General features: G+C 40.2%; 2 protein-coding genes across 2 annotated transcripts; both read left to right on the top strand.

The window, feature by feature from the left end:
* Window positions 1–51898: 51898 nt before the first annotated feature.
* Window positions 51899–65324, top strand: LOC120540805 (mucin-2-like; the record flags this gene model as incomplete). The annotated part of the gene is made up of 4 exons (XM_039771910.1): window positions 51899–55557; window positions 56709–57740; window positions 58788–61496; window positions 63860–65324. Coding segments are annotated over exons 1-4 (8865 nt in total), but the record flags the coding sequence as incomplete, so codon positions are not given.
* A 1-nt stretch (window position 65325) lies between these two features.
* LOC120540732 (mucin-2-like) lies at window positions 65326–98970 on the top strand (the record flags this gene model as incomplete). Its single annotated transcript, XM_039771796.1, is given in 4 exon segments — window positions 65326–68484; window positions 68487–72468; window positions 89096–89181; window positions 97837–98970. Coding segments are annotated over 4 exon segments (7296 nt in total), but the record flags the coding sequence as incomplete, so codon positions are not given.
* Window positions 98971–144179: the final 45209 nt, after the last annotated feature.

Here is a 144179-nt window from a genome sequence, read left to right as displayed (position 1 = left end):
GTGAAAAGTAATCTTGTTTCAAATCTCACAGCTTGGATTGCTGCTGTCATAATCGGTTTGAGTTTCATGGTTTGTTTCAATTACGACAGTATTTGCAGGACTTGTGTTGAAGTGACATTCGGCATCTGTCAAATGTTGTAAGCATACAACCTGCTTCATCGATAAAATCACATCCAGCTTTTGAGAGTTTAAACATTCATAAACATCAAAGTGTCCACTACTGAAATCGTCACCTGTGAATCTAAGATGTTTAAGAGGCATTGGCGGTTGTCGACAGATGTAAAATATTTGGCCATTTCGGTACACTTGAAAGCGAAAACCGAACAATTCAACGGCAGCCATCAACTCACATGCAGATGCATAGGTGAAGGGCTTAAGCATTTCACTTTTCTAGTGCCCCTGTGTAGTATAATTATCTCCTGTACCGTCATCAGTCCACACCTTGAACCTGTCCCTGTCATTCAATACATAAGACACAATGTTCTTCCGGATATCAAGAGTGAGCCTGATATGGCCGTGCAATATGTAACAAACAGAATGGAAAAGGTAGGTGCCATCTCCGGGCATGGTAACCACTCGGTAAGTGACAGTTCTTTGATCGACGGTGATCACCTCGATAGACATGTTAATGGGGGTATGGCTGGAATGATAAAGGAAATGGGTACCTGAGCAATGTAAAGTAAGTCTAAAATACCTATACAATAACTATAATCGTAATAAACGAACAATAAAACAGCAGACAAGCCGTGGATTAAATAAAAAGGCTGTAGTTATCAGCAGGGAGACGTGAATCCTGTGGCGAAGCAAGGAAGGGAATGTAGAGACCGGAGCGATGGACGGCCTTATATAGGCAGGCAGCCAAGAACATGGGAGGCGTTGGGATGGGGGACCCAATGCCGCCTCACACGGTGACCGAGCTGCAGGCTATGGACGTATATATGTACTGTGATAAAGGCACTATATAGCGCCCGACCCGGCACAGACTACACAGAGGCACGTGTTCACACTCAAGACTTTTATTTTTTTCTCTTCAGCCGTGGGCGCACGTCTTCCCTGTGTCCCACCGGCCCAACACAGTCCCAAGCACAAAATCCACGGCAAACAAACACTTTCATGCTCCACCACTCCTCCCAGGCAACCTCGTCCTCTTCCTCCCGATTCTGGCCTCGATTGCTGGGAGGCAGGCCCTTTTATACCCCACCCGGAAGTGATCCAGGTGCCTGACCAGCTGGTCTTAATTGCACCTCCGGGTGGGGCTGATAAATCATCCAGTGTGGTGGCTGGTTCTCTGCAGCACCCCCTAGCGGCCACCCCATCTCCCAACCGGGCTGCTGTGGTGGACTCCATGTCCCATGGAGCCACGGGGGAGATTGAGGAGGGATCCACGGCCAGGGCGACTGCCCCCAAGCACCCCGGGGAAGGTACTGCAATGTCCATGATGGCTCCCCTGGGACGTATGCAGCAGAGGTGTCCCGGCCGGGCATGGCATCCGGCTGTCCGTCACATGGCCCCTCCCTCAGATGAGGCTTGTGGGGCTCATCGGCCTGCCCCGCGAGGGCCGGTCTTCTCCAGGACGGGGAGTCAGCATTCCTGGTCCCGCGGCTGCGCCCTGTAAAAACAGAATAAACAGGTCTGGAGGTGTTGCCCCGACATCCCTCGGGACAACACTGCCAGACATAGCAACCGTGGCCACAGTTATAACGCAGCTGACCCCCTCCAGTATGGCCCGGTACGTGCGGAAGCAGGCAGGGAACGCCTGCCCCTTCGCCCCCTCCGGGGAGGGCTTGTGACGGTTTCGCTCCTCTGCAGTGCAGCCCTCCTTCGGTTCCATACACTGCGCTATGTACGGGGTTTCCGGTTTCCTCTTCCGGTTCCCCCTTTTCCTTTGGGACGCACTGGCGGTCTGAGTCCCCCTATGAGAAAAGGAGGGACCCCGCACCGCCTGCGTCCCTTTGGACTGCCGCAAGACCGGTGCTGGCGGTCGGGCGGGTTGTTTGGCAGCCGGTTTCCACCTGCTGCCTCCCCGCACGCTCGTCAGTCATCACAGCAGCCTCTCGTGTGGTGGGTGGGTCCGCCTGACAGGCAGTACTGAGCAACACCGCTGCCGTTGCATCCCGCCCCCTTTTCTCTGCGGTGCCGGCTTCACTTACCTGCACCGCTTTGTCCTCCCGGTGGGAGGCTGGCCACCCGCCGTCACAAAGCCATTCACTCAGGGCTCCGCACGGGATACCGAGGTTCTTCTCCAGCCCCTCCTTCGCTTCCCGCAGGACCTGGAAAACTTGCAAAAGGGACTGTAGGTCGAGGACAACAGATTTCACCTCCCCTACAGCCCAGGAAATATTAATAGTGGCGGCCGGCGGTGGATTTGGGCTCTTCGTGTCGCCCTCCGCCGACCGCGTGCCAACAAGACCCTGTGGATCCCCCACGGGCCCCTTCGGGTAGTCTGGAGGAGAGGGAAGAGCGTCCGTCATCCCCGCCTGCCGATCCTCCTCGGTGGGTGATTGACACACCCCCCTCCCCCGTTTACCTGTCTCTGGAAGCTGCTCCGGCTCTCCTTGCCGGGACACCACGCTGGGAAGCTTGTCCGGGCTCTCCTCTCCCAGCCGCTGGATCAGGCTGAAAAGGAGACACTGCTCTGCCTCGCTCTCTCCCGAGCTGGTAGCTCCAGCACACCAAGGACACACGTCCCCCTGCCCGCATCGGGTGCTTCGCCACTTGGCGTCCGGAAGGTAGGATGGCCCACATGTGGAATAATACACCCGCGGTCCTTTACCTACCTCCGGCTGCGACCCGTGCGGCAGACTAGCGTGGTGGCAACCGCCACTTGGCCTCTGTGTCTGCCTGGCTTTCTTCTTCCCCATTGCTGCGGTGCCTGCAGCAGCTCTTTGGCGGCCTCAGTTGGTGTGCGTGGTTCGGTGCGATGTGCTGAGCTGTCTGTGCTATGCTCGCCCACGGCTGCGTCGAGAGCGCGCTCTCTGCCGCTGCTGAGCCGAACATGTGCCCCGCGCTGTTGCGCTTCGCTATGCCGGGTCTTGCAACAATATTTAAAGCAGGTTCCGACCCAAATGGACGGGCCGGGATCCTGCCGACTACACCAATGTGATAAAGGCGCTATATAGCGCCCGACCCGGCACAGACTACACAGAGGCACATGTTCACACTCAAGACTTTTATTTTTTGCTCTTCAGCCGTGGGCACACGTCTTCCCCATGTCCCACCGGCCCAACACAGTCCCAAGCACAAAACCCATGCCAAACCAACACTTTCCTGCTCCACCACTCCTCCCAGGCAACCTCGTCCTCTTCCTCCCGATTCTGGCCCTGATTGCTGGGAGGCAGGCACTTTTATACCCCACCTGGAAGTGTTCCAGGTGCCTGACCAGCTGGTCTTAATTGCACCTTCGGGTGGGGCTGATAAACCATCCAGTGTGGTGGCTGGTTCTCTGCAGCACCCCTTAGCGGGCACCCCATCTCCCAACCGGGCTGCTGTGGTAGACTCCATGTCCCATGGAGCCACGGGGGAGATTGAGGAGGGATCCACGGATAGGAAGACTGCCCCCAAGCACCCCGGGGAAGGTACTGCAATGTCCATGATGGCTCCCCCGGGACGTATGCAGCAGAGGCGTCCCGGCCAGGCATGGCACCCGGCTGTCCGTCACAGTACGTAGGATTCAGTTAGCGTTGGGAACTATAAGTAACAAAGACCATTGAAAAGTGCAATATGGCAGCCGACAGTGGCATCATACCACTGAAATAAGTACATACATTGGTTTCGGTTAATGCAGCGAAGCCGCCTACCAAATTTTGTGAAGATGGGGCCATAAATAAGAAAGTTCAACATGGCGGACGTTGTTGACTGTTATGACCATTATGCGTAGAATTTAAAATGAAACCTGCTTAACTTTTGTAAGTAAGCTGTAAGGAATGAGCCTGCCAAATTTCAGCCTTCTACCTACACGGGAAGTTGGAGAATTAGTGACGTTGGAAAGTTCAATATGGCGGCCGACAGTGGCGTCATGCCACCGAAATAAGTATGTACATCGGTTTCGGTTAGCTCAGGGAAGCCGCCTACCAAATTTCGTGAAGATGGGGCCATAAATAAGAAAGTTCAACATGGCGGACGTTGTCGACCGTTATCGACCGTTATGACCGTTACGTGTAGAATTTCGAAATGAAACCTGCTTAACTTTTGTAAGTAAGCTGTAAGGAATAAGCCTGCCAAATTTCAGCCTTCTACCTACACGGGAAGTTGGAGAATTAGTGATGAGTGAGTGAGTCAGCGTCGGAATATACAAAGTCAGCGCTGGAATATCCATCCATTTCCCAACATGTTGAATCCGACCACAGGGGCACGGGGGTCTGCTGGAGCCAATCCCAGCCAACACTGGGCGCAAGGCAGGAACCAATCCTGGGCAGGGCACATGCATCATTTTCAAAACATTAACCGAACAGTGTTTTTTTAATTTATTTTTCTGAATACGTTTTTAACTTAGTTCAGTTCAGAGTCGTTTCAATCAATAGATTTTGACTTTCACTTTATGTATTCAGGAGTGAGTTTATATACTCCGATGTTGACTTTATATAATCAGGAATGACTTTATAAATTCCAGCGATGACTTTATATATTCAGAAAAAAGTTTAGATATAGAAAAGATATAGATATATATATAGATATATACTGTAGATATGACAACAACACTCATATCAAAGACAAAACAATTACATTAACAATCATCTTACGTTATTTTTAAAATTTTTTCTTTTCTTTTTCATAACTTCTTTAACACACTACTTCTCCGCTGCGAAGCGCGGGTATTCTGCTAGTTTTTAATATGCTTGGCCTTTTATAATGTTTAAGACCTCCAAACTTTGCAATAAAGAAAACAGGTCAATCAATCCATCAATTCACACAGAGAAGAATACAATTTTAACACCTCTTAGGCTGATCCTCCTGCTCATTAAGGGGCACAGTTGTAACATTTCTACAAAGCAACTCTTTTCTCTTTAAAGAAAAGAATGTCTACAGGAATGCAATGATTGCAAGCGCTGACTGAGGCCAGCCAAGGTCTCAAGGGTGTGGTGTAATTGCTTCTGCCCATCAAAGTGACATGGATTACTTAGAGGTAAAGTTCACACAGGTTTTTGAAGAAGTAACAGCAGAATGAGACAAAAACAAAAACAAACAAATAAATAAATAAATAAATAGATAGATAGATAGATAGATAGATAGATAGATAGATAGATAGATAGATAGATAGATAGAAGAGAAAAGACAAGGAGTCAAGGTGCTACTGCAGAGTACTGGGCCCCTGGCATCTTTATAGAGAGACGTGAGTAATACATCTAAGTATTACATGAATCTGGGATATGTAAAGTACTTTTTATTGTTTTTGGTTAAACAAATCTATTTACATTCTGGTGATTTGATATTTTTCATTGTTGGGGTAAATTTATGATGAAGGTTATGTAATGAAGGGGCACCTCCTGGAAGCAGAGCTCTTCTCGTTGTCAATCCCTTGCCCTCTCATGCTTGCTCTTCTTTTTGTCCATACCCCTTTAATATCCAGGGGCTGGCAAAACTGACAGGATATAACTACCTTTTAGCATCACTAATAGACAGATATTACAGAAAATGTCCAAAGTCTGAAGTCAAAAGTCTTGTAATATATAGTGTCAGTAAGGCTGATTGTGTATCGCTAGCCACTGATAAAATGAGAAACAACATAGACATGGCACAGCTGTGCTCTCTGATATTTGATGGCACAGAACGAAGCAGTAGGCACATGTGCTGGTGGGTTTGCTGAAAGCTGATGTTGCTTGAACACTTGCCACTTTGCCCCAAGTGCCACTTTTAAGCCTTGCTTTTGAAAAGGAGTTGTTCGGCTTGACCCACTTCTAGATGCTGACAGGAGGTGTTGCATTTCATTTGTGGTGGCTGTTTTTTCTGTAATGCATAGGTTCTTAATTTATGGGTTAGCTTGCAAGTTGTTTAGATTTGGGTCATGGAGATTCCTGATCACATGATTCATGATGTACATAATGAGAAAAGGGTCTCACTTGAGGTGGGGAGTGTCTTGCCATATGTTGCCACAGGGCAGTTAAAGCAAATGCCATTGATCACATGCCATTGATCAGCTACAGTCGGCTCTGCGATGACGGTGGTGGCGTTTCTACAAGGAAGAGGGGATAACGGTTAGTAATGATTTGGGGACTTGAAGACATGAAAAAAAATGCATAATTGGGTAACAAGTAAAAAATGTTTAAGAACCAATGTAAAATATAACATACTAGCATGTGGGGATTTCATTGGCTTGGGGGCATTTCAATATTTATAAAGGATGACATAATCATTATGATCTACCTCATTTTATCTTATAACCAGTAGACCCCCGATTCTCTAAAGAATCGCAAATCCAAGAATGGCAAACTCTGTTCCCTTCGATTTTTGGAGGGATGAAAAATGATGGAGGGTGGGAAACAAACTATTCTACTCGAACGTAAAGCCGATACCTGAGCTCTTTCTTTTTGGAGCCGTGCCTCTTTTGCGTCTGCTGTTTCAGAAGCGCGTTGTAGGCTCTTTCGTTCATTGTTTTTATCCATGCGGTCTCGTTTTTGTTTTTCTGTGGCTGTGTCATTAGCTAGAAGTCATTTGCTGTTAGGAATCATAATTGAACTTACTTTTTTTCCCTTTTATTTATCAGTTTTCCATTTAACAGCAACATAAATACACACCTCTTCAAATACATAAAAATGCCAAAGGTATCGATAAACATTTTAGTGTTGACTATCAGATACGAACAATAAACCTATAATGCCTAAACCCCATATCCCACCCATAGGCCCACAAAAAAGATAGATAGATAGATAGATAGATAGATAGATAGATAGATAGATAGATAGATAGATAGATACTTTATTAATCCCAAGGGGAAATTCACATAATCCAGCAGCAGTATACTGATACAAAGAAACGATATTAAATTAAATAGTAATAAAAATGAAAAAAAATTAAAATAAAATTAATGTTCGCATTTACTCCCCCGGGTGGAATTGAAGAGTCGCATAGTGTGGGGGAGGAACGATCTCCTCAGTCTGTCAGTGGAGCAGGACAGTGACAAAAGTCTGTCACTGAAGCTACTCCTCTGTCTGGAGATGACACTGTTCAGTGGATGCAGTGGATTCTTCATGATTGACAGGAGTTTGCTTAGTGCCCGTCGCTCTGCCACAGATGTTAAACTGTCCAACTTTACTCCTACAATGGAGCCTGCCTTCTTAACAACTTTGTCCAGGCGTGAGACATCCTTCTTCTTTATGCTGCCACCCCAGCACACCACCGCGTAGAAGAGGGCACTCGCCACAACCATCTGGTAGAACATCTGCAGCATCTTACTGCAGATGTTGAAGGATGCCAACCTTCTCAGAAAGTATAGTCTGCTTTGACCTTTCTTACATAGAGCATCAGTATTGGTAAAATAGATAAAATAGATAATGATTAATTAAATAATTAAACAACAAGAAAGTAATTAAAAAAAAACACTAATACACAGGATGTGTATATATATATATATATGCCAGCAACTCTCATGACAATGACAAAACAATTACATTGTCAATCATGTTACATTATTATTAAAATGTTTCCTTTTCTTTTTACTTCTCCGCTGCCAAGCTGGTATTTTATATATATATATATATATATATATATATATATATATATATATAGATATAGATATATATATATAGATATAGATATAGATATAGATATATATATATATAGAGATATATATGTTAGGAATCATAATTGAACTTACTTTTTTTCCCTTTTATTTATCAGTTTTCCATTTAACAGCAACATAAATACACACCTCTTCAAATACATAAAAATGCCAAAGGTATCGATAAACATTTTAGTGTTGACTATCAGATACGAACAATAAACCGATAATGCCTAAACCCCATATCCCACCCATAGGCCCACAAAAAAGATAAATAGATAAAATAGATAATGATTAATTAAATAATTAAACAGGAAAGTAATTAAAAAAAAAAACGCTAATACACAGGATGTTACAAAAAATAAGTAGATAAATAACTAACAATTAAAAAATAATAATAATAATAATAATAAAATAGGAAATAAATAAATAAAGTTCAATCAGGTGCAATTGTTTCCAAGGATCTAAAATAAGAAACAAAAGGTTGCCAGACCTTCAAAAACCCATCAGCCCTCCCTCTCAGACTAAACTTGATTTTTTCAAGTTTTAAAAAGAACATAAGATCCTTCAGCCAGCGGGCCATGGTCGGGGGATGCGGAGCCTTCCAGGACAATAATATTCTACGTCATGCTAACAGTGAAGTGAAAGCGATTGCATTCAATTGTGTACTATTAAAAGACGTATCATGATCTCCAGGAACCCCAAATATAGCGATCAAAGGACAGGGTTCCAGTAGGATTCCGAAAACATGAGAAATAATGTCAAAATAGGAGGTCCAGTATAACTGGATTTTGGGGCAAAGAAAAAACATGTGGCTTAAATTGCAGGGAGAGGAGTTGCATCGGTCACATAGGTCAGGAACATTGGGATAAATTTTAGATAGTTTAGACTTTGACCAATGTAGCCTATGTACTACTTTAAACTGAATAAGAGAAAGCCTTGCACAAGATGAGGAAGTACGAATCCCCTTAACTACACTATCCCAGTAGCCTTCTCTGAAGTCCAGACCCAACTCCTCTTCCCAATTTGAAATAGTTTTACTGTCAGAGCAACTGTCCATTGAAAGAACAGTAATATATATTTGCGAGGTAAGAGATTTCTGATATGAAGAAAGTTCGAATAAGTCTTCCCAAGACTGTTTAGGTGGGCGAATGGGAAACTCAGAAAAAATAGTGGAAGCACAGTGTCTAACCTGAAAATAACGAAATAAGGGCAAACCATATAGGGATGACATAAGTTAAAAAAGATATTATCCTTATAAAGATTGGAAAAACATGTAATGCCCTGTTTATCCCATAAGTTAAACGCAGAGTCTAAAAAGGAAGGGGGAAAAAGGTGATTATTACATAGTGGGGCCAGAGCTGAAGCAGAAACAGATTTGAAGTGGCGTCGAAATTAATGCCATTTCTTAAGAGAGTTAAGTACAACAGGGTTATCTGTATATTGAGTAAGGGATACAGGGAGGGATGAAAATAATAAAGCGGGGAGAGAGGTCGAAAAACATGATTGAGCTTCTAGCTGACACCAAAATGCCTGAGGATCTTTTAGCCAATAAATGTATTTTTGGATGTTAGCTGCCCAATAATAAAACATCAAATTGGGTAAAGACAGACCTCCACTGAGTCGGCACTTTTGTAATAATGGCTTGCGAATTTTGGGAGACTTACCTCTCCATATGAATGAGATCATTTGATCAATAGATTTAAAAAAAGATTTGGGTAAGAACAAAGGAATGCACTGGAAAAGGTATAAAAATTTGGGTAAAACATTCATTTTAACTACATTAACCCTGCCCAATAGAGATACCGGCAAATTAGCCCATCTTTGAAAAGCTGACCTTACATTAGACAGTAGAGGAGTGAAATTAGCACCCCATAGAGCCTTAGGTGAGCTAGTCACATTCACTCCCAAATACTTGAAACCAGTATAACTCAGGTGGAAGGGAAGGTCAGTCTGTCTGAGCCACTGCGCAGCTTTGTTTATAGGCAAGCATTCACTCTTTTGAATGTTAAGTCTATATCCAGAGAAGATAACATGTGCTAGGGAATTAGTCGGGTTTGTGAGATACAGAAGTGAATCATCTGCATACAAGGCCACCCTGTGTTCTATATTTCCACGAGTCACGCCTTGGAACAAAGAGGAAGTCCTGAGAGCTATTGAAAGTGGCTCTATAGCTGAAGCAAAAAGTAAGGGGGAGAGAGGACAGCCTTGACGTGTGCCACGCGATAGAGGAAAAAAGTCAGATTTTATGTTATTGGTACAAACAGAAGCTAGGGAGGAAGTATACAAGAGACAAATCCAAGAAATAAATCTATTGCCAAAGCCAAATTTCTTCAGGACTGCAGTGAGGTACTCCCACTCCACTCTATCAAATGCCTTTTCAGCATCCAATGAAATGACCACTTCAGGGAGAATACTATGATGTTTGGAGTACAATATATTAAAGAGGGTGCGGATATTAAAAAAGGAGTGTCTTCCTTTGATAAAACCTGTCTGTTCATCTGAAATAATAGATGGGAGGACTCCTTCTATGCGAGAAGCTAACAGCTTGGCCAGAATTTTCACATCCACGTTAAAAAGGCTTATGGGTCTGTAAGAAGTACAAAAAGTCGGATCCTTCCCTTCCTTAAGTAATAGTGAGATAGAGGCCTGTCTCAGCGTCATGGGGAGAGAACCTTGCTCTAATGATTCCTCAAAGACAGACAAGAATAATGGGGCTAATTTGGGATAAAATTTCTTATAAAAATCTGAAGAGAATCCGTCAGGACCAGGGGATTTACCCGATTGTAAGGATTTAATCGAAAATATGACCTCATCCAAATTAAGGGGGGCATCAATTTCAACTGCTTTAACTGCCTCAACTGTGGGGATAACTAAACTGTCAAGAAACTGCTGCATATTTCCTGAGTTGGGAGGAAACTCTGAGGTGTAAAGACTGGTATAAAATGCCTTAAAGACAGAGTTAATTTCAATTGGGTCAGACGTCAAAGTACCTGATGTATTTTTTATTTGCATAATGTGACGGGCGGCATTATGATGCCTTAGTTGATGAGCTAACAAACAAGAAACTTTCTCCCCGTATTCATAATAGTTACCACGAGACTGTAATAACAGCTGCTCCGCCTCACTCGTTGACATCAAGTCAAACTCAAGTTGCAAGTTAAGACGCTGCTTATATACTTCTGGAGAAGGCTTCAGGGCATACTGGTGATCAAGTTAGTCTGGATTTCTTAGATCTGGACAGATGAGATGCGTATGAGATAATCTGGCCTCTTAGGTAAACCTTAAGAGTCTCCCATAATAAGGAATTTGAGATGGTATCCGACCTATTCGTAATTAAAAAGTCATCAATGGAAACAGAAATATATTCACAAAAGGCCGGGTCTGAGAGAAGCAAGGCATTGAGCCTCCAAGTGGGTCGAGCTGTATGGTAGGTGGACAAAGCGATGTCTATAGCCAAAGGCGAATGATCTGAGATAACAATTGGGAGATACTCAGAATTATGGATTTTTGAAATTAAAGAGTCATTAATAAAAAAATAGTCTATACGAGAATATGTGTGATGAACATGGGAAAAAAAGAATATTCTCTGGCTTGTGGATTATGAAATCTCCATGGATCAATGTATCCATTTTGGGTCATAAAGTCTGAAAATGACTTTGACATGGCAGATGGGGCTTTTATGCTGGAGGCAGATCTATCTAGTACCGGATCAATAACACAGTTTAAATCCCCCCCAAAGATCAGAAGGTGTGTATTCAAATTGGGGATCATCCTCAAAAGGTTATTAGCAAATTGGGCGTTGTCAAAGTTTGGGGCATAAACATTCACCAAGACAATAGGATTGTGCAGGATAGTCCCTACAATAATTAAAAATCTTCCATTTTTGTCTGTTATCGTCTCGGAGAGCGAGAACTGTATTTTATTACTAATTATGATTGCAACACCTCTTGCTCGGGAATCAAAGCTGGAATGAAAGACGTGACCTATCCATGGCGTTTTAAGTCTTTTCTGATCCTTAATACGCAAATGAGTCTCCTGAAGAAAAATAACATCTGCTTTGAGACGCTTTAAATGAGTGAGAACTCTAGATCTCCTGACTGGACCATTCATGCCCTTCACATTCCAGGAAAGAAACCTAATCGGGCTCCCCATAATGTTACTGTCAACCATATTGGTTTTTTCCAAGCGACGTTACTGTACAGCTATAGTACCGAATTGGAAGGAAAGAATAGAGCAAACATAGCAACACATTAAGCACCGACATTGTGAAGGAAATGACACACTGCAATCCAAAAAAAACCAAGTAAATGAAAAGAAGCAAAGGAAAACAAACAAAAACACATAAACATGGGCCTGAACCCCCCCTCCCCTCTTAGTCCCCTTCCCCAAATGAAGAAGACAGCAGCATAATCCAAACATCTAGAACCTCCTATCTCGGACTCCCACCACACTATCCACATAACATTATAAAAAAAAGAAAAGAAAAAAGTAACCTCACCCGGTAAGATGAACATACCAGTCTAGAGAATAAAACAAACACCTCAAAACCAGCAGAATGTCCTCAATGATTAATTAAAACCATTACTTCAGTGTCATATAGAATGAGCCCTGCAACCGTGCAGATAAAGGATCATTTGTTGGCGTCTGACGCAGATTGCAGCCATTTTCTCTCTCCGGTCGGCAGAACGATGCGCAGTTTAGCTGGATAAAGAAGCGCAGGCTGGTATCCCCTCTTGTAGAGCTCTGCCATAGCCTCCTTGAACCTCACGCGCTGCCTTACCACTTCAGGGGTGTAGTCCTCATAAAACCGAATCTTATGGCCGTTATAGACCAGGTCATCTCTCTTACGTGCCTCTCGAATCACCAGATCCTTTATTTGGTAGCGATGAAAACGAAGGATAACCGGGCTTGTGAGCTAGGCTCCGGTGTGCCCTTTCTGGCTCCGGCGGCGAAGTAAGCACCTGCGATCCAAGGACATCGACAAGGAGTTGAGAGAAAAAAGTAGTAGGGCGTGGACCCTCAATAGCTTCAGGTAAACCCACAATCCGAATATTATTGTGTCTGCTGCGCCCTTCTAGATCTGCCATCTTGGATTTTATCCACTCGTTATCTTTTTGGAGCGCAGAGCATTCCGCCTTGATCTGGTCTAAGCGTTGATCAAAATCGGTATGAGCAAGCTCGAGAGAACTAATACGCAGACTATGGTCGTGTACTGCAGATTGAACACTGTCCAGTTTAGATGATAAGTTCTCAAAAGAAGGCTTAAAGTCCGCAGACAGCGCAGCTCTGTGATCTTCTAGCAAAAGGCTAATCTGCGCCATAGTTGCAGGAGCCGACGGCGGTGAGTTTTCTCGGTCTCGTTCGGATTTATCCTTCGATTTAGGCATTCTACAGCTGGATTAAAAGTAATACACGTAAAAGTTCCTAAATCTGGGGTTTTAGAGCAAAAAGTGTGAGGTTTGTAAGATAAATATAGTACAGTGTAGCAGAGCGAGCCGAATACACGTCTACTCAGTAGACCACATCCCGGAAGTCCTTTCTGAACTTACTTTTAACACTGAATTACCCTAATGTGATTCAAATATGCCACACTGTGCTGGCACAGTGGATTAGGACACACTGCTGGCACTGTGCAGTGGAGTAACTGCTGCCACTGTGGAGTGGAATACTGCTGGCACTGTGTAGTGGAGTAGCTGCTGGCACTTTGGAGTGGAGAACACTGACTGCTGGCACTGTGGAGTGGAGTACTGCTGGCTCTTTTGAGGCACACTAACTGCTGGCAGTACACACTTTACCTGAAGTTTATTTCACAGGTTGTGTTGTGTTGTTTGGGTGCCACCTACTGACTCTGGGAAGCCGCTGGGTTTAACTCTAGGGTGCTGAGTCGCTGTGTGCGTGCGGTTTTGGCACCACCCACTGGGTTTGACTCTGACGAGCTGTGCGCATGCCATTTTGGTGCCATCTAGTTCCCTGATTGTGACGGTGGCGCATTCGCGTGCTGAAGTAACCATGGCAGCGGATCCCAGCTTGGAGATCTACATTACTAAACAAAGGTTGTATATGCGGAGGTGTGTGCGTTCACGTTCGGGCAGCGGTTATTTTGTGACCTGAAGTTTAGTTTACAGGTTGTGTTGTGTTGTTTGGGCGCCACCTACTGACTCTGAGAAGCCGCTGGGTTTGACTCGGGGGCAATGAGGCACTGTGCGCGTGCGCTTTCGGTGCGTCAGGCCTTTGGTGTCTGGCATCCGTGCATATATACAACCTTCGTTAAGTAATATAGATGAGCACATATTATGTTATCCACTGGCATTTTCTGTTCAGTAAAAAAAAGTGCCTCCTAAAATCAATATTGAAAAGATAAAACTTCAAATCTAATAATTTAAATGGAACATAACTTATTGAACATTTTCATTCTCAGAAACTCTTTAAAGCTGCTTTGGAAGGTTTGTGACACTTACTGTTGTGAGTTTTATGTTTACATCAGTATTTAGTGGAAACGTAGTGGGATAATTGTGCATATTGATGAGTAATATTTAACTGAAAAATCAAATTAAGCTCTTGATGTCTTAATACTCCATTTATCTCATTTTGTGTTTACATTTTTTACATTTAACGTTTACATGTTCCAACTTTATGGAATCCATTAGGTGAACCTATTATTTCAGAATTACTATCAAACTGCTTTTGTCATGTTGCTTTTAATGTGCTAAATGTAAGTGGTCAGATATTGTTATTGATTAGCCTGTCACTAAACCAGAATTAGCCATTAGACTGGACTGACCATAACTGCAGTAATAACTCATAACTGAAGACGGCATCCCATCCTCTACTGTACTAATCCAATATGTGCTTTAACAATGTTCATCACATTTTAGATATTCTCAGTGATTATATAGAGTACTTGCATTAACACATTTCAGATTGTATCATTAGAGTGGTCTGCCTTGTGCTTCACAGCATTATGAGCCAGGTCACATGAAAGTCTGGTCAATGTGGATGTTTTGAAACAAAAGCTAAATACATCTTATTTTGTAATAAGCATATAGAGCAGGTAATTTTGTCACTTTTGTAGACTAGCCACAGGTGTACATAGGTAGATGGATAGATTGTTGAATGAACAAGTGTAGCCATCTCCATCACATTCAAAGGATGAATGCTAACTCTCCAGTCCTTTATTGATCCATCCATTATCCAACAGGCTATATCCTAACTACAGGGTCACAGGGGTCTGCTGCAGCCAATCCCAGCCAACACAGGCCGCAAGGCAGGAAACAAACCCTGGGCCCACCGCAGTCCAGTCCTTTATTGAAAATCAATTGATTTTACTATCATTTGTAAGTCACTCGTTTAAATGCAGGATGCAAGTTAAAGAGATTATATCTCACTATTAGACTGATTACATTCTTGTCTTCTCAAAGCAAACACAAATCATGTATTTTTATTCATAAACTAATTCCATAATATTATAAATGTTGTAATAAAGAAAGCCTTTATTGCCTTGAAAGTGTAGTGTGATCATACCAGGCAGGAGTTTTAAATAATGTGAGTGTGCTAAAATTGCAATGTAAAGTCGAAGCAGCAAACCTGGAATGTGCTATTCTTTAGCCAGGATTCCTTCAAATTTCTGTAAAGTTTGTTTACTTTTTGTGTTAACATTGTTGATTATTTAGTTTCTTTATGTCTAAGACTTTTTGTTATGTGCCATGTATTTTGTGGGTGGTCACTCAAGAGATAAGTCCACCTATCCATCACCGTCAAGGGATTGCCCTCAGAACCCGCAGTCCCTTGCAGTTCATTTCGAATACACTTGAGAGTTGGTGAGTGCTACTTCTTATGTTTCTGTGCTCTGGTGATTTATTGAATTTTTGACTTCATACTCTGTTTTTGACTTCACTTTCTCGATTCTGTTTTGGGACTTGTTAGCTTGGATTGCCTTGTGTTTTTAAGCAATTCTTTTTTGCCTGTTCTACTCCACTGACCTTAGACCATAGCACTTTTATGAAAATAAACATTTTTATCTATAAAAATTCTGTGTTCTTTAGCTTTGCAAGAAAGAAATTTAGTCTCCATGGAAACTTTGATAAGTAAAATTATGAAAGATGGCCTTTTGGAGGAACTGTTTAAATTTCTAATAGGTTAATAGGAAAATCAGTGATTCATGTGATCTAATTGGATGCTATTGTTTCCTGTTCTGAAATTTACTGGGTTAAATTAGATGGTGAAAATTAGTTTTATTGGCTGAAATATATGTAAATAATGTAAAATGAGAAAAGAACAACAAAAAGTAATTGTACCTGATTTCACTCAACAGTAGAAAAATGGCACAGCTCTTCATTCAGTTTGACCTAATTGAAGATACAAAGCCTGTATGCAAACCGATGCTGAGAACATTCTGGCTATTTCAAAGAACAAAATAACTAGTTTAGCTTATTTGATTTATTCCCTTCTCTAAATAGAAATAAAAATATGCTGGTCCAGTGGCTGTGTTTTTTCCTGTACACCTGCTTGTCTGTCTGTTTTTGCCTAGTCTGATCCTTGGAATAAAGCTCTGTTTTGGTGGTGCACACTGGTAACTACTCTGCTGTGAGGTGAGAAGTTTGATAGCTCCTGTCAAGTCCTACTGCTTGCTTCTCAAAAAATGTCGATCCTGTAGTCTCTGTGCTGCCAGCGTGGCGCTGTACACAGGTCACCTCTCATCAACTTAAATGACACTTCAAACTCTAATCCAGAAATGGAGCTGTTCATGGATGGTGCCACCCTCTGTACACCTGATACTTGTTCACTGTTTACTTCACTTGAAAGCGGCAGTTTATCTGTTTCTCGCTCAGTTCAAGCTTCTGAAATGATTCACTCATACTTGCATTTTACCCAAATGATATTTATCTATATAATGTCTTTTTTACACTTAAAGCACTTCTTAAGAGCACAATAGGAATAAAAACATAGAAAAAGGTCAATTAAATAACACTGGATATATAACCCAAAAATTAAAAGATACAGTAGATGCAGGGAAAACACCTTATTTAAATTAAAATAGGAAATAATAAATGGGACTTTATCTATTTGTATAGATTCCTGTCATGTCTTTGGGGTTGTTCATGATTTTTGACCTTTACTGTAGCCCCCATAGCACATGGCTTTCTTATTTATTTATGATTTACTGCTCTACTTAGGTCTTCTGCTTTGGCGGTGATAATGTATTCTGCTCATACTTCCCTTACTGGTTTTGTTTTACAAAATATTTATTTTATCCTTAAGCAATGAACTGTGTTTTGTAACAATCTGCTGACCAAGCCAAGGTGGCCATGTGGCTTTCATCAAGTCTTTACGTCAAAGGATTTTCTCTGACTTTTGCCCTGTGGGTCCCCCCTCACTGCTGATTGTACACAGCATTTTTCTCATGCCTCTTAAAAGGACATTCACGATTCTGTACTTATGCACAATAGCACTGTAACCAGAGAAGGATTTGGCGGCAGTACAATGTGGAACAAATAAAGAAAACAGAAACCACAGCCTGACCTTCTGTATATATTCAGTTTCTATAATTACAGTGTTATTAGTGTATGTCTTTTGTGTTTGTGGTTGCTGATATGTCTTTAAAACAAAATTTAGCCACTCCCTGTCACATTGTTTTTTCTTCCAAGTTAGAACAATAATGACTTTTTAAGAAACTGCCTTCCTGCTTGAAGACAGAAGATTGTGCAATTCTTTTTAGTCATTATCATAACTTTACTCTGTATTGATCTTATTGCTTCTTACATTGTTTCAGTTTGTAAAAGAGCTCTTCTTAGTAATGTGGTGCCTCATGCTGCTCTCTGTTATGTCTTCTATGCCAGCTGTAGTGCTGCTAATTAAAACTGAGGCGTGAGTTACATTATGTATTCTTTGAAATCTACCAGATTTTTAATACACTATATCATTTATTGAATATTCTTTGGATAAAATGAGGGGAATTGAGTAATAATAACTTCTGTTATGTATCTTATAACATATATACTTCTGAGTGAAAGTAACTAGAAACTCTGACAGTAATGTCAAGTGAGAGGCATCAGTGGCATTCCTGGTAAGGTTTTTGTTTTTTATAATTCTTACTAGTTCATACTTTCTGTCAGGCTACGCCACACTTGTTTTCCATAATTTTTTTACCAGATATTTTATTGTGTAGTGTTTTATGGAGACCTTATTTTCCCCTTTAATACTTTTTATTGCGTGGACCTTAATAAAATTGCATACACTTACCATTCTGTGATCAGGTACTTTGGCACTTCCTACCCTCTTCCTTTCAATATCTGTAGCCTCATGCAATTAGAGAAAGTAAAGTAACAGGCGGGGGTAAGTTTCACGTTTAATTATTTATTATTGACAAAATGCCCAAAAATACTAAGGAAGTAGAAAACCATTACAGCCTACGTAGCAGTGCATCTTGCATCCAGAGGTGGCTCTCAGCTTATCTTCACTTTAGCTTGTTTTGCTACCACATGGGCTTTAAATGGAATTTTGAAACAGGCCACATGCCTGTCTGATTACAGCTGCCAAGATACAGTGGTCTTTATCTTGGTCTTCTCTTCATGGCCAGATGGCCAGATGGTGAGAGGGGGAGAGAGATGTTAAGGCAGGGTGACCAGCTTTATATCATTCTTACCACAAATCACTAGTCAATGGAGGTTTGTAGTACAGAATGGCCTATGAATGGGGAGGTTGATTAGGTAAACATCAAAGCAATGCTGTTCTCACCCATGTAGTACAACATACCTCCTGAAACACTATCTAATATTACATTTACTTTGTTTAGCTTATAAATAAAGACATTCAAAATATTCATCAATTTTTATGTTAAACATCACTCCACTACACCAGACAAGACTGTGCTTTACTTTAATTATATTTAATTGTAATTGTATTGACTTGTATTGTATTATATACCAACCAGCCATTTGAGCCTGATTGATTTCAAAGTCTCCTCTTCTTTGTGAAATGTCTAAATGTTAAGAAAATGGCACAACATATGACATCTGGCTATCATTGCTATTAAGTTCTGCCTAAACAGTTAAAGGAAAGTCTTTACCTATATCCAGCTAAGGCCTACACCAGCGGTTCTCAAACTTTCGTATTTCGTGCCCCCCCCCCACCTGGAATAATTCTGCCCCCCTGCATAATATAAGATAGATGAGAATAACCCATGATTCAACTAACAAAGGTATGATACTCGAGTGGTGTCACAGTATCCTATGATTTTTACTTCCATAAGATTTGCATGTGTTCAGCTAACTTCGATTAAATATTTGCAATTTTTTTTTAAAGTGCTTTAATAACTGTAAAAATGCCTTTTTGGTGTGGTTTTTGGTAGTAATTCTAATCCCAAAAACAAAGAATAAATTACCGGTATTTATTTTTATTTAATTATTTTTTATGTAAAGAAACTATTAAATATGTTTTAGTTTTTAAAAATCTAAACGAGGACACCGATGAAGTCAATCTGCGCGAGACAAACATATTTTCATCCGACAAATATTATACCGCTGTTAATTATATCATGAAAATAACCCAATGCGCAGTAAATTATTTAACTCAATTTGGCAGTATTGGCTACGCTGCCAATGTGGTGCAGTCGCGCCACATTATCACCTGATCTACTGTTACCTGAATGTTCGCGACAGATACTGATATGTCTCGAACTTCTGGATGGAAAATACGCGACTATAAAAGCAGCAGCAGCAGTGCCGCTTGTCATAGAAACAAACTTCAAATAGAAAAGGAGCTCAGAGTGTCTATCTCGAATATCATTATAATGCATTCATTGTGATTATATGCTTGCAAATTTAAATTTGAAATAAAAATGTAAAAAATTAATTTTGATGACTTGTTCATTTATTAGACGCCCCCCCTTGTACAGCTTCAGCGCCCCCCCAGTTTGAGAACCGCTGGCCTACACTAATAACAGTGACAAGTAATAAGTTGGGAACCCAGGGCTCTTTGTGTAACATTAAGCAATTACGACACTTGGCCTCAATTGTGTTCGCAGTTGTTTGGAATATACAGTTCACACTAGCATTAAATTTTACTTCACATGTTTCTGGTGGTGCTCTTTAATTTGGCCACCAGTGAAGCAAACCACCCCAACTTGGTGCCGGAGAGGGGTGGGAATTCTCATACATAGAACAGTACCATTTGTAGCATCAGATGTAGTATTGGATCCTGAAGGGAGATATGTGATGGTCATGGGAGACTTATCTAACTGTAAAATGATTTTGATAAATGTTTATGCACCTAATGTTGATGATAAGGAATTTATACAAAATTTATTTGCATCCATTCCCAATCTGAACACTCATAAACTTATAATGGCTGGGGACTTTAATTGTGTTCTAAATCCACTTTTAGATAAGACTTCCTCCACAGGGGGAACGGCAACTAACACCGCAAAGATAATTACAAAGTTTATAACTGATCACAACTTATCAGATCCCTGGAGGTTTTTAAACCCAAATTCAAGAACATATTCTTTCTACTCACCAGTACATCATTGCTACTCAAGGATTGATTACTTCTTTATAGATAATAACTTCTTGCCTAAGATTAAATCTTGTAAATACGATGCTATTGTTATTTCAGACCATGCTCCGATGATCTTGGAGCTGAAATTACTAAGCCCCATACACTCACCCCGCAGATGGCGTCTCAATCCGCTTCTATTAGCTGACGAGAATTGTACTGAATTTATATCCAAACAAATTGAATTCTTTCTAGAGACAAATACATCCCCTGAGATCTCTGCAGGAATATTCTGGGAAACTCTTAAGGCCTTCTTAAGAGGACAGATTATCTCATATCTTTCCCACAGAAATAAATCCGCTAAGAAAGTAGCAGAGATAAAAAGCGAAATTACTAAAATAGATGAAGAACATGCCAGACTACCAAGCGAGACTCTACATAAGAGGAGGCAGGCTCTACATTCAGAATTAAACCTCTTGACAACTAAAGAAACCGAACAACTAATTTACAAATCCAGACATCATTATTATGAACATGGAGAGAAAGCTAATAAGCTTTTAGCAACAAATTCACAAGCAAGATGTACGCAACGCAATCTCGTAATTACTAACACTAACGGAGATAAAATCATCGAACACAAAAATATAATGTACACTTTTAGAGACTACTATAAATCCCTATATACTACTGAGTTTAAAGAAGACAATATACAATCTAATGCATTTCTGGATAAATTACAGATACCACAAATTGACGCTTTTAGTGTGGAGGAGCTCGATAAACCTCTGTCATTATCAGAATTACTGGATGCTATAAAGTCACTCCAAGGTGGAAAAGCAGCAGGCCCTGACGGCTACCCTGCAGAGTTTTACAAGAAATTCTCCGCTCAGCTAGCTCCCTCCTATTAGCAACATTTACAGAAGCCAGAGATAACCAATCTCTTCCACAAACCTTTCGCCAAGCACTAATCACTGTCTTTCCAAAACAAAATAAGGACTTATTACAATGTGCATCATACAGACCAATTTCACTTCTGAATAACGACGTTAAAATACTCTCTAAAATCATAGCTAGAAGGATGGAGAAAGTGCTCCCTCAGTAATATCACAAGACCAAACTGGATTTATTAGGGGCCGACACTTATCTTCAAATCTTCGACGCCTGTTTAATGTAATATACTCACCAACTAAATCAAACACCCCAGAAATATTATTATCATTGGATGCAGAAAAGCATTCGACATGATTGAATGGAAATACCTTTTACTATTTTGGAGAAGTTTGGGTTTGGCCCAACATTTGTGCATGGATTAAATTACTGTATACTAACCCAGAAGCTTCAGTTTGCATCAATAACATTTGCTCAGACTACTTTAAACTAGAACGTGGCACAAGACAAGGATGCCCTTTGTCACCACTGCTGTTTGCAATTGCCATTGAACCACTGGCAATACATTGTCGAAATACTGATCAGATAAAGGGGATTAGCAGAGAAGGACTGGAACAGAAAATCTCATTATATGCAGATGACATGGTACTGTATATATCGGACCCAGAAAATTCTGTGCCTGCAGTCTTAGCAGCACTCACAGAATTTCAAAAGCTCTCTGGTCTCAGAATTAATCTGAATAAAAGTGTACTCTTTCCGTGAATTCGCAAGCATATAATATTAGATTAGACACCCTTCCTTTTATCATTGCAGAACAGTTTAAATACCTCGGGGTAAACATCACAAGTAAACATAAAGCTCTTTATCAACAAAATTTCGTGTCTGCATGGAAAAAATTAAACAAGACTTGCATAGATGGTCAACCCTTCATCTCACACTAGCTGGAAGAATTAACACTGTTAAGATGAATATTCTTCCTAAGCTCCTTTTTATTTCAAAACATACCAATATACATTAATAAATCGTTCTTTAAGCAATTAGATTCAACAATAACCTCATTTATTTGGAATTCTAAACATCCACGCATCAAAAGAGCGACCCTACAAAGACAAAAGGCAGAAGGCGGCATGGCTCTACCTAACTTCCAGTTTTATTACTGGGCGCAAATATACAGTCGATAAGAACCTGGACACAAATAGAAGAACATACACAGGCATGGACCGCAATAGAAGTAAAATCCTGCAGTACTTCTTTGTATTCCTTGCTTTGTGCTCCAATAAACACACGCTATCGGCAATACACTAATAACCCAATTGTGCTCCACTCACTTAGAATCTGGAACCAATGTAGAAAGCATTTTAAGACGGAGAAGCTTCTTTCTGTGGCACCCTGCAAAAGAACCACCTCTTTCAACCCTCACAAACATATGCAGTTTTAATATCTGGAAAAATTTGGAATTAACTTGCTTAGAGATCTTTATATAGACAACGTCTTTGCATCCTATGAACAATTACATTCCAAATTTAACATTCCAGCTACAAATTTCTTTCACTATCTTCAAATCAGGAACTTTGTTAAACAGAACCTTCCAGATTTTCCTCATCTTGCACCCTCATCCACGCTGGAAAAATTATTGCTCAATTTCAAGGAGTTAGACTCCATCTCTACAATATATAAAATCCTTTTACAATCCCTTCCTTTCAAAGATCCAAGAGGACACTGGGAAAATGACCTCTCAATTAATATATCAGAAAAGGAGTGGAAAGTAGCAATGCAGAGAATTCACTCAAGCTCCATATGCAAAGCATACAATTATACAACTCAAAATTATATATCGAGCACATCTGTCTCGACTAAAACTCTCCAAAATGTTTCCAGGGCATGATCCAACCTGCGAACGTTGCAACCAAGCCCCAGCCTCACTAGGTCACATGTTCTGGGCCTGCTCCAAATTAACATTATTCTGGACAAAAATTTTAATTACCTCTCAGACAGTCTTGGACTCACAATCCCTCCTAACCCATTAACAGCTGTGTTTGGGGTTCTTCCAGAGGGTCTTAAAGTGGAGAAAGACAAACAAATTGTGATTGCATTCACTACACTGTTGGCACGCAGACTTATTCTGATAAACTGGAAGAACCCAAACTCTCCTCTTTTAAGTCAGTGGGAAACTGATGTGTTATATTATTTGAAATTGGAAAAATCAAATACTCAGTTAGAGGATCTGTGCAGACTTTTTTCAAAACATGGCAGGATCTAATCAGTAATATTTTGAAATGATTTTATAAAGCACAGAGAATTTGTTGATTTAGGTATTTTTACAAGCCTTAAATTTTACACCGTTTGGCTTGCTCTCTCTCTCAAGGGTGGGGATCGATCTGTTCTTAGCATAATTCTTTTTTTGTAAAACTTGATTGCTATGTATTGATTGTAATAAAAATAATAAACAAAAAAAAAAAAAAAATTCAAAAGTCTCAAAAAAATGTTAGTAAAGATCGCATTAGCGCAAAGAGAAGGAAATTATTACTCGGTGAAATAACAGCGAAAGAGATGGAATATATTGTTTGCATTTAAACTTTAAGTTAGTGACTTGTAGATTGTCTAATTTGTGTTGCCATCAGGGAAAAGTAGTGTTTGTTCCCAATGAAGAGGCGAATCTGCGAGAATTAAAAGATTTGTTGTTTGGTGAAGGTGAAATCCACATACGCGAGTAGCAGAGACATGAAGTTGCTGGCGCGTAGCGCAGGCCGAAGGGGTTGGCAAGTGAAGCGAGCAAGGGGGCGAAGCCCCATAATCTATACTAATAAAAGGCAAAGCCCTCACTCACTCATCACTAATTCTCCAACTTCCCGTGTAGGTAGAAGGCTGAAATTTGGCAGGCTTATTCCTTACAGTTTACTTACAAAAGATAAGCAGGTTTCATTTTGAAATTCTACACGTAATGGTCATAACGGTTGACAATGTCTGCCATGTTGAACTTTCTTATTTATGGCCCCATCTTCACGAAATTTGGTAGGCGGCTTCCCTCGCTAACCGAAACCGATGTAATGCACTTATTTCATGGTATGATGCCACTGTTGGCCGCCATATTGAACTTTCCAACGTCACTAATTTTCCAACTTCCCGTGTAGGTTGAAGGCTGACCCCATCTTCACGAAATTTGGTAGGTGGCTTCACTGCGCTAACCAAAACCGATGTACGTACTTATTTCGTTGGTATGACGCCACTGTCGGCCGCCATATTGAATTTTCCAAACGTCACTAATTCTCCAACTTTCCGTTTAGGTAGAAGGCTGAAATTTGGCAGGCTCATTCCTAACAGCTTACTTACAAAAGTTAAGCAGGTTTCATTTCAAAATTCTACGCGTAACGGTCTTTGTTACTTATGGGCCCATCTTCAAGAAATTTGGTATGTGGGTTCCCAACGCTAACTGAATCCTACTTACGTACATATTTACGTCCATAGCCTGCAGCTTGGTCACCGTGTGAGGCGGCGTTGGGTCCCCATCCCAACGTCTCCCACGTTGTTGGCTGCCTGCCTATATAAGGCCAGCCGTCACTCTGGTCTCTACATTCCCTTCCTTGCTTCGCCACGGGATTCACGTCTCCCTGCTGATAACTACAGCATTTTTATTTAATCCACGGCTTCTCTGCTGTTTTATTGTTCGTTTATTACGATTATAGTTATTGTGTAGGTATTTTAGACTTACTTTACATTGTTCAGGTACCCATTTCCTTTATCATTCCAACCGTACCCCTATTAACATGTCTATCGAGATGATCACCATCGATCAAAGAACTGTCACTTACCGAGTGGTTTCCATGCCCGGAGATGGCACCTACCTTTTCCATTTTCTTTGTTACATATTGCACGGCCATATCAGACTCACTCTTGATATCCGGAGGAACATTGTGTCTTATGTATTGAATGACTGGGACAGGTTCAAGGTGTGGACTGATGACGGTACAAGAGATAATTATACTACACAGGAACACTATAAGAATGAAATGCTTAAGCCCTTCACCTATGGTTCTGCATGTGAGTTGATGGCTTCTGAATTGTTCGGTTGTCGCTTTCAGGTGTACCGAAATGGCCAAATATTTTACACCTTTCGACAACCGCCAGTGCCTCTTAAACATCTTTGGTTCACAGGTGACAATTTGAGTAATGGACACTTTGATGTTTATGGATGTTTAAACTCTCAAAAGCTGGATGTGAAGTTATCGATGAAACCGGTTGTATGCTTACAACGCTTGACAGTTGCCGAATGTCACTTCAACACAAGTCCAGCAAATACAGTCATAATTGAAGCAAACCATGAAACTCAAACCGTTTATGACAGCAGCAATCCAAGCTATGAGATTTGAAACAAGATTACTGTTCACATGGTCAACTGTACGTTGCATGCTCAAGAGTAAGCTCAGAGCACAGCTTGGTCATATTACAACCGGAGGGCCGAACTCACAATGTGGTATACAAAGAGATCCTTAAATAATTATTGGCATATTTTCCCTCAGTTTAAAAAGGTTTAATTTTCTTCTTAATAAAAATTTTAAGGCAGTACTTCCCATGCTATTTGGTATTTTGCTAATATAATATAATATAATATAATATAATATAATATAATATAATATAATATAATATAATATAATATAATATAATATAATATAATATAACATAATTTAAAAAAGCTGAGCTGAAGAACCGTCATTCATCCATCCATTATCCAAGCCGCTATATCCTAACTACAGGATCACAGGGGTTTGCTGGAGCCAATCCCAGCCAACACAGGGCACAAGGCAGGAAACAAACCCCAGACAAGGAGCCAGCCCACCGGAGAGAACCGTCACCTTGCACTGAAAAAATGAGAAAAAATTAGAAATATCTGACTTTTAATTGAAGCAAGTTCATTCAAACAAAACCAAAGTCCCCATCAAGAAACTGTGATTATTTTCTAAGCCATCTTACTAATTTTTACAAGGGGTGCCAATAATAGTGGAGGGCACTGTATACACACACACACACACATACTTACAATACATACATATATATCTTCTTCTTTCGGCTGCTCCTGTTAGAGGTCGCCACAATGGATCATCTTTTTCTATATCTTCCTGTCCTCTGCGTCTTGCTCTGTCACACCCATCAACTGCATGTCCTCTCTCACCACAGCATAAACTTCCTAATAGGCCTTCCTCTTTCCCTCTTGCCTGGCAGCTCCATCCATAGCATCCCTCTCCCAATATACCTAGCATCTCTCTTCTGCACATGTCCAAACCAATGCAATCTCACCTTTCTTGCTTTGACTCCAAACTGACCAACCTGAGCTGACCCTCTAATGTACTCGTTCCTAATCGTATCCATCCTCATCACACACAGTGCAAATCTTAAAATGTTTAATTCTGCCACCTCCAGCACTGTGTCCTGTTTTTTGGTCAGTGCCACCTTCTCCAACCCATATAACATAGCTGGTCTCACTACCGTCTTGTAGATGTCCCCTTTAACTTTTCACCTCTCTTCTAGACTCCAAATCACTCTGTACTGTTGATCCCAAGTATTTTAACTTATTCACCTTCGCCAGCTCTACTCCTTGCATCCTCACTAGGGTTGCCAGATTAGAAAATTAGAAATACGGAACACTCTTAAAATCTCTCTCTCTATATTGCTATATATATAAATGTATACATTCCCCCTACACACCCAGACCAATATATTATATAAAAGTAGAAACATAAGTTAAAAACATAAAGCAAGGATTTTAATGGGTCATGAGGAAAAGAAAAGTAAAATCATTTGAAAATTATTTACTGAAAGTGCAATTGCATACACCATAGTTTGCTTCAAAACAGCTTCTGCCTTGTTTGATAAATGTCCATTCGCTGGAATATTCATCATGAAATTCACACTTATGTTTTGGCAACTTGGGATGGATGGATGGATGGATTAATTTTTAAGTTAGAAAAAAAAAGTGGGCCGTGGCAAGTAGTAACAACACACTTTGTTGACACTATATGTTGCAATGCTTATACAGAACTGAACAGCAGCACAGCTGGAGAGCAAAACGGTAACAGTGTCACTGTCCTCAGCCAACCATAGCAACTGAACAAGTTGCAAACAAGTAGCAAACTCTAGTTTCCTTGTTACATTTGGATTATTTTCATCAAAAGAATCTGAGAAACGAAACTATAATTACTTATAAAGTTACAACTAAGTACCGAAAGAAGGTAGTAAAAGGTAGTTATTACGAAATTTGAAAATGAACTAAATATGGGAGATTTGGATGTCCCTGAAAGGTCAGTATGGGACAGGGGACAAAATTATCAAATATGGTACATGTCATATATATAAGGGACGTCTGGCAACCCTAATCCTCACCATTCTTCTGACCTCCCTCTCATTCACACACATGTATTCTGTCTTGTTCCCACTGACCTTCATTTCTCTCTTCTATATAGCATATTTATATATTCTATATAGCATATCTCCACCACTCCAGGGTCTCCTCGACCTGCTCCCTACTATTGCTACAGATCACAATGTCAGGGACTCCTGTCTATTCTCCTCTGTCAACTTGTCCATCACCATTTCAAATAAGAAAGGGCTCAGAGGCAATCCCTGATGTAACCTCACCTCAAACTTAAATGCATCCGTTACTCCTACTGCAGACCTCACCACTGTCTCACTTCCCTCGTACATATCCTATACAACTCTCACATACTTCTCTGCCACTCCTGAGTTCCTCATAATATACCACAATTCCTCCTTAGGTACACTGTCATATGCTTTCTCTAGGTCCACAATGCAACTCCTGTTTTGGCCTTCTCTATACTATGCAAACTACACCATCAGGGCAAACAACACATCTGTGCTGCTCTTACCCAGCATGAAACCATATTGCTGCTCACTAATCATCATCTCCCTTCTTAAACTAGCTTCCATTACTCTTTCCCATAACTGTGGCTCATCAATTTTATCCCCATCTAGTTTCTACAGTTCTGCACATCACCCTTACTGTTAAAAATCAGTACCAGTACACTTCTTCTCCACTCCTCAGGTATCATCTCACTTTCTAAAATTGCATTAAACAATCTGGTTAAAAACTCCACTGTCATCTCACCTAAACAACTCCATGCTTCCACAGGTATGTCATCTGGACCAACAGCCTTCCCATTCTTCATTCTCTTCATAGTTGTTTTTACTTTCTCCTTGCTAATCCATTGTAATTCCTGATTCACCATCTTCACTTCATTCAACCTTCTCTTTCTCTTTATTCATCAGCCACTCAAAGTACTCTTTCCATCTGCTCAAAACACTCTCATCGCTTGTGAGTATGTTTCCATTATTATCCTTTATTACCCTAACCTTTTGTTCATCTTTCCCAGGTCAGTCCTTCTGTCTAGCCAATCGGTACAGGTCCTTTTCTCCATCCTTATTGTCCAAACTCTCATACAACTCACCATATGCCTTTTCTTTAGCCTTCACCTCTCTCTTAACCTTAGGCCTTATCTCCTTATACTCCTGTCTACTTTCTTCACTTCTCCGATTATCCCACTTCTTCTTTGCCAACCTCTTCCACTATATACTCTCCTGAACCTCTCCATTCCACCACAAGGTTTCTTTGTCCTCCTACATATATTCAGATGTCACAACAAGCACTTTTCTAGCTGTGTCCTTACCATTTCTGCTTGAGTTGCCCAGCTATCTTTTAATTCTTCACTGCCTCCTAGTGCCTGTCTTACCTCCTCCCTGATCTCCAACTTAAAGTCTTCCTTTTTCAACTTCCACTACTTGATCCTTGGCTTTGATCTCACTCTCCTCCTCCTCTTGATCTCCAACATCATCCTACATACCACCATTGTATGCTACAACTTTGCAAATTCCAATCACCTTCACACTGACCCTCCTGCACAGGATATAATCCACATGTGTGCATCTTCCTCCTCTCTTGTATGTAACTCTGTGTTCCTCCTTCTTCTTATAATACGTATTTACCATAGCCATGTCTATCTTTTTTACAAAATCCACTACCATCTGACCTTGTTCATTCATCTCCTTCACACCATACCTACCTTTCATCTCCTCATCCCGCAATATGTCCATTGAAATCAGCTCCAATCACCACTCTTTCTCCCTTTGGTACACTCTCCACCAGTTCATCCAACTCATTCCAGAAATATTCTTTCTAAACCATTGCATACGCAACTTGCAGGGCATATGCGATATTAACATTCATTATCACAACTTCAGTTTTCAGCTTCATAGTCAACACTCATTTCACCTCCAAAACACTTTGTTCCTTCAGCATAAACCCTACGCCATTTCTCTTCCCATCTACACTATCAATGCATGTATTTGGTAGAAAATAAAAACCTTTATTTTGTACCTGGGACTGGGGCTGTTTAGTGTGGTGTGTCCCCACTGCTCAAAAAAAATTAAAGGAACACATCAGATCTCAATGGGAAAAAAATCATGCTGGATATCTATACTAATATGGACTGGGTAATGTATTAGGAATGAAAGGATGCCACATCGTTTGATGGAAATAAAAATATTCAACTTACAGTGGGTTGAATTCAAAGTGTAAAAATCATGCAGCAAGCTGGTCCATTTTGCCGAAATTTCATTCCAGCAACTCAAAATCGTACTCAGTAGTATTGTTATATAGCCCCCATGTGCTTGTATGTATGCCTGATGTCGGGGGTATGCTCCTAATGAGGTGATGGATGGTGTCCTGGGGGATCTCCTACCAGATCTGTACCAGGGCATCATTAAGGTAATGGACAGTCTGAGGTGCAAATCGGCTGCATTGGATGGACCGAAACATAATGTACCAGAGGTATTCTATTGGATTTAGGCCAGGCGAGCTGGGTGGCCTGTCAATGGTATCAATTCCTTCTTCCTCCAGGAACTGCCTGCTTACTCTCGCCACATGAGGCCGGGCATTTTCGTGCACCAGGAGGAACCCAGGACCCACTGCACCAGCATAGTGTCTGACAATGTGTCCAAGGATTTCATTCCGATACCTAATGGCAGTCAGGGTGTCCAGCCTGTAGAGGTCTGTGAATCCCTCCATGGATATGCCTTCCCAGACCATTACTGACCCACCACCAAACCGGTCATGCTGAATGATGTTACAGGAAGCAGAATGTTCTCCACGGCTTCTCCAGACCCTTTCACATCTCTCACATGTGCTTAGGATGAACCTGCTCTCATCTCCGAAAAGCACAGTTCGTCATTGGTGGACCTGCCAATTCTGATATTCTATGCCAAAAGCCAATTGAGCTCCATGGTGAGGATATCGGGCCTTCAGGCCATCCTCATGAATTCTCTTTCTGATTGTTTGGTTAAGGACATTCACACCAGTGGCCTGCTGAAGGTCATTTTGTAGGGCTCTGGCAGTGCTCTTCCTGTTCCTTCTTGCCCCAAGTGCCTGCTGATGGGTTAAGGACCTTCTATGGCCCAGTCCAGCTCTCCTAGAGTAACTGCCTGTCTCCTGGAATCTCCTCCATGCTCTTGAGACTGTGCTGGGAAACACAGCAAACCTTCTGGCAATGGCACATAGAGGCTGGAGAGGCTGGACTACCTGTGCAACCTCTGTAGGGTCAAAGGTATCACCTCATGCTACCAGTAGTGAGACTGATCATAGCCAAATGCAAAACTAGTGAAAAAACAGTCAGAAAAGATGAGGAAGGAAAAATGTCAGTGGTGTTCACCTGTTAAACCATTCCTATTTTGGGGCTCATCTTATTGTTTCCCATCTAGTGAACCTGTTGTTGATTAACAACCCCCTCTGCTACTTAACTGACCAGATCAACATCCAAGAAGTTTCATTGACTTGATGGTATACTCTTTGTTCCTTTATTTTTTTTTGAGCGGTATATATATATATATACTTTGGATTGGAACAGAGTGCTAACACCTTTTCTCTCCTCTCAACAGACTAACAGAAGATTAATAAAGCTCTCTCACCTCAATCTCACTTCCAGCTTCACATGATGACTTCCGTTCCGGTTCCTTTTCCTGAAGATGTCACTTCCGGCCCCATATTAATGACTTCACTTCTGTCTTCCCTTTTGGCTCCTGATGACTTCCGTCCCCCTACTACTGATGTCATTTCCTACCAACTTATTTCCACTTCCTTTCTGTGTATCATTTCCTGCCATCATTCCATAAAAGACCTGCAAAGAAATTGTTTATTGTCAAATGTCTGTTTTTGCAATTTTTACCATGGAATCAGTCCTTCAAGATTACTCTAGTCCAATGACATTATACAGGGAATTCCCCCAACTCTTGACCTTTATGTTTCTGTGTTTATTTCTTCACAATATATATATACATATATATGCCAGAAGCTGGAGTTTGGTGCAGCCCTGTTGGGTTCCGTGGGGGCCACCAGCGGGAGCTGCAGTGCCCTATACTGGACCTCCAGCACACCTGGGAGTAATTGTAGGTAGTACTGATAAGCCACCTGGAGCACTCCCGGGACCTGAATAAAAGGAGCCGCCTCACTCCATTCAGGGAGCCAGAGTTTGGAGGAAGGAAGATGAAACTTGCTGGGAAAGGAGTAGAGTGGAGGTGGTTAAGAAGCAGAAGAAACAGAAGAAGTAGAAGAAGAAGAAGAAGACGGAAGAGGAAAAGGGACTGTGTTGTACTTTGCCCTGTGTACTAAAACATGTGCTGTATAAATAAAAGGTGTGTTGTGAGGCACACACGTGCCTACTTGTCTGTGTCGGGTTAGGGTGGCTGTACATGCCCTGGTAGTTCACCATATATATATATATATATATATATATATATATATATATATATATATATATATATATATATATATATATATATATATACATACAGGTGTTCATAAAGTCTGTGTGCAATTTAAAATAGTTGTAACTTTGTAAATATATGTGATGGAAAGCATATGTAAAAAGGATTAGAAAGAAGAAACTCTTACATTTTTATTGTTCTTGTTAATTTTCAACATGTCCACCATCATTACTAATACAAAGGGCAATATGATTCTGTAGTAACATTTTCAAGCTAATTTTGAGTAATACTAGTAATCACATCAGTTATCCTAGCTTGCAAGTCTTCTAAAGATCGAGGTTTAGTTGAATAAACATTAGTTTTCACGTGTCCCATAAAAAGAAATCCAATGGAGTCAAATCTGGTTAATGTGGAGGCCAAAAAAATGGTCAACCTCTTTCAATCCATCCGTTAGGGAATTTCTCATGTAGAAACTGTCTAACATGCAAAGCAAAGTGACAAGGAGCACCATCTTGTTGAAACACTGTATTCTCTTTCAGTCCTAATTGTTCAAGTTGAGGAATAAAGTAATTTTGCAGTACAGTGGAACCTCGGTTCACAAACGTCTTGGTACACGTACAACTCAGTTTACGACCAAAAAGTTCACCAAACTTTTGCCTCGGTTCACGACCACACACTCGGTATACGAACAAGCCAGTTTCCCTTTCGGTTTGTACATGTTCAATCTCTTCCTGTGCATTTCCTGTGCAGCGAGCAAGAGAGAGAGCGCGACACACACACACACACACAGGCAGCACGAGAGAGACACACACACACAGGCAGCGCAAGAGAGAGTGCGACACACAAACAGGCAGCGCGACACACACACAGGCAGTGCGAGAGAGAGCACGACACACACACACACACACACAGAGGCAGCACGAGACGCAGACACACACACACACACACAGAGGCAGCACGAGACGCAGACACATACACACACACACACAGAGGCAGCGCGAGAGAGAGACGCAGACACACAGGCAGCGCAAGAGAGAGCTGAACTCATTAAGGTAGGAAGGCAGTTAAAGAATGCACTGGGCTTGATTTTGTTTTCACTTCTGTTTCCAGTGATCGGTTTGTAGCGTGCATTGTTGCAGTGATATTTTTCTTAGTGGTTTATTAAATTACGGATTTTTTCAAATGTTAATTTTTTTTTCCCTGTGCTTAAAACTCATTAAGAAAAGTGCTTTTAGCCAGCGGTTGGTAGTGCTATAGCGCAAACTAATTGTAGTGTTAGTTTTCTCTGTTGTTCAAGGTTTTCTCAGTGTTATTCAATGTTTTTACATTTAGTTTACTATTGCCCTGTGCATCCTATGGTTTAATTAACTATATTTGTGCTTAAAAACGTAAAAAAATATATATTTACATACAGTTTGCATGGTCTGGAACGGATTAATTATATTTACATACAATTCTATGGGGGAAATTGCTTCGGTTCATGACCAAATCGGTTTATGTCCAGAGTTTTGGAACGAATTATGGTCGTGAACCGAGGTTCTACTGTATTTCTAAATAGGTATAGATAGCTCGGTCTGGAGCTCCATGCAAGATCTTGCCTCATGTGATGAGGATGATCATGAGAAAGGTGAGAGATCAGCCGAAAACTACAAGGGAGGAGCTTGTTAATGATCTGAAGGCAGCTGGGACCACAGTTGCCAAGAACACCAATGGTAACACACTATGCCGTAATGGAATGAAATCTTGCAGTGCCTGTAAGGTCCCCCTGCTCAAGAAGGCACATGTACAGGCCAGGATGTTCTTAAGATGTGGAGATGTGCCAACCACATGGAAAAACAGACAGACAAAGAGACACAACCTCTTATTAAAGTATATAATGTACAATATATAGGTATATAATGATTATTAAGGTCAGGCATACTGGTTAAGGCTTTGGATTTAAAACCCTGTGTCTGTGGGTTGAAATCCTGCAACTGACACTGTTTCACCATATACAGGTATAGTATAATATGCAACCACACTCTAGTCACTCTCTGTAAAGCTGGCATGATCTCTCCATGGCTTGATGGGCTTTTTGGCAGGTCTTCCCTTATTCCTCCCACAATGTAACTCTAAATTGGCTTTGTGTGAGTAAATCTGAGTGTGTCCTAACTGACAGGCATTCTATCTGAAATTATGCTGCCTTCCTCCGGATGTAACCAGGAGAGACCATGAATGTGAATTAAATTAAACAGGTTCAGGAAATGGAGGAATGATGTAAAACAATAATCCAAATACAGGACAACAGTGATGCTCTTTCAGATGTTATGCACATGTGATACTATAGGGACGTGAATGAATTGTCTCCATTCTGGGTCTGCTGGACTGTGGTTGCTTAAAAATATGTACCATGGAGGCTGACTCACAGTTATTCTCTAGAGTGAGAGGTTTCCTGGCCATGGAGAAAACAAGCAGACATTTCATTAACAGCTTTGGGCCCAATCCACTTCTTGTGGCTACATTGATTTTGTCTCAGTAAGCACAACAGAATGGTCACATCCTTCACAATACACAGAAATATTGTAAGAATTACAGAAAGAAAATGGACACATTCTATACAAAGTAACTCAGTCTGAGTCATATTAGTTTATGATGACACTTTGTGCAAGCAAATTATTTATGAAACGTATATGTTGAAATAGATGAAGTAGCACCCCAACCCATTTAATTTGATCCCCAAAATAATCTCACTTCAGCCCATCTGAAATATTACCCAACCCTAATTACCACCATGCTCCTTTTCCCTCAATCAACCTATATCAGTTTGAGAATTCAGGAAGACTAATAGTGCAGCTGAAAGCTTTGGATCTGATTATCAAAAATGGCGTTAACCAAATCTTGAAAGAAGCATCAGAAAAATCAAGGCAGACTGTCAGCTTTTTTGTTACTTTTGAGGAGTGTTTGCATAAAATGTGAAATTCTTATTGTTGCCAACAATGTCTGTCTGTCTGTCCACTTGAACGAACTCAGCTCCAGGTGAAATGATATTGTTGAATTTTTGGTACACATGTTCTTCAGGGAAATTTAGGGAAAGTTTAGTTCTGGTTGAGATATCTCAAAGAGAACATGCTGTACACATTTTGGAGATTCCAAAACTCCCATTTTAAAAGCATTAGGACATTTTCAAAAATTGTTTTTTTAAAACAGAGAGTGAAGATATTGTATATGTTTGCTGGACGATCATCAACCACTAGCAGACCTTCCCAATCATGGAATTTGTTAATTGTATTGCCTGTATATTTTACTGAGCTCCAATCAACAATGTGTTATGAGTCCAACCTGAAAAACCTGAAACATACCTACCCATGCTACATAGGGTGATATTAGAAGGTGCAGCCAGCTATTTGTCAGTCCAGAGACTCACATACATGGAGCTATGGCAACCACACAGAGAGAAATGGTGCTCTTCTGTTACTGTTACCTTATAATAATGGTGGGAAGGGGTCTTCCAGGAAATTGGGGGTTTATCACAGGTAGGTGGAATAACATGTGTAGTGGTTGTAAAGTTGTTTTGTGTTTGTGGTCAGTGGGAATGTCTTCTCTTTCAAGTGTAAAGGCTTTAATATTTCCTAAGGCTCCCTGGTGAATGCAGAGTAAGATGCCTCAAGAAAATGCTTTTAAATTCTCATCTCCTGCTATGGATTTTATGCAGAGTTCTTTTATTTTATCTTTATTCATTATTTTAGTTCTTCCACATTAACATAATTTCATTAGCTATATTTTATCATACAGCATAGACAACACTGTGTGACCTAAGCAAATTATCTAAGCTGCCAGAAATAATTGTAAATTGTAAACTGCTTTACTGAAGCCACCTTGCATAAGAGAAAAATCAGACAAATTAGACACATTTGGTCAGATAAATACAAAATATACACACTCATTTTAAGGTAAACACATTCCTGTCAGATATTATTGAGTTTAACATTATATATTATATGTTTTCCATTTTTCTGTTTCATAACATTTAGTCTTTTAATTTAACTATATTATAGTTGTAATAAGTGTATAGCACATTACATTCATAAGGGGAAGTGCACTTTATATCTAAGTTAATTCATCAGTAGCTTCCGTGCTGATCTTAAGTCTAATGGACTGACAGCTTCAGTTGTTTACAGCTCATGTTCAGTCCCTGCAGTTGTAACTGGATAAGAGAGTTAAAATTATTAACGAATAGATTTATGAATGGATACTTGCACAGGATCTTGCCTAATTATATATCAAGTTTGAAATGATCTTATACTCTGTCTTGTCTTGCTAGTTCGAATTTTATTCTTGAGGACTTTGTGATAGCTTGCTCTTTGAAGGCCAAAGGAAAAAAGAAACCCACGGTGAATTCAAATTCTGAATGAGCCGGACCAAAGTGATTTGTGACCCTAGGTTATGAAACTGCAAACTGCAAAGCCGAACTATAAGGAGAACATTTTTAGGACCCAGAGGAATTTCCCTAGGCAGCGACAGCAGATGCCTTTATGAGATGTTGGCTTGACGTATTCTAAACCCCTTTGTTTTGAAAATTACCAATGGAATAAGAAGACGCTTTCTGCTGACTATTACTGCACATTACATCGCCTTCCTTCAGCCACCTGTTGACCAACTACACAATACATCCATCAACCTTCTAAACCTTTGCAATACAACTACTGCTGAAAAATGTTATGGCACATGTTTAGTAAACCTTTTACAATCACCCCTTGTGATCCAGTTCTAATCTGTTCCTGAAAACAGGTTGGAAATGGGAATGGGAAAAATAATAATGCATTCCCAGGCTCTCATTTACTCCGGAGCTAATTTTTCCCAAATGATAAATACTGGGGCGGCAACCCGATCATCCCTGTTTACATCAAACAAAAATCTATGCAAAAGTACAAATGGTGAATATCGCAGAGGCACTAAAAGTAAATGCAAACAAAAGCAGCGAAAATCGAGCAGACATTCTGTCCTGTACAATGCTATGTTCGCAGAGTTACACCTCCTTCCGTCGACCTGTGACTTATAGGCAGGAGACCGGAAGGGGCAGAGTCAGATACCTTCACTGGGCATCTTTTCAGTGCTGTGGAAGTAATAGGAGAGGACATGATCAGCGACAGCATTCACTCTCGACTTGGGGTGGTATCACATACCTTACAGTGGCCCTGAGGATGATCCACAGATGCGCATGCATGACACCATAATGTGATACATGCAGTGGTAGAACAAAGGCACCATTGAGAAGATTAGTAGGGGTAACTCAAAATATGTGGGGCCAGGCAGCAGTACACCTGTTACACAAGCATGATTTTTTTAAGAAATGTATCTTATAGCAAAAAAATACAAAATTTCCAAATTTGTGGATTAAAAACTAAAAGCCAGTGCATTGAAAAAATGAATAAACAATTTCATTAGGTAGATAGATAGATAGATAGATAGATAGATAGATAGATAGATAGATAGATAGATAGATAGATACTTTATTAATCCCAAGGGGAAATTAGTCTTCCTAAACTCCATCATTTACAATGATCTGACTGTTATAATCTAGACAACAGTAAAATGTTACAATGGTAACTGTATTATTAAAATCTAAAATGCTACAATCTTAAACAAATACCCCTAGACTGAAAGAAATCAGGCTTACAGATGACAGTGAAAAACTGATTACAATTCTTTTACCCATCACCAGTTTTAAAATCAACTATAAATGAAAACTGCTTTGTAACTAGTCACCATGTTTGCTGACAGGTAACTTAAATGGTTAAACTTGTGGTCAAATAAACCAGACTAGACTAATGAATCATATGAAAATAATAATGGAGCTAGAGTATGTAAAAGGAAAAAATAATCAATATAGGACTACAAATTGTGACCTAAAGTGAAAACAGAGAATTTTCTAGCTGAAGTGTGGAGTAAACAAAAAAACTAAATTAAGATCAGCAGTAAGATTACATAAAGAACACAGAGTGAGGAATGGGCCTGCCAACAGACAAGCAGGATCCATCTAACAAGGGGTTTAGTGCAGCATTCATATCAATGCCAACCAGGACCTGAAAGTCATGGAATTTCAGGAGAGGATTTGAAAAAATGATAAGAAATTGTTTACTATTAGTTGTCAGTTAGCATCTTCAGGAACAAATTATTTATTGTCACTTTACTTCCAGTTTTTATTTTGCTATCCATTCACATCTATGCCTCTATCCATTTCCTATACTTTTTTTTCAGTCAAGCTCAAAATAATTCTAATCAAATGCCTGAAGGATCTAGCACATTCTTGAGAGACTTCCTTTTTTATTCTATACCCAAAAAATCAGCATATAAAACTGTGATGCTAGTTACTATATCTTCTTCTCGAGAATTGTTGTAGGGAGATACCCTCAACTTCTGTAGCTTTGTTATTCTGCACATATGTAATGGCTTCTCTCACATTTTTAGAAGTTAAAGAATTTGAAAATACGGATGTTACAAGGTGTTATTTTTAAATTTCTTGTTAACAATTGATTCCCAACTGAACAGGATTTTAGAATAATTCTTAGAAGGAGGGACTCTGTTTGATTGGCTTGCATTTATTTTTATCCTCAGAACACGAGCCCACACTAAATCTGCCATGCTTTTCACACCAAATTATCAATTTTGACTCCTTTTACCTCAGGCTATATCTCATGTCTCCTTTTCGTCTAAAGCTACTTCTACAAAGACATTTTAGGAGAAATGTAATACTCCTTCCATCATAAATGCCATGTTATTGCTACCTAAGGGTAATCTGGGAAAAGGGCCTTCAGTTTCTTACATCTAGCCAATATACAGATATATTTATCATCTTGTGTAGTGAACTGTCTTTGGAAATAACTGTTTAACTTACATTGTTAACTTCTTCTTCTTCTTTTGGCTGCTCCTGTTAGGGGTTGCCACAGCAGATAATTTTTTTCCGTATCTTCCTGTCTTCTGGAACTTGCTCTGTTACACCAATTGCCTGCATGTCCTCTCTAACTACATCATCTTTTCCTCTTGCCTGGCAGCCCTATCTTTAACAACCTTTTCCCAATATACCCAGCATCTCTGGCAGAGGCACATGTCCAAACCAACATAATCTCACCTCTCTGACTCTCAACCTTCCAGCCATAGCCAACCCTCTATTATATTCATTTCTAATCCTGTCCATCCTCATCACACCCAATGCAAATATTAGCATCTTTAACTCTACCACCTCCAGCTCTGTCTCCTGCTTTCTGGTCAGTGCCACCGTCTATAACCCATATAACATAGCTGGTCTCACTATCATCCTGTAGAACTTCCATTTCACCCTTGCTGATACCCATCTGTCACAAAATACTCCTGACACTCTTCTGAACCCATTCCACCCTATTCCACCTTCGCCAACTCTACTCCTTGCATCCTCACCATTCCACTGACCTCCCTCTCATTTTCACACATGTATTTTGTCTTGTTCATACTGACTGTCATTCCTCTTCTCTCTATAGCATATCTCTACCTCTCTAGTGTCTCTTCAACCTGCTCCCTACTCTCGCTATAGATCACAATGTCATCAGCAAACATCATAGTCCACGGGGACTCCTGCTTAATCTCATCTGTTAACCTGTCCATCACCATTGCAAATAAGAAAGAGCTCAGAGCCGATCCTTGATGTAATTCCACTTCCACTTAAAATGCATTTGTCACTCCTACTGCAGTTCTCACCACTGTTACACTTCCCTTGTACATATCCTGTACAACTCTTACATACTTCTCAGCCCCTCCTGACTTCCTCATTCAATACCACAACTACTCCCCTGTCATACAGTGGGTATAGAAAAGAATCACCCCCTTCGAAATATTCCCATTATTTAAAATGAAAACATACAAACTAATATTTTTTCCAGCTTTACTTACTCAATACAATCTATAACATCCAAGTGAAAAGCATACAAACAGCTGTTCCTGCAGCATTCCCTTGCTTGGTAGTGCAACTGACAGCAAACAACTGACTATGGGTGGCAAGCCACTTTCAAAAGATCTCAGGGATAGAGTTATGGACAGACATAAGGCAGGAGATGGATACAAAAAAAATTCAAAGGCATTATCAATCCCAAGGAGCACAGTAAAGTCCATAATAAGGAAATGGCAAGTGTTTGGTACTACTAGGACCTCACTGGATCTGGGCTTCCCTCCAAACTGGATGAAAGGGCAAGGATTTTCTGAAGAGACACGGTTACAAAGGAGTCCAGTCTTCGTCTCACGTGACTGGATAGCGTCCATGTCTGGCAACCATATAACAAGACAGGAAGCCCCAGGACTCTAAAGTCTGGACCTTTGTCCTTTTGCATAGGTATTGGAAGTGCCATACACCCCTTTCCAGCAACCTCATGACCCCTCATGCTCTCCCAATCCCTCTACTGACTTAATAGGAAGTGTCACCTGAGACATGAATGTCACTGCCAAGGTATGTAAACATCCCGACAGGGTTGACACTCTCTCTGCAAACAGACAAACTGCTGATGGCTGTGACTGAGAGGTCATTAAAGGCCTGGATCTTGGTTTTTATCCAGGACACTCATAAACCCTCTCAAGAGCCCCGATCAGACCCTCCATTGATTCCGCGAAGATCACAGCATTGTCGGTAAAGTCAAGATCAGTGAATCTTTCTCCACCAACAGATACCCCACAGCCGCTAGACCCTACGACCTTGCCCAACACCCAGTCCATTCAAGCACTGAATGGTGTACAAGCAAGAATACACCCCTGATGAACCCCAGAATCAACTGGGAAAAATGCAGAGGATCTCAGGATGCCCCACAGGGCAGCTTGATCACCTGAGTCGAACGATGTAAGAAAATCGACAAAGGCCGCAAAAAAACTCTGCCAATATTTGTTTTTGTGGTCCATGAGAACCCTCAATGCCAGGATACAGTCAATGTTAGACTTCTTGGGCGTAAAACCAGTTTCCGGTTGCTGGTCGGTGAGCAAGAGATCATGGATCCTATTGAGGATGACCCTAGCAAGGACCTTACCCGGCACCGAGAGCAGTGGTATCCCCCAGTAGTTGTTACAATCCAGGCGATCACTCTTCCCTTTCCAGACAGGAATGACAAGTCCCATTTTCAAGTCAGATGGAATGATCCCAGTCTCCCAAATGGAAGCAAAGATTGCTTGCAATGCCAGGAAGACAGCCTTACCAAAAGCCTGGAGAAATTCATACTGGATACCTCAGATCCCCACAGCCTTCCTTACCCTCAGCTGGTTAACCATCTATGCAATCTCAGTGGGATTGGGTGGTTCACAGCTAATTAGAAGATAAGCCTCAAGAACCATGAACCCGGAGATATCCAACATCCTAGCCAGTGGATTATTTTTAAACAGCTGCTCAAAGTAGCCAGCCCAGTCACAACTGCAGTGTCGTCTGTAAGGACCGTTCCATTAGCCACCCTGACTGTGACTCTCCAAGGAACAATTTTGGATGTGTGTAATGCTTCGATCCCTCTGTGAGCAGGACTTTGGTCACTAGACCATAGATGATGTGTCACTTACTCATAGAGTCCTCTAAGAAACGCCTCCTTATCTGCCCTTAGAGCCCTCGCAGCCGTCCTTCTCAGTTCCCAGTACAGATCAGAGTTGCCATCAAGCCATGTGCTACGACTCCTCTTAATAATATCCAGAGTGCCCTGCGAGATGAGACACCTCCTTCTGGGAACACCATTATTACCAACACAACCCTCAGCAACCTTCAGGGTCTTGTCACGGAAGGTCTCCCACATCACATTAGAATCGGCAGTCACACCCACATCCGTAAGTTCCGCACACAAACTGTGTGCAAACTTGTCAGAAACAGCCTGATTTTGGAGTCTGGATAGGTCCAGCCTTATTTTCCTAGTAGGTGGTAACTTACTGGTCCTAAGCTTGATCTTCAGAGTAGCAACAACAAGTCTGTGATCAGAATTCACAAGCTGGGCACTTCTGTGGACCCTGCAGTCTTGTAACAGCCACCAGCATTTACCCACAATGATGTGATCGATCTTCTTCACTGCACTATCAGTATTGGAGTATCAATTCCAACGATGCAGCTTAGGGAGCTGGAACCAGGATCCAGCGATACACAGCTCCTGATGTATCCTGGATTTGATGTTAAACTGTATCTGGCACTGCAAGCAGTCCTCCAACTTGCTGGGAAATAATGGTGGTTAGTGGCAAGATTGACACTCTAGCCACTGTCATACTCGGGAAGTAGCTGTTGCTGTAGCGGATTGGCTTCTTCCGATGGTGTCCGATGTTACTTCTTTCAACGAGTGTATTATGAGACTCAGATTACGGTAGTCTCTGGGTGTCTTGTCTGTTGTATCATACAGTGAGTGGTGTCTTGGTTTTTATCTGCAACTTCGTTCGCTGCTTGATGGATGCCTGCGAGGTGACACTCCTCTGGTCATGTGTGACTTCAATGCATCCACTTGCACTGACTTCATGTTCCTTGACTTTGCAATTAATTACAGCATTCCAGAAATTCAACGGGGCTACAGAAACATCTGTGACAAAGTTGATACTTAAATAAAACAAAACTTTCCCGTGGAGATATCTTTAGATATTCCCTTGTCATTTTTTTTAGCAATCCTGGGCATCATGTATAAACTGGGCACACACACAAAAATGAAATGCCCATTCCCACGCTAACATCGTGATGTATAAAAAATAAACTTGCCGTAAAGCCACACACATTCTCATGCCAATGCAAACCATTGCATACGCAAGGTTTCAGCTCAGTTTTGCAAACTAGCAGCACCAAAGCAGTGTTACTGTTCCTATGTGATTTCCCTTTATTTTTTAGATTCACATCCCTGACGCAGCTTTATCAAAAACACTGAAATTAACCGCATATCATTTATTAGTTTAAGGCATCTGATTGTAATCAACCTGTAACAATATAATGGTCCACGGAATGGCCAAACTATTCCAAATACAAGAACTGCTTTAGCGTTGTTATTCTCAGTGCACCACTCAGACTATTTTAACCTGCTGTATATGAGTGTGGAACCACAGCTGTACAGCAGCTGATTGGAAAGCTCTAAGGCAGATGGTGTCAAGAGTGGAAAGAATTATTGGGATACAGCATCCATCACATGCTGCCTCAGCCATGGGCACATTCTATTTTAACTTCTCCCATTTGGCAAACACTTCAGAGCCTCTCCTGTAGGGACCTTGCGGTTCAGAAACAGTTTCATTCCAAGAGCTATGAACAGACTTAATCAGTCCATCAAGTGCTCCCAGTAGAACTGTTTGTACTTATAAGTACAATTGCTTCACTGTAAACTTGCATTACAGTTGTAATATTGCACAACCTGAGCCACTTATGCTTTCATATTGTATATTTTTCATTTTTTTATTGTTTTATTATTATTATTGTTGTTGTTGTTATTTTACCATTTTAAATGAAAATAGGTTAATGGAGGATTTACATATTGAATCTCATTGTACCATACAATAACAATAAAGGAATTCAATTCGATTCAATAGAAAAGAGTGCGTATTTAAAGATGATGATGACTGGCTTCTAAGTTGATTTAGCGGTATCTTCTTGGGGCTCTTGATATTTTTTTTAAGATGAAAGTAAAGGGTATATATAAATTGTACTGATAAATTTGTAACTTCATTTAAATAATGTATACTGTTAATAATTAAACGTGTGGACACGGTGGACAGCGGTGGCGATGAGCTGGAGCCCTGTTCAGGGATTGTTCCTGCCTTGCACGGCATGCTTGCTGGTACTGGCACGACCTTGGATAGATAGATGGATGGAATAATTAAACATGTACTACGAAGATATTTCAATGTTCCTTAAAAGTTTTGAAGAATCAATGCTCTAAACTTAAAGATGGCTTGACATTTATTAAAGAACTGATTGTGTGGTATTTGGTTACTTGGAGAAAGAAAAGGAAGGAAAAGTTTTGAGGGTTAATACGTTTGAAAGAGACACTACTGCTGCAATAAATTATATTATTGAGGGTCATCTCTGGATTGCACTACGCCAACGTGCCCCGATGTTTGATACATGCTTTAATTCCTATCATCATGAAAATGATATCAAGTATACATCTTAGTACTTAAATTGTTCAGAGAGCTGCAATATCACAAATGTAATGTATTCTGTGTCCTGTCGGCGTAAGAGAAAGCCCATTTAAGAAGCACGTAGTAATTCACACACATAGAGCACATAAAAGAACACACAGAATACAAAGCATTTAATGTGCTCGTTTAGTTACCATGGGATTTGAGAAACTAGTAAATTAAACAAATTTAAGATGATGTTTATGACGTTCTACTTTAATGACAAAATAAACTACATGATTAAAGTGGAAATTTCAACCTTTTTTTCCACTGTGTCCCTTTTTCTTTTCTCTGTACCCTAATACGCTTCTGTATGACACTCAGACGGTGGGCTACGACTCGCCTTTTCATGGCGACTTTGATATCTGACCACTTCTTTTTTATTTCGGCACTGTGCGACTTTCTGAACTTGAACTTTTGAGTTTCTCTGCCACTTGATCAACTTTCTTTTCTTGTTTATACCACTGCTTAAACCAACAAATAGTAAATTTTTCCTTGCCTCCACTTGGTATTCACTGAATTTTTTCTTTTTTCCTTGTGCTTTTGCCATTGTCTTTTCACAAAGTGCTGAACTTAAGAAGCTATTTATATTGATTTGCATATTCAAATCGGTGTAATTCTGGGAGGAGTCTGGGTGGGGTGGTAGGCATGTGCACGTGTGTTACATTTCACGCTGACTAGGATTTATGTAGCAGAAGATCGTGAAAGTTGGCGTACGCAAAGATTTATGCATTTGGATTTTTTTGTGTGTGTGCTGTCGCACTGTTATGTCCAGAGCAGGGTGAAATAATTAGCCAGCCATGGATAACTCAGAACATTAACTCACTTTATTTTAGCGTCAGGCACGCACTATCACCAATCCGGAAAAACTTATTTTTTCTATATTCCTTTGCTATCCCTTCAACAGGTAATACATTTTATCAGCACTCCCCCTAGCGTTCTGGCAGAAACTACCACTGAACACAACATTTTCCTTTTTTTTAAAGAAAAGCTTAACTTCTGCCTGAACACGACAAAAATTCCCAGAACTTCCATGTACTTAAGCAATAAAATAATTAAAGTTAAAAGAACCTGATATGTACATTTCACAACCAAAATAAGCAAATGCAAGTAAATTGTTACTCTTGTTCAGCAATATTATTTTAAGTAACATAGTCCTTCAACCAGTTTGGTGGGTGAGTACTGCGTTTGGGTCTGGGTGACTGTGGAAGCTCTGGTGGGTTGACTTCCTTCTGGGCAGGTGTAGATGCGCAGTCTGGAAAAGCAACCAGATGAGATGCATTCCAGGTTTTTCCATCACTCAAAATGTATGTATGAGCACCCAGTTTCTTATTGATAGTGACAGGGTTGCTGAACTTCTGGTGTCCTTTTGGAACATGCAGAGGATTTCTGACCCTCACTTTATCCCCTGTTTTGAAACTAGGCAAGCGAGCACCCCGTTTGGCATCAGTATAGACTTTCATTCTGTTCTGGTGTTGCTCAACTGTGGTACGGACATCACTAGCAGACTGTAAACCTGAATAAGTAGGTGGTAGTATGGTCAATTTTGTTCGCATCTGTCGACCATGAAGGAGTTCAAATGGAGAAACTCCAGTAGTTGCATGTGGAGTAGCACGGTAGACATGCAAAAAGTCTGTAATGGCAGCTTTCCAGGGATGGTGTTCTTGAATAGCGAGTTGAATCGTATGTTTCAGTACACGATTGAATCGCTCTACAGCTCCATTGGCAGCAGGGTAATACAGTGAGGAGCGGAGATGTTTAATCTGTCTTTCTTCCAGAAAAGCAGCAAAAGCAGCAGAGGTAAACTGAACCCCATTATCTGTCACCAGACTTGCGGGTTACCATGGTGACTGAAAATAGAAGACAGGAATGTGAGCACATTAGCAGTAGTTATGGAAGGGGTGAAAGCTACTTCCGGCCACTTGCTGTGGTAGTCAATCAGAGTCAAGGCATATCTACAGTCCGGTGCAGCAGTGTCAAAGGGTCCTACAATGTCCAAAGCCACTTTTTCCCATGGGCCATCTGGAAAAGGTGTAGGCTGTAAAGGAGCGGGGTGTGGATGAGCTGTTTTGTCATTCATCTGGCATGTCTGACAAGAACTAATGGCAGTACAAACATCAGTGTCCATCTTTGGCCACCAGTAAAGTTCTCTGAGTCGTTGTTTGGTGCGTACTACACCTTGGTGACTCTCGTGTGCTATTGCAATTAATGATGAACGAAGGCTAGCTGGCACAATCAGACGTGAACCACGAAACACAAAGTTGTCACTGACAGAAAGTTCCAGACGGAGCTTGTAGTATGGCAGCAGATCAGCATCCAAAGCCTTTGGAGAAGGAGGCCAGCCCCGCACAATCTGTGTACGTAACTTAGTGAGGTCTGGACATTCAGCACAAGCAGACTCCAAATCAGCAGGAGACAATGTCTTACGTGCCACAGACAGGAGAGCAACAAACTCTGGTTCAGCATCATCAGCAGCTGCAGGAGCAACAGGTAAGGGCAGACGAGACAGACAGTCAGCAGGAGCATTCTGAGAACCTGGGCATATATTACATCATAATTAAATGACAGAAGACGTGCAGACCATCTAGCAATGCGCATCCCAGCACGACCAATCCCCTTGGTGGTCAACAGCGTTGTCAATGCCTGATGGTCCGTGCGCAGGGTGAAACGACGCCCCACAGGTATGTTCGCCACTTCTCTACCGCCCACACACAAGCTAGTGCTTCTTTCTCCACTGTTGAATATTTACGCCTGTAGTGGAAAGAGTCCAAGCAAATGCCACAGTTCTTTCTACATTGTCAGAACCGAGTTGAGAAAGAATGGCTCCCAGACCGTAGTCAGAAGCATCAGTGGAAACTACAGTATGCAATGTAGGGTCAAAAAGTGCCAAAGCAGGGCTATCCACTAGCAACGTTTTTACCTGCTCAAAGCTCTTCTGTGCATCAGCCGTCCACTGGAATGCACCTGCAGGTTGTCGCAAGCATGCGCGCATTGGTTCAATAACAGTAGCATGGTTTGGTAGAAATTTAGAGTACCAAGACAGCAGCCCAAGGAAAGAACGCAAAGTAGCAGTATCTGTGGGTGCAGGAGCATTCATGATGGCTTGTACATGGGCCTTATCAGGAAGCAGGCCATCAGCAGACACTATATGCCCAAGGAAGGGTAGGCTGGACTGACTAAACTTGCACTTGTCATTGTTTAGCTGCAGGCCAGCATCTTCCAGCCGCATAACACAGAATGTAAGGTCTTGTCATGGGTAGTCAAGTCAGGTCCATGTACTATTACATCATCCAAGTAATTCTCCACACCAGGTAAGCCAGCGAGAATAGCAGTCATCATTTTCTGGAAGGCGGAGGGTGCAGATGCCAACCCATAAGGAACCTGACAAAACCTGAAGAGGCCCTCATGTGTAATGAAAGCAGTCAGGTCTCGACTGTCCTCATGCAGTGGTACTTGGTAGTAGGCACTGGCTAAGTCAATGGTAGAAAATACCGTAGCTCCTCTGAGTGCAGAAAGTAGTTCATCCATATGTGGCAAGGGAAAAGAGTCTACAATAACCGCTTTATTGGGCTCACGCGATCAATACACATGCTAATGTTACCAGATTTGCGCTGAGTGACTACAATAGGTGAGACCCAAGCAGAAGCATCAATTGCTCTATGACACCAGCTGCGAGTAGGCGATCAAGTTCTTCAGACACAGCATCTCTAACCGATAGAGGTAAGCAGAGCAGCTTCTGTCGCACAGGAGGTACTGTCTCATCGATCTTGATGCGTGGATGAAGTTTTTAACACAGCCAATGGACAGGAGGCACAGCAGCGCACTGTAAGACTGGCACAGGCAAAGTGGAAGCTGCAGCATCAGAAAGCATAGCTTTATTGTTCACGATATGCACATGTAAAAGTGACATTAAGTCTCTACCCATCAATGGGGTTCCATTTTCCACAATGAAAATGTAGCCACAGTTGTACGGTCATGTAAACACACAGTTACAGATAGGCAGCCAAGTACGGGATATGCATTTTGAATACGCCATAAGTCTCACTGTAGGTTTTGTCAAAGGAATGTTGCTGAAGTGACGGGTGTAAATACAGTGTGGTAATATTGAGACTGATGAGCCAGTGTCAACAATCAGGTTCAGAGAGCAGGAACGTGAACCTGGAGCTGAGATTTCCACAGCACAAGTAATTTTAGCAGGTGTATGTATTGTATTTTCTGTATATAGTACAGTAACTTCTGGCAATTCAACCTCACGAACTTCCCGTGTACAGAGTTGGGCAGAGCGGCACACTTTAGCAAAATGCCCAGTCTTTTTGCAATGCCTACAAGTTGCTTTTGCAGCAGGGCAGCTCACTGAGTTAGCCAGGTGTGACTGTGATCCACATCGGAAGCACGCTTTCCCCTTAGCAGGGTTAGCAGACATAGTAGTAGCAGGTGTCTGTCGCTGTCTGGGTTTATTCCTCTGTTTATGCTGCACTGTCTGTACTGGCATGATGCTGGAGTTCCTAGAAATGATTTTAGCTTGATCTGTAGCCGCTTCTATCTGAGTAGAAAGAGTTACTGCTTTATCCAACGTAAGGTCTGGCTCCAACAGCAATCTTTCACGGATGCGTGGGCTATATGCATGCTCAATCAATTGGTCACGAATCATTTCGTCCGCGCGTTCGCAAATTCACATGTTGCGACAAGCTCACGTAGTGTCGCCACATATTGTAAAACGGTCTCTTGTGATCCCTGGGTCCTCTTACGAAATGCATGGCGCTCAACGACCACGTTAGCCTTAGGTATAAAGTATACTTTCAAAGCTTCTACGGCGGTATCGAACGTTGTACCTGTGTTCGGCAGGGTGTAGAAAATTCGCTGACCTTCGGTCCCGAGACAATGAAGTAACACAGCTCTCTTCCTAGCATCAGGCCAAGCATCCCCAGTAGCGTCAATGACAAGCAGATAATTATTGAACATCTGAAACCATGTTGCAAAGGCACTGCGGGCTCGCCTGACTCGAAGAAAAACTTGGAAAAGGCACATTAGCAACAGCCATTTTCACTGTGAGCATGCACGATATAAAGAGGAGAATCTCGCCAATTTTGTTATGTCCAGAGCAGGGTGAAATAATTAGCCAGCCATGGATAACTCAGAACATTAACTCACTTTATTTTAGCGTCAGGCACGCACTATCACCAATCCGGAAAAACTTATTTTTTCTATATTCCTTTGCTATCCCTTCAACAGGTAATACATTTTATCAGCACTCCCCCTAGCGTTCTGGCAGAAACTACAACTGAACACAACACGCACATTTGCGAATAGCTGGAAGCTGAGTGTACCAAGTTAAGGTAATTACATGCCAGGCCAGGGGGTGGCAGGGTGCACTAATCTCACTTCTATTATCTCTGCAGGCCAGATACGGGAAAACCTACCAGACACCCCACCACTGACATTACTTCTGGTTTTCGGTTGCAAAGACTGACATTACTCCCGGTCCCGGCGCCCAGACTGATGTCACTTCTGGTTTCCGGCACCCAAACTGACATCACTTCCGGTTTCTGGCACCCAGACTAACATCACTTCTGGTTCTGGCTCTTGATGATATCACTTCCGTCTTTTGGCTTACAAAGCCGCCAGCTTTACTAATCAAATTAGTTCGAGTCAGGACTTGAAACCATGCACATGAGTGCGTTATCAAAACCAGTTTCCAGCCACAGACAATATACGAGTGGCTGCCCCAAACCTTTTTGTGTGTGTCGAGGCTATTTTTTTCACAACGCACATTCCTGTTTTTGTTCGTATGCCACGTTTAAGTGTGAATTCTACGCACAGCGTTATACATGAGGCCCCTGGTGTTTTATCAAGAAGAATCCAAGTGCCATTTCAGAGGTGGCGTTGATATGGAAGTACACTGTTATATTCCCATAAGAAAAGTTTACTGCTCAAAGGTTGATCTTAGATGGTCTTTTAGACTTTAAAGTGATTCTCATTTATGTTTCATTTAAGAATCAACTTTGTCACAAATGTTTATCCTAAAATTTCTCAGGAGAAATTGGAGTCTTGTTTTAATCTATTTCAAGACTCCATATTTTTTACTTATTATTGGACTGATGCTTTTATCCAAAGTAGGTTATTACATTTGAGATACAATTGATTACATTTCTGTTGTTTTTACAATTGGAGCACAGGCACATGAAGTGACTTGGTCATGGTCTCACACAGTGTTAGTAGTGGAATTTTAAGCCACAACCTCAGGATTTGAAGTCAAAGTCTTAACCGCTATAGCATATTGCCTGCCTTTTATTCTGCTATAAGTATGAACTAATTGAAGTGCAACAATATAAACTACAGCAATTAATAGTATTAATCGAAAGCATGGACTACAGTTTTGTAATCATAGCAAAGTGTTTATTATTAGAAACAACTGCCCATACATTTCACCATATATAACTGACCAAACAATGCAAATACTTTCAAATTGCAAAAATGTCACAAAGCTACTTGGAAAATGTGAGCCCTTTGTGTGACTTTGCTGAGATTTCTGCCGAAGCTCAAGAGGAGACACTTGTGAGACTACATATGTAAAGTTTTCTGGAGACAAATCTGAAAAACAGGAGACAAAAGAAAATGTCTCCATTTTTTTCTTTCGGATCTAATCTAATGTTGTCTAGGATAAACCAAAAAGATATTAAAGAAGTCTCTTTTTTGATTTTTCATTCCTATGGGTCAGTAAAAGTCCTAGGATAGCACCTTCTCTGCTAACAGCAGTATCACTTGCAGTATAATCCTGAAGGCATCTGAGGCCAATGTTTTTCTAGGTTCATTCTGGCCTTTAAAAAATCTTGCTATGGTTATTTTAAAGTTGTTTCTTTAATGTTCTTAGATGTTTCCTGAAGAGATATGCAATGACTAGGCAGTATCCTTTCCTCTCAACAGATAAGCAAGTACCGGTCTGACAAGCACATTTAGCTGAGGATATTACCAAAGTCGTAAGTTTCTGTCATTATGTGCCTCAAATGATGACAGCTGCTTACAGCAGCTTACTAATACTTTGGGGAGAGATGTTACACTTTCATTCAAACTTAATTCATTATCTGCGTCTAAACTAAAAATGGAAATTTTACATGCCATAGAGGACTGTGCCTTTCATCTGAGTTATGATTCTGCCATATTTCAGAACTGGCTTTAGTCTTTTTAATCCTTGACTGTTGCTTTTGGCACATTTTGTACTGTTATATATATTTTTAATGAAACTGCTGTTCTTAATATCTTTGTTTTTCAGTTATTTGGTGTTTTTCGTTTTGCTAATTGGTAACGTTTATTTAGTTATCTATCCTATTTATGAATGTTAAGTGACACCTGACACCACAATTGCGAATGCCTTGGCTTCTTTACTTGCAAAAGATTCTTCATGCCAGCGCTGAGACATTAGCTCTAGACAGTGTTGCTTTGCTTTCTTTCTTTGGGTGCTACTTTGGAAAGTTTTTGCTTTGTTTGTGAAATTTCGGTTATTGTACTTTTAACTTGAACTGATTCTTGGTTTAGTGGTATTCATGTTGGAATTGGAATGGATTTCTTTTGTTATTTGATATATTATTTATTTGAATTTACTAAATTCACCAACTTTAGCCAATCTTCAGGTTTTGGTCTGTTACTTTAATTTTTTCTAATATACACAACCATTAAAAAGTTGGGGGTTGCCAAGAAATGTTCCACTTTTGATAAAAAATCGATACCTTTCATTAATCAAGATATCATTAAATCAATTTACAAACAGAGCCAAGGCATTACTGGTGTAGATAATACCTATTAATGCTAGAAAGGGATGATTTTTTAATTAATTATTCACATATGACTGTACCATGTTTAAATGCTATATTTATTTTTTATGCTTTATTTACACTAGGATTGGCATCAGCATCAATAACATCAACTAATCAGCCAACAATGGAAACTTCAACGACTCCGTTAATTCCATCTACTACATCAACATTTTCCAGCACTCAGTCAACACTACCATTAACCACATCAACAATTTTTAGGACTGAGTCAATAACATCAACCACCTCATCAACAATTTCAACCACTGAATCAACACCTGCTGCCACCAGTAAGACAACAATACCATCTACCACATCAATCATTTTCACGACTGATTCAACAGCAGCCCCCAACACATCACCAATTTCTACCACTCTGTCAATTGCACCTGCTACATCAACAATTTACAGCACTCAGTCAACACTATCAACTACCACATCACCAATTGTAACTACTGACTCAATAAAATCTACAACCACATCAACAATTTTCACCACTGAGTTAACAACAACATCCACAAGTCACTCAACACTATCACCTACAACATCAATTATTTTCACCACTGATATAACACCACCCCCCACCACATCACCAACTTCCACCACTCCGTCAAATCCCTCTACTACATCAACATTTTCCAGCACTCAGTCAACACTACCATCAACCACATCAACAATTTTCAGTACTGAGTCAATAACATCTTCCACCACATCCACAATTTCAACCACTGAATCAACACTCGCCACAAGTCAGTCAACACTACCATCTACCACATCAAATATTAAAACGACTGATTCAACAGTAGCCCCCACCACATCACTAGTTTACATCACTCCGTCAATTCCATCTACTACACAAATATTTTCCAGCACTAAGTCAACACTTCCATCAACCACATCAACAATTTTTAGTACTGAATCAATATCTTCCACCACATCAATAATTTCAACCATTGAATCAACACCTGCTGCCACCAGTCAGTCAACACTACCATCTACCACATCAATCATTTTCACGACTGATTCAACAGCAGCCCCAACCACATCACCAATTTCCACAACTTCGCCAATTCCACCTGCTACATCAACAATTTCCAGCACTCAGTCAACACCATCAACTACCACATCACCAATTGTAACTACTAACTCAATAACATCTTTAACCACATCAATTATTTTCACCACTGAGTTAACAACACCATCCACAAGTCAGTCAACACTATCACCTACCACATCAATTATTTTTACCACTGATAAAACACCACCCCCCACCACATCACCAACTTCCACCACTCCGTCAATTCCGTCTACTACATCGACATTTTCCAGCACTCAGTCAACACTACCATCAACCACATCAACAATTTTCAGTACTGAGTCAATAACATCTTCCACCACATCCACAATTTCAACCACTAAATCAACACCAGCTGCCACCAGTCAGTCAACACTACCATCTACCACATCAATGATTTTCACGACTGATTCAACAGCAGTCCCCACCACATCAGCAATTTCCACCACTCTGTCAATTGCACCTGCTACATCAATAATTTCCAGCACTCAGTCAACACTATCAACTACCACATCACCAATTGTAGCTACTGACACAATAACATCTTCCACCACATCGACAATTTCAACAACTGAATCAACACCTGCTGCCATCATTCAGTCAACACTACCATATACCACATCAATCATTTTCATGACTGATTCAACAGCAGCCCCCACCACATCAACCATTTCTACCACTCTGTCAATTGCACCTGCTACATCAACAATTTCCAGCACTCAGTCAACACTATCAACTACCACATCACCAATTCTAACTACTGACTCAATAACATCTTCCACCACATCAACAATATCAACCACTGAATCAACACCTGCCGTCACCAGTCAGTCAACAGTTCCATCTACCACATCAATTATTAAAATGACTGATTCAACATTAGCCTCCACCACATCACTAGTTTACATCACTCCGTCAATTCCATCTACTACACAAACATTTTCCAGCACTCAGTCAACACTTCCATCAACCACATCAACAATTTTCAGTACTGAATCAATATCTTCCACCACATCAATAATTTCAACCACTGAATCAACAACTGCTGCCACCAGTCAGTCAACAATACCATTTAGCACATCAATCATTTTCACGACTGATTCAACAGCAGACCCCACCACATCACCAGTTTCCACCACTCCGTCAATTTCAACTGCTAAATCAACAATTTCCAGCACTCAGTCAACACTATCAACTACCACATCACCAATTGTAACAACTAACTCAATAACATCTTCAACCACATCAATTATTTTCACCACTGAGTTAACAACAGCATCCACAAGTCAGTCAACACTATCACCTACCTCATCAATTATTTTCACCACTGATATAACACCACGCCTTACCACATCACCAATGTCCACCACTCCGTCAATTCCATCTACTACATCAATATTTTCAAGCACTCACTCAACACTACCATCAACCACATCAACAATTTTCAGTACTGAGTCAATAACATCTTCCACCACATCAACAATTTCAACAACTGAAACAACACCAGCCGCTACCAGTCAGTCAACACTACCATCTACCACAACAATCATTTTCACGACTGATTCAACAGCAGTCCCCACCACATCAGCAATTTCCACCACTCCGCCAATTCCACCTGCTACATCAATAATTTACAGCACTCAGTCAACACTATCAACTACCATATCACCAAGTGTAACTACTGACTCAATAACATCTTCAACAACATCAATAATTTCCACCACTGAGTTAACAACACCATCCACAAGTCAGTCAACAATACCAACTAGCACATCAATCATTTTCACAACTGATTCAACAGCAGCCCCCACCACATCACCAATTTCTACCACTCTATCAATTGCACCTGCTACATCAACAATTTCCAGCACTCAGTCAACACTTCCATTAACCACTTCACCAATTGTAACTACTGACTCAATAACTTCTTCCACAACATCGACAATTTCAACAACTGAATCAACAGCTGCTGCCACCAGTCAGTCAACACTACCATCTACCACATCAATCATTTTCGCGACAGATTCAACAGCAGCCCCCACCACATCACCAATTTCCACCACTCCGCAAATTCCACCTGCTACATCAACAATTTCCAGCACTCAGTCAACACTATCAACTACCACATCACCAATTGTAACTACTGACTCAATAACATCTTCAACCACATCAACAATTTTCACCACTGAGTTAACAACAGCATCCACAAGTCAGTCAACACTATCACCTACCTCATCAATTATTTTCACCACTGATATAACACCACCCCTTACCACATCACCAATTTCCACCACTCCGTCAATTCCATCTACTACATCAATATTTTCCAGCACTCACTCAACACTACCATCAACCACATCAACAATTTTCAGTACTGAGTCAATAACATCTTCCACCACATCAACAATTTCAACCATTGAAACAACACCTGCTGCCACCAGTCAGTCAACAATACCATCTACCACATCAATCATTTTAACGACTGGTTCAACAGCAGACCCCACCACATCACCAGTTTCCACAACTTCGCCAATTCCACCTGCTACATCACCAATTTCCAGCACTCAGTCAACACTATCAACTACCACATCACCAATTTCTACCACTCTGTCAATTGCACCGGCTACATCAACAATTTCCAGCACTCAGTCAACACTACCATCAAGCACATCAACATTTGTCAGTACTGAGTCAATAACATCTTCCACCACATCAATAATTTCCACCACTGAGTTAACAACACCATCCACAAGTCAGTCAACAATACCAACTAGCACATCAATCATTTTCACAACTGATTCAACAGCAGCCCCCACCACATCAACAATTTCTACCACTCTATCAATTGCACCTGCTACATCAACAATTTCCAGCACTCAGTCAACACTTCCATCAACCACATCACCAATTGTAACTACTGACTCAATAACATATTCAACCACATCAACAATTTCAACCACTAAATCAACACCAGCCGCCATCAGTCAGTCAACACTACCATCTACCACATCAATCATTTTCACGACTGATTCAACAGCAGCCCCACCACATCACCAATTTCCACAACTTCGCCAATTCCACCTGCTACATCAACAATTTCCAGCACTCAGTCAACACTATCAACTACCACATCACCAATTGTAACTACTAACTCAATAACATCTTCAACCACATCAATTATTTTCACCACTGAGTTAACAACACCATCCACAAGTCAGTCAACACTTTCACCTACCACATCAATTATTTTCATGCCTGATATAACACCAACCCCCACCACATCACCAATTTTCACCACTCCATCAACTCCATCTACTACATCGTTATTTTCTAGCACTCAGTCAACACTACCATCAACCACATCAACAATTGTCAGTACTGAGTCAATAACATCTTCCACCACATCAACAATTTCAACCACTGAATTTACACCAGCCACCACCAGTCAATCAACAGTACCATCTACCACATCAATCATTTTCACGACTGATTCAACAGCAGCCCCCACCACATCACCAATTTCTACCACTCTGTCAATTGCACCTGCTACATCAACAATTTCCAGCACTCAGTCAACACTATCAATAACCACATCACCAATTGTAACTATTGACTCAATAACATCTTCCACCACATCAACAATTTCAACCACTGAATTTACACCAGCCACCAGTCAATCAACACTACCATCTACCACATCAATCATTTTCACAACTGATTCAACAGCAGCCCCCAGTACATCAGCAATTTCTACCACTCTGTCAATTGCACCTGCTACATCAACAATTTCCAGCACTCAGTCAACACTACCATCAAGCACATCAACATTTGTCAGTACTGAGTCAATAACATCTTCCACCACATCAACAATTTCAACCACTGAACTTACACCAGCCACCACCAGTCAATCATCACTGCCATCTACCAAATCAATCATTTTCACAACTGATTCAACAGCAGCCCCCACCACATCACCAATTTCCACCACTCCGTCAATTCCACCTGCTACATCAACTATTTCCAGCACTCAGTCAACACTATCAACTACCACATCACCAATTGTAACTACTGACTCAATGACATATTCCACAACATCAACAATTTCAACCACTGAATCAACACCAGGCGCCATCAGTCAGTCAACACTACCATCTACCACATCAACCATTTTCACGACTGATTCAACAGTAGCCCCCACCACATCACCAATTTCTACCACTCTATCAATTGCACCTGCTACATCAACAATTTCCAGCACTCAGTCAACACTATCAACTACCACATTACCAATTGTAACTACTGACTCAATAACATCTTCAACCACATCAATAATTTCCACCACTGAGTTAACAACACCATCCACAAGTCAGTCAACAATACCATCTAGCACATCAATCATTTTCACGACTGATTCAACAGCAGCCCCCACCATATCACCAATTTCTACCACTCTATCAATTGCACCTGCTACATCAACAATTTCCAGCACTCAGTCAACACTTCCATCAACCACATCACCAATTGTAACTACTGACTCAATAACTTCTTCCACCACATCAACAATTTCAACCACTGAATTTACACCAGCTGCCACCAGTCAATCAACACTACCATCTACCACATCAATCATTTTCACGACTGATATAACAGCAACCCCAACCACATCACCAATTTTCACCACTCCATCAACTCCATCTACTACATCGTTATTTTCTAGCACTCAGTCAAAACTACCATCAACCACATCAACATTTGTCAGTACTGAGTCAATAACATCTTCCACCACATCAACAATTTCAACCACTGAATCAACACCAGCCGCCATCAGTCAGTCAACACTACCATCAACCACATCAATCATTTTCACGACTGATTCAACAGCAGCCCCCACCACATCACCAATTTCTACCACTCTATCAATTGCACCTGCTACATCAACAATTTCCAGCACTCAGTCAACACTTCCATCAACCACATCACCAATTGTAACTACTGACTCAATAACATATTCAACCACATCAACAATTTCAACCACTAAATCAACACCAGCCGCCATCAGTCAGTCAACACTACCATCTACCACATCAATCATTTTCACGACTGATTCAACAGCAGCCCCCACCACATCACCAATTTCCACAACTTCGCCAATTCCACCTGCTACATCAACAATTTCCAGCACTCAGTCAACACTATCAACGACCACATCACCAATTGTAACTACTAACTCAATAACATCTTCAAACACATTAATTATTTTCACCACTGAGTTAACAACACCATCCACAAGTCAGTCAACACTTTCACCTACCACATCAATTATTTTCATGCCTGATATAACACCAACCCCCACCACATCACCAATTTTCACCACTCCATCAACTCCATCTACTACATCGTTATTTTCTAGCACTCAGTCAACACTACCATCAACCACATCAACAATTGTCAGTACTGAGTCAATAACATCTTCCACCACATCAACAATTTCAACCACTGAATTTACACCAGCCACCACCAGTCAATCAACAGTACCATCTACCACATCAATCATTTTCACGACTGATTCAACAGCAGCCCCCACCACATCACCAATTTCTACCACTCTGTCAATTGCACCTGCTACATCAACAATTTCCAGCGCTCAGTCAACACTATCAATAACCACATCACCAATTGTAACTATTGACTCAATAACATCTTCCACCACATCAACAATTTCAACCACTGAATTTACACCAGCCGCCACCAGTCAATCAACACTACCATCTACCACATCAATCATTTTCACAACTGATTCAACAGCAGCCCCCAGTACATCAGCAATTTCTACCACTCTGTCAATTGCACCTGCTACATCAACAATTTCCAGCACTCAGTCAACACTACCATCAAGCACATCAACATTTGTCAGTACTGAGTCAATAACATCTTCCACCACATCACCAATTTCTACCACTCTATCAATTGCACCTGCTACATCAACAATTTCCAGCACTCAGTCAACACTTCCATCAACCACATCACCAATTGTAACTACTGACTCAATAACATATTCAACCACATCAACAATTTCAACCACTAAATCAACACCAGCCGCCATCAGTCAGTCAACACTACCATCTACCACATCAATCATTTTCACGACTTATTCAACAGCAGCCCCCACCACATCACCAATTTCCACAACTCTGTCAATTCCACCTGCTACATCAACAATTTCCAGCACTCAGTCAACACTATCAACTACCACATCACCAATTGTAACTACTAACTCAATAACATCTTCAAACACATTAATTATTTTCACCACTGAGTTAACAACACCATCCACAAGTCAGTCAACACTTTCACCTACCACATCAATTATTTTCATGCCTGATATAACACCAACCCCCACCACATCACCAATTTTCACCACTCCATCAACTCCATCTACTACATCGTTATTTTCTAGCACTCAGTCAACACTACCATCAACCACATCAACAATTGTCAGTACTGAGTCAATAACATCTTCCACCACATCAACAATTTCAACCACTGAATTTACACCAGCCACCACCAGTCAATCAACAGTACCATCTACCACATCAATCATTTTCACGACTGATTCAACAGCAGCCCCCACCACATCACCAATTTCTACCACTCTGTCAATTGCACCTGCTACATCAACAATTTCCAGCGCTCAGTCAACACTATCAATAACCACATCACCAATTGTAACTATTGACTCAATAACATCTTCCACCACATCAACAATTTCAACCACTGAATTTACACCAGCCGCCACCAGTCAATCAACACTACCATCTACCACATCAATCATTTTCACAACTGATTCAACAGCAGCCCCCAGTACATCAGCAATTTCTACCACTCTGTCAATTGCACCTGCTACATCAACAATTTCCAGCACTCAGTCAACACTACCATCAAGCACATCAACATTTGTCAGTACTGAGTCAATAACATCTTCCACCACATCAACAATTTCAACCACTGAACTTACACCAGCCACCACCAGTCAATCATCACTGCCATCTACCAAATCAATCATTTTCACAACTGATTCAACAGCAGCCCCCACCACATCACCAATTTCCACCACTCCGTCAATTCCACCTGCTACATCAACTATTTCCAGCACTCAGTCAACACTATCAACTACCACATCACCAATTGTAACTACTGACTCAATGACATATTCCACAAAATCAACAATTTCAACCACTGAATCAACACCAGGCGCCATCAGTCAGTCAACACTACCATCTACCACATCAATCATTTTCACGACTGATTCAACAGTAGCCCCCACCACATCACCAATTTCTACCACTCTATCAATTGCACCTGCTACATCAACAATTTCCAGCACTCAGTCAACACTATCAACTACCACATTACCAATTGTAACTACTGACTCAATAACATCTTCAACCACATCAATAATTTCCACCACTGAGTTAACAACACCATCCACAAGTCAGTCAACAATACCATCTAGCACATCAATCATTTTCACGACTGATTCAACAGCAGCCCCCACCACATCACCAATTTTCACCACTCCATCAACTCCATCTACTACATCGTTATTTTCTAGCACTCAGTCAAAACTACCATCAACCACATCAACATTTGTCAGTACTGAGTCAATAACATCTTCCACCACATCAACAATTTCAACCACTGAATCAACACCAGCCGCCATCAGTCAGTCAACACTACCATCTACCACATCAATCATTTTCACGACTGATTCAACTGCAGTCCCCACCACATCACCAATTTCCACAACTTCGCCAATTCCACCTGCTACATCAACAATTTCCAGCACTCAGTCAACACTATCAACTACCACATCACCAATTGTAACTACTAACTCAATAACATCTTCAACCACATCAATTATTTTCACCACTGAGTTAACAACACCATCCACAAGTCAGTCAACACTTTCACCTACCACATCAATTATTTTCACGCCTGATATAACAGCAACCCCCACCACATCACCAATTTTCACCACTACATCAACTCCATCTACTACATCGTTATTTTCTAGCACTCAGTCAACACTACCATCAACCACATCAACATTTGTCAGTACTGAGTCAATAACATCTTCCACCACATCAACAATTTCAACCACTGAATTTACACGAGCCACCACCAGTCAATCATCACTGCCATCTACCAAATCAATCATTTTCACAACTGATTCAACAGCAGCCCCCACCACATCACCAATTTCCACCACTCCGTCAATTCCACCTGCTACATCAACAATTTCCAGCACTCAGTCAACACTATCAACTACCACATCACCAATTGTAACTACTGACTCAATAACATCTTCAACCACATCAATAATTTCCACCACTGAGTTAACAACACCATCCACAAGTAAGTCAACAATACCATCTAGCACATCAATCATTTTCACGACTGATTCAACAGCAGCCCCCACCACATCACCAATTTCTACAACTCTGTCAATTGCACCTGCTACATCAACAATTTCCAGCACTCAGTCAACACTATCAACTACCACATCACCAATTGTAACTACTGACTCAATAACATATTCAACCACATCAACAATTTCAACCACTAAATCAACACCAGCCACCATCAGTCAGTCAGTCAACACTACCATCTATCACATCAATCATTTTCACGACTGATTCAACAGCAGCTCCCACCACATCACCAATTTCCACAACTTCGCCAATTCCACCTGCTACATCAACAATTTCCAGCACTCAGTCAACACTATCAACTACCACATCACCAATTGTAACTACTAACTCAATAACATCTTCTACCACATCAATTATTTTCACCACTGAGTTAACAACACCATCCACAAGTCAGTCAACACTTTCACCTACCACATCAATTATTTTCACGCCTGATATAACAGCAACCCCCACCATATCACCAATTTTCACCACTCCATCAACTCCATCTACTACATCGTTATTTTCTAGCACTCAGTCAACACTACCATCAACCACATCAACATTTGTCAGTACTGAGTCAATAACATCTTCCACCACATCAACAATTTCAACCACTGAATTTACACCAGCCACCACCAGTCAATCAACACCACCATCTACCACATCAATCATTTTCACGAATGATTCAACAGCAGCCCCCACCACATCACCAATTTCTACCACTCTGTCAATTGCACCTGCTACATCAACAATTTCCAGGACTCAGTCAACACTATCAACAACCACATCACCAATTGTAACTACTGACTCAATAACATATTCCACCACATCAACAATTTCATCCACTGAATCAACACCAGCCGCCATCAGTCAGTCAACACTACTATCTACCACATCAATCATTTTCATGACTGATTCAACAGTAGCCCCCACCACATCACCAATTTCTACCACTCTATCAATTGCACCTGCTACATCAACAATTTCCAGCACTCAGTCAAAACTATCAACTACCACATCACCAATTGTAACTACTGACTCAATAACATCTTCAACCACATCAATAATTTCCACCACTGAGTTAACAACACCATCCACAAGTAAGTCAACAATACCATCTAGCACATCAATCATTTTCACGACTGATTCAACAGCAGCCCCCACCACATCACCAATTTCTACAACTCTGTCAATTGCACCTGCTACATCAACAATTTCCAGCACTCAGTCATCACTATCAACTACCACATCACCAATTGTAACTACTGACTCAATAACATATTCAACCACATCAACAATTTCAACCACTAAATCAAGACCAGCCACCATCAGTCAGTCAACACTACCATCTACCACATCAATCATTTTCACGACTGATTCAACAGCAGCTCCCACCACATCACCAATTTCCACAACTTCGCCAATTCCACCTGCTACATCAACAATTTCCAGCACTCAGTCAACACTATCAACTACCACATCACCAATTGTAACTACTAACTCAATAACATCTTCAACCACATCAATTATTTTCACCACTGAGTTAACAACACCATCCACAAGTCAGTCAACACTTTCACCTACCACATCAATTATTTTCACGCCTGATATAACAGCAACCCCACCATATCACCAATTTTCACCACTCCATCAACTCCATCTACTACATCGTTATTTTCTAGCACTCAGTCAACACTACCATCAACCACATCAACATTTGTCAGTACTGAGTCAATAACATCTTCCACCACATCAACAATTTCAACCACTGAATTTACACCAGCCACCACCAGTCAATCAACACCACCATCTACCACATCAATCATTTTCACGAATGATTCAACAGCAGCCCCCACCACATCACCAATTTCTACCACTCTGTCAATTGCACCTGCTACATCAACAATTTCCAGGACTCAGTCAACACTATCAACAACCACATCACCAATTGTAACTACTGACTCAATAACATATTCCACCACATCAACAATTTCATCCACTGAATCAACACCAGCCGCCATCAGTCAGTCAACACTACTATCTACCACATCAATCATTTTCATGACTGATTCAACAGTAGCCCCCACCACATCACCAATTTCTACCACTCTATCAATTGCACCTGCTACATCAACAATTTCCAGCACTCAGTCAACACTATCAACTACCACATCACCAATTGTAACTACTGACTCAATAACATCTTCAACCACATCAATAATTTCCACCACTGTGTTAACAACACCATCCACAAGTCAGTCAACAATACCATCTAGAACATCAATCATTTTCACAACTGATTCAACCGCAGCCCCCACCACATCACCAATTTCTACCACTCTATCAATTGCACCTGCTACATCAACAATTTCCAGCACTCAGTCAACACTTCCATCAACTACATCACCAATTGTAACTACTGACTCAATAACTTCTTCCACCACATCAACAATTTCAACCACTGAATTTACACCAGCCGCCACCAGTCAATCAACACTACCATCTACCTCATCAATCATTTTCACGACTGATTCAACAGCAGCCCCACCACATCACCAATTTCTACCACTCTGTCAATTCCACCTGCTACATCAACAATTTCCAGCACTCAGTCAACACTATCAACTACCACATCACCAATTGTAACTACTGACTCAATAACATATTCAACCACATCAACAATTTCAACCACTAAATCAACACCAGCCGCCATCAGTCAGTCAACACTACCATCTACCACATCAATTATTTTCACGCCTGATATAACAGCAACCCCAACCACATCACCAATTTTCACCACTCCATCAACTCCATCTACTACATCGTTACTTTCTAGCACTCAGTCAACACTACCGTCAACCACATCAACATTTGTCAGTACTGAGTCAATAACATCTTCCACCACATCAACAATTTCAACCACTGAATTTACACCAGCCACCACCAGTCAATCAACACTACCATCTACCACATCAATCATTTTCACGACTGATTCAACAGCAGCCCCCACCACATCACCAATTTCTACCACTCTGTCAATTGCACCTGCTACATCAACAATTTCCAGCACTCAGTCAACACTATCAACTACCACATCAACATTTGTCAGTAATGAGTCAATAACATCTTCCACCACATCAATAATTTCAACCACTGAATTTACACCAGCCGCCACCAGTCAATCAACACTACCATCTACCACATCAATCATTTTCACGACTGATTCAACAGCAGCCCCCACTACATCAGCAATTTCTACCACTCTGTCAATTGCACCTGCTACATCAACAATTTCCAGCACTCAGTCAACACTACCATCAAGCACATCAACATTTGTCAGTACTGAGTCAATAACATCTTCCACCACATCAACAATTTCAACCACTGAATTTACACCAGCCACCACCAGTCAATCATCACTGCCATCTACCAAATCAATCATTTTCACAACTGATTCAACAGCAGCCCCCACCACATCACCAATTTCCACCACTCCGTCAATTCCACCTGCTACATCAACAATTTCCAGCACTCAGTCAACACTATCAACTACCACATCACCAATTGTAACTACTGACTCAATGACATATTCCACAACATCAACAATTTCAACCACTGAATCAACACCAGCCGCCATCAGTCAGTCAACACTACCATCTACCACATCAATCATTTTCACGACTGATTCAACAGCAGCCCCCACCACATCACCAATTTCTACCACTCTATCAATTGCACCTGCTACATCAACAATTTCCAGCACTCAGTCAACACTATCAACTACCACATTACCAATTGTAACTACTGACTCAATAACATCTTCAACCACATCAATAATTTCCACCACTGAGTTAACAACACCATCCACAAGTCAGTCAACAATACCATCTAGCACATCAATCATTTTCACGACTGATTCAACAGCAGCCCCCACCATATCACCAATTTCTACCACTCTATCAATTGCACCTGCTACATCAACAATTTCCAGCACTCAGTCAACACTATCCATCAACCAGATCACCAATTGTAACTACTGACTCAATAACTTCTTCCACCACATCAACAATTTCAACCACTGAATTTACACCAGCTGCCACCAGTCAATCAACACTACCATCTACCACATCAATCATTTTCACGACTGATTCAACAGCAGCCCCCACCACATCACCAATTTCTACCACTCTGTCAATTGCACCTGCTACATCAACAATTTCCAGCACTCAGTCAACACTACCATCAAGCACATCAACATTTGTCAGTACTGAGTCAATAACATCTTCCACCACATCAACAATTTCAACCACTGAATTTACAACAGCCACCACCAGTCAATCATCACTGCCATCTACCAAATCAATCATTTTCACAACTGATTCAACAGCAGCCCCCACCACATCACCAATTTCCACCACTCCGTCAATTCCACCTGCTACATCAACAATTTCCAGCACTCAGTCAACACTATCAACTACCACATCACCAATTGTAACTACTGACTCAATAACATATTCCACAACATCAACAATTTCAACCACTGAATCAACACCAGCCGCCATCAGTCAGTCAACACTACCATCTAGCACATCAATCAATTTCACGACTGATTCAACAGCAGCCCCCACCATATCACCAATTTCTACCACTCTATCAATTGCACCTGCTACATCAACAATTTCCAGCACTCAGTCAACACTTCCATTAACCAGATCACCAATTGTAACTACTGACTCAATAACTTCTTCCACCACATCAACAATTTCAACCACTGAATTTACACCAGCTGCCACCAGTCAATCAACACTACCATCTACCACATCAATCATTTTCACGACTGATTCAACAGCAGCCCCCACCACATCACCAATATCTACCACTCTGTCAATTGCACCTGCTACATCAACAATTTCCAGCACTCAGTCAACACTACCATCAAGCACATCAACATTTGTCAGTACTGAGTCAATAACATCTTCCACCACATCAACAATTTCAACCACTGAATTTACAACAGCCACCACCAGTCAATCATCACTGCCATCTACCAAATCAATCATTTTCACAACTGATTCAACAGCAGCCCCCACCACATCACCAATTTCCACCACTCCGTCAATTCCACCTGCTACATCAACAATTTCCAGCACTCAGTCAACACTATCAACTACCACATCACCAATTGTAACTACTGACTCAATAACATATTCCACAACATCAACAATTTCAACCACTGAATCAACACCAGCCGCCATCAGTCAGTCAACACTACCATCTACCACATCAATCACTTTCACGACTGATTCAACAGCAGCCCCCACCACATCACCAATTTCTACCACTCTATCAATTGCACCTGCTACATCAAAAATTTCCAGCACTCAGTCAACACTATCAACTACCACATCACCAATTGTAACTACTAACTCAATAACATCTTCAACCACATCAATTATTTTCACCACTGAGTTAACAACACCATCCACAAGTCAGTCAACACTTTCACCTACCACATCAATTATTTTCACGCCTGATATAACAGCAACCCCCACCACATCACCAATTTTCACCACTACATCAACTCCATCTACTACATCGTTATTTTCTAGCACTCAGTCAACACTACCATCAACCACATCAACATTTGTCAGTACTGAGTCAATAACATCTTCCACCACATCAACAATTTCAACCACTGAATTTACACCAGCCGCCACCAGTCAATCAACACTACCATCTACCACATCAATCATTTTCACGACTGATTCAACAGCAGCCCCCACCACATCACCAATTTCTACCACTCTATCAATTGCACGTACTACATCAACAATTTCCAGCACTCAGTCAACACTTCCATCAACCACATCACCAATTGTAACTACTGACTCAATAACTTCTTCCACCACATCAACAATTTCAACCACTGAATTTACACCAGCCGCCACCAGTCAATCAACACTACCATCTACCACATCAATCATTTCCACGACTGATTCAACAGCAGCCCCCATCACATCACCAATTTCTACCACTCTGTCAATTCCACCTGCTACATCAACAATTTCCAGCACTCAGTCAACACTATCAACTACCACATCACCAATTGTAACTACTGACTCAATAACATATTCAACCACATCAACAATTTCAACCACTAAATCAACACCAGCCGCCATCAGTCAGTCAACACTACCATCTACCACATCAATCATTTTCACGACTGATTCAACTGCAGTCCCCACCACATCACCAATTTCCACAACTTCGCCAATTCCACCTGCTACATCAACAATTTCCAGCACTCAGTCAACACTATCAACTACCACATCACCAATTGTAACTACTAACTCAATAACATCATCAACCACATCAATTATTTTCACCACTGAGTTAACAACACCATCCACAAGTCAGTCAACACTTTCACCTACCACATCAATTATTTTCACGCCTGATATAACAGCAACCCCCACCACATCACCAATTTTCACCACTCCATCAACTCCATCTACTACATCGTTTTTTTCTAGCACTCAGTCAACACTACCATCAAGCACATCAACATTTGTCAGTACTGAGTCAATAACATCTTCCACCACATCAACAATTTCAACCACTGAATTTACACCAGCCACCACCAGTCAATCATCACTGCCATCTACCAAATCAATCATTTTCACAACTGATTCAACAGCAGCCCCCACCACATCACCAATTTCCACCACTCCGTCAATTCCACCTGCTACATCAACAATTTCCAGCACTCAGTCAACACTATCAACTACCACATCACCAATTGTAACTACTGACTCAATAACATCTTTAACCACATCAATAATTTCCACCACTGAGTTAACAACACCATCCACAAGTCAGTCAACAATACCTTCTAGCACATCAATCATTTTCACGACTGATTCAACAGCAGCCCCCACCACATCACCAATTTCTACCACTCTGTCAATTGCACCTGCTACATCAACAATTTCCAGCACTCAGTCAACACTATCAACTACCACATCACCAATTGTAACTACTGACTCAATAACATATTCAACCACATCAACAATTTCAACCACTAAATCAACACCAGCCGCCATCAGTCAGTCAACACTACCATCTACCACATCAATCATTTTCACGACTGATTCAACAGCAGCCCCACCACATCACCAATTTCCACAACTTCGCCAATTCCACCTGCTACATCAACAATTTCCAGCACTCAGTCAACACTATCAACTACCACATCACCAATTGTAACTACTAACTCAATAACATCTTCAACCACATCAATTATTTTCACCACTGAGTTAACAACACCATCCACAAGTCAGTCAACACTTTCACCTACCACATCAATTATTTTCACGCCTGATATAACAGCAACCCCCACCATATCACCAATTTTCACCACTCCATCAACTCCATCTACTACATCGTTATTTTCTAGCACTCAGTCAACACTACCATCAACCACATCAACATTTGTCAGTACTGAGTCAATAACATCTTCCACCACATCAACAATTTCAACCACTGAATTTACACCAGCCACCACCAGTCAATCAACACCACCATCTACCACATCAATCATTTTAACGACTGATTCAACAGCAGCCCCCACCACATCACCAATTTCTACCACTCTGTCAATTGCACCTGCTACATCAACAATTTCCAGCACTCAGTCAACACTATCAACAACCACTTCACCAATTGTAACTACTGACTCAATAACATATTCCACCACATCAACAATTTCATCCACTGAATCAACACCAGCCGCCATCAGTCAGTCAACACTACTATCTACCACATCAATCATTTTCATGACTGATTCAACAGCAGCCCCCACCACATCACCAATTTCTACCACTCTATCAATTGCACCTGCTACATCAACAATTTCCAGCACTCAGTCAACACTATCAACTACCACATCACCAATTGTAACTACTGACTCAATAACATCTTCAACCACATTAATAATTTCCACCACTGAGTTAACAACACCATCCACAAGTCAGTCAACAATACCATCTAGAACATCAATCATTTTCACGACTGATTCAACAGCAGCCCCCACCACATCACCAATTTCTACCACTCTATCAATTGCACCTGCTACATCAACAATTTCCAGCACTCAGTCAACACTTCCATCAACCACATCACCAATTGTAACTACTGACTCAATAACTTCTTCCACCACATCAACAATTTCAACCACTGAATTTACACCAGCCGCCACCAGTCAATCAACACTACCATCTACCTCATCAATCATTTCCACGACTGATTCAACAGCAGCCCCCACCACATCACCAATTTCTACCACTCTGTCAATTCCACCTGCTACATCAACAATTTCCAGCACTCAGTCAACACTATCAACTACCACATCACCAATTGTAACTACTGACTCAATAACATATTCAACCACATCAACAATTTCAACCACTAAATCAACACCAGCCGCCATCAGTCAGTCAACACTACTATCTACCACATCAATCATTTTCACGACTGATTCAACAGCAGCCCCCACCACATCACCAATTTCCACAACTTCGCCAATTCCACCTGCTACATCAACAATTTCCAGCACTCAGTCAACACTATCAACTACCACATCACCAATTGTAACTACTAACTCAATAACATCTTTAACCACATCAATTATTTTCACCACTGAGTTAACAACACCATCCACAAGTCAGTCAACACTTTCACCTACCACATCAATTATTTTCACGCCTGATATAACAGCAACCCCCACCACATCACTAATTTTCACCACTCCATCAACTCCATCTACTACATCGTTATTTTCTAGCACTCAGTCAACACTACCATCAACCACATCAACATTTGTCAGTACTGAGTCAATAACATCTTCCACCACATCAACAATTTCAACCACTGAATTTACACCAGCCACCACCAGTCAATCAACACTACCACCTACCACATCAATCATTTTCACGACTGATTCAACAGCAGCCCCCACCACATCACCAATTTCTACCACTCTGTCAATTGCACCTGCTACATCAACAATTTCCAGCACTCAGTCAACACTATCAACAACCACATCACCAATTGTAACTACTGACTCAATAACATATTCCACCACATCAACAATTTCATCCACTGAATCAACACCAGCCGCCATCAGTCAGTCAACACTACCATCTACCACATCAATCATTTTCACGACTGATTCAACAGCAGCCCCCACCACATCACCAATTTCCCCCACTCCGCCAATTCCACCTACTACATCAACAGTTTCCAGCACTCAGTCAACAATATCAACTACCACATCACCAACTGTAACTACTGACTCAATAACATCTTCCACCACATCAACAATTTCAACCACTGAATTAACACCTGCTGCCACCAGTCAGACAACAATACCATCTACAACGTCAATCATTTTCACAACTGATTCAACAGCAGTCCCCACCACATCAGCAAAGTCCACCACTCTTTCATTTGCACCTGCTACATCAACAATTTCTATCACTCAGTCAACAATATCAACTACCACATCACCAATTGTAACTACTGACTCAATAACTTCTTCCACCCCATCGACAATTTCAACAACTGAATCAACACCAGCCGCCATCAGTCAGTCAACACTACCATCTACCACATCAATCCTTTTCACGACTGATTCAACAGCAGCCCCCACCACATCACCAATTTCTACCACTATGTCAATTGCACCTGCTACATCAACAATTTCCAGCACTCAGTCATCACTATCAACTACCACATCACCAATTGTAACTACTGACTCAATAACTTCTTCCACCACATCAACAGTTTCAACCACTGAATCAACACCTGCTGCCACCAGTCAGACAACAATACCATCTACTACATCAATCATTTTCACGACAGATTCAACAGCAGCCCCCACCACATCACCAATTTCCACCACTCCGCCAATTCCACCTACTACTTCAACAGTTTCCAGCACTCAGTCAACAATATCAACTACCACATCACCAATTGTAACTATTGATTCAATAACATCTTCCACCACATCAACAATTTCAACCACTGAATTAACACCTGCTGCCACCAGTCAGACAACAATACCATCTACCACATCAATCATTTTCACAACTGATTCAACAGCAGTCCCTACCACATCAGCAATTTCCACCACTCTTTCATTTGCACCTGCTACATCAACAATTTCCAGCACTCAGTCAACACTATCAACTACCACATCACCATTTGTAACTACTGACTCAAAAACATCTTCCACCACATCAACAATTTCAACCACTGACTCTACATCAGCCGCCACCAGTCAGTCAACACAACCATCTACCACATCAATCATTTTCACGTCTGATTCAACAGTAGCCTCCACCACATCACTAATTTACACCACTCCGTCAATTCCATCTACTACACAAACATTTTCCAGCACTCAGTCAACACTTCCATCAACCACATCAACAATTTTTAGTACTGAGTCAATAATATCTTCCACCACGTCAACAATTTCAACCACTGACTCTACACAAGCCGCCACCAGTCAGTCAGCACTACCATCTACCACATCAATCATTTTCACAACTGATTCAACAGTAGCCTCCACCACATCATCAATTTACAACACTCCGTCAATTCCATCTACTACATCAACAATTTCCAGCACTCATTCAACACTACCATCCACCACATTATTAATTTCCGCCAATGAGTCAACATTATTTTCCACCACAGCTAACATTTTCACCACTGAATCAAAACCACCATCCACTACAACAGTTTTCAGGAATGAGTCAACAGCAGCATCCACCAGTCAGTCAACAGTACCATATACCACATCAATTATTCATTTAGGAAGTGAAGCTACCACCCTAAGAACAGTACAATCTACCACACCAACACAACTACCACTTTCAACCAACCATTCATCGGGTAAAGGCAATTTATCTACCTTTAATAGCTACAACATATCAATAGCTGGATCCAGTACAGAAAGGTTTGAACCTCCCAGTTCAGGACTAACAGTCTCACCAGAAGACACCTCATTGTCAGCTGATAGCTCTTCTGTAATGGCATCTTCATTTTCTCCTTTGTCTGAAAGTACCAATTCTTCAGGAACAGGTAAGGATTAAATATGACTTGAGCTCACCTTTGGGCTGTGATGTGTTATACAGTACTTCTAACTTAGCTGCCTGCCTTTTTCTGGTCTATTTTAGAGAACTTAAATTGCTAGGGCATATGAACTCATTCCCAGCTTTAGCGGTGATGTCTTTACCTTAATCCTGGACTGCAATGAACTCCTTGCACCTTTGATGATTTTGGATGCTGTTCTGTAGAGGCACTATTTGCATCAGTGCTTTTCAAAGTTTTCCAACACATCCCCCAGGTTCTTCAAAATGTATGCTCCACATCTGATTATTATTGGACATTTTAATATGTAGTTATGTTTTAGAGATGAATTAGAGTTAATGTTTTTTAATTTTCGATTTTCTTCTGTTTGCACATTACATACGACTAATGAGTTTTACAAATTTCTTTGGTACCATTCCATACCATTTTCTAAGCCTGCTTAATCCTGGAAGCCTACTCCAGGAAGCAAAGGGCTCAAGTCATGAACAACCCCTAGAGATGGCATCAGTCCACCAGAAGGTGAATACACACACACAGACACATTTGAAATTAGTACATAGTGAAGACATAAGAGTGGAACATAATTTGTGGGGACACTGCTTTCCTGAGTTCTGTAGTAGAAAATAACCATAAAAAGGGGCTCTTTTCTAGTGTAATATCCCATTGGCCATCTTAAAGTTTCAGTTTCATGTTAAATAAGCAAACTGAAATTTCACCACATTGTGAGGACAATGTCATGTTAATGTATATTGTGAGGACAGTCAACACCACCCTGATATTTTACTACATCCTATGAACCATTTTTGTCTTATTTCAGGAATACCCTGAAAATGAGGACTTGGTCCCTACATTACATGAAAACCTGAAATACACTTTTGTGTTACAACTTTATGCACATACATTTCACAATGCGCAGTTCAGACTTGGCAGCATTGTGTGGACTTATGACAACCAATACCAACCTAAATGTTTACTACAGGACCATTGCAGTCTCATTGAAATTATAACTAGAAAATGGGGACTTGGCATTTAAAATACAGGAAACCCTCTGTTTTACTATTTCAAGTATATTTCAAGTAGAATTTTCTTTGATCCAATTTTCAAATTCTGATGTATTTTTATAGACCAGGCATGACAACAGCCATGGATTGGTTAGTAACAACTACGACAAACAGAGAGCACTATTTGCCTTACTATATTATTATGGGAATATCTTTTTTTTTTTGGAAGTGTAGGATTGTACCCATCATTTTAATATGTAATTATCTGCTCGGAAACTGTGAGGTGATTCTGGGATGGCATTACCTTAAATTGTCATTCAAAAATAAATCAAAACTAACATCTTATCAGAAACTAAATATTAAAACCGAAAAAATAGCTTCATTACTTTCCAGCTCATTACAAAGCTGATTTCTGAAAATGGTTACACACCTTTGATAGTATAAACCATTACAAAGTAAAGCAAAACTCTATTCACCCTGTTTTGTAACGAACCTAACCCTGGTTATTGTAACAAGCCCTGGAGTCAATCCTGGCAACATTGAGTTGAAAGGCACCAACCGTAAATCGGGCATCAGCAGGGGTAGAAAGAGTTCTGAATGATTTTAATCAAGTGGCAGTGCTATTACTTCTGGCAAAATATTCCCTAAGTAATATTAATTGCCCGAAAACTACTCAAGAGGGAAAAAAAAGGTAGGCATTTTTGTGTTACTTTTTGTAAACCATTACAGTGGAACCTCGGTTTACGACCATAATTCTTTCCAAAACTCTGGTCGTAAACCGATTTGGTTATGAACCGAAGTAATTTTCCCCATAGGACTGTATGTAAATACAATTAATCCGTTCTAGACCGTACGAACTGTATGTAAATATATATTTTTTTAAGATTTTTAAGCACACATATAGTTCATTATACCATAGAATGCACAGTGTAATAGTAAACTAAATGTAAAAACACTGAATAACACTTAGAAAACCTTAAACAACAGAGAAAACTAACACTGTAAGAGTTTGCGCTATAGCGCTACGAACTGCTCACTAAAAACACTTTTTTTAAATGAGTATTAAGCACAGGGGAAAAAAAATGAACATTTTAAAAATCCGTAATTTAATGAACCACCGAGAAAAGTAGCATTGCAACAATGCACGCTACGAACCGATCGCTATAAACAGAAGTGAAGTGGAGGTTAAAATCCAATAGTAAAAAGTCTTCATTAAATACAACGAGGTTAAAACAATGCTCGGATCAGTCTCTTTGAAAAGCAAACCTTATGTGTCCAGCCGTCTCTCTCTCTCACTCTCATGGGCGTCTGTCTGTGTGTGTGTGTGTGTGTCTTTCTTGCGCGCGAGTCTGTGTGTGTGTGTGTCTCTCTCGCGTGCGTGTGAGCGTGTGTGTGTTTGTGTGTCTGTGTGTCTCTCTCTCTCTCTCTCTCTGCACGGGGAATGTTCGTATACTGAGTCTGTGGTCGTGAACAGATGCAAAAGTTTGGGGAACTTTTTGGTTGTAAACCAGTTTGTACGTGTTCTGAGACATTCATGAACAGAGGTTCCACTGTACTTATAAATTAACAGTTAGCCAATATATTCTATATAATAATAAAAAGAAAGGATTTACATTTTTAATAATTCTAATAATAATTCTTTGTATTTATATACTGCTTTTCTCACTACTAGTTTTGTCTTGTCATGAGTACACACATAATCCACGCGTCAAATGTGAAATATGGGCCAACATATCATAAATAATATAACTCATAAGTAAAACAGAAAGAAATTTTCATAGAATACTCCAAAAGTCAAAACACTTTAAATATTAAAAATACAAATATAGGTTCTCTGATCATTGTGTTGTCTGAGGAAAAAAAAAGATTTTCTGATTTTTTTTTTGCATGAACCATAAACAATCAACTTTATACATTTTGAACCTGCTGTTTTGGAAGGTGCGGCTACTCAGACTTTGTAGTATCTTGGGTGGCTAGTACATGCTACATTACAACCTAAAATAAGCCATGCAGTAATAGAATAACAATAACTGGCCTATTACATGATAGTTTACGACATGTAAAAATAAATACTGTTTAAAACAGGGCTAACTATTCCAACTTAGCAAATTGAGTTGGGTTGATTTTTAAAAGAGGGCAGCACGGTGGCACATTGGGTAGTGCTGCTGTCTTGCAGTTAGGACACCTGGGTTCGCTTTCCTGTGTCTGTGTGGGTTTCCTCCGGGTAACTCTGGTTTCCTCCCACAGTCCAAAGACATGCCGGTTAGGTGCATTGATGATCCTAAATTGTCCCTAGTGTGTACTTGGGGTGTGTGTGTGTGTGTGTGTGCCCTGCGGTGGGCTGGCATCCTAACCGGGGTTTGTTTCCTGCCTTGCGCCTTGTGTTGGCTGGGATTGGCTCCAGCAGACCCCCGTGACCCTGTAGTTAGGATATAGCGGGTTCGATAATGGATGGATGGATGGATTTTTAAAAGTATAACATATGTATGTCAATAGTACACACTCCTTTTTTCTCTGCCAATAACTTTGACAACAGTTGCACGATCTTACATAATCCACTATTAAGTCCAGGTGACGTAGGACTTGTGCAAATGCACAAAGGGTCTGCATTCTGTTCTTTTCCAATTTTGATGTGGCCTTATCAATTGTTTTAAATTTACAGACACCAAAGAAACCTTCTTGAGAAAAATGCCTGACAGCTGACACAGTGCATGTAGTCTTTGGAATCTGTCCATTTCTGGGGTTGTTTGCATGGGATAAGATCTCCACTTCCACTTTGGTTTACTTCATAATTATTTGCAAGGTTGCTCATTTCTCAGATACTCTCATTATATCTTCCTCTATTTGGAGTTTTTCAAAAGCTCTATCACAGTGTGCCATATTTGGCTTCAAGTATGAACCCATTGTTTTATCAGTATGGCAGTTCAGATCTGTATTGCGACACTAAGCAGTCAACTCAGCATTTATGAGATTTGTTTCAGATTATGTCATAACAAAGTGTGCATATACTTTTAGCTAGATATAAGTGTCAGACCTTCTCAAAGTGCCATCTCTGTTACCTCAAAGGTTTTTCTTCACAGAATATCTGTATATAATGGTCCAACAATAAAAACCCAGTGTATTTTTTAATTTTATTTAGTTTGTAAAAAAAAATGGCAAAATGAAACTAGACACTTTCAAGACACTGTCACAGTAAAAACAAGGCAGATATTACTACTTGGGTATTCAATCAAAATACTGTAGTTTAATGTTCAAAGTTCTATTAAACATACTTGTTTTATATTATCTTGCACTTCCTACATCACTCACAACATGTTTCTGTTTTGTTTGCTTAAAAATAAAGTCAAAGACCATGAAACCAGGCATTTTTACGACAAAGTCACAGCAAAGCGAAACTACATTTTTACTATGCTACTCAAGCATGGCATAAGCTGAACATTTTTATGTCTTATCTTGCTCTTCCTAAATCCGTAAAAGTAGCTGGCATTTTGTATTCGGCATTATAACATACATCATCACGACTTAAGATATGAGATTGCATAAAAGCTTCCGTTACTTTTTACCTTACTCTCCCCTTTCTATTAATTTTCTCTCTCCAATTGGATGCATACGCTACATATGGAAATTGAAAACACACTGCTTACTGGGAGCTAAGCCATGAACCAATAGAATCACATGAACTTATACCATGTGACCAGGAAGCCAGTTGTTTACATCCCCATTTGTATGACAGCAATTATACCAATTCTATTCTGCTATGCCATTTTTAGCCAGAGAGGAGTGTACACACAGTGAGTCATTTTCTCACACACACATACACACATAAACAATTTTTTCCATTAAAGCCTGATCCTGGGGACTATGTAGATACTAATGCAGAGTAGCTGTCCAGCATCTCCTTATCACTCTATAATAGTTATTTTCATGAGGACTAGCTTTTTAGTCCCCATGTTTGCTCACATCTACACCTTATTGGTATCTATTCTGTCAAAAGACCCAAGTTTAATATCAGTATGAAAAGACTGCAGTTTTCACCTGCCTTTTTTAAGCAACTATTCTCAAGTCAAAGGAACAGGCAAATATCCCATTGCATAAAAAGGGCAGTCGAGCAGATCCAAGCAACTATAGGCCAGTAAGATTAATGTGCATCACAGGTAGTGATAAGCGAACCCTGCTGAATTTGTTTTGCCACAAGTTGGACGAAATCATGGAAATGTTTGCGGACTTCGCCAAACTCCATGAAATGCATAGAAGTCAATGAGGAAGAAGGAACTGAACTAGCGTTTAGTGGGTTATAATGGTGTTTTAAGTGTCCCTGAAGGCTAGGGAAGCATCAACAATGTACCACCATGCCTCAAACAACAAAAGATGCAGATAGAACTAATACCACAAACCACATATGAAATACAACAAATGGCCACAAAACTAGCAATAAGTAAATAAAGGTGCTTGCTGGGGAGTGGCAAAAGGTGGGTTTCCTGTGTTGGGCCTTTTCTTGTGGAAAAAAAAGCACTGAATGATGGTGTGCCTATGTTTGACTTTCCATGAAGAATATGCACAATGTCACATTTTTTAAAAATGCTTTTTTCACGAATCTGCAGTTCAACTGTTTTTGCAAGTGATGATTTAATTTTTTATGTAATTTTTGTTTTGCAAATTTTATTATTTTACGTTTTATTTTGCTAATACACAAAGTATAGAATACTTGACTGTTGTGGTCATCTCAGGGAAAGATGGGTTGAAATGTAAATGTTGGGCCATAAACCCAGTCATTTCTGCTTATTCAATTAAAAATAGTGCATGTAGTTGCAGTAACAACCAAAGAATTCTTCCACTGACGTTATAAAACAACAGAAATACTGCATCTAATGGTGTCTTGGATCACTTTGAACGAGGTATTAAGGAGCTCCGTCTCTAAATGTTTCATTTGAAACATTAGAACACTCTAGACAAGAATAAGCCATTCAGCCCAACAAAGCTCGCCAGTCCTATCAATTCCTTCCAAATAAACATCAAGTCGAGTTTTGAAAGTCCCTAAAGTCTTACTGTTTACCACACTACTTGGTAGCTTATTCCAAGTGTCTATCATTCTTTGTGTGAAGAAAAACTTCCTAATGTTTGTGCGAAATTTACCCTTAACAAGTTTCCAACTGTGTCCCTGTGTTCTTGATGAACTCATTTTAAAATACAAGTCTCGATCCACTGTACTAATTCCCTTCATAATTTTAAACACTTCAATCATGTCACCTCTTAATCTTCTTTTGCTTAACTCTTTGAGGGCTAAATATTTTTTCCAGTTTTCTGAAAAGCACACAAAACAATGGTTTCACACATAAATCAACATAAAACGTCTTTTGCTGCATGCCGTGGCTGCTGTTGGTGCCCGTTTGGTGTCTGGCGCGTTGGGGCAGCTCGATGACCTGCAGGAATACATGACAGGCCATCTGCCTGGCTGTCTTTGTGCAGCAGTTGCAGTCTGCTACAATCTGGGTTGTAACTCTTGTCATCGTAAGAGCTGGTCCTCCCAGGTGCATTAGCTATATGGACATGTTCAGTACCACGATTAGCTGATGCTGGCCCCTCACGTTCGTTTTTGATCTCCAGATCACTTACATCAAAATCCAACAACTCCAAGTCCGACTCGACGATATCATACACAAAATGTCGTCCACAGAGTATTTGGCTTTGTGCATTCGCGTTGGTCTCCTGCCAGATGTCAATGCCAATTGTTGGGTTGTTTGGTCTTTGTTACTGCACACACAGGAAATCTGCGGTCAAATCAACGAAGCAAACTTTGAAGAGAGTCGAACTAAAAAATAATGGTGAGTTTTGTCACCGTTTAGAGCTAATTACCGTCCTGTACCGCTGAATTTCGATGGAAGTCGACATCTGCCCTGAAAGAGTTAACCTGTATAGGCTCAGCTTTTTTAATCTTTCCTCATAATTCAATCCCTGTAGCCCTGGAATCAGCCTAGTCGCTCTTCTCTGGACCTTTTCTAGCGCTGTTATGTCCTTTTTGTAACCTGGAGACCAAAACTGCACACAGTACTCCAGATGAGGTCTCACCAGTGCATTATAAAGTTTGAGCGTAACCTCCTTGGACTTGTACTCCACACATCATGCTATATAACCTAACATTCTGTTAGCCTTCTTAATGTCTTCTGAACACTGTCGGGAAGTCAATAGCTTAGAGTCCACTATGACTCCTAAATACTTCTCATAAGGTGTACTCTCGATTTTCAGACCGCCAAATTGTGTATTCAAACCTAACATTTTTACTTCCTATTTGTAATACTTTACATTTACTGACATTAAATTTCATCTGCCACAAATCTGCCCAAGCCTGTATGCTATCCAAGTCCTTCTATAATGATATAACAGATTCCAAATTATCTGCTAATCCATCTATCTTGGTATCATCTGCAAACTTAACCAGCTTGTTACTTATATTCCTATCTAAATCATTTACATATATTAAAAATAGCAGTGGCCCTAGCACTGACCCCTGTGGAACACCACTCTTAACACCATTACCCTCTGCTTCCTGTGTTCTGCACCCATCTAAAAACATCACCCTGAACTCTCACTTTTTTAGTTTGAGGCCCAACCTCTCATGTGGCACCTTATCAAATGCTTTCTGAAAATCCAGATAAATAATATCATATGCTCCACTTTGATTGTATCCTTTTGTTGCCTCCTCATAGAATTCCAGCATGTAAGTAAAACACAACCTCCCTCTTCTGAACCCATGCTGACTGTTCAGAATAACTCTTGTCCTTGCTAGGTGTTGCTCAATCTTATCCTTAATAATTCCTTGCATTAATTTTTCCTATGATGCATGTCAAGCTTACTGGCCTATAGTTGCTTGGATCTGCCTTGTCACCCTTTTTATATAATGGGATGATATTTGCCATTTTCCAGTCCTTCGGAATCTCTTCAGTGATCAGTGACTTCCAAAAAATATGTTTCAAGGGTCTATATATGTACTCACTAGCCTCCTTAAGAACGCAAGGATAAATATAATCTAGTCCTGGTGATTTGTTTGATTTCATCTTATTTAATCTGTGCAGCACGCCCCCTCTACAATTTCCAGATCCCTCAGTACCTCCTTAGTAGTCCCATTTACCTCTGGGAGGTTATCCACTTGCTCACTTGTGAACACCTCAGAAAAATGTAAGTTTAGGGCATCCACTATTTCATTGTCTGTATCTTTTAATCCCCCTTTACTATTTCTGATGCACTTTACCTCCTCCTTAACTGTTCTTTTACTACTAAAATACTGAAAGAATCTCTTCTTTCGCCTTATCTGCTATATTCCTCTCCAACTGTCTTTTAGCCTCCCTGATATCCTTCTTAATGGTTGCTCTCATGTTTTCATATGCTCTATGATTCACTTTGCAGTCATTAGTCTTATATTCCTTAAAAGCAGTTTTTTCCTTTGCAACTTCTTTTTTTAAATCTTTATTCATCCACTGTGGAGTTTTTTAAAATTTCCTATTAATTTCAAATTTAGCTATGTACCTGTCCTGCATTGCATGTAAAACATTTTTAAACCTGTTCCACTGCTCCTCGACTGTCTCCACATTTAAAAGCTTATCCCAGTCTATCCTACTTAGACTTCGTCACATCTGGTCAAAATTTGCCAAAGTTCAACTTAACAATTTTAGTCTTTGCATCTGCACTCTTACAAAATACTGAGAATTGTATTATATTATGGTCACTTGACCCTAGTAGTTCAATTACATCTACACCCTCAATTCTATCCTGATACAAAATACTAAATCCAGACAGGCTTCACCCCGTGCTGGTGCTTTAACAAGCTGTGTTAAAAAGCAGTCACTGATTACTTCTAAAAACTCCCAGTTAATATCTGGATAATTAAAGTTCCCCATGATTATAATATCCCCCTGCAAACTTGCCTTTTTGATATTACTAAAAAGATGTTTGTTGAAATTACTGTCTGAATTGGGTGGTCTATAACACACTCCTAAAATAAGACCTCTTTCCCTAATATTTTCCAGGCGAAGCCACATGTCCTCACTAAGATGGGGCTCATCATCCAACTGAGGAGGAATTACATTTAAATTCTGTTTGGCATAAACAACAACTCCACCTACTTTTCTATTCTATCCTTCCTTAAAAATATGTATTCCTCTATGTTACACTCACCCCATCTTTGTTATTTAGCCAGGTTTTCATTATTGCTATAATATCATAATTATGCTCTGCTACATACAACTCCAACTCACTTACCTTATTTTTGATACTTCTAGCGTTAAGGCAAGCTATTTTTAATGTGTTACTCCTTCTACATTTAAATGTTTGCTTAGAATTTACATTACTATGCGTTTTTATTTCTACAGCATTGTTTGTTCCTCCATGTATAGATCTATACCTGGTCTGTCCTATACACCTCCCCAATACTTTGGTGCCCCTCCAGTTCAGATGTAATCCATCATGGCGGAACAGGTCCCATCTCTTTCAAAAGGTGTCCCAATGCCCCATAAACTTATACCCTTCTACCCTGCATCAAGATTTGAGCCACACATTAAGCCTTCTAATCTCCTCAGTCTTACCTGGACTGGTGTGAAGCACAGGCAGAACTTTGAGAGACTACCTTGTCAGTTCTGCCCCTCAGCTTGGTGCCTTACTCTTTGAATTTGGATCGCAGAACTGACAGACTACCCTCATGTATGTCATTTGTTCCAACATGGACAATGACAACTGGATCCACCCCCACACTGGCCTTCGAGGGAGGTCCCCCACCTGTGCACCCGGAAGGCAATACACCGTGCAAGACTCTCTCTCTCTGGAGCACACCTGCGCTTCAAACCCCCTAGTGATTGAGTTCCCAACTATCACTACCTCTCTCTTTCTGGGAACTGGTTCTGAGGTGGCCTGTTGGGGCACCTCATTCCTGCCTACCACCTCAGAATTATCAGAGACACCGTCCAGCTCTGCAAAGACATGAGAACAGTTTGACACTTCTAATTCTGAGATTGAAGCCCCAGGACAAAGTGCACCCTCTACCTTACGCCTTGCGTGATATAGTGAGTCCACAGCTCTCTCAGCAGAGGCCAGCTTTAGGTAAATAACCATGCTCGCGGCTTATTTGCGTGGTGGCTGTAGCGGATCTCAGGGTGATCTACGGTGTGGGCATTTCTCACCTAGTGCACAGGTGAGGGACTGCCCACATCCGTGATTGTTCCTGAGACTGTTAATGTGTTGCAGCTGCTATGGCCCCTCAATATATAGAAGCGTGAGTCGGTTAGGGAGGAAAAAAAATGAGAAGAAGAAAAGAGAAGGAAATGGAGGTTGCAGGAGGAAGCAGGAAGCAGTGAGGAGAGAGAGAACGAGAGCAAGTTGGTGCAGCAGGAAGCGAGCGAGAGCAAGCTCGCGGCAGCTGAGTAGGCAGCCTGGGTGTTTGGCCAACACCTGGGAGTAGTAGTGGTTGTGGTCACTCCCGCAGAGTTTGCTTTGGAGGGCAGGAGTGAACGGAAGGTGCAGAGAGAGCCTTGGTCGTGGAGGAATTCCCAAGTAGCTGTCCGGAGGAGCCGACCAGAGCCAAGGATCGTTAAGGCAACTGACAGCAGAAGCAGGCACTGAGAAGGTCGGCTGCAGAGAGAGCGTCTCGCCTGCTGTAAAGCCCAACTGGGAGAAGCAGGTGAGACGCTAGTTTGAAAGAGACACCGGGCTTGGCATTGATTTTAAGGACTGCTTCCTGATGAATGTTTTAACCTCGTTTTAAAGGATTGTTTTTTTTGTAGTGTTTTAACCTCCATATTTTCTTTTATGGATTATTTATTGAACTGTTGAATGAACTGCACAGCACTTTACTTTGAACACTGTGTTGATTTATTTTGTAATAAAAGCACTGTGCACTTTTTCATCATCCCCTTGCTCTATTGTTATTGCCTCACTGTCTAGCTCATCGGTAGCATTACCGACGGTGTTGGGTTCAAGGGCTCCCGAACAGCGGATGGGAGCATGGAGCACAACCCACATTGTCACACCTTGTGACCGTGACCCACCTATTTCTACCTGTCTGGTCTGGAATCTCCTCCCGCGCCACCTTGGGAGTGGACACTCTTGACCAATTCTCTACTACAACGCAAGCCAGCCAACTCCTCCTCCAGTTCAGCGACCCTGAGGTCAGAGTGCTGGATCAGGTGGCATCTGCTGCAGATGTAGCCCTTATAGACAACTGGCTCCTCCAAGCCATCATCTAATAAATCCAACATCAATCAGGACTTGCATTGCACTGGCCTCGTTATTAAAATTTGATTTAGGATTAGTAAAACTGCCTTTTTTTTTTCTTAAAATTAAATGATTTAACTTAAATGGTAACACTAAGAACTGCTTCAGCTATTTTACACCTTCTCCCCTTAAGCTCCTGTACTGTTGTCCTTCTCAGCTGCCTGCTATTTGTCTTTCTGGGAGGTTAACTTTACTTTTCTCTGTCTCTTCTCCTAACTTTGCGCTCCTCTTACTTAAAAGCTCTCCACTTGCACTGTTTGTATTGCCCCGTATTAATGAACCCTTACGCTGTCGCCCACTTCTACCTCTGGACCGCTAAGGACTGTTCAATCTAAAATAAACAAATAAATAAAACTTTACTACCTTATCTGCTCCTACAGCCCCTTGTACCTGATCGGCCGCTTATCTACGCACTGCTGAGCCTTCCCCTTTACTGCTTTGAAGCCAGCCGCGGCCTCTTTTTTTTCTTTTCCTTTAAACTAAGGAATCGCTGTTCAGACTGTTACTGCTGCTTTCTACCCTGACACCTGGATGCTAGTTCGAATACAGATAACAAGAACACATACAAGTATGAGTAACTTTTCTAAGCGCACCTCCAAACACCCAGCTACTTTTGCTCTTGTGCGGGCGACAAAAAGCAAAAAAGCTCTTCTAAAGGGAAAAAAGATTTAAAAATTTTGGCACGGTTCCTTAGCAGCAACCAAAACCCAGTTTTTAAGAGCAAAATGTATTTTTTTTTATTTAACTCTTACACCACAGAAAACACCAAAAACTCTCAGCAGCCCATAGCTTTTGCAGAGCACACACCAGTAAGTAATTCCTCCTTGTAGGTGGCTGGGCTTTTATGGTCCTGGGACCAGAAGGGGAGGAATCAGTTGCCCCCACTGGGTGATTTTTCAACACTGTGTTTGGTGGTGTCCTCTGCTATTTTGAATTTCAATTGTCAGGACAGGAGGACGGGTTACTAGGGTTAGGGATTATCATGATTTGGTGAATCCTGAAAGCACAGGTACCAAAAACACTTTCAAAGTTGCCCACCGGTGGGGAAAAAACATCAAAATACCCAGACTATAAACTCAAAGGGCTGAGACAAATCTTGATTAAAAAATAAAAGGTTTACTTTCACCAAAAGGCTGTGCAAGCCCAAAGCTCTTAACAGCACAAGGAGATGCCACAAATGGCAAGGTAATACACAAAGTTCAAAAAGTGTGGTCAAAAACAGATCAGAGGCTCAAAAATATCAATAAGCACTTTATCAAAAACAGAATTAAAGAAGCATAGTCCAAAACAGAGCATAGGGTCGAAATTCCAGAAAACACAAAGCAAAGTATTAGCACATAAACTCACCAAAACACTTTCTACTCCCAGCACATTCAGTGAACTGCCAGAACCTATGGAGGGCCTCCCTTATGGAGGGCTGTTCCTGGCAGTGAAGAGCAGGTGGCACTGCAGCCTGGAGGAAATATTGGCTGAAACATGACCAGGAAATATACACGTGAAATATTTATACCAGCTCATCAGTATGGATCATTTTTTCAGCATTTGGAAAAAAAGTTAGCAAAAGCATTAACGTGTATTACTAAATTCTAGATAACAAAGTGCATTTTTTGGCTATGATTCTTTTGGTTGTGTTTTGACTTTGTTGTTTGTATCTTGTATTGTTCAGCTTCCTGACCATTTCATTTGTCTGGTTTTGTTTCTCTTTTTCATCCATTTCTTTGTGTTGTGCACTACTTTTTGCCATCTGCCTTGGCAGTCTGTACATAAACTTGGACCTTTACAATGTAGGACCTTTAAATGTACATTTTAAATAGTGTAGAATCAGATAAAACTGGGCAGCTCATTCTCAAAAAACAATTAAGTAAGCAAGACTCAGTTATTGTCCACCATTTTAAGAATATTTTAAAATTAGCCATAAGTATTCCTGAGCTGAAAGAAAACAAAGAAATACTAGGATTGGTTTTCTCCATGCAAAAGAAACTACAGTAAATCCTGTGGAACACCACAGACAATTAAAAAAAGTAGCTGTTTTTATTATGGTGATCTCAGCCATTTTTAAAATATGCAAATCAATATAAATAACCCTTAAGCTCTGCGTTCTGTGGAAAGACAATGGTAAAAGGACAGGGGAGAATAGAAGAATTTCAGCGAATATCAAGTGGAGGCAAGGAAAAAATTACTATTTGTTGGTTTAAACAGTGGTATAAACAACAAAAGGAAGTCGATCGAGTGATATAGAGTGTCAGAGAAACTCGAAAGTCCAAGTTCACGAAGTCGCACAGTGCCTGAAATAAAAATTTGTCAGATATCAAAGTCGCCGTGAAATGTCGACTCATAGCCTATCATCTGAGAGTAATATGGAAGCTTATTAGGGTAGCCACACAGTGGGAAAAAACCTTGAAATGTCAACTTTAATCTCGAAATTTCCACTTTAATCACGTTGTTTATTTTATCAATAAAGAAGAAATCATAAATTTCATCTTAAAATTGTTTAATTTACTAGTTTCTCAAATCCCATCGTAACTAAAGTAGCACGTTAAATGCTTTGTTTTGTATTTGTTCTTCTATGTGCTCTATGTGTGTGAATCACTACGTGCTTCTTAAACGGGCTTTCTCTTCCTCTGACAGGACACAGAATCCATTACGTTTGTGATATTACAGCTCTCTGAATAATTAAAATACTGAGATGTATATTTGATATCATTTTCATGATGATAGAAATTAAAGCATGTTATTAAACATAGGAGCACAGTGATAGTAACGATCTGGCCCCCGTCCAGAGACTGTTCGTGCCTCCCGCAAGATACTTGCTGTGCCATGCGCGACCTTCAATGAAATAATTTATTGCAGCAGTACTGTCTCTCTCAAACATACTAACCCCCAATTCCTACCCTTCCTTTTCTTTCTCCAAATACCCAATCACCACACAATCAGCTGTAAAATAGATGTTAAGCCATCTGTAAGCTGAGAACACAGATTCTTCAAAACTATTAAGGAACATTGAAATACATTTTTAATTATTTTATCCATCTATCCATCCAGTGTTGCAAAACAGTCCCAGCAATCATACAGTGCAAGGCAGGAATAATCCCTGAAGGAGGTGCCAGCTCGTCACTAGCGCTGCAACACAGCTTGATGCTGCATCCTGATAATTCTCTTTCCGATCAGCTGCTGTAGAGCTTAGATTCCACACTCAGAAACAGTGGGATAAATATTCTGAGTGGTGCATTAAGAGTAACAACGCTAAAGCAGCTATGGTATTTGGAATAGTTTGGCCATTCCATGCACCATTATATTATTACAGGTTAATTACAATCAGATTCCTTAAACGAATTAACAATACCCAGTTTATTTCAGTTTATTTGATAAAGCCGCGTCAGGGATGTGGATATAAAAAAGAAAGGGTAACCACACAGGAACAGTAGCACTGCTTTGACACTGGTTTCTGCCAGTTTTCAAAACTGAGCGGAGAATTTGCGTACGCCAGGGCTTAAGCTGCCATGAAAATGTGCGTAGCTTTATGCCAAGTTTAGTTTTTATACATCACAATGTGAGCGTGGAAGCGGGCATACGCAACATTTTTGTGCCTATGCACCATTTATACATGAGGCCCCAGGTCTTTCTCTCACCAGACTTTGCACACTTTATAGCCATGAGAAAAGAACATTGGCTAAAGAATTGCCAGATATTGCTGAGATTGTAAAATTACATGGTTTTTTGAGGTCCATAGTTTTCAGAAAAATACATAGGCTAACAATTTGCTTCCAGATTTCTAAGATTTTTGTGTTCTAAGATGGGATGGGATATGTGTTTTACTTCTTGGTAAGGTATCAAGAAATTTTATCGATGCTCAGTTACCTATTGCTGAAGTCAATAGGAACATGATTTATCATTCTATTATTAAAATGTCACACTTAAAATGTCTTCATGGTTACAAACATCCACTTTTAGATCCCTCTGCAATTACTTAATCTTTTATAGGAGTTATTGAATATTTTCATAGATTGCACTCAGTGCGGATCAAAGTTATGGAGAACATAAAGATGGCAGAGACTTCTGCCAAGTGATTCATGGACTGCAGACATTGCAAGGCTTCTGAGCTTAGGGTTAGACAGAAAGAGTTGCTTGCTAATGGGACATCTACCTGAAGGTTTAATCCTGTACCTTGGCACCACAGGTAATTGAACCCTATACAATTCTTTTTTTTAAAAGGTGAGTCTGGTGAAATACAGGGCAGCCTTGCTGGCTCACTTTCAGATTCATTTGTCTTTCAATGTTTCTCGATTGAAGCCAGTTCACTCTAGCCTGTAAATGAAACCTAAAACTTTTACTCCACTTGTTACTCTGGATGGAATTATGGAATATGAAGTTAGGAAAATATTGGACTCTAGACTGCAGACTTCTCAACTATATTATTTAGTTGATTGGACAGGGTATAGTCCTGAAGATAGGTCATGGGTGTCTATGTCCCAGTTTCATGCAAGCCATCCACTAAGGCCTGTTAGGTCTATCCAGAGTATGTTAGGAGGAGAGTTCTTTCATCGATTTGGAGTTCAAATGGAGATTCTTTACAATTTTGTTCTAATTCAATCATTTTTTTCTAATAGTTTGGTTTAACTTATTACATAATCTGGGCATGGTGGAGTTTATTATTTTGCTAATACTTTATGTCCTGAGTATTAAATATTTGATTCTGTATTATTGACCAGTTTAACATGTAGCTTTGTACTTTTTTCGGTTGGTTTTGTGGTTGTTGCCACATGACATTGGGTTACTAGGGATGCATACAGGAAGTTACATCAGTATGTGTGATGGTATTTAAACTGGCTTGTTAGAGTACTTCATTACTTTGTTATTATAGTGTGTTATTGAACTCTAGATATCAAACTTTTCATGAGTTTTGGCTAAAATTTTTTAGGTTGCTCTTTGGCTTTGGTGCATATCTCTTTTGATCTCCTGGTTCCTGACCATTGCCTGTCATCTGACTTTCTGTTTCTCTTTTTTTTCCATTTCTGGTCCTGTGCAACATTTGTTACCAACCGAGCAGGAATGAACTGAATATCTGAAGACTGATGTTCTTTACTCAGTCTTGGAAAGTCTGAAGTCATTACAGTGTAGTGAAATAGGCTTACAATAGAGGAGTCAATACTGACAATTATGTACAGAAGGGAAGGACAATGTTTCTGCCCTTATTTTCTCCACATAAAAATACAGAGTCAAGACACAAGCAGAAATCAAAACTGTGAAGACTTCAGTTTATTTATGGCACTCTGCACATTCAGAGATCAAATCCCATTCCTTAAATCTTAGATGTTTTTTTTTTTCTCAGACTTTAATTTGCTTGTATTTTTGTTTTGTAGCCAAACCTGCCATTGTAATTCTTCGAGTCTCAGCTCTAATTTCAGAAGCTATGAGTAATGAAGTTGAGATGATCATCTTACAGAAGGTGAGTATAAACAGTATGGCTTAAAAATAAACAAGATGTCAATTTGGTTTGGTGGCACCAAAGTGCATCTAATGATGCAGAGAGAGAGCCTAGTCCTCCTCCATTTCAGGGCTTGTTCTCTTTTGGTTAAGAATAAGCCGTTGCTCCAGGTAGCAGTGAAGTATCTCAGAGTCTTGTTCGTAAATGAGGGGAGAGGTGTTCATGAGATCGACCAATCAATCGGTGCCGTGGCAGTGGTTTTGAGGTTGTAGATTGAGATAGTGAGTTAAATTCTCAAACAAAGCTTCCAATGTACAAGTCATTCTACATATGTATGATATCTTTACTCTTGGTAGGGACCAAAACATTGGGATTACTAATATACAGTAAGTAACCAAAATAAAGTTTCTTCATGGGGATGCTCAGCTCAGTCTCTGTCATAGGGTGAGAATCTCAGCAATACAGTATTACTGTTGTACCACCAGATCAAGAACAGTGCCTTGAGGTGGCTGTGACATGTATCTAGAACGACACCTTAGTGTCACCCTTGCGGGGCTGTACCAACCACAATTCACTGGGAGAAAACCAGGAGTAGATCCAAGACATAACAAAAGGATTTTACTTTGCTTGGGAGAGTCCCCAGAAAGTAATTGAAGATATTACAGAATTTAGGAGGTCCAGTTATCCCAGCTCAGTGTGTTACTACAATGACATTATTAGCTATAGGTGAGGTGAAAATGATGATGATGTTAGATCAACCTAGATTAAAGAAAGCATGGGATGGAAAATGTTTTCACTCCAAATACATTGAAACACATGGAGTTGGACAACTGATTATGTTCTGAGTATAATAATGTTAGAAAGGATAACGATAATATTAAACGTTATATATTTTATAACATCAGGCAGCCTACGGGCTTAGTCATATGAACAGGGTAATAATGTATCTACTATGTTATTTTGTCAATGTCATGGCTGTCCAATGATGATGCTGTCCATCCATTTGTTCTTCTCTGACACTCCCCTATCAGTGTGAATACTAGGGGGTAAGCAGCCCAATTTGGGAAAGGTAGACCTGGTGGCATGTGGAGAACATGCTAGGTCCAGTGGAAGACAAGGTAAGGCAGCATGGCCTCATTACTGGCTGATGAGCAACATTCCAGAATTTTAGTGTATTCTGTTGTACCAAGAGATACCCAGGATATTATGGAGGCAGAGGATGTGGAACACTTCTAAGATGAAGTTTTGCTTGTGATAGAGCAAATGTCAACAGGAAACTTTAGAATTTACAGGAGAAGTTAATTCTTGACAGAAAGGCCAATTTTGTGTAATCAGCCTTTCAAGAAGAATGTATACCCGGCTGTGGTTTCAGTGATAGATTCTTCAGTGCAGATGTCCACTCAGTCACAATGGAGCTCTGAGGCTACAGGGGCTATTCTTCATAGTATAGGTATGTGGTCAAATCCTTGAGTATGTGGACATTCCAAGAAGCAAGGATGACAAATTTTATAGTTTTACAACCTCATATAGAGGGGTGACTCACCAGGAGCAGTTGCCTGGCTGAGTACAGGTGGGGCAAACTGTTTAGCATTCATTTTATTTCCTCTCCCTGTCGGGGTAGGCAGTGCTATCCTTGAAAAAGGCTGTCTAATCACACTGGTAGTAAACAGCTGTGACTCTGATCAGCCATCAGACCAATGGCTCCATATGTGTATGTTCCATACTAGAAACAGACATACCATCACCCGAAAGACAGTCCTTTCCATTGGTTGCCCATCACTGTAGGACTTTGATGTAGAAAAAAAATGAAGTAGACAGATGAAATTAAGTTGATGATATCAGTGGTAGTGAGGGTGCATAATTCTTAATCACACCGCTTCACTTCCTGTCAGGACTCCATGTGGCAAGCTGTGTGTAGGACAACGGGGGACAGCTGGAAGTTGCACGACTCTGGATGGACCCTTGGTGGGACAAGGGGGTTGGCTGAGTCAGTCTTAGTCAGAACCTTACCTCTGACCTTGCTGTCTTAGGTGGCTCCATCAGGAGTACATGAGTCCTGACAGCATCACTCAGGGGATCATTGATTATGCAAACCCCTCTACCACATTAAGGCACTGACTCGGTGGAGGGATTTTATCAATGAAGAAATATGGGGCTAGTAGGTTTCCACAGCATCCTCTGAAATGCCATTAGAAGTGTACTGTTGGCCTTCTTTTGGCATGGAGGCAGTGACATCCGCAGAAATCTGAGCTGTGAGGTCAGTTTGCTCTTGAGAACTCTTCAGGTTTTGCTGAGACAGAACTTGATCTCCATGAAATTTCTATTTCTTTGTAGCCTCAACTTTTACAATACACTGTGAAACAGGTACACTTTGAAAAGTTGATACAGCTATGTGTCTACTGTATGTGTATCCACTCATAACCATGAGTGAGTGAAAAACCTCACAAATGAAATGTTCTATGTCTGGATCATCAATATCTCAAAAGGGTGTGTTAGTCCTGTATTTGTGTTATTGTCACTCATGCATTGGTAAATTTTTATTAGATTAGATTAGAATTTTTTATTGTCATATGCACTTAAGAGCATAGTGAAATTCTTGTCCCACAGTTGCGGTGGTGTACTGTATAAATAAATACAGTAAATAAATAAGAGTAGCACAAAATAAACAAATGAAAAAAAAATACAGCAATATGAAAAGCAACATTCAGTACAATTAAACATAAACCAGCAGATGGGTACAGTACATGGTGCAGTAGTGCTTCTCCAGTAGTGCTTCCAAGGAAGGCAGATATGAAAACAGGGGGTTAGCTGGATTACTGCCAGAGTTAAATAATCACATTTCTAAAATCAATAAAAAATATGCAAGATTTTGTACCACTGAGGTCTACAAGAAGGAGGACTGGGTTCACAAACAAAACTCAGTTTATTGACAAATATTGAGAAATAGAGCAACTATTACTTAAATCGGGTCTTTCTTATTATAAACATGAAGAAACACCAAATGAGATGCTAGGCCTTCAAATACATGCGAATGACATTCAGAATGCTGTTATAGAAAGCAACAATAAGGCTGGTTACAAATGTTATAGGAAACAAAGATGAACAGTATATTTAAAGATTTTTAAAATTTTTTTGTTCTTAAATAAAATTGAAATAACACACATCATGTATAAATAAGTTTCATAAACCTCTAACTCTCTTTGAATTCTTGATAAATAGATGCCTTACATTGGTGTTCAATCAATCAATCAATCAACATTTATTTATATAGCACATATTCATACAAAAAATGTAGCTCAAAGTGCTTTACAAAATGAATAGAGTAATAGAAGACACAATAAAAGATAAACATAACTCAACATTAATTAACATAGAATAAGAGTAAGGTCCGATGGCCAGGGTGGACAGAAAAACAAAAAACTCCAAAGCTGGAGAAAAAATAAAATCTGTAGGGTTCCAGACCAAGAGACCGCCCAGTCCCCTCTGGGCATTCTACCTAACATAAATCATCATATTTTCATGGAAGGACCTGATGATGATGGTCACGTAGACTTCTGGCTTTCAGTCCATCATTGTTGGAGCATCATGATGCTTTGAGTAGGTGGTGGTGGCGCAGGCCGCCACCACAAAGAAACCGGAAAAAGAAACAGAAGAGAGAGTAGGGGTCAGTACGGATTTTAGAGCCACCATGAATAGTTATTATGAAGAATTGAACATACAGAGTATCAGGATTATGTTAAAGTGAAGTTATAAAAGGCCATGTTAAAGTAATGTGTTTTCAGCAGTGTTTTAAATTGCTCTACTGTATTTGCCTGGCGAATTCCTATTGGCAGGCTATTCCAGATTTTAGGTGCATAGCAGCAGAAGGCCGCCTCACCACTTCTTTTAAGTTTAGCTTTTGGAATTATAAGGAGACACTCATTTGAAGATCTAAGGTTACGATTTGGAATATAACGTGTCAGGCATTCCGATATATAAGATGGAGCGAGATTATTTAAGGCTTTATAAACCATAAGCAGTATTTTAAAGTCAATCCTGAATGACACAGGCAACCAGTGTAGTGACATCAAAACTGGAGAAATGTGTTCGGATTTTCTTTTCCCAGTTAGGATTCTAGCAGCTGCATTCTGCACTCGTTGCAAATGATTTATGTCTTTTTGGGTAGTCCTGAGAGGAGTGCGTTACAGTAATCTAGTCTACTGAAAACAAAAGCGTGAATTAATTTCTCAGCATCTTTCAATGATATAAGAGGTCTAACTTTAGCTATGTTTCTTAAATGAAAAATGCTGTCCTAGTGGTCTGATGAATATGCGATTTAAAATTCAGATTACAGTCAACGGTTACCCCTAAATTTTTACTTCCGTCTTAACTTTTAATCCTAGTGCATTAAGTTTATTTCTGATAACCTCGCTGAATCCATTATTGCCAATTACCAAAATTTCAGTTTTCTCTTTATTTAGTTTGAGAAAATTACTATTCATCCATTCAGAAATACCAGTAAGACATTGTGTTAGTGTATCGAAGAGTCGGAGTCATCAGGTGCTATAGATAAGTACAGCTGTGTGTCATCAGCATAGCTGTGGTAGCTCACATTGTAACCTGAGATAATCTGACCTAACGGAAGCATATAGATTGAGAATAACAGCGGACCCAGGATAGAGCCTTGTGGAACACCATATCGGATATCATGTGTCTTTGAGATTTGATTACCACAACTCACAAAGAATTTTCTCCCTGCCAGGTAGGATTCAAACCAATTTAAGACACTGCCAGAGAGGCCCACCCATTGACTAAGGCGATTTCTAAGAATATTATGATCAATGGTGTCAAATGCAGCACTCAGATCTAAGAGGATGAGAACAGATAAATGGCCTCTGTCTGCATTTACCCAAAGTCATTTACTACTTTAACAAGTGCAGTTTCTGTACTGTGATTTGTTCTGAAGCCTGACTGAAAAGTATCAAGAATAGCATGTTTATTTAGGTGGTCATTTAACTGCATAATGACTGCCTTCTCTAGAATTTTACTTAAGAAGGGCAGGTTAGAAATGGGTCTAAAATTTTCAAAGGCAGAGGGGTCAAGATTATGTTTCTTAAGAAGGGGTTTAACTACAGCAGTCTTAAGACAGTCTGGAAAGACCCCGTATCTAATGACAATTTACTATGTCCAGAATATTGTCAATTAGACGCCTGATATTTCTTTGAAAAACCTGGTTGGTATTGGGTCAAGGACGCAGGTGGAGGATTTCAGTTGAGAGATTATACTATGTAATTCAGGTAAATCTATCCTGGTGAAAGCATTTAATTTGTTTATAACGGAGTACCGGGCTTTGGAGGTTCTGCAGTGTTGGGGAGATATACTATGTTATCTCTAATATCATTAATTTTTGAGTGAAAAATACAGCAATGTTCTCACAGGTTTCACTGGAAGTATTCTGGGGGCATTCCTTTGTGTTACCTGGGTTTAACAGACGGTCAATTGTTGAAAATAAGACTCTGGGATTACTAGCATTGTTATTTATAATATTAGAGAAATAGCAGCGCCTCTCAAGACGGACAGTGTTATTGTATTCTGTTATTTTAACTTTTAATATTTCATAGTGGATAGTTAGTTTAGTTTTCCTCCATTTACGCTCAGCTCTACGACATGTTCTTTTTAAATCAGACACTCTTTGGGTCTTCCATGGAATAACAGTACTAGAGGATTTTTTAACTGTCTTTTCAGGTGCAACTATGTCAACAGCAGTTCTTACTTTAGAGTTAAAGTTTTCCACTTTACTATTTACATTATCCTCGCTATTATAGCTGGCATTATAAACGGACTGATTGCTTAGAATAGTTGTAAGCTTTAAAGCTGCTGATGAGTCAAAGAAGCGTTTTTTAACAAAATGCTTCTCATGAGCGTTTTCTATCTTTATTTCTATATTAAATAGTAGAAGGAAATGGTCTGATAGACCGATATCAGTGACCTGCTTTATATCAACTTTAAGTCCTTTAGTAATCACTAAGTCTAACGTATGACCTGCTTTATGTGTAGGCTGATTTACGAGCTGCCTCAAATCAAAAGAGTCCAGGAGGTTCATGAATTCCTTTACCTTTTGGTCACACTGATTGTCGACATGAAAGTTAAAGTCGCCGACTATTAAGAGTGCATCATAGTTTGTAACTAAAATTGACATTAAGTCAGAGAATTCCTCAAGGAAAGACGCGTTATATTTAGGAGGTCTATACACGGATAATACGAGAACGTGAGAATCTCCATGAATAACAACGGCGAGATACTCAAAGGACTTAAATTTACCAAAACTAACATCTTTACATTTTAATCGGCTCGAGTAAATGTTTGCCAAACCGCCTTTTCCCTGGCGGTCGCACGAGTAAAACTGTAATCCGGAGGCGCAGATTCGATTAAAACTGCCGCCCCATTGGAATTAAGCCATGTTTCATTTAGCGCAATAAAATCAATGTTTCTATCACTAATAAGATCGTTTATAAAAAATGTCTTGTTAGTTAAAGCTCTAACATTTAATAGTGCCATATTTAATGTTTCTGAAGGGCAGAGCTGAATTTTATGCGTGTTATCGGTAATCGGAACAAAAATTAAGTTATTTTTGTTAACGCCGCTCTGTGTGTACTTTTTATGTAATCTACAATCCGTTTTTATAGTCTTAATGCAGTGTTGATCTGAAGTAGTAATTTCAATTAAATTATTGGTGTTTTTGCCGCACTGCCTAGATTTTTACGCGTGCGTTAAGATTTGTTATTAGATTATTAATGATGTGCACTTTAACGGAAGACTCTGTTAAGCCATTATGTCCTATCAAACCAGTAGCATTACGTAAGGGGTTAGCAGTAGAAGTAGACAGTCAAGATAGACGAATTACCTTAGCGATGTTTTCGGAGAGGACCCGGGCGCCAAATCTATTCGGATGCAGTCCATCCCGCTTGAAGAAGCACGGCCTTTCCCAAAAAAAAAAGTGGAAAAAGTGTTTCCAATTGTTTCTAACAAAGACATAGACACAGACACTAGAAACGGCACAAAATGGAGGCGACCTTGACTCTGTTATGAACAGAAAAAAAAATATTTATGCAGAAATTAGGCAAGCTTTACATTAAAAATGTATGTGTAAATTAATTCCAAACAGTTTAAAACTCTAACATTTCCAAATTCAGATCAATAGAAATCTACAGAAAGTGGAAAACTTGCAAGTCCAGGCAGCAATCTTAGAGCTGCCAACTGTGCTCATTTTCCCGGACATGTCCTTCTTTTTAACACTCCGAGGACTGTCCGGGAGAAATGTATTAAACTTTGAAAATGTCTGGAATTTTGGGTCCTAAAATTTAAAAATCTCCATATCCTTATCATTGGTAAAAATTGAAAGCCATACAGTAATCAGCATTTGTGGAAGCAGAATTTTTTTCCCAGAATCTTCACTTCTGTTCTTGTAGTAAATAATGCAGATATTGACGAGAATAGTCAATGTCTGTCCAACTTGGCTTTTTCACTTCATCTTTAGAATTCAGCTTTATCTTCTTGGCAAGTAGACAGTTCATTATAAATGCTGTTGCTTTCCTTAATTATTTGTAATCCAAATTTACCATAACTAAGTGAATTTATTCAAAGTCGAAATTACAATTTCACATTTTCTATGTGATAACTTATTTTTGATTCTTCTTTCAGTGGCTTGGTTAAACAAGAAATTTTATACATCCAGGCACAGTCTGTCATATTTAGGTGCGAGTAATTTTAATGGAAAATATTGTTTTTACCACCCATTGTTACAAAATGAATTTATAATTGTAAATGAATGAGTCAACTATTAAAGTTTCAGGTAATTAAAAAAATCACACATTTATTCTGTTATATAAATTCAATATCTTTTTAGTTATCAGTTGATCAAGTAGTAAATCACTTCTTCAAGTAATTTAATATGTTCATGATTCTTTCATTTACATAACTTCAAGAATACCCATTATGCTGAAAAGCAAGTCCAAGTTCACAGACTACTTGAACATCAAATATCCTTGTTTTCGAAAGGGCAGAACAGATTCAATTAAGGGGCTAATGCTCACAAGATTCAATTTCAGTAGGATGCTACATAAAGATTTTATACATATTTATCCAAGAACCCAGATTTACTGAGAAAAATAGCTTCAGTGGAAAACTATAAAAGAATGTAGATAAATGCAAATTAACTAAATTGAGAAGAGTAAAATTATTTTTAACTAGAAGTGAATTTACCATGCGTATAATTTTTTACAGGTTTACCTGGAAGCAATGAAGTCTGTTAATCTAAGAGGCTTGACATTCAAAATATTCAATGGGTTATTAGTTTACCTGTGACTGTGACTGTGGCCATCATATCATAATTATAGTGATAAAATGCTACTAAAGGTTTATATCATGTTAAAAAACCATAAGATAGTATAAAGGGTGTATTATGGCATCTTAGGGAAAAGCATCCTCAAAAGTGCTCATTTTTCAACCCAATTATCCTCATTTCCACAGAAAAAGAGTTTCAACCCTAAGCAATCTAGCAAAATTTTCCAAAACACTATCTATTAGCTTAGGCTGGTTAGTGTACTGTATGTTTAATGAACCTGGAGATTATTCTTAATTATTCTATAGAAGTTTGTTTTAATTGGACAGATCACAAGTTTGATTTCTTTCTTTCAGATTCAAGAATTGGTGACTAATGTCAACCCCTCAGCTTTAGTTTCCAAGATATCAATATCACTAACCTGAATAAAATCATAGAAGACACTAAGAGAAAAAGAAAATGCTACCATGGAAATGTTTCCATTCTGAGAACAGAGTTCATGCATCAAGAATGGAAGAATGGACTACTGTACTAGATCTTTGTTCCAGAGAAAACTGCCATACCACCTTGAAGGGTAACTCTTCCATTATACACTCTGTGCTGGGTGACGTGATGTTTGCTCAGCTATACTTCAACACCAATATGGCATAACAAAGGAAGGCAGTTCTCAATTGAAGTAGGGATCACAATGACCTACAAAGCACAAAGCACTTAGAAATCAGACACAATTTTGATGATAATGAATTGTTGCTCTGGTTTTATGTATATAGTAAAAGACAAATTTCCTAAAAAACTATCTATCTATCTATCTATCTATCTATCTATCTATCTATCTATCTATCTATCTATCTATCTATCTATCTATCTATCTATCTATCACAAGTTCCTGAAAGAAAGGTAGTAATTATATTAAGAATAAATGTTTCTGTACTTTAAATGTGTGTTTAAAGTAAAGCTTTGATTATATGATGTTTCAATAATTAGCATGAACTTCAAGGGTTTTGTTGCTATGTTGATTACGTCTTTTTAAAGTGCCTAGAAGGAAATACTGGAAAATGGGAAAATGAGGATTTTTTTTTTACTAATTATTGTTTTAGCAAAATGGTTAAGTTTTTTATTCATATTTTTGTATAAATGCTTGATAAACTTTGTTTACTATACATCTGTGTTTATTGGTCTGTATACAGTGTATATCTAAACACATATGAAACACAGAACATGATATTGAGAAGTCTATTTCAATGGTACAGAGGTGACAGAGCCTGTCTAGGTAATACGGAACGAAATGCAGGACTTAGCCATAAATGGAGCAACAAACCATCACAGGACCCGGTCATACATACGCTCATGAGGGGCACATTTAGAATTTCCTGGCATACATATCTTTGAAATGTAGGAGACAAACTGGAGCAGCTGGAAAGAAAAGTTCTAGACACCATTATTTTCTATATTACTAGGGAGCTTTGCCCCCTGCTCGCTTTGCACGCCAACCCCCGTGTTTGGTTTTCCGGATACACACTTTTAAGATTTTTTTTCTTTGAATTGTGTCTATTTCATTAGTTTCACTTTTATTTTGGAACTTCTGTAAAAACAATATTTGGAATCTTTTGAGTCCCAACGTGCTGAATCTTTTAAATGAGGTCAGTGAGACATGTGTTTAATGACTTTGTATAATTCAGGATAGGTTTCTCTGTTTGGAATTTCAGCAAAGACAAAGCAATCTACATCATCAGCAGTTAATAATTTTTTTTGAAAAGTAACCAATAAATGCATGTGAGGTAAACCACGTTTTTTGAAAATCTCTAGCTTAAACTTCAAAGCCTTACAATATTTACATACTTCTGACATATCACCTATGTCCATATATTCGATCTCTATTCATCTTTTCATTATTTCTCCGAGTAATAATTTCTCTTTCTTCGCACTAATACAACGTTTATTTCTTTGTTTTGACATTGTCGTTTTTTTCTGCTTTCATATTCCGTATCTTGCTCTGCATGTGTTTCGTACCTTTTTTTGAGTCTTTTGAATTCCAGTTTTCATTATCTCTAACCTGCTCTGCATGTTTGGCCCCCTTGTTTTTTAACCTTTTTATTACGTTTTACTTTATTCTCTACTCTGTCTTTTATTTCTGACCTCACTTTGTCCTGCTTTTCTTTCAATGACACCTGGTCCGTGGTGATTATTTTCCCTTTTTCGAGTAATAATTTCCGTTTGTTTGGGCTACTGTGATCTTTAGTTTCTTTTTATACTTTCTAATTTTCCTACTTTCATATTCTTTAACTTTCTCCACATGTGTACAGCGCCAATGTCTGTGAACGTCTTTATGATGTTCTGCTTTTTCTTTTACTCTCTGTCTTTTAATTCTGAGCCCGATTGGGCGTGCTTTGTTTCAATTCCACTTGTTCCGGGTTGATAATAATTACTTTCCTTATTTTCTGAATTTGCACCTAGATTATTCTTTTTCTTTTTTGCTCTTTTTTCTCTCCAACACTTTTGAGTCTCTTAAATACTTTGTGTGAGATTCTGGTGTGATTCAGGCTAAAAGAAGTTTAGTGATTCCATGTTTGTTACAATTTTGGTTTAGCATTTTGGGTATAATATAATATAAGGGCGGCACGGTGGCGCAGTGGGTAGCGGTGCTGCCTCACAGGTAGGAGACCCAGGTTCGCTTCCTGGGTCCTCCCTGAGTGGAATTTGCATGTTCTCCCCGTGTCTGTGTGGTTTTCCTAAGGGTGCTCTGGTTTCCTCCCACAGTCTAAAGACATGCAGGTTAGGTGCATTGGCAATTCTTGTGACCTTTTAGTTAGGATATAGCGGATGGATGGATGGATAATATAATATAACATGAATGGCAGGTGCAAACTGTATCCCATTTCCTGAAAGAATTTTAGGTTTGAATTTCCAGTGAATTGAAGGTATGTATAAGTCTTGCTCTAGAGCAGTTCTAATAAAATTTTTCATTGCCCTCAAATTGATTATTGCCTTAATATTTACCCCTTAATAGTAACCTGAACATGTAGTAAATTCTTGAATAGGGTTTGAAAAGAAGTGCACATCTCACCAACATTCAGAAAGTAACAATATACCAATGTTTCCAACCTTGGTCCTGTGGCCCCCCTGTGGCTGCAGGTTTTTGTTCCAACCAGCTGTGATGTGTTACATTGCACAACAATTTTTTTGAAAAGTCTTGCTTCATGAAAAGTTTTTGCCCATTGTTACAGGTACCTACTGGGTATGCACAAAATGGTTTTGGTATTTAGCCACATTTATGTTGTGCATAAGCTATTACATTAAAAACCGTTTTAAAAACTTGGTGGTGGAATGAGGAAATACAAGAGAGTATACAGAGGAAAAGGATGGCAAAGAAGAAGTGGGATAGTCATAGAGATGCAGAAAGTAGACAAGAGTACAAGGAGATAAGGCGCAAGGTGAAGAGAGATGTGGTGAAGGCTAAAAAAAAGTTGTATGATGAGTTGTATGAGAGGTTGGACACTAAGGAAGGAGAAAAGGACCTGTACCGATTGGCTAGATAGAGGGACCGAGCTGGGAAAGATGAGCAGCAGGTTAGGGTGATAAAGGATAAAGATGGAAACATACTCACAAGCGAGGAGAGTCTGTTGAGCAGATGGAAAGAGTACTTTGAGAGGCTGATGAATGAAGAGAACGAGAGAGAGAAGAGGTTGGATGATGTGGAGATAGTGAATCAGGAAGTGCAACAGATTAGCAAGGAGAAAGTAAGGACAGCTTTGAAGAGGATGAAAAATGGAAAGGCCGTTGGTCCAGATGACATACCTATGGAAGCATGGAGGTGTTTAGGAGCGATGGCAGTGGAGTTTTTAACCAGATTGTTTAATGGAATCTTGGAAAGTGAGATATGCCTGAGGAGTGCAGAAGAAGTGTACTGGTGCCAATATTTAAGAATAAGGGGGATATGCAGGACTGCAGTAACTACAGGGAAATAAAATTGATGAGCCACAGCATGAAGTTATGGGAAAGAGCAGTGGAAGCTAGGTTAAGAAGTGAGGTGATGATTAGTGAGCAGCAGTATGGTTTCATGCCAAGAAAGAGCACCACAGATGCAATTTGTGCTCTGAGGATGTTGATAGAGAAGTTTAGAAAAGGCCAGAAGGAGTTGCCTTGTGTCTTTGTGGACCTGGAGAAAGCATATGACAGGGTGCCTTGAGAGGAGCTGTGGTACTGTATGAGGAAGTCAGGAGTGGCAGAGAAGTACGTAAGAGTTGTACAGGATATGTATGAGGGAAGTGTGACAGTGGTGAGGTCTGCGGTAGGAGCGATGGATGCATTCAACTTGGAGGTGGGATCAGCTCTGGGCCCTTTCTTATTTGCAATGGTGATGGACAGGTTGACAGACGAGATTAGACAGGAGTCCCCATGGATTATGATGTTTGCTGATGACATTGTGATCTGTAGCTATAGTAGGGAGCAGGTTCAGGAAACCCTGGAGAGGTAGAGATATGCTCTAGAGAGGAGAGGAATGAAGATCAGTAGGAACAAGACAGAACACATATGTGTAAGTGAGCGGGAGGTCAGTGGAATGGTGAGGATGCAGGAAGTAGAGTTGGCAAAGGTGGATGAGTTTATATACTTGGGATCAACAGTACAGAGTAATGGGCATTGTGGAAGAGAGGTGAAAAAGAGAGTGCAGGCAGGGTGAAATGGGTGGAGAAGAGTATCAGGAGTAATTTGTGAAAGATGGGTATTTGCAAGAGTGAAAGGGAAGGTCTACAGGACGGTAGTAAGACCAGCTATGTTATATGGGTTGGAGACGGTGGCACTGACCAGAAAGCAGGAGACAGAGCTGGAGGTAGCAGAGTTAAAGATGTTAAGATTTGCACTGGGTGTGACGAGGATGGATAGGATTAGAAATGAGTGCATTAGAGGGTCAGCTCAAGTTGGACAGTAGGGAGACAAAGTCAGGTGAGATTGCGTTAGTTTGGACATGTGCAGAGGAGAGATGCTGGGTATATTGGGAGAAGGATGCTAAGGATATAGCTGCCAAGGAAGAGGAGAAGAGGAAGGCCTAAGCAAAGGTTTATGGATGTGGTGAGAGAGGACATGCAGGTGATGGGTGTAACAGAACAAGATGCAAAGGCCAGAAAGATATGGAAGAAGATGATCCGCTGTGGCAACCCCTAACGGGAGCATCTGAAAGAAGAAGAAGATAAGGTATTAAATTCAACAGAATTAAAAGTGTTTTGCTCCTGATTTTCTTTTGTATTCAATGTCTGGTGCATCACGTTGCAGTGTGCAACAGTAGTCAGCAAGCATTGATGGATTCCAGTTGCCCTGGTATCGTTTCACCATCGTAGCAATGTCCTGGTGAAACCTTTCACCATGTTTGTCACTGACAACACTGAGATTTGCAGGGAAGAAGTCCAAGTGTGAGTGGAGAAAATTAATCTTGAGTAACATGTTGCACTTCATTGTCTTGTATGCTTTGAGAAGTTTGTCTACCAACTGAATGTAGTTTGGGACTCTGTAATTGCCCAGAAAATTGTCCACAACATCTTTGAAAGCTTTCCAGGCAATTTTTTCTGGCCCAACTAATAGATCTTCAAACCACTTGTCACTCATAACATGTCTGATCTGGGGGCCAACAAAAATGCCCTCTTTGATCTTGGCATCAGTTATTCTTGGGAACATCTGTCTTAAATAATGAAAACCTTCACCTTCCTTGTTCAGTGTTTTCACAAAATTCTTCATTAGTCCCAGTTTTATGTGAAGAGGAGGCAAAAATATCTTTGCTGGTTCAACAAGCGATTCATGTGCCACATTTTTCTGTCCTGGAACTAACTTTTTATGGAATGGCCAGTTCTGTCGAGAATAGTGTGACTCTTTGGCACGGCTGTCACATTCACAGAAGAAATAAAAGTACTTTAAATAGCCGAGCTGCAGTCCTAGTAACAGAGCAACAACTTCAAGATCTCCACAGATATTCCAGTTGTACCTGCTATACTGGACATGCTTCAGCAACAGTTCCATATTCTCATGCGTTTCTTTCATGTGTGCTGCATAACCAACAGGTAATGAAGATTAAATGTTGCCATTGTGTAGCAGAACAGCTTTCAGGCTTAACATTGACGAGTCAATGAAGAGACACCACTCTTCCGGGTTGTGATCACAACCCAAACCCGAGAACAATCCTTAAATGTCACAACAGAAACAGAGACTGTCGACTTGTGCAAAAAATGTGGTTATATCATGATGTCGGCCTCGAAACACAGAAATTTTCGTACCGGGTGACAGCAAACACCATTCCTGCAGTCTTGAACCCAGCAGCTCGGCTTTTGCTTTTGACAGACCCAAATCTCTGACCAAATCGTTCAATTCGGACTGTGTTATCAGATGTGGATCACCTGATGAGCACAATTCAAAATTCGGGTCAATGTCACTGTCAGTACCCTGCATTGCAGTTTCTTCATCTGGTTCGTCTAAGGTTCAATCCTCTGGTGGTTTCAGAATTGGAAGACTGTCGTCATGTGGCACAGGTCTCATTGCTGAAGGCAGATTAAGATATTCAATTGACTTCTTGCTTTTGGCAGAGAAACCAGACACATTAGTCAAACAGAAGTAACAGTCCATCACATAGTCATTCTGTTCTTGCCATATCATCGGAAAGCAAACGGCATCGTCTTTCAAGACTGACAGCACATGTCGCAAAGCAAATATGAGGTGCCCATTCCTTGTCTTGATCACCAGTTTTGCAGCTCAAATACAGATAATAAGCTTTCTTCACAAGAGCAGTCATCCAACGTCTCGGAGGTGCAAATGTATATTTGCCAGAGATATAGCAAAATGTATCGCGGCTGTTACGACATTCACCAGACAAATCACCCAACACCAAAACGTCTATTGCATCAAGCTTACTTACTGTTATATTACTACAGATACTATACTTTACTATACTGATACTATACATATACACTGATTATATTAACCAAATGAGCAGGATCAGTGTATGCAAGCCACCTTTATAGCATGCTGAGATAGCATCAAGCTCGTTCAGACCTGCCCAGGCATGCCCAGGATGTCAACTTCCACAGAACAGCTTCTAACCTGGCCTGATTCCACGCCTGGAAATGCCCAGGCTGCACAAACCATTTTTGATAAGTTACCTATGGGAGCGAAAATGTTTGGATTCAAATTAAAAAAAAAATCATAACAAAACTGAAGATTTCTCTGATGGGAAACACCCAACGGTGTTCAAGAAGCAAAAACTTTGTTGTGCAGTGTTATTTCCCAAGTTCTGTGTTTTGGGAACAATATAGAAATTAGAAAACTAAGTTTGGTAAAACTTGTATATATATATGATAATAAATGTGATAATAAAGAGTCCAAGACATCATAAAGATTTAGGGCAGCCACCCATATATTGTTGTTCCCGGCTGCAAAAGAACAGAGTCCAAAATAGAACTGATCACAAGAGACAAAAATGGGGGCTTTAAAGGTCCATATAGGAAGTGGCATCATCAAAAGGGCTGGAATCAGAAGTGATGTTATCTGGACCGGAAGTGACGTCATCAAAGGGCCCAGTGCTGGAAGTGATGTCAGCTAAGGGACCGACACCAGAAGTGATGTCTTTTGTGGCGCCGGAACCTTGCAGGATTTCCGAGGAAAAGTGTGAAGGGACACTGAGAAAGACAGTCAGCACATTGTACCTTCTGGTCGGATGTTTTCTTACAATTACTCAGGCCCTTTAGCTGTCTCCTACTTGCACGTGTGTAACAAAGCCCTGCACCAAGAGGTCGTGGGCATGAGATAGGGCATCAGCATTGGCATGGAGAGAGCCCTTACAATGAATTAGCGAAAACTTGTATGGTTGGAGATCAAGAACCCACCTAGTGACCCATGGATTAGATTCTTTGTGAAGAGCCATCCACTGTATGATGATCCGTCTTCAGAGTAAACTCCCGGCCCAAGAGGTAGTACCTCAACTGCGTAATCACCCATTTAATCACAAGGGCTTCCCTTTCCACCGCCGCATACTTGGTCTACCAATCCAACAGTTTCCGGCTCAGGTACATGACGGGGTGTTCAACACCATCGATGCATCATTGCCCCCAGGCCTGTGTCAGAAGCGTCTGTCTGGAGAATAAAAGGGAGAGAAAAATTAGGAGCTTTTAATATTGGTGCTGAACTAAGAGCCTGTTTTAAGTCACAGAATGCAGCATTGGTCTTATCAGTCCATACCACATGATTAGGAGCCCTTTTCTTTGTTAGATCAGTCAAGGGTGCCACTCTCTCTGAAAACCTAGGTACAAACCAACGGTAGTACCCAGCCAATTCGAGAAATGATTGGACTTGCCGCTTGGTTTGCGGACAGGACTATTTTAAAATGGCATCTATTTTTGAACACTGTGGTTTCACAGTACCCCAGCCCACCAGGTAGCCCAAATATTTAGCCTCTTTTAGTCCAAAGAAACATTTCTTTGGATTGATACGAAGCCCGGCTTTTCCTAGTGCCCGTAATACCGCTGTGACCTGCTGTACGTGTTCCACGTGCTGGAATAGATGACGATGTCATCCAGATAGGCAGCACTATACGCATTATGGGGGCAGAGCACTTTGTCCACCAAACACTAGAAAATCGCAGTAGCCCCTTGTAACCCGAATGTAAGGACATTATACTGCCAGTGTCCACTAGGGGTGCTAAACGCTGTCTTGACCGTCGCGGAGTCCGTTAAAGAAATCTGCCAGTACCCCTTTGTCATGTCAAGTGTGGTCAAAAATTTGCTTGGCCAAGCCTTTCGAGGAGGTCGTCCATGCGAGGTATGGGGTAAGCATCAAATAGGGAGACCTGGTTAAGCCGACAGAAGTAATTGCAAAACCTCCAACTGCCGTCAAGCTTACTAACCAAGGCGATTGGACTGGACCAGGGACTATAACTTTCCTCTATCACGCCTAGCTCCAGCATTCACTTGATTTCCAGTTCCACTTCTGCTTTCTTTGCCTCAGGAAGTCTATAGGGGCGCTCTCGGACTATAACCCCCGGTTCAGTAACTATGTCGTGCCAGAAAGGTCCTTCCTGGTTTTTCACTCACCACCTCCGAGACGGACAGGATTGCTGCTCCTACCTTTGTCTAGAAGTTAATTCCTGGCTGAAATTAAGAGTGTCGGTGTGAGCAAAGAATGAGCAGGGCTGAGCGGAGGAGGGATCAGGTTCCCTCTCCTTTCATGGCTTCAGCAAGTTCACATGATAAACCAGCTCGCTTGGTCTGCGATTAAGTTGTTTCTCCAAATAGTCGACCAATCCTTTACTCTCTTTAATTTCATAAGGGCCTTGCCAATGGGCGAGCAATTTAGAATGGGAGGTGGAAAATAACACCATGACACGATCCCCCAGATGGAATTCTGGGAGTGTTGTGCCACGGTCAAAATAGCGGGCCTGTGTTGATTGTGCCTCTTCCATTTTTAAAATAGGTCAGATTTTTCCAAATCTATCACGTAATTGCGCAATATATTCAAAAATATTTGTAGAGGGAAGAACCTCTCCTTCCCATCCTTCTTTCAAAATATCCAATATACCTTGAGGTTGTCATTCGTATAATAATTCAAAAGGTGAGAACCCTGTAGAGGCTTGTGGGACTTCCTGATAGGCAAAGAGAACGAGGGGGAGGAGTTGATCCCAATTCCTCCATAATCCCCACTGACCACCTTGCGAAGCATCTGCTTGAGAGTCTGATTAAACCTCTCTACTAGACCGTCAATTTGAGGATGATACACCGCGGTCTTTAAGTGCTTTATTTTCAGTAACTCGGCCGTTTCCCTGAACGTCTCTGAGGTAAAAGGCATCCCTTGGTCGTTAAGACTTCTTTAGGGATGTCGGATCGCGCAAAGACCCCTACTAGTTCCTGTGCAATTGCTTTAGATGTAGCTGAGCGCCAGGGAACAGCTTCCGGGTATCGGGTCACATAATCCATGAGGACTAATATATATTTATGTCCTCTGGGCTGAGGGCTCTAAGTGTCCTACAATATTGACCCCGATTCTTTCAAAGGGGACATCAACTAAGGGAAGGGGAACGAGAGGAGCACGGTCCCTCCTAGGAATTTGTCGTAATTGACAAATCTTGACTAGAAATACCAAAATGGCGAACTTCCTTGTTAATTTCCGGCCAATATAATCAGAGCTTGATCTGCTCTAAAATTTTTTCAGAGCCCAAATGGCCTCCAAAGAGGTGTGTGTGTGCAAATTTGGAAACCTGCCACCAGTAGGCTTGTGGGATTAACAACAGTTTCCGGACCTCCCCCCCCATGTTCCAAGACCTGATATAATAGATAATTTTATATTACAAAGTGAGGTCCCTGTGACATGGGCTGATGTGTGCGATGACCATTGACGAGGACCACTGCATTCTTTGCAAATTTTAGGGAGTCATCATTCCACTGCTCCCTTTTGAAAGAAGCCGGCGTTTTTCTAAATTGAAAGTGTATATCGGAGAGAGGGTCCGGCCTGACCTCAAGGGGCAGGAATTCCTCACGACTTGTCGAGGAGCGGTTGGATAATGTATTCGCCTATGATGGTCCAGGAATCTCTCCGTCCTCCTTTTGGGCTTCCATATCTCTTTCCACTGGCTTTGTACACAACGTGGAGACAGCTTGAGACGAGTTATCTCCATTTATAACGAGGCCTACTTTTTTATTGGGAGAAGTCAATAGTTTACCACATTTGTTATCAGACCAGTCCCGCCCCAGAATTGCTGGAAAAGGAGGATTAGGGTGGACCGCCATGGGAAATTTTTTTTAGCGATCCTCCCTGACTGACTAGGGTGGTATTGTACATACGGATTTCTCTGTGTATGCATTTAATATTGGTCTTTTCTTTTATTCTTTATCATGGTAAGACACATCGGCCCGAATAAAACAAGGCTTCTAGTTTATAACCATTAATGACTACGGGTCCCATAATTGATAACGTCAGGGGATTGGCCAGAGTGCACAAACTATCTCCCGCCCTCCACCTACATCCCACCTTGTTCCTGGGTAGGTCACACGCATGGCTGTATGGAAACTCAGAAACAGGCTCCAATTAATGAGGAAGAGACTTATTTTGTAGAACATAATCTCTACGAAATCCACTAGAGGACTGTTCTGCTCTCCCAGATTTCGAGGGTGGCATGGGTGGTTCTATGTGCTGTATAAGCTCTTCCATAGAATGGAAATCTCCCCAGTCTGGCAAGGCAAAGTTTTTGGGAAGGCCCTGTAGAAAAATAAAGCAGGCAACCTGCTGTACTGTTTGGCAGGTGGTCAATTCAAATGGCCTTAGCCATAAGGCCACCTGCTTCCAGAGGGTCATAGCCTGCCCCTGAATCGATCTTTCCAGATCAAACTCCCATTTCTCTATTATTCTTGCCTGCTGGACTGGGGATAGCCCATATTTTACTGGGACCTTAGAACCAATGGGCGGCTCAGCTCTCTCCTTCGAGAGAGCATAATAGGCCCTTTTCATTTCATCCCCAGAAACCAGTCTACGTCTGTGTGTCCCTTTCGCATTCTCCACTTGGTAAGTTACCAGCCTGGTTTTGTATGTTTGGAGCGGAGCCTGTACTGAGTCCTAAATGACCCTCGAACGCATTCCCCAACCAGAAACTCGGCCTCGCTACTTTCCTACCTGGTTTGTTATTAGTTCATGTCCAGGTTTCTTCTGGGACTTCATCCTGCTGACTACGCCACTGTGATAATAAAGAGTCGAAGACATCATAAAAATTTGGGGCATCCACCCACCATTGTTTATCCCGGCTGCAAAAGTTGAATTAATTAGAACAATGTGCATAGAACATAGTCCAAAAAAGAACTGATCACAAGAGTCAAAGATGGAGGCTTTAAAGGTCTGTATAGGAAGTGATGTCATCAAAAGGGCCAGAATCAGAAGTGATGTCGTCTGGACCGAAAGTAACATCAGCAAAGGGCCTGGTGCTGGAATGATGTAAGCAATGGGCCCAACACCGGAAGTGTTGTCTTCCGAAGCGCCGTAACCTTGCAGGATTTCCCGGGAAAGGTCTGTAGGGAACTGAGAAAGACAGTCAGCATATTCCACCGCCCCCTTGTCGGAAGTTTTATTACAATTACTCAGGCCCTTTAGCTGCCTCCTACTCGCATGTATGTGACAATATATATTAAAATGTACCAAGCAATTATATGAGAATAATGTATTTTTTTCTTTTTAACAATATTTTTATCTTGATTTTCATTCTGCTTTTCTAGGTGTTCTAATTGTTTAATTAATCCATTGTTTACTAATTAGTGGGTCTGATGCTAAAGTACTTGCAGCCTTTGATTATTCAGTGTTGTTTGCCAGTGTGTTTGCTCTGCTCATTTTTGATTGTCATTAATAAGATACAATGAAGCGAAAAAACTGCACAGAGAAAGGGCAAAATATAATGAAATCAACAAAAGAGAGTGAAAATCTAGCATTTAAATCTATAGCAAAAGCAGAAATATTTCTAAATGTCTTATAAATGTAAAAATCATGCTGTTGTGATTTTCTGAATGTAGAATAAAAAAAAAATAATACCAGCTAATTAAATGAGCTCAGTGTTATCAGGTGTTGTCACTGATTAGGAATCTGGTTGGAATGAAAACTTGCAGCTACAGGGGGTCCACAGGACCGAGGTTGGAAAACACTGCAACATACTATATTCCCCTGTCAATTTAGACCCTTGTTTAAACTTCAGTTTCAACTGGATGGCAAAGAATGTACGGGGACAAATGTGATTTCCTTCATAAAAGCATCAGAGGAGATTGGAGTCAAAGAATATTCCAATCATTGGCACCTAATTTAAGTGTATGGATTTTAATGGGGATTAATGTAAGGGTGTACTTACTTTTTCTATATGATCAAATAGCATTTTTGTTAATTTAGATTATATGAATTAATACATCATGTCAATTTTATGTGTCATTTGTTCAAGTATATCACCTTTATCCATGGGCACTGTTTGAATGTAGATCTACAGTTAATAATTTCAATGATATATTGACTTTTTTTCTTATACTGTATATTATTCCTTAAACAATACAGTATAACAACTCTTTACATAGCATTTACATTGTACTGTATTAAGTATTATAAGTATCCTAGGTCCTAACAACTTCCAAAGGCTTGCCTGTTTGTCACTACAACTGTTACGCCACACACAGAACCTACAAGAATTCTCTGGATGTTGACAGGATTCAGGCAGAGTCACAGGGCCTGGGGTCAGATTTATAAATCTTGTTTACACACAAAAAAAAGATGCAAAATATTTTCCACACAAAACCCATCCATATGCAACATTTCAGAGAAATTGGACATCAACAACATCCTTGATCAAGCAGGTAAGTGCAGCCATCTCATCGAACAGATGTTATAATGTGTGTTGATGTGATAAACATATTAAGCCTCAAAAGTGATGAATGTGATGCGCAGACTCTATTTTTGGTCTCTTTTAAGACATCCAATATTAAATTTTTGCAGAGAAAGATTTGTTTGATTCTTCATCAGTTTATATTGACAACCTGCAGTTACTTTCAGGGAACTAGAATCAGGTCTCAGCCAAGCCTCAACTCCATTAACTGAACAATAAGGTGTTACGTTAATTTTTGTATGCCAAAGGTGTACTTACATAACACATATGTTTTTGCCAACATAAAAAGGCAATTTCCAGCAGTGTCTGGTTCTCCTAACATAATCAGAGCATTTTACTGTACTCACATTTGAATAAGAACACCTAATTAAAATAAAACTGCTTTTGTTAACCTTAAGCTGCACAACATTTGTGATGCCAAAATAATGTTGTGGCTCTGTGGTCACCCCATGATTAATTTATTTTGAGGCAAAGTAGCTTTGGTAGACATAATGGTACCGTATTTGGTGGCTAGCTTGTGGGTAAGGCTGCTGTCTGTTTGTTCATTTTTACAACAGTCATGTCATTATATGTGCCAGGTGATAACAAGTACCCACTCAGACACTGGCACCTTACAGCAGAATGCAGAGGAGAGGGGCTAAAATGTCATCTTTACTCCTGCCACACTCAGTTGCTTAGCACAACATAGGGCACTTCAAATGCAGGGAGTGGTGTCTGGGTGCGTCAGGAATGAGACTGCTCTACCAGCCAATGAAGTTTTGCAAATGTATAAGGTTGATTAGCATGCTCCATATATGGTTGTTTCAGGGAGGCAACTAGATGGGGTTCATACTCACATTTTCAAGATTATTGTAACTTATAAACAGGGCCAGCTCTAGGCATTGGCTAAGGAGGTATTGGCCTATGGCACCATGCTTTGGGGGATGCCAAAACATTTCTTATAATAACTCTGACAAAAGAATAGGTAAATAAATGCTAAACTTCAACAACAGGTGGCACACTAATCCAATTGTCTGGTGGAGTCACAAGCCGCAGTACATTGTGTGTGTGTGTGTGTGTGTGTGTGTGTGTATGTGTGTGCTTTCATAATTGCAGGAGTCTTGGCAGCTTTCTTGAGTCAAGGTCCTATTTATTCAAAAGCTAGTTGCTAACAATAATCTGACACCATGACACTTCAGGAAGCAGTTGCAGTGGGATTAAAGAAAAGGGTCAGCTGCTGGGTGAAACAAGAACCAACGATGGACAAATAAAAAAAATCAAAAACAAAAAAAAAAAAACAGAATTCAGGTGCATGCTGAACCTGACAGGCTGGTATCACAAATCTAATTTGGCACAACAGAAGAGATGTAACACTCAAACTTTGCTAGCAGATTATTGAACATGTCCTCACACAAACACTTCACAGGGTCTTTAATTCATACCTTTAAAATACAGATATAAGAAATTTTTAATCCAACCAGACATTTAAATCACGAAGAAAATAATATTCTTAAAGATAAAAAGATATATTAAATATCCACTGGAATTTCAGTAAAAAGGTTTAAGAAATCTTATGGCCCACTATTATGCTCTTTTCAATGGAAAATAAAAACAAAAAAATCCAAATCTCTGTCGGTTCAGAAAGGAACACAAAAGCTGCAAAAATGTATAAATGTACTTTTTCTTTCTACAAGGTTTCTGGTTTATCCATAAACATAAACAAATTGTTTGGCACCTAAAATTGTACCTGCATTGAAATCTGTAATATTAATAAAATAACTAGACTACCCTTGTATTTTGAGACTCATTGTGAAAAAAAGCCTTGAAACCTACTGAATGTGTACTGTTGCAGGAGGCTGGGAGACAGACTCAGCTGGGACGCCTGGAAGGACCGGGAGGTGGCATGTATGTCCTACGGGCCACGAGGGAGCAACCGCCCTGGATCAGAGGAGGACCACGGAAGAATAACAAGGAGGCTCATGCCTGTTGGTACCTGTGGATACTGCCAGGCGGCAGCCTGAGTCTCAGAGGGCCCTGGACTGATTTACTTCCGCCACACCCGGGAAAATGGAGGAGGATCCCTCCAGGGACGCCCGGAGTGCTTCCGACTGCTCTTCCGCCACACCAGGAAGTGTTGTCAGGGGGAGCACCTGGAGCACATCTGGGTGAGAATAAAAGGGCCCGCCTTCCTACAGTCTGGGAGCTAGAGTCGGGAGTGGGAGCAGGATGAGGCTCCCGTGGATAGAGGAAAGGCGGTCCAGGGACAGAGAGAGAAGCCCGGAGGACTGGTGGTTGGTGTTTGGAGCACAGTGTGCTGTGCGGGACTATGTTGTTGTGAAGAAAATAAAGTGTGCTTTTTATATAGATGCAGTGTCTGTCTGATGGTGTTCTGGCATGTCTCACAATGGCGCCCGAACAGGGACTTTCTGCGTGTTCCAAGGCAGGGGACCCTTATTATAAATGTTTTGTGAGTTGCCCGGCACCCTAGTCAACCATACACACGCTCCACATGGAAGCGGCCCACACACACACTGCGAACAGTCCGCGGATCACCCAGGGGCCATGAGAAGTTCCCCGAAGCACCATCTCCCACCCAAGGGGGGAGAGAACCGACAAGGAGAGACCAGAGAGCTGCGGACTTACCAGTGGTCACTGCTCCTGTGAAGATCAGGGTCGGCACAGCAGTGGATACGGCCGGCAGGTTCTGCAATGCATCAAGGGACGGGATCCAGGAGGTAAGCCCCAGGCCCGGCGGCAGTCAGCCCGAGAGGGTTGGTCGTACCAGGCCCGCCGTCTGTGTTGCAGATGGGGACTGCCTGGGTCTGCATCGCCGGCCAAGGTGTGTCGATCTGTACAACGAGGCCGGGACAGCAACGTTTGAAGGAAGGGAGTATCCGCAGCGTCTTGAAAGGCTGCGGCAGAGGTGCAGCAATGGGTCTCGTCAACTCCTCGAGAGAAGGGAGAAGATGGCGGCGGAACGGAAGTCCCTCCCCACGACAGGCAAGGGATTGGACGGTGTGTCTTGCATGCCCGCCCATGATTGGATAGAGGCGGGACCCAGAAATGTCCATCCCGAGCAGGGGGAGGGCCAGAGACAACCCAGAAGAGAGCTCCAGGGACCACAGCTGGCAAATAGGACCAATCAACTGGTAAGTCCTTTGCCAGCTAACGTTATCTTTGTGCCTGTGGCTCAGCGTAACCCAGAGAGTTCCCTTCAGTCCGCCGAATCTGTATTACAGGTTATACACGACCTTCAAGACTACTTAGTCAAGCTGAAGAGGACGGCGATCGCGTCACGTCAGGGGGTGGAGCAACGCGGCACTGGAATCTCTGGCTGGAGGATCGTGGCAGCGCAGATGAGTAGGACTTGCGCATAAAATAGAAAAGGAGTAGCGAGCGAATGATTCCTGGTATCGTGCAGTTTCTGTGAATGAGTAGCCACGGCTCTGACAGTGGAGACGACGCAAAGGACTGATTGCCTGGGAGGGCTGGTGCCTGGATGCTGGCTGAGGAGTACCGTGGGTCCTAGTGCACTACTGCCAGCACCAGCGTCAGCTACATGTCGCTCCACATGGGTGCAGACGGTGAGGGGTCTATTCCTTTCCTATACGGAGACTCAAGCCATCGGGGCACCCCAGAAGAAAGGGGAGAGCCCGAGGAATGAACCCGGTTTATTCCACAGAGTGAGACGGGAGCCCGTGAGCTCTCGTACAGAGACGGGCAGGCCTCTGCGAGTGCAGAGGGAAGCCCCAAAGTCAGCGTTGAGACCTAGAGTGTGAATGGTCCCAACAAAAGGGGCATGGAACCCATGGAGGGGGTGCCAAAAAGGCAAGTCGCGGGGTGCCGGTCGAAAGGGGGAGCGCTGCCAGTGTGCCACTATAGGCAGCGTCTTTGTTCCTGGTTGTTACTCTGTTGCAGGACCGGACCCTGGACAAAGAGTAGGACCCGCTTTGTTGGGAACTTGCCCTCGCGGGATGGGCCACTCCACCCGACGAGTCTTCGCTGGTGTTGGGGCAGTGTCGCAGGAGGCTGGGGGACAGACCCAGCCAGGACGCCTGGAAGGACCAGGAGGTGGCATGTACGTCATCCAGGCCACGAAGGGGCAACCGCCCTGGATCAGAGGAGGACCACGGGAGAAAACAAGGAGGCTCATGCCTATTGGGAACCGTGGCCACCACCAGGGGGCGCCCTGAGTCTCAGAGGCCCCGTGTCAGGACTTGGAGCAGGAATAGGCAATTGTATCCGGCTGCAGGTCGCAGACTCTGCAGGTCGCAGACTCGGCCTTCCATGCCCCCGGCCTTCTGCGCCTCCTGCCTTCCACACCACGCCCCCAGCATTCGCGTCAGTCCTCTGTCACATCGCTTTCGTTGAAAAACTAGTAACGTTGATTTACCATGTAACCCTAAAAGACGATATTAATATGACTTCCTGCAATCACGAGGCAAGAATCCGAGTTTCTCTTTATGGTATTACTCTCGTATTTACTTTTAGAAACAAAAAACAGTTTTATAATTTATGAGCCAGGATTCGATATAGTTAAAAGAAAGAGGGCATAACACATTTTTAGATTAAGGAACCACCATACTAAATATGAATGTGGTTGCTCTAACTGCTATTATAGTGAATTATATCATTCAAAATATTTGAAATTATTTTGATGGTACTTTTGTACTAAACGACATGTCTGACATTATTTCTGTAACCTCGTTCAATAAAGGAAAATTCCATTAATGACATTAATTTATTATGTTACAAAATAAATGATGATTAATAACACAACAAAGCAATCAACAGGCATGAAAATGAAGGTCTAAACTTTCGAGTTCTCAGTAAAAGAAACTTTTAAAATTGTTTATATTGAACAATTTTTTAAATGATCCAGATTATTATACAATTCATATCTTCATTTCCATTGTCTGTCTTGAATTGTGTTTTCTTAATTTTGTTCAACGCTGCTGCTATAATGTTGATAAATTTCAAGTGGAGTTATTAAACTTTCAAGCGTTTACTTGGTTTTTAATTTTAATGCATAATTGTTCTCCCTGGGACCCTAACTTTTAAGTATGTACTTATCAAAAAAAGTGAAGCAAATCTCTTAAATTGCTTAATAGATATTATATCGTTTGTTTTTCTAAAGAAATGTAAAAATATGCATTATTGAAAGTTGCACTTCCATAAACCGTCTTTTTTATTTATTTTGGAACTGAACTAATAGATTTTAAACTTAACTTCAAAAATGTTTTGTTTGGGTCGATGCAATAATTAAAAATATTATATTATATATTTTTTTGTAAATAAGATTACTGTTATTAGGCCATTGGTCTCACTGCTTGCTCAGATTCATCTCTTTCCATAGTGTGTTCAGCTGTCTTTGACCACTTTGTGCCTGTGTGTGTCATCGTCTCTGTTGTCTGATTTGGTGCAAAGCTTAAATCCTACAAATTGCCCCCTGGACAGCAGTGTCCCCTCTAAGGGTTTTTTTGATTCTATCAGACCAAGTATTGTTACCTTAATAAATGTTAGCTTGATTTCTGGTTGTGTTCCTGCTACCTTGAAACACGCTGTGGTGCAGAAACATATTATAAAAAACAAAATAAGGACCCTCTAATGTGTCAAGTTTCAGGCCAATGTCTAAACTGCCTTTTTTTATCTAAAGTCTTAGAAGAAGTTGTCCTAACTCAAACATTTCTAGATGAAAATAGTATTCTAGAAAAATTTAAATCCAGATACAAATGTTCTTGCAGCACTGAAACATCCTTGTTAAAGGTTAACAGTGACCTCTTCCCAATTACTAATGCTGGAGATTCTGCCATTCTTGTACTGCTATATCTTACCTCAGCATTTGATGCCGTGGATCTTATGATTCTTATATCCTGCCTTGAACAGTATGTAGGCATCCAAGGTAATGCCCTGAAATGGTTTAAATCTTATCTAAGAAATAAAAGCGTTTCTATTCATTTGGGTGAGTTCTCATCCTCTGTAGCTCCTCTTGCTTGTGCTGTTCCATCCTTAGACCAGTTCTCTTTTTGATAAGCATGTTACCTTTTGGCTCCATTGTTAACAAGTATGGCTTCTCTATACTGATGACACTTAAATATATTTGCCACTAAAATCAAAGCGAGAAAATACAGACCCTCCATGCATGCTTGAATGATATTAAAACCTGGATGGCAATGCATCTTCTTAAACTAAATGATAATAAAACCGTGATCATGGTGTCCAAAAGTTAAAAAAGTTTGAGTGTCTCTGATGTTGCTCTTGGACCCCTTGCCATATACAGAATGTATCATAAAACTTCAGTTAGCCCAGGTGTGATCTACGGCAGCTCATTCAAACTTGACAAACAGATAAATTGTGAGGTTAAATGAAGCTTTTTCCAGCTGAGACTTTAAGGTAAAGACTTTTCTTTCTTTCAGTGATCTTGAAAAGGCCATCCAAGTTTTTACAACATCTCATTTGGACTATTGCAGTTCTTTGTATATAGGTGTCGGTCAGGCCCTGTTACGAAACCTACAACTATTCCACAACTCTGCTGTTTGCTTATTGAAGGCTCTCGTAAGTGTGGCCATATTTCACCAATACTGAACTCGCTTCATTGGCTTCTGGTCCATTTCAGAATTGATTTTAAAATTTAATTTCTTGTTTTCAAATGTTTGAATGGATCAGCCCCATCTTGCCTCTTGGAACCTCTTCACTTGTATGTGCCAACAAGGGCCCTGCGGTCTACTAGCCCGATGCTCTTAGTTGTGCCGAGGTCGAGGCTCAAGCAAAGGAGGAATCGGGTGTTTGCAGTGGCTGCTCCTTTTCTCTGGAATGGCTCGCCTTATTATATGAGCTCTGCTCCAGTACAGGCCATTTTTAAGTCATCATTAAAGTCTTATTTCTTCTTGCTGCCATTTGACCCTGCAAGAGGTTGACATTGTTTGTATATGTTGGCTCACGTACATTCATGATTAGAAATATGTATGTATGTGTATATTAAGTTTCTTTTATGTAATGGTTGGTTATTCTTGCAGTTTTGTGATGTGTACATACAGTATATTTCAACTGCTTCTTTTACCCTTCCTTGTACAGCACTTTGGTTCAGTTCTGGCTGCTGTTGGAAATGTGGTTTATAAATACAAATTGCCTTGCCCTGCTTTATAAAACATTATTTTAATAATAAGTGCATATCTGAGACAATGGGCTGTAAAGATGAAGTTGGTTTGCAACATTTATTACAAAAAAGTTAACGGATATATAAAATATAGAACAAGAATTGTGGGTTGTAACTGAACAACGAGGGACATGTATGTTTGTTACATTTTCTCACAAAACAGTGATTTTCCTTTTTCCTCTAACGTTATCTAAAACAGATGCATGTCTTCCATATGTGAAAAAATATGTCTAAAGACATATTCCCTCTCCTCTTCTTCTGGAAATTCAGATAGCAAATCAAATTTCTGAAGGGCCTCCTCAATGTCGTCTTTGTCCCTTGACAGTAATGAAGGGAGTGAGACTCGCCCCCTGAACACAGAAATGTTCTCAGCACACCACTTCTCTGCCTCGGTAAGATGCTGAAGGATTCTGTGTTGCTGTAATATGCTTTATTAAAAAAAAGAAAGAAAAAATTCTTTAAATGGTCATCATAAAGCTTTAATAATAATAATAACCTTTTCCTCCACATTTACAAGGAATGTAAGGAAAATAAAAAAAATAATGTACAGTATATTTAATTTGTTATACATTATTAACATTACTGCTTTTCTACAAGTCTTCAATGTTTCTTATCTTACACTATTATTAACATTAAGAGTTGTACTAGCACTCTAGTTTGTCAGAAGATGTAAAATAGCCTGTTAGTCTTTTGGGCTTTGACTTCTACTGGTTAACGATTAACAATCGGCATCTGAGACAAGCATGAAGTCTTTTTATACATTTTATTTACTACACTATAGGCATTGTAAGCCAGCATCAACAACATGCAATTCATCTTGCTTATGGAAGTTTACAAAATGAGGTGTCTGTACCTGTTCATCGGTGCCCTGTGCTGGATGTTGGAGAAGGGAGGCTGATGTTTCTTCTAAAAGAAAAGATCTGAAACCTGCAAAACGCTGTGCTATGGAACAGAATAGCAAGACTTTTTTTTTCATTTCAGATGTAGTGCCAAGTCTTTACTCTGTCTTCTCATTAATGGCTCAATAAAGTCTAAACCTGAAAACAGAGAAAATAATATTTACCTAAGGAAATGTTAAAAAAGAACCAAAAGAATAAGCACAATAAACAACCCTGTCCTGGCTATCCATTCTTTCTCTGCCTTCTAATTTTTTGTTTGGTTCTTGGCCTTCAAGGTGTTTGCTTGCTCAGCAAATTGTAGAAGGTGATAAAAATGGGAACCAGCAACCAGATATAATCCTCCCTCTATACAAATAATACAATGAGGGAAGAGAGGACTAAAGTTGAGACACACCTCATTAAAATTGAAGGGGGCCTCCAGGATGAAATACAGAGACACCACAAAATGGTCCTTTGGAAAGCTGGACACAACATTAAATACAGACATACTTAAAAGACAGTTACAATATGAAATGGTCATCCCAACCAACACAGGGTGCAAGGCAGGAAACAAACCCCATGCAGAGTGCACACACACACACACACACACACACACACACACCAAGCACACACTAGTGAGGCCCTAATACAAGGGGTAAAAAAAATTTATCAAAGAAAAATATGAAATACTGACATACAGTAAACTGGTGACAATGACTGTTAAACAAAAACAACAATGGAAATGGCCACTTGGGACACACCCGGTGTTACATCTGTAAATAGTAAAATCTGCCAAACAACGGAAAATGCTCAGCTTTTTAAACTGTACTGTATTTTAAAAAGTTCCAGTTCAGAAATCTAAACGGCAGTATTGTTTGCAATCTCACACTCCTGGCATACATACACTGCCTGCATACTTGAAAATGTGGTCTTCATGACTCTGAAGGCAGGCAGCAGGATGCTGTAGTCTCTTTGTTTTTTACAAAGAGGGCACTTGGATTCATTTGGATATTTAATCAATGTAATCAAAGTTGTTTTTATATTCTCTACCTTTATGAAGAAATGTGACTGTGGAAATCAAGACAAAAATAATATGGAATACTAATTTGGCAGAAAGCGCTAACGTGCTTTTATAAATAGCTAACTTAACTACAGAAAAAATCAAGTTAATAACATATTTAACATACGTTAAAGACGACGATAAACATAAACACCTTTCATATTGTACACTAACATTGCAGATTCTCTACATAACATCTCATAAATAAGTGAAAAAGTTAATATAGATGAAATAATATGGCAAATATTAAAAAGAAATAATGCAAGACGTAAAAAAATAATTAAAACGATATGCTTAAAAATAGGATATATCAGTAATGACGATAAACAGAGAACACTTGGATTCGCTATACAGTATATAATCATACATCTCATTAGTTTTGTTTAATGGATCTAAAGTTTCTTTAAATATACTGAGCTTTTTATTCTGAGTCAATACCTGGTTCTGCTGTACCATTGTTCTGGGTCGGAAAACGTTTTCAGCTCCTTTTCTTTTTTGAATTGGAAAAACTGTACAGCAGCTCTTCTCCTTCTCTTTCTACGGACTGTGGGAGGTTGAGGGGCGGACTGTGAAAGGCAGGAGTCGTGGAAGGCCAGGGGCGTGGAAGGCCAAGTCTGCGACCTGCAGCCGGACCCTTCTCGGAATAGGCCCCTGTGGAGAGAGGAAAGGTGGTCCAGGGACAGAGAGAAAGAAGCCCGGAGGACTGGTGATTGGTGTGAGGAGCACAGTGTGTTGTGCGAGACTGTATGATGGAGGAGAAAATAAACTTGCTTTTTAAAAAGATGCGGTGTCTGTCTGATGGTGTTCGGGCATGTCTCACAGTACATTTTTCATGCCAACCTTTTCAATTAAGTGAATAAGACAGACGGGCCCCGTTGGGCTGAATGGCCTGTTCTTGTCTAGATTTTTCTAATGTTCTGAAAAACCTTACATTTCCAAAAATAATAATAATAATAATAATAATAATAATAATAATAAAAATAAGAAGAAGAAGAAGAAGAAAGCATTTCGAACATCATAAATACAGAAGTCAAGACTAATTCAACTGACCTTACAGATATTTTTGGAAGGTCTAGCAGCTTTAGCAGCAACATGCACTTCAGTACTGTGGGAGTCACACACATTGATATAAGCAACAATGTGGTAAACATCAAGGCCACTGCAGCAGATTGGATGCAGCAAAGAAAGCCAAAGAAGAATCAGAAGACTACACAGGCATAAGTGGATCATGGGAAGTCATGTTACAGGTAATATCCAGAATGACTTTCAAAACATCTCCTCAAGTTTTGAGACAGCAGTACCAACCTCAAAAAGTCTACCAGTTAATATATTCATAAAAGTTAGTGAACACAATTTAAACTGAGAAGTAAACAGAAAAGTGCCTTAAAACTACAGTAACCACACATATGTCTCACTGCTGGGCCTGGTGCTAATAGTTGAGTTGCGAGTGACATAAATTCCCAAAATACTTGTGACACCTCTGCAAATTTAAATGTCATACACACAATTTTAAAGGTGATTTAGAAAATTATCTCAAAAAGTACATTATATGCTCCAGGTGCCCATTGCAGCTGAACTCTTCACATTGTCTTAGAGCAGGAAGCAGACACTATTGCGCAAATATAGACGTCAGAGAGGTAAGGACATTTTAAAATGAAAAAGAAATGTTATTTGACAAGCTTGACCTAGAAGAATAAACAGGAAAAGCAGAAAAAATGTATTCTTATAAAGTAATGGAAAAGTTCATTATAATCGTGATTGGTTGATATCATCTTTAGTGCCCACTACAGTTTATTTGTGACCAGTTATTACATGTATATCCTTGCGGGAGCCTAACCTGCAGGAAAACCTCAGATGGCACAAATAATGTTTTTGTATTATTGTATCTGAAAGTAGATTTTCTTTTCTTTTTCTTTTTTTTATACTGATAGAGAAGATACATTTTCTTAGTAGTGAACACCTTAGTAAAATATCTGACAGTCTCTCCCTCAGCAAAATATACTACTTTCAGACAATAATTGCAAAAAAATGTGCATTGTGACAGATGGATGCCTGGGGCACAGCCACTAACTTGGCTGATTGTCAAAGGGGAATAAAAATGTGATTTTAAAAAATAACAAGAATTTCATTTAGGATTGTCAGAAAATTAAATAATGCTAGAACTCTCTGTTGCCTGCTTTGCCAGTTTCACAATTATGTGCGTTTACTGTACCATTATGACCTCACAAGCTAATATCAACATCACCTTGCACTCCATGCTACAGGGAAATGAATTATGAGAATATGATAATGTTATGTTATGTTATGTTATGTTAAAAAGGAGAATTTTTCCAGAAGCATCCATGGAATGATCAGCTAATGCAGTGCTTCTCAATTATTTTCTGTCATGCCCCCCCTAGGAAGAAGAAAACATCTCGCGCCCCCTGCGCGACTATAAATAGTATCATTTGTCTATAAAATTGTTATAAGTACACCTCTGCATAACACTGTATCCTTATTAACGTATAAGAGAATAAAAAAAGAAAGACATATGGACCAATTTACAACAAAGAATAGCTTTATTAAATGTAACAGAAAAGATTTAAAGTGCATTCTAAATTCAAAAAAAATTTAAAAGAAAATAAAAAAGCATGTTCCCCGAGGTCAAACGCGTCCCACAGATACATTTGAAAATGCCACCTTCCTTTTAAAAGTTCAGTGTAAAGGGCAAACCCGAGGTAAATCAAAATTCCAAAAGAATGACGAACAAACAAAATAGACTGATTATTTGGACAGACAATGAAATGCAACTGATTTCAAAGATGTAAATGTAACATTGACAGATCCTTGGAAAATACAGTGTGAGAGTTCTGCTAATAAAAAAATCAATAAAACCGTTTCAAGGTACCTATTGGCTGAAGCAAAAAATTTAGGAAATGACTACCCAAAGTGAATATGAGATCACAGCAGAGAAAACTGAAGTCAGTACCTGATCATATGGTGATTATACTGAAACACTGCTATGGAAGGACTGCCTTTTTCAAATGTACACATTTGGAAGACAACAAGATAGGTATGTGGATGCAGGTATTTGATGGCATAATATGACAAATAGGGCAACAATAAAAAAATAAATATTTTTCTAGAGCAGTCAGCAGTAATTTTTAACAGTGAAAGATCTAAGGCAAAGATTGGTTAACTTTATTAGCCAATCAGTTTTATGCAATCTTCAGCAGACATGTTTTAACAGCAGAAGTGTACAAGTAATATATGCAATTCAAAGGAAACCCAAAAACTTTACTTTGGCATTTAGTAAGCTTTTTACAATTTACGTGGAAAGTCAACAGCCTCCTAATAAACAGAAACTTTTATGCTTTATCAACCAGGCTAGCATCAGAGTGGCAACATGTTGCATGTCTTGAGTTTCAGCTATTGGTATCTCTGGTCCTGCTCTTTCTTGGTTCACATCATACCTCAGTGATCGCCGGTATTACGTCGTCATTAGGGAATCCAAATCTGCCACTACCTTATTCACACAAGGTATCCCTCAAGGGTCTGTTTTCGGTCCAATATTCTTCAACATCTATACTCAGCAAAAAAAGAAACGTCCCTTTTTCAGGACTGTGTATTTCAACAATAATGTTTTAAAAATCCAAATAACTTTACAGATCTTCATTGTAAAGGGTTTAAACAATGTTTTCCATTCATGTTTAATTAACCATAATTAATTAATTAACATGCACCTTTGGAATGGTCGTTAAGACCTTAACTGCTTACAGAAAGTAGGCATTTAAGGTCACAGTTCTAAAAACGCAGGACACTAAAGAGACTTGTCTACCGACTGTGAAAAACACCCAAAGAAAGATGCCCAGGGCCCCTGCTCATCTGCGTGAATGTGCATTAGGCATGCTGCAGGGAGGCATGAGGACTGCTGATGTGGCTAGGGCAATAAATTGCCATGTCCGCACTGTGAGACGGCTAAGACAGCGCTACAGGGAGACAGGAAGGACAGCTGATCATCCTCACAGTTGAAGAGCCCGGATCTCAATCCCATTGAGCACGTCTGGGACCTGTTGGATCGCAGGGTGAGGGCTAGGGCCATTCCCCCCAGAAATGTCCAGGAACTTGCAGGTGCCTTGGTGGAAGAGTGGGGTAACATCTCACAGCAAGAACTGACAAATCTGGTCTAGTCCATGAGGAGGAGATGCACTGCAGTACTTCAAGCAGCTGGTGGCCACACCAGATACTGACTGGTACTTTTGATTTTGAGCCTCCCTTCATTCAGGGACACATTGTGAAACATTTTTAGTTTATGTCTTATGGTGTTGACTCTTTTAGTGTTCATACAAATATTTACACATTAAGTTTACTGAAAGTAAAAACAGTTGAAAGTCAGAGGATGTTTCTTTTTTTGCTGAGTATATATGCTCCCATTAGGGGAGATTATCCGCCGGTATGGTCTGAGCTCCATTGCTATGCCAATGACACACAACTTTATGTAAGCGTGGAGGGAACTGCAACATCTTCACCTGTTGCACTGACTGATTGCATTCAGGAAATCAATCATTGGATGACAGATAATTTTTTACAACTCAATCCTGATAAAACAGAAATCTTATTAGTTGGCACCAAATCTGTCCTCTCTACCCTTCTTGGGTTAAAGATTGACATCGATGGGATCCTGGTGCAACCCTCAGCATCAGTCCATAATTTGGGTGTCATCTTTGATCAGCTTCTTACTTTTCAATCACACATCAGCTCAATAGTACAGACAGCCTTTTTTCATCTTCGCAACATTGCTCATCTGCATTCTTTCCTCAGTGTGAAAGATACTGAGTCACCCATTCATGCTTTCATCACCACCCGTCTGGACTATTGCAATGCTTTGTTTTATGGCCTCCCGACTAAATATATCAACAGATTACAATATGTTCAGAATTCTTCTGCTTGTTTACTTACACACACTAAAAAATCTGCTCACATCACTCCTGTCCTCTATGAGTTACATTGGTTACCGGTTTCTTCAAGAATCAAATATAAAATTATCCTTCTCACTTTTAAAGCCCTTCAAGGTTTAGCCCCTCATTATCTGTCTGAGCTGCTGCTTCCTTACATTCCTGCCCATGCATTACGATCATCGGATGCTAAGTTACTCACTGCACCTAAATACAGGTTAGTAACTAAGGGTGGCAGAATTTTCAAAGTGATAGCCCCTAAAACTTGGAATTCTCTCCCTCAGCCTTTGCATGGAAAAGTCTATTATTAATTTCAAACGTCTGTTAAAAACACATCTCTTCAATTAGTATTATTCTTCTTCATGTATGTAATTTCTACTGTCTTGGATTGAATTGTAAAGTGTCCTTGAGTGTAAGAAAGGAGCTACATAAATAAAACTTATTATTATTATTTTTATTATTATGATGTGTGGAGCCAACCCGGACACAGACAGGCGGACATGTTGTTACTCACCACCACACGTTTATTATTTACAAATGTTTACAATATTTATGGTCACTAAGACCCAGTCCCATGCACAAACCCCCAACACACACAGTCCTGGCCACACAATGCCTTTCTTCGGGCCGCCTCCACTCTCTCTCGTGCCTTGTCCTTCTTCCACACGACTCCAGCCCTGAATGAAGGGAGACATCCCCTTTTATACGCTCCCAGATGAGCTCCAGGTGGTTTGCGAAACTCCCCCGTTGGTCATGCCCCAGCGTGGCGGAAGTGCCAGCTGTTCTCCCGGCAGCTCACCGGGTGTCCTCCTTCCCCCCAGCACTTCCTGGTGTGGCAGAAGTGCTGAGGTAACAGGTCCCCAAGGCAATGGGGCGCCTCCTGGCGGTGACCACGGGCCCCTACAGGGTGGGGCTTCCATGTCCTCAACCCGTGGCCCCCAAAACAACCAGGATGGCGGCCCCCACTTGATCCAGGGTGGGTGCAGACCCACATATGGTCCCTCACGGCGTCCTGGCCGGGTTGTTGCCCCTGGCATCCCTGACAGATGCTTATTAAGAATTTCACGGTACTCACTGTAGATGTGACAATACTGATCCAGTGTTTCTCACTTTTTTTGTTTAATTTAATTTGAAGAAGACAACATTTCCTGTCCTCAAGACAAACTTAACAAAGTTTGAACTTAACCCCCGCTTGAGAGAAAGAGAGGCCAGCCAAGAGCAGGAACAAAACAACAAAGAAAGGAGAATGCTCTTTTCCCTGATATAAATGCTTATTATAAGATTTGATTAATTAGATCTTGCCATATTTTTTAAAAGTTTTGGACAGATCCTCTAAATAAGAATTGAATTATTTTCCAATTTCAAATAGTATAGAACATCAGTTACCCACTGATTTATAATAGGGGGGCTATGATTCTTCCAGTTGAGCAATATAACTCTACATGCTAGTAGTGTGGAAAAGGTAATTGCAATCAATTGGCCCTCCAGCTTATGTTCATCTGGGTGTACACCAAACAAAGCTGCTAATGGGTTAGGAGTGATTGTCACATCAAGGCTGCCTGAGAGGCATTCTAAGAATTTGTCCAGAATAGGAAGTATGTTTAAGTAATAACTTTCCTGCTAGCTTTAAAGACATCCCAGCAAGAATTGATGAAAAAATACAGGAAAATATGATTAAGTTTGGGAATATAATTAGAGCACTTGGTGTGCTGCTTGTAGAAGTTAAGCAAACATTTATGATTCATATTGAAGAAGTTAAGCAACTGACATCTATTGCAGACAAAAAAGCAACTGCTGTAGAATCTGAATGCAAAGTGCTTGGTGATAAACTGCACTGGAAGAAAGATATAGAAGGTACAACATCAGAATTGAAGGTCTCCCTGAAAACCATGAAAGTCCAAACCCAACAAAATTCATAGCTGAACTATTCTTTAAAATAAATGGAGAGGACTTCAAATCAGACACCAAGATCCCAGCAGCTTTCTGCAATGTGGATCAATTGTCTCAAAACTGTGAATCCTGACTGTCTGTTTCAACAAACTATGGGTTAAAGAAAATTTGATGCTAAATCTTAGACAAGAAGATTATATTTGAAAATAACCTAATTTGTATTTTCCCAGATATCTCCCCTTCAACAGCTGCTAAATGAGGTACATTCTACAGCATTAAACACAAATTCCAAAATCAGATATAGCCTCTTATTTCCAGCTAAACTGAAAGTGATTTTTGATGACCAATTCTGTTCTCCTAAAGAAGCAGAAAAAGACCTAAAAAGACTGATCACAGCATCATTTAAAACATTTGAAAATGAGTCAAATCATGTTCTCTTAATGCAAAGAAGCTTGCAGATTGGTCTGTTTGTAGTGCAACATTTGCCGTAACTATGCATTCTATTTCCTTTTCTGACACTTTTTTTGATTTTGTTTGTTTTTTCTTTTCAATTACAATATTGAAATTTCTTCTATTAAATATACTGTATGTATGTTTTGGTAACCACTATGTGTGATATCCCGTGTAGTGAGAAGTGGCCCCAGCCTACACTCTGGACATCTGATAGTTCATGAACCGAACGGGATCAAATGGAGAGATGAGACACAGACAAAAATTGAAGGGTGAATGGTGCAAATTTATTTACAAGAGTGCTGTACACAAAGAAATATAGTAGTGTCAGGTGGGCTTTAAGACACAGTCCTTCAACCCTGACTCTTCAAAAATAAATAAAAACAAACAAAAAGGAAAAATATGGTGTATTTACAAAAACAGTGCACTCCTACAAAAACTACACACACACGCTCCAATAATGAAGGTTGTCTTCTTTTATCCCTGGTTCAAGACGTTCCTCCAGCAAGAAAGAAATAAGCACAAAAACAAGTGTGTGTATATACAAAAATAAAACAATTGCACCAAACCCAAAAGTCAAAAACTATCCCAGCACCAAATAAGTATATATACCGCCACCAAAAATAATCACTAGGAGATATATAACTCTATATACAAAAAAGAATATATACAAAAGAATATATGCAAAAGCCGCCAAAATTACAACTGCTCCTACAAATAGCTCAGCAGTGCTTATTCCTACCTCGCTCTTAGGTCCACTGACGACCCCTGTTGGCCGGTAACTCTTTAAATATAACCGGCAAGATTGTCCAGCCAATCTGCCAACATGTCTACCTCATGCACCTATCCCGGTAGACGGTAGCGCATTCACGCCACACGCCGCGACACGCCCCGAGCAACTATGTATTTAAAACCAAACTCCTGCGGGTCGCGCGCGCGTATAAGCCCTCCGGTACAGCCAACGGCTATGCTGAGCTCAAGCACGACCGTGGTTGACTCACCAGTAAGTAAAATCATTTCTCTTACATTATGGGATCCCCATCTCTGACTCAATCAATCAAATGCCGGCTTTCTCTTTTAGGTGCGCCGCACTTTAAACCGCCTGCACTAGGCAGGCTGCGAGGACACCGGAGCGTAAAAATGAACACACGCGGCGGAGCCCGTACTGGCCATTATACCGGCCCCACGTGTGTCCAACACTCCGCGCCTCACAGCGCTCACCCGCTAGACGGCCCCGCGTTCCCGCGACAGCGCCTTGAACACACCAATGGTAAGTGCACTTTCTTATAGCGAATATAAATGCTGCTACATACTTAAATTTGGTAAGACGCGACCCGCGCATTACCACACTATGTAACTAGTTCTTTACAGTGTTATTACTTTTTTGCCTAAGGGAACTGTTTAACATCACACCCTAGGTTTATTGTATGTGGAAAGTACTATTATAAGTTATTTCAATTTCCAAGGGAACTGTTTAACATCATACCCTAGGTTTCTTACATCTGGTCTGTATTATCATTAGATAATCTGAATTTTAATCTTTACTACACCGCTGCTTGGGGTTTGTTTTATTTTGCATGTGCTCTGCCTCTTTCTTGGTATGTCAGAGGACTAAGACTTAGTGTGGAAGTTGAACTCTTTAATTGTGTTGCCTGGAAACATGTCTGCGTCACCACCAAGAGTGTGTTGTGGGTTAGACCAGAGAAACCTGAAATTCTCAGTGCAGCCAGTTTATCATCCATCCACAGTCTCTTGTCCATGGAGACAAACTAAAGAAAATGATTCACTTCACTTTTTTCCTTTTGATGATGAAGATAAGTTGGATTTTACCAGACATGTGGGGTGGAGTAGTAGAACAGGTAAGCCAGTTATTTTTGCAGTTCTTCTAATATTTCTGTCTTTAGTGCATCCATCCATATATCGATTTTCCTAATCCACTTATTCAGGGAATGGTTGCAGGGCAGCTGGCTCCTATCCCAGCAATAAGTCACTACAGTGAACATACACATACACTAGTCCATGATTCAAAATTAATATTTGAAAGAGAGTATATGATCTCTGTTTCCTCCAAAAGTTGAAATGTTTTAAAATGATACAATCTTTTGTGGTGATTATTCTGGTCCAAATAAATCTTCACAAAACAAAGTTTTGGGGACTGTGCCCATATATTGTCGTCCAGACAAATAAAGAAATAAATGATTCAGAGTCTTAAATCAAAACAGTGAACAGTTTTACTTCAATAAAATGGCGGATTTATAGAGAAAAGGATTATGGGACAGGAAATGGTTGGCATGAAGTGACGTTGTAATAGGAACCAGAACCAACATCATAATGATGAGACGGAGGTGAGGTGGTTTGATGGAGCCGGAAGTGACGTCATCATGGTTGGCCGGAAGTGAAGTCATCGTGGCCATTTTGGAACCCAGAAGTGGAGGAATTATTTTTCTTCAGGTTTTCTGTTGACCAAAAGAGATATAGGTAAGTACCACGTGACAACCCTCTATCTCGCGATGTTTCACTCACCTTTAGGCTCTTTGACTGCCTCCTAATCGCACATGTGTGACACTTTCTATATATTCCAAGGCAGTGCATCACACAGCCATCAAGAACATGGCAACAGTTTTTTTTCCATATCTCCTCAAATCAATTGTTGCACATGACACATGATGTCATTTTGTGCATTGCAATTTTATTTTCAGTCAACGTTTTTTTTCATTTGTTGGAAAAGCCCTTAGTAAAGGGATGCCAGGAATTATTACATAAAAGGAACAAACAGGAAAATGCAGAGAAAGAAAGACAGTTGCTGAATCACTTCTTCATCTAATCAGCACATTAGTGGTTAGTGCAGGCTGAGTGGTGACTTGGTGGGTAAGAATCTGTGCTGGTATGTGGAAGGTTCAAGTCCCACTATTGCCAGAGGGGATCTACCTTTGTTAGGTCCTTGAGCAAAGCCCTTCAGCTGAAAATTGCTCCACTAGTGCTGCACGTTGGCTCTGACATCTGAAGGTCACATGTAAAGACAATTTCCCCTTGGGGGTTAACAAAGTGCATCAAATCAAAAGAAATTTAATAAATAACTAATTCATGCAAATTTCTAAAGCCCTTAGGCAAAGACTTAATCTGCTAATGCCTGTCACTTTCTCTGATTGCACACGTCCCATTTAATCTATGAGACTTCTTTATTTGTTATAGAATTTTGTACATGTTGTTAATGAAAAGCTCAAGATGATTGTAGAAATCTAATTGAATCTATGTGAATTTCCCCTTGGGATTAATAAAGTATCTATCTATCTATCTATCAATAAATATTTATTATTATTTATTTTGTTTTTATTTTTGGTATATATAAAGAGGAATCTGGAGAGAATAAAGAAGGAAATGTAATATTTTATTGCTTATACTTACAGCTCAATATTGGATCCTTTTATATTAAATGAAGTCTGACAGCACCTAACATCAATAGGTTTAACAAAACACACCCAGCATTTGCTCATTATGCTGTGATGATAGGCATAAACTGAAATGGCAACTGATTGAAAGCAATTCAGTTGTTATGGTATTTATGGGTGGTGCAGTGGTTGGTGCTACTACTTTACAGTTACCAAGTCCTGGGTCCAAATCCTGGCTTGGGCACTATCTCTGCAGATTTTACATGGCTTCCCCATGTCTGTGTGGGCTTTTGTTTTGAGTACTCTGGTTTTCTTTTCAAATAAATGTCTGTTTGGTTAATTGGTGACTCTGTTGCCTAGTGTGGGTGTGTGTGAATGAATGTGTGGATGAATGTTATGAGCTGTAAGGGCCAGCTGATATTTAATTTATTTCACCTCTATTACAATAGTATAAGATCCAGTATATCTCATTACCAGTTTGTAAGCCCCAAGTCAACATTCTTGTTTAGTAAGACACAACAAAAGCTGGAGGTGGTGCTTCAGATGCCCATCAGGGACTGGGCTAATTGAACATACAGTTAGTGGTAGCTCCCCCTCCTGTTCGGCAGCAGTATTGTCCTGCTTACCTGAGCACATTGAAAGATCTATAATAATGCATGCATGACACAGCCCTCCTTCACTGGAACTCTAGTGGGAAGTATAGACCTTGCTGTGAGGCCATGGCTCTTGAAGAGGGCATCCACATGATCATGGAGGGTGCATCCTTTTGATGATAAACCATGAAACTTTAAGGCTGAAGCCTCAGGAACAGGTTACCTGGGGTTTGGACTCCTTATACAGTGCCAATCACTACAGGCATGAGTGATCCGTCACCAGGATAAACTCAAGAGGTAGCACCGGAATTGGGGACTTTCTGTATGGAAGCATACCTTGTGTCCCGACCCATCAGTTTCCACCTGAGGTACATGATGGTGTGATCTGGAGAGCTGAAGAAAAAAAGGCAAAGAGAAATCAGGCAGCAGTAATAATGGAGCTGAGGTAGGAGTCTGTTTTAGATCACTGAATACCTTCTTGGCCTTAGGGGAGTTAGTTAAAGGTGCAGTCCTTACTGAGAAGCATGGCACAAACCATTGGTAGTAGCCCACAGGCTGCAAGAAGGCTTGCACTTGTCTTTTGGTTTGCACATGGGGCTACAAATGGCTGCAATTTTTGAAGCACTGTGGTTTTACCTGTCCTTGTCTCAAAACATACTCCAGATAATTGGCTTCTGTGAGGCCTAAATAGCAGTTTTTGTGGTTGATTTTAATCCTGCGATGCAAATGGCTCAAAGGACAGCTAAAATGTAAGGAGAAATATGCTTCACCCAGTTGCTAGAGTATATGATGATATCATCGATGTACGTAGCACTATAGGGCCATAGTGGTTTGTCCATCAGATTCTGGAAGGTCATTGGGAAGCCATGCAGCTCATAAGATATGTTGCAATATTTCCACTAGGAGTGTTAAATTGTGAAGTGGAAATGTCTAGGTTCAACAGCAGCTCAACTATGAAGTGGTAGACCACACAATTTCACAGAGTGGGGCCACCAAGTCCTGAAGTGCATACCTAGTGAAAACCACCTATCCTCTGTTGTAACCCTCACAACAGAGTTCCAACCTTCTGGAGGCATCATCAGCACAAGAGCTGTGTGTTAGGAGCTTCATAAAATGGGTTTCCATGACTGAGCGGCCCTCATACTAGCCTAAGATTCATATGCACAATGCCAATTGTTCACTGAAGTGCTGTAAACATTCTGCCATGGGACTCAAGAGCAGGGGAAACATGTTTTCTGGAGTGATTAATCATGTTCTGGCAGTCTGATGAATGATTCTGGGTTAGGCAGATGCTAGGTGAATTCTATCTTCAAGACTGCATAGTGCTAGTTATACAGTTTGGTGGAGGAGGAGTGTGAGGAAATGCCTCTCAATGTGGTAATTTTAAAACACTTTGTTCTGGTTTTTTTGCATGTGGCATCCTTATAATAAAAAAGGCACTTATTTACTTACAGGTTTGTCCCCATGTGCACATGTGGAGTAGCCATGTGTTGTCAGGTTTGAAGTAGATGGGTTTGCACATGTCTCCTTTAGAAGAACCCTTAGGCAGAAGCACTTGCTACCCATCGTGCATCATCTCGGTGTTCTTCTGGTACAACCGTGGTGTTTGGAAGATGCATGGCTGCAAAGTAACAAACAGACGTTTGACAGTGGACAGTCATGGGCATAAAAGACAGTTTTGATGTGGAGTGCTGCAGAATGTCGGCAACATAGGCGCACAATAGGCAGAGATATCATATAGGCTAGGCATGTAACCAGGGAAAGGGGTTGTTAGTTTTGGGTCAGGTGATGGACGACCCAGACGAAAAGTCGGTCTTTTTGTCAGCCAGAGTTAGATGTGGAAGAACTTAAGTGGCCTGCAGAGAGCTCAGACTTTAACCCTATTGAACACTTTTGAGATGAATTGGAGTGGCAGTTATCACTCAGGTTGTCCTGTCCAGCATCAGTACCTGACTGCACAAATTCCAACAGACAGACTCTGAAATCCTGTGGAAAGTCTTCTCAGAAGAATGGAGGTTGTTATAATCAAAAAGTAGGGGCCAGCTTCAAAATAATGTACCTGGGTTTGGAATGGGATGTAAACAAGCTCATATAGGGGTGACAGTCAGGTGTCTTTCAACTTTTAGTCATATTGTTTATAATTCTCTTTATACTAGGTTAACTATTATTGATAAAAATTATAGACAGTAAAAAGTTATAATGTAGACAGTAATAATAATAATAATGATAATGTTTTATTTATACATCATCTAACAATACTGTTCAGCAAAACAAAACTCAGGAACTCTCTAGTGATGTTCAAGGAAAACTTTAGAATTTCACCACCTAGTTCTGTTGTAACAGCCATCGCACTTACAATAACTTTAGGAAAAGGAGTTTAGGGAATATTTGTTGGTAGTTTAGAAATCATGCTGAGAGAGGCTCCAGCTTTCCTGTAACCCTACCCAGGATAAAATGGGGTTGGAAGTTGAATAAATATTAAGGTTGTATAAACATCAAAAAATAAAATTCTTAGTTTAGCTGCAAAAGTTAATGTAGTGTAATTTTTTATAAGATTCACTTCTGCTTTCAATATGGACAGCTATTAGGCCTTTTCTCAAAAAAATGTTGAAGTGACATACTGACAGAAATTAGCCAGCATCATATTGTGTTTATTGTTCAAAAACACTACACATCAAAAGCTGGACAAAGGCTTATGGAAGAATAAGTTTAGGGTAACATAGCTTTCATCTTAAAGAAATAGTATAAACGGTTAATAAATGTCAGAAACCTTTGCGGGCATGTCAGGAGGCCAGATAGGTGTCAAGTGAACAACAAAATGCACTCAAAGATGACTAAGAAATTAGCAGATGTGCTGTAAACAACCAGAATGAACAGTTGTTATATGCACAGAAATTTCAAGGGTGGTGGCTCAACTGAAAGGTATAAGAAGTACCAGAATATAATATTTTTATTTTATAAGTCATTTGGGTGTAAATCAACGAACCTACCAGAGTAAATGTATGTACATTGATTGACACTAAATGTAAATTCAATAGTTTATAAAATTAACCTCTATTCTTTGTTTCTCTAATCATTCTGTCCGTGCTGTAACAGACTGCTTTTGAAGAATGCTCCCTCTAAGGTATTTTGCTGAGGAGTAATTAAAAGATACAATGAACAGCTTTTCTCTTGTCTGATTACTGATTTGTCCTATTAGAGGATGTTTTTTTCTTTAATAAGATATTAAATTTCTACTACAGTTTTTGGCACCCAATGTTAAGGCTTTCCATACCCTGGAGGGAACTCTCAGCAGAATCTCAAAAGAGGTGAAGCCGACGATGTGAAATTGGAATGGACTTGTTCCCATCTGCACGAGACTCCCCTCCGGAGGACGCGATCGTTGGACCTGAAATGGTAGGAGGAGGCATGTTCATTCGTACTTTTAGGGATAAGGCGTAATGCTGTTTGGAGTGTTTTGCGTTTCGAGTTATATATTCGAGAATAGTGCCGAGATCACTCCTTGTCACTTGGCATATTATTTTGGGTTGCCGTCCAGAGGAAGTGACCCACTATTATTGTCTAGGGAAGTTGCCTGGATCTCTGTCTGGGTTTGGCGAAAAGTCTTAGTAGATAGTAATGCTATAAAATGGATAGGGAAATCTTGGGTTCAGGTCCCTGGCATAGGGGGATAGCATCCCCTGTCTCAATAAAAAAAAGAAAGGAGGTTAAAGTCCTCCATGAGGGGTAATAAGGTTGCAACCAGTGAGCACGAGAATCCCACAGGAAGACTGGGTTAAAGGTAGAATAAGATTATTGTATAATAATTGAATAGTAAACAATTGACATAGTATGTGGAAAGTACAACTAACTGGTAAGCAAAGGAATAGGGCTTAGATTAAAGGTAAGATTTTTGTCACAAGTATAGTTTTGTATATTTTTTTTTCAATGTACTGATTGCGTGTACTCTCTGTGTCTGAGTAGACACTGCAGCTTGTGCCTTCTGTTAGAAATCACTGTGGCAATCTGAGATTACGTCATCAGAGGCAGTCGGGTGTTTCTTCATTTATTCTAATCAACAAAGCGAGTGAGAGTGGAATTTTAAGGTTTTCTAAAAGTTTACATAGATCGGAAAAATGAAGAAAAGTTTAACAGTAGCAGTCAATGTGTACGGAAGTTGGTTGGAACCAAAGGGGGATTGGTAGAGAAGCTGCACAAGTGACGAAGGAGCACAAGCAAGAGACTGAGAGTTGTCAATAAGAGAGATCAAGAGGATGTATGAAAGGTGAAAAATGATGCTTTAGTTATAGTGATTAGAATGTCTTGAAGGAATGCTCCATGTGTTTGAAAATGCTGCTCCGTCACTAAGAAATGACATGTGAATGGGACTTCTTTGTCTGAAATGTATTGGTATTAAAGTGAGTGTTAAGAGTGTCTGCTAAAAATTTATTGTGTGCACAAATGTACAGAGCTCTGAGTTAATTTGGGTTAAAATGTGAGATTTAAAAATATGTAATACTGATAAAATGAAAATGTCTCCACTTTGCTTATAAAAATGTTTATATGTATAAAACATCTTTCCTTCAGACCCTGATCAAGTCTCAGGGAAAATGTTCTTTGATAATTATAAAATATAAAGGAGGCAATTTCTTTCGAGGATAAAATGCTGCTGTTATGTGTGAGTGTGTATGTGAAGATGTATATTTGTTATGGACATTGTTTTAAATGCTTTCCATTAGCTGTTAGGTGATTGAAGTACATAGATAGATAGATAGATAACTTTATTAATCCCAAGGGGAAATTCACATACTCCAGCAGCAGCATACTGATAAAAAAAAATATTAAATTAAAGAGTGATAAAAATGCCACAGATGTCAAACTGTCCAGCTCTGTGTCTACAAAGTAAATAAGTCAGTAAGGGTGATCTGGTGGCGCAGTGGTTTGCACTGTTGCCCATCAACCGGAAATGAAGGTTCAAACTTGCATATTCTCTGCATGGAGCAAAATAAATGTAAGCAAAGAAGAGAAAAAGAGTTTTTAAAATCTTTGAATAATAGATGATAAATAATAACAATAAAACTTGATTAAGTGTAATGTGTTAAAGACAGTTTAAGAAAGTTTGAGTATGTTGTGCAGTGTGAAAGATCTCTGTGAGTGAAGAATATTTGAAGGAATTTTAAGTGAATTTGGTAATGTGCTTAGTTAGACAATGTATGAAAATATGTGGTATTGTTTGAAATGATGAGGCAATTGATAAAGGAGTACATAAATATGTATGTTTTGAATTTAAAACTTGAAAATGAATATGCGTTTCCAGATTTAGTATAAACGTGTGTGCATTTTTCCTTTTGAGTACTGGCTATTTTCAAATGGAAGATTTTTAAATTACATTAAAAAAGAAGACATGATCTCTAGGATGAGCATTGGCTTCCAGTCTAGGTAGTCTAAGATATGCTGTGCACAAGGGGTGTTAACTAACAAAAAGACTGCTTTTTCTACACATCAGCCCTCTGGAAAAGCTGCAAGAAGCATCTTGGGATGATATCAATGAAAAAGCATGTATAAACAACTAGCCTTAATAGAAGGTAATGGTAAAAGAAATCAATATTATTAAGCATAGCTAAATTTTATATATATATTGTCACTGTGAATAGGAGGACGTTGTATGGACCAAGTGAGGGCAATTCCACGCCAGGCCAGGGGGTGGCGGGGAGTGCTAAACCTTCTTCTGTTGTCTCTACAGGGCAGACGCAGGAAAACCTGTCTGACTCATCCCTGAAGACGTCACTTCCGGTTCCAGCACCTAGGATGATGTCACTTCCGGTTGTGATATCAGAAGAAGGTCACTTCTGGTTCCCATATGTCACTTCCAGTCTTGGCATTTAAAGCTGCCATTTTTACAACCTGACTTCAGTTCATGTCTGGACTCCATTGAAGACATTTCGGTCTTAAAAACAAAACCCACTGCAGCCATTGATGATATACAGGTGGCTGCCCCAAACCTTTTTAAATGTGTCGATTCTGATCTTTTCACATTATCAAAATATTTTCTTTAAAGCGCTGTATGCAGTGGTATGATGCACTAACTACCATGAGAGCATTATAAAATAAAAATTAAGATTTTAAATTATAAAGCATTTGAAACAGTGAGAGTTGTTGATTTATTTTCCCATCACTCCTTGTTCACAAGTAATTTGAATATCTTAAATGTGAAGTAGAATGCTGATGTTTGACTACATAGCTAATAACGGGGTTTAGCTTTATTTTCTATAATTTGATGCTCTAATGAAACATTCCGGACACTTGTTAAACTCTGAAGCCATAGGAAGAAATGTGTCAATTTAATTGGTAAAATATTAGTTTAAAGAAAAATACCTGGGATATGAATATAGAAACTGTTTAGCTTTAAGATTATATACGTTGAGGTAATAATAGATGTATTTTTGGAAGATAATTGTAACTTTTGAAAATAACCTGCTAGCCTTAGATGAAGTGAAATACAAATTTCATTTCTAAATAATGTAAATCCTAAGACTACACATAATTGAACAATATTCTGTATTCAGAGAAATTGGGCTTAACTGTTTAAGTTTATTTTTTATCTTATGTTTAGAAATAATTAGGAATTTACCAGTCCAGATTGTATATTTCTTCTTTGACTTTTGCTTGCTATGCTGGCTGACAGATGTTCTCTGGAGGATACTGGTATTATATTTCATTCATTACGAAAAAGGGATTGAGAATGCCTGTATAGGCTCCAGTAATAAGAAAGGAAAGTAAATACTTAAAAATTTTTTACAGGATCCTCCACAGAACACAACTCTTTAATTAATAAACAAATTTTCTTTTGTTTGTTTTGCCACTCCTGGACATATTTGTGTTCTCTATAGGAGAACTATAACATTTGCTTCTTACCAAGTTGAAATATTTCACGGGACTGTTTTCACTGACCAATAACCTCTCGCTCTACATTCCCTGTAATGGATGATATTTTTATTTTGTAAAGTTGTTTGTATAACAGCAAAGGTTATGTGCCAATAGTCTGAATATTTTGAGACAATAGAATGCTATTCCTTTGGTCTATCTATCTATCTATCTATCTATCTATCTATCTATCTATCTATATATATATATATATATATATATATATATATATATATATGCATATATATGCATAATATGAGGGGCTGTTCAGGAAAAATTGGTTCATAAATATATAAATTGGTTGAGATATATATATATATATATATATATATATATATATATATATATATATATCGGTTCAGATACATTGGTTTGAATATATACATTGGTTTGAATACATCCATTCACATATATATATATATATATATATATATATATCGGTTCAGATATATACATTGGTTGGGATACCTGTGCAAATGTTTAAGAGCAAGCTATCACTTATAGCATGACAATGGATTCCTACATTTACTTTAACGAACTGTCTTTTAAATGTCTTTGTAAAGTGTTACTGGGTGTCGAGCAATGTATTATTATTAATGATATTTTACTAAATAGTACTATGTTTCTTTGTTGATGAGCCCCGTTGAAGATTTTTTTTGGTAACAGAACAGTAAACACTCCAAAACGACTGAAAATACAACCGACGACTGGTATTTTTTGATATCATTTTAACAAAGTTTACTGACCGCCATCAATCACAGAGCACCCCGGTAAAACGTCAATAGCGTTTAATATACCTGCAGCCTTAGAATGCAGACATCAGGGGGGTATTTTTCGTATGTTGATAATCGTTGACGATTTGGCATGATCCTGGATCTGTCGGTTTTTCAAAACTCTTGCGGAATGTGTTGTCATAGCAGCAGATCCAAATCCTGAAACCTGCTCGGAACAGGTTCGTTCTATGTAAACAAGGATTAGCTCACACACTTAATCACTTTCCGTGCATGGAATTCATTCAGTCATGGCTTCACCGTTCATGAATGAGCAACCAATTGAGATCAGTGCGCAAATTATAAGAAGAGAATTTCATAGAGAAAGGGTTTTGTGAAAGTGGCACTTTTTTTTATATACTGTAGGCGATGCGGAAAAATCTATCTAAAAGTGCAGTTTACCAGGCAATTCGTAAAGTCTGTTTGGCTTTGAAATATCTCCTTCGGGTTTTCATAGTGTTTCCTGGACACCTGCGTGTGCAGACAATAAAAGAGGCATTTCATTCCATTGCAGGTACACAGGCAAAAACACCCACAGTTCCATAAAGAATCTCACAATAAGCCTAACATTCCCATTTCCCAGGATTTCCAAATGCGATTGGGGCACATGGGACTGATCAAAGTGGAGTCTGATTAAACATTATTTGGAAAATTTACCTATCCTTCTGATGAATAATCAGACACAGTGTCTTCATCAAATATTTGATCTTCGTCAATATTGTGTTGGTCAGAAACAAGTTATAGGGATATGACATTCCCTGCAACTGACCCAACAAAAAAAATGCCCTCAGAAACAGGGCGATGGGCATTTTGCTGGAGAGCCAACTCTTCTGCAGGGGTTAGGTCTGGACTGTGTGGACCTCAACCGGTTTTTTGCTTGTCTGCCTTCTTATTAGCTTTAAAATTAATGTTTTTTTATATGATATATGATTCTTTATGTCAACAATTCTTTAAATAGTTATATACCAATATTTACCAGTTTGAAGTATATCCTTGTACTTCACTTTAACCTGTTCCCATGTTCTCCTTGTGCTCACGTTTGATCTGGAATTATGACATATTAAATAATAATTAATCTGACACATAGGAAATGAAACGCTGCATTCAGTAAGTACAATGCACACTACTTAGCGTTTAATTTGTTGGCCACTTTTAGCCAGCCGTCATTTCTAGTTTGGGCTGCTTTTGCAGTGTTACCCCTTGTACATATTAAATCTTGAAATTCTTCATATCCTTCGAATAAAAGGTCCTGCTCCGCTTGTGTGGAAAAAAAAATGCGGCCATTCTTTCGTCATTTTGTTACAGCCTATCAAAGACTTGCTGATCATGTTTTCTAGACTCAATATATATGGGCTTTTCAATCTGCGCGGGCGCGCGCATTCATCTCGGATGATTAGATCCAGCTAGACTAATACACGGCTGCGTTTGAAAAACTGACTTATCCCGGATGAGCTTCACTGGCATTAACTCATCCAAGATGAGGCATCTGATCTTGGATGATTTAAGCGACGTACGGAAAATACCTCCCTGGACATTGCTGCGTGTGCATGTTTACTAACAGACATGACAGCATTTTGCACGGAGCATGCGTTAAAACAAAAGACAAGCGGCGCACAAAGGCACGCGAACAACAGGAGTTCCGCAACAATCACATCTCGGTGCACCTAAGAGAAGGGACACTGAATTCTACAAGACACAGATATTTTAGAGCACCTGTTCAAATATTTATTGATTGATTAAGATCAGCGATTTTCAATGGTTCGCAGGTGTGCCGTAAGATTTTTTTTTAAAGCAAACTAATTAAAGACTTCTTTGAAGAAATATGACACAAAATAAGACTACGACATAGATTCGATACCATTTTATATGATTTTTATATCATTATTTTAATAATATACATACACTATATGTGAACCATAAAACAATACATTGTGATGGACGGCTGGGTCCCATGCCCGGGAGGCCCCGGCTGCATATGTTCTGGGGGAGCAAACATGGACAGCACAATACCTCCCCCGGAACACTTGGTGGCAACCTCCCAGACCAACGGTGATTTCCCAGCCCCCCGCCTGGCTCCATGGGAGATGGAGTCTTCCACAGCCTGGTGGGATGGCCGCTAGGGGAGCTGCATGGAGTCAACAGCCCGGTTGGATGAGTCTTCAGCCCCATACGGAAGTGCAATTAGGACCAAGTGGTCAAGCACTTGGAACGCTTCTGGGTGGGCTATAAAAGGGGCCAGCCACCACCACTCTTGGGCCAGAGTCGGGTGGAAGAGGACTATTCTTGAAGATGAGTGGTGGTAAAGGAGAAAGGAAGAGAGTGTTTTGGTGGTGTTGTGTTTCTTTTGGGACAGTATTGGGCTGTGTGAAATGGGGAGGATGTGTCCTACAGCTTAAGAAAAATAAAATCTGTGCTTATTTTGTATGTGCCTCTGCGTCAGTCTGTGCCGGGTCGGGTGCTATACAGCGTCCAGATTACAACATGTATAATTCTGTGCATTTTAACCAGTTTACATCTCTCAACTTGTTAAATATTTGTATTTAATCTTTTTTTATGAACCTTTACTTCAATTATATACATATTATTTTTGTATTGCGTGCGTACCTTGCTGTGTAATTATTTCAATGAACTCATGGTATTGTTGAGCACATAGTGTCCCCATTTATACCCCACTACGCTGCGGCTAAATTTGATCACGCATTCACACGTATAATCTACAGTATACTAATAAAAGGCAAAGCCCTCACTGACTGACTGACTGACTCACTCACTCACTCGCTGACTGACTGACTCATCACTAATTCTCCAACTTCCCGTGAAGGTGGAAGGCTGAAATTTGGCAGGCTCATTCCTTACAGCTTACTTACAAAAGTTAGGCAGGTTTCATTTTGAAATTCTATGCATAACGGTCATAACTGGAACCTACTTTCGTCCATATATACAGCCATAGCCAGCAGCTCGGTCGCCGCGGGAGGCGGAGTTGCGTCCAGCATCATCACGCCTCAGATCTTTGAGTGCCTGCCCATATAAGGTAAATATTCACGGGTGAAGGACTGTGCTTAGCATATTCATAAGTGGAGCTACTGAGGAAACCCTCTGACGCTGAACAAGCCTTTGTACACATATCAATAGGAAAGCAAGGTGTAAAGCTTAAGTTTAAATTACGTTCATAGACACGCTTTCGCTAAATATTCGCAGGCAAATCCACAATTTAATACCGGGAAAGTCTATTAAACATCTTAGATTCACGAGTACCGATTTGCGTAGTGATTACTTCGATGAATGAAACCTGTTCAAAAAACGCATTACACAATTGAGAAGGCAGCAAAAGAGTATGAAGCGAGTGACACATACAAGCATATTCATAAATGCAGCTACTGTGGAAACAAAGCACAGTATAAACCTTAAGTTTAAATTAAGTTCATAGATATGCTGCCGCTGGCGTTTTTCATGCCTACGACAAATACGATATTCGCAAGATACAAGTTAAATGAGAAGACGCAGGGTATGAAGCCTCGATGCTAAAGACCTGGCGAAGTCATGGAGAACATGGAAGGACGAGTTCAGATTAGGCAGAGGAAAACACTATGGTCAGATTATTCCGTTATCTTATTGGAGAGAGCGGCAGAGAATTGTGTCAGGCGCTGACCGGTGATATAAGACCTGATGAGTTAACCATGAGCTTGATGATATGTAAATTTGATGAACATTTGATGAACATTACAAATAAAACGAAACTGTAAAGAGGTTCAGATTTTTTTCAACAAATAAGGCAAGGGGAGAAAATATAGACAACTATGTCACAGATCTGAGAGTGTTAGCAGGCACATGCAATTTCGGGGAGATTAAAAGGTCCCTTATAGGTGACCGAATTGTGTGCGAAACCAGTGATGCAAGTTTGCAACAAAGATTACTGAGAGAAGACAAACTGACTTTAGAGAGGTGCATAAAATCATGCAGAGCCACAGAACTGTCGAAGGAGAACAGCAGAACAGTCACACGGGCTTCCCCATTCTTTACTTCTCCCAGTGCGTCTCTCTAAATCCTCCGTGCGGGAACATTTCCATAAGGCTTAACAATCTTATTGTTACACCTTCTACATGCACACAACCATCTTTATTACGGAGTCTTCCTTGCTTTACCACTGGCTGCTTCTTTCCATTCACCTTCCTAGCTCTTTATTTAAACAGTTTTCCTTCTCACTTTTCCGCTCCTTTGCTGTCTTCTCCCTTTTTATAGTCAGTTCCCCTTACATCACACCATGGCACATTTAGCACAAGTTAATACGGGAATGCCTGTTAAACATCTTACATTCACGAGTAGCAATTTTGGGTAGTGAACACTTCGATGAATGAAACCTGTTATCTTTACAACGGTTGACAAACATGGAATGTAACTTTAACACAACACATCCTCCAAATACGAACCTGATTGAAAGAAATAATGATAATCAAATCCTTGATGACAGCAACACTCATAACAGTCACAAAACAATTACATTGACAATCATGTTGCATTATTTTTAAAATGTTTCCTTTTCTTTTTCATAAATTCTTTAACACAATACTTCTCCGCTGCGAAGCGTGGGTATCCTGCTATTCTGCTTTATATATACAAGTTTTGACTTTATATAGTTAAATGTAGTCATCATTGCATAACTTTTTCTTTACCATAGAAATTTAAAGACTAAATTCAACTTCCATTCCTACCAAAGATATTTCTGGTGACTAAATAGAACCTACTTATATCCAAATTCGAGCTATTGAGCTGTCGCCTGCCTGCCTGAATAAGTCACCCTCGCTTCGCTCTTACTTTTTTACCGTTCATATAACCATGGCTAGTGGCGGAAAAATGATAAAATGGAAGGAGGATTACACTGAGTATGGCTTTACCAAAACAATTATTGATGGCGAATCGATTATTCATAAAGCTTCAATTGGTGATCTGTTTTTCTGTGTTAACCTCATATTTTTTCATACTTCTTCTCAAACCAAGGGGGTGCGAGGGTAAAATTAATCAGGAAGCACTGATCAATGTAATCGGTGTACCAGGAAATCATGCATTGACAGAAGTTCCCCTTTGCTAGTAATGCAAAGTGTGATTAAATGCGTGATTTTTTAATGCGTTATGGAGCACATGCATCGAAGCTTCTCAGCTGTGCTTGTGCTAAGAAAAGGAAACATTTTAAAAATAACGTAACACAATTGTCAATGTAACCTTTTGTAAGTAGTGTCTGGAGGATTCAGTGTAGAGAAACTCTAGAGACAGCGTGTGTATCAACTTGTGGATTTTTCTGTGAGTATTTGGTGGCAGCGTCACAAAGTCGCT

Source organism: Polypterus senegalus, chromosome 1, assembly GCF_016835505.1.
Source record: "Polypterus senegalus isolate Bchr_013 chromosome 1, ASM1683550v1, whole genome shotgun sequence".
NCBI classification, from domain to species: domain Eukaryota; kingdom Metazoa; phylum Chordata; class Cladistia; order Polypteriformes; family Polypteridae; genus Polypterus; species Polypterus senegalus.
The sequence above is the reverse complement of the archived record's forward strand: the minus strand, read 5'-3'. Positions and strand labels throughout refer to the sequence as shown.